At 40.0% G+C, this 144,179-nt stretch overlaps 7 protein-coding genes and 1 long non-coding RNA gene across 15 annotated transcripts; 5 read left to right on the top strand and 3 right to left on the bottom strand.

Annotated features, from left to right (window-relative positions):
* Positions 1-29,969: 29,969 nt before the first annotated feature.
* Positions 29,970-45,904, bottom strand: hic1 (hypermethylated in cancer 1). Of its 4 annotated transcripts, none has more exons than XM_042414273.1 (2): positions 45,631-45,904; positions 29,970-39,146 (listed from the first exon to the last, which is right to left on the bottom strand). In XM_042414273.1, exons 1-2 carry the CDS (start codon positions 45,688-45,690, stop codon positions 36,927-36,929), a joined length of 2,280 nt encoding a protein of 759 aa, XP_042270207.1. In that variant the 5' UTR covers positions 45,691-45,904; the 3' UTR covers positions 29,970-36,926. The 4 variants fall into 4 exon arrangements, with proteins under 4 accessions (XP_042270207.1, XP_042270210.1, XP_042270209.1 ...); XM_042414276.1 differs by having other exon boundaries at positions 29,970-39,130; positions 45,631-45,716; XM_042414275.1 differs by lacking the exon at positions 45,631-45,904 and adding an exon at positions 43,755-43,934.
* A 10,536-nt stretch (positions 45,905-56,440) lies between these two features.
* Positions 56,441-65,918, bottom strand: tsr1 (TSR1 ribosome maturation factor). The gene is made up of 15 exons (XM_042415372.1): positions 65,749-65,918; positions 63,986-64,089; positions 63,660-63,888; positions 63,134-63,268; positions 62,527-62,981; positions 61,695-61,839; positions 61,267-61,448; positions 58,816-59,033; positions 58,547-58,706; positions 58,350-58,460; positions 58,105-58,237; positions 57,381-57,497; positions 57,058-57,198; positions 56,868-56,942; positions 56,441-56,750 (listed from the first exon to the last, which is right to left on the bottom strand). The coding sequence occupies exons 1-15, from the start codon at positions 65,873-65,875 to the stop codon at positions 56,572-56,574; spliced, it is 2,511 nt and encodes an 836-aa protein (XP_042271306.1). The 5' UTR covers positions 65,876-65,918; the 3' UTR covers positions 56,441-56,571.
* A 4,151-nt stretch (positions 65,919-70,069) lies between these two features.
* Positions 70,070-84,741, top strand: taok1a (TAO kinase 1a). Of its 2 annotated transcripts, none has more exons than XM_042414076.1 (20): positions 70,070-70,368; positions 73,912-74,153; positions 75,501-75,572; positions 75,698-75,799; positions 75,903-75,948; positions 76,046-76,142; positions 76,255-76,368; positions 76,483-76,574; positions 76,767-76,860; positions 76,947-77,028; positions 77,153-77,320; positions 77,485-77,685; positions 77,833-77,961; positions 78,350-78,586; positions 78,687-78,815; positions 78,947-79,150; positions 79,284-79,523; positions 79,736-79,948; positions 80,092-80,274; positions 80,861-84,741. In XM_042414076.1, exons 2-20 carry the CDS (start codon positions 74,022-74,024, stop codon positions 81,395-81,397), a joined length of 3,072 nt encoding a protein of 1,023 aa, XP_042270010.1. In that variant the 5' UTR covers positions 70,070-70,368; positions 73,912-74,021; the 3' UTR covers positions 81,398-84,741. The 2 variants fall into 2 exon arrangements, with proteins under 2 accessions (XP_042270010.1, XP_042270009.1); XM_042414075.1 differs by having other exon boundaries at positions 70,070-70,561.
* Positions 84,742-86,771: 2,030 nt separating this feature from the next.
* On the top strand, positions 86,772-90,737 carry LOC121898282. The gene is made up of 4 exons (XR_006096404.1): positions 86,772-86,896; positions 88,762-88,898; positions 89,535-89,579; positions 89,687-90,737. It is a non-coding gene; the product is annotated as an uncharacterized LOC121898282 (long non-coding RNA).
* A 762-nt stretch (positions 90,738-91,499) lies between these two features.
* On the top strand, positions 91,500-97,257 carry paf1 (PAF1 homolog, Paf1/RNA polymerase II complex component). 2 transcript variants are annotated; one of them, XM_042413258.1, is made up of 14 exons: positions 91,500-91,747; positions 93,087-93,116; positions 93,241-93,333; positions 93,426-93,547; positions 93,655-93,721; positions 93,808-93,909; positions 94,004-94,109; positions 94,561-94,629; positions 94,871-94,974; positions 95,068-95,184; positions 95,300-95,428; positions 95,689-95,794; positions 96,225-96,303; positions 96,430-97,257. In XM_042413258.1, exons 1-14 carry the CDS (start codon positions 91,701-91,703, stop codon positions 96,858-96,860), a joined length of 1,602 nt encoding a protein of 533 aa, XP_042269192.1. In that variant the 5' UTR covers positions 91,500-91,700; the 3' UTR covers positions 96,861-97,257. The 2 variants fall into 2 exon arrangements, with proteins under 2 accessions (XP_042269192.1, XP_042269191.1); XM_042413257.1 differs by having other exon boundaries at positions 93,084-93,116.
* A 230-nt stretch (positions 97,258-97,487) lies between these two features.
* Positions 97,488-101,446, bottom strand: gmfg (glia maturation factor, gamma). The gene is made up of 9 exons (XM_042413259.1): positions 101,168-101,446; positions 100,793-100,875; positions 99,277-99,376; positions 98,828-98,924; positions 98,646-98,695; positions 98,515-98,564; positions 98,294-98,376; positions 97,985-98,058; positions 97,488-97,663 (listed from the first exon to the last, which is right to left on the bottom strand). Exons 3-9 carry the CDS (start codon positions 99,277-99,279, stop codon positions 97,592-97,594), a joined length of 429 nt encoding a protein of 142 aa, XP_042269193.1. The 5' UTR covers positions 99,280-99,376; positions 100,793-100,875; positions 101,168-101,446; the 3' UTR covers positions 97,488-97,591.
* LOC121898277 (protein Smaug homolog 2) lies at positions 101,033-118,171 on the top strand. Of its 3 annotated transcripts, none has more exons than XM_042413254.1 (14): positions 101,033-101,120; positions 102,434-102,465; positions 102,580-102,957; positions 103,101-103,577; positions 103,762-104,004; positions 104,149-104,258; positions 104,580-104,666; positions 104,945-105,218; positions 105,455-105,540; positions 106,387-106,502; positions 106,764-106,962; positions 107,465-107,591; positions 109,361-109,444; positions 115,203-118,171. In XM_042413254.1, the coding sequence occupies exons 3-14, from the start codon at positions 102,762-102,764 to the stop codon at positions 115,229-115,231; spliced, it is 2,028 nt and encodes a 675-aa protein (XP_042269188.1). In that variant the 5' UTR covers positions 101,033-101,120; positions 102,434-102,465; positions 102,580-102,761; the 3' UTR covers positions 115,232-118,171. The 3 variants fall into 3 exon arrangements, with proteins under 3 accessions (XP_042269188.1, XP_042269189.1, XP_042269187.1); XM_042413255.1 differs by having other exon boundaries at positions 102,434-102,779; positions 102,855-102,957; XM_042413253.1 differs by having other exon boundaries at positions 102,434-102,957.
* A 140-nt stretch (positions 118,172-118,311) lies between these two features.
* socs9 (suppressor of cytokine signaling 9) lies at positions 118,312-122,563 on the top strand. Its single transcript, XM_042413256.1, has 2 exons — positions 118,312-118,428; positions 120,476-122,563. Exon 2 carries the CDS (start codon positions 120,658-120,660, stop codon positions 122,296-122,298), a length of 1,641 nt encoding a protein of 546 aa, XP_042269190.1. The 5' UTR covers positions 118,312-118,428; positions 120,476-120,657; the 3' UTR covers positions 122,299-122,563.
* Positions 122,564-144,179: the final 21,616 nt, after the last annotated feature.

The following is a 144,179-nucleotide window of genomic DNA, read 5'->3' as shown; positions in this document are numbered from 1 at the left end:
TTAATTCTTCCAATTCTTACCAATTTTCAAAAAAATATACACCTGTTTGATTAAAATGTGTATATTAAATTGTTTTTCATGCAGATTTAATATGCTGACGATAGAAAAGTGTTTCCTGTTTCTTCACTGTGTTACTGGAGTTTACAGTAAACTAGTTTCTCTTGTGGTGAGACCAGCTCAGAAAATACTTCCAGGAATAGAAAGTGACAAAAGTAGAAAGTGCAACTGAGCTGCCATTTATTCTGATCAGTTTGAGTGCCTCAGAATAATACAAAAAAAGATCAATGAATGAGTGAACTACATACTGTTTATACTGAAAATTGCATTTTACATAGTCTTGCTCTACTTTGTTCTGTGTTTCTTACTGTGTTTCACTTGTTTTCAATTTACAGTGTTAAATAAATGAGCCTTATATCTACACACTATTTTTTGAGCACTGCTCATTGTGAATTAATTGATACATTTTTTATCCTGCACAATGTAGTCTCACAAATATTAAAAACACAGGTATGTCTTTGGCATAAATTATGTGAAAAAACATTCCTCACCTACAAAATTGTATTATGTCATTATTACACAAAATTTGACTTTAATTTTATCCTGTTTGTCATGTGACAATGCCAGCTAAAAACAACATTTAGGAAAGTAAAACAACCCTGAAGTGAAATCAAGAAAAGCAAAGATTTTCTTCCAGCCCACAGGCTAATATCATAATATTTTACTTGACTTGTGTGTACACGTGTGCATTTGAGGACATGCAGGATATGAACCTTGGTTCAAGGCTAAGGGTTCAGGGTCGGGTTGGAGGGCCAGAGGTCAGGGTCAGAGGTGGAATCCGGGGAGATAGCTTCTCAGCCTGGATCAGGAAGTGGGAAGAGACTCTGCAGTTCTTACTAAAATGAGAGGACAATTCAGTGACTGATTGTCTCATTCAAAGGAGAAGTCAATCAATAGTAACTGAATTTTATGTCAAAGGCCAGAGTGTAGGTTTAAATCATAGTCTGGAGGTATGTGGGGATTGTGTCCTTGGTCGTCCTGCAGTGTCAAACCAGTGGTGGATAATGGTTTAGGTACATAACAGAATTTAGGGAGGTTAGGGTTGGACAAGACAAGAGGAGAATTGTTGCATCTACCATCTACCACCCGTTGAATATCAATATAACAAATCATATAATCAGATGAGAATTTTAAGTTTATCAAGTGAATGAGATATCGCATCACAATGACGCAAACAAAATCATCAATGAGAACAGATAACAAAAAAGAGATACAGCTTCTTTGGGGACTAGCTTGAAAATGGAGTAGCAACATCTCAAATCAAATCTTTATCATCTCATGGTATACTGGATATCGTCATATAACCCAACCCCCTCACACGTTGACTATGTGGGCACATTTGTTATCAGTAAGGAAGCGGAAGTGTCACAGCTGATCCGCTGTACCTCTTTCATGCCTCTATCAGCTTGGCTATGTCATGTGATGAGTGGTATCGTATCTGGCTAACCGTAATAACTGTTTATCAGATCACACAGTCATAGCCTTACGACAATCGTTTTCCTCTTACCATCAAATTCATATGCTGCTTACTTTTATCTGCAGTTAATCACCCCGGTTGCAAAGAAAATAAAGTGGCAGCCTCCAGGAGTTTTCTTTGTTGATTTGCTACTCAGAATTTCAGATCCTGTGCCAAATGATATCATTCAGCACTGAAGTGTGTTATTACTGACCCATGTTTTACAAAAGCCACTCTTGCTTTTAAGCAGTGTCTGCAAGAAACAGTAAGTGTCTGTGTTTCCTCCAAACTCACCACTAAAAACAGATCCAAGCACTGAGGTGAACCGGCAGTCAGATTTTGGAGAAATCTGCTTTTTCAGTGCCGTGCTTGTACCCAGTGCATGGTAGAGAAGTCCTAATGTCTAATAACACATCCTTGAATGTCTTTTTATTGGCCTGTACAGCTGGTTTTGAGCTTTAGCGGTATAACATACAGTTCAAGTTCTCTGCAGATGATTACTGGGCCTACATAAAAGCTTGTTGAACGAGGAAATGGGTACCGAATTACCATTATGTGATCTGGGTGGATTACCATAGCACTCAGTTCATATAAAACAGAACTAATCTAACATGAGAGCCTCACAGCTATTGTTTGGGTTCAACTCCATGTCTGACTACATCAAACGCTCAACAGTGACAGAATGGCCCGGCCCCAAGCTCGGAAAAAAACAAACTCCTGCATGAAAACGCCTAGAGGCAAACAAGTGAGGGAAAAAAAAATTAATCTCTTTACAAATGAGTAACAAGTTTCACAGACTGGTGGGTGTGCGAGGGCTGTCACTTACAGTGATAGAAGTTGCAGCGCACTACACCAGGGCAGCACTTTGGGTCATGTAATTACAGCATTACCACATAATGAGAGTCATTTGTACTAATCACAGGGGCCATGTTGACTCTGAGAAGAGCCTCTATGGAAGCAGGAAGTCCCAGGGAAAGGGTGGAGAACAGAGTCCTGCAGGTGCTCCATTAAAGCACAAAATAACCCTCTTTACTCCAGTAAACCTAACAGAATTGTTTTCTGTCTCACTGATGTCACGTTTTTCCTCTTTGCTGCTTCTTTGGCCCCTTTAGTCCTCTGTTTATTTCTGGATGTCTGCATTCCTCTTTTTGTCAGACTACATCCCAACCCTTTTGCCCTACAAGAACATCACTATAAACCCTGGATTATGTTCAGTATCAATGTTTTATTACATCAAAAGCCAGTGTTTTTCACATTCTGGTTTTCTACAATATTTGCATATGGAAACTACACTATGGTTCGGATTATAGAAATTGTGGTTTTGGCAAATGAACTATGATTCAAGTATGACTAGGCTTCGGCAACTAAAACATTTAATTAAATTGCAGCATTGCACTCCTATAACATTGTTGGACTCGTGATTTTTCAAATTTGATGCAGCAGAACCAGAGATATCTTCGTTTTTATTCCACACATTCTTCCTCCTTGTCAAAATATGGCCTACATTACCCACAATGTGACTTGACTCGATTAATTTGACTGTACAGATTCAATATATGCTAGTAATGGCTAATGTAGCCTCGAGCTGCTTCCCTCTGGGGCTACAGAGGTCACTGCTCTCAGATTTTTTACATTTTCAAACTTGTAGTTTTCAGCCACAAACAACAGTTCCTCAAGTGACATCATTTGAGGCAGTTTGTCAGACTTTGCACAGCTCCTTCTGGAACCACAAATGGCTTTCTCACATATGCAGTAGTACTCCCCAAGACCTGTAAACAGACTTGTGATGTGTAAAATCGATTATCCCCTTAAGGGTTAGGGAAAGATTGTGGTTAATAAAAAAAGGAATGTTAACTGCACAACTGCGACGGGACTAAATCTCTGGTCTCTAAATCTCTGGATGGTTGTCATAGGACATGCACTGTACTGGACATGTACTGTGTACTGTGTACTAATACAACTAAACTCTAATTAATTCAATTGTTCTCATTTATAGGTTTTTTTTCTGAATCACATCAAGTTACACCTGACCATACTAAAACACACGGTCAATATAGAGAACATTTTCAAAAATCTCAATTTTAAGGTGTGACAAACAACAACAGAGGAGCAAATTGGAAAGAGAAAAGATGTTTTTTTCAGATTTAGCAATCTTGGTGTGAACCGTCTGTGTGCATCCTCACTCCTGCTACCTATAAACTTTTTCTGTCAACCACTTATCCCATCTTTTTCCCCTCCTCTACCCGAGGGCCTGATCCAGAAGAGGAGTTTGGAGCGGGTGGGCAGCAGCAGAGCTGAAGTGCTTCCTGTAGGGCCTGTGGACAGGAGGAACTGTCGCTGGCCCTCGGCCTTCAGGGGTGGAAAGTATGTGTCGTAGGCTGCTCTCCCACCTCCCACCTCCCAGCCTGGGAACGGAAGCTGGGAGCCGCCAGGGAAAACAAGCAGACAATCAGGTAGGGCCTGAGCCGGGAGAGAGAAAGAGAGGATAGGAGGGGAGGCGGAGCTGCTAGCTACGTCAGGTCCTGAAAGACTCAACTGAAGCTCTAGGAAAAGCATACAGATGTAATGGGGTCTGGGATGGAGGTTTTGTTTATATGTTTGTGTGAGCATTTCCTCATCCATCAAAGAAAGTGAAAGGATGTGTGTGTTTTCAGAAGGACCGGCGCACAGAGCGTGTGAGTGTGTCTGTGTGTCGCACGCGCATGTGCATCGCTGAAACATAATCCGATATTAAAGTTCAGAGAGTGTTTGTACTGTGTGTGTGTGTGTGTGTGCATCCATGTGTATGTGTGTTGTGTGTTTGGTTAAGGACAGTGGCCAGCAGGGGACAGGGTGGGTTCAGGGCAGGGGAGAGGGGATGCCTAAAGGGAGGAAGACTGTGGTGTTCAGTTTCTATAAGGGGGGTCCTGTCGGCCTGCACGTAACACAGTGTGTGTGTGTGTGTGTGTGTGTGTGTGTGTGTGTGTGTGTGTGTGGGTGGGTGGGTGGGTGGGGGTCATGGACCTCTCTCTCTCTCTCTCCCTCTCTCTCTCTCTCTGCTCACTCTATCTTTCTTCCTCTCTCTCTCCTCTCACAACAAGTGAATGAAACTGAGCTGTGCAGCGTTTCACTGAAAATGAGAGGAGGAATGAATGAGGGAAATTTCCCTCTAATGGATTTTTGAATGGCTTTTGAAGTGAATGAGAGACAGGAATGAACACGACTGAAATATTTTTAGTGGTGTGTTCCTGTACACATTAAAGTAATAATAAAAAAAAAGCAAAAAAAAGTTATTCAGCTACTGTAACAAATCAAATCTCTTCATTTGAGCTAAATTCACTGCACTGCAATGCACTTTTGATAGTTAAGTTTGAAATCAAATTTTAAAAAGATATATTCAGATGAAACATTGATCTTAATCTGTTCAAATTAATTCACCGGAGTTATGAGTGTGCAGCTTTCCCTCTTTTTTTAAAGAAAACACAAACATTTCTTTGGTGTAGAGGGGTTTGACATGACTGAAAAATACTTAAGTTAACTTCTTCCGTTTTTGATTTTTTGATAATCAGCAGTTTCCTTTGCAGTTGAATAACACACAGTCAGAACTGTTTGCAGTTCTCCATTGTGAATCGCATCATTGAAGATTAAATGTGTTTAAAACTACGGAGACGGAAGTGTCATTTTGTTCTTTGAAACAGTTAATAAAACAATCTTCCTGCACAGTCCATTTAGTATCGTATCACGCTATATTTTTGAGCAGATAGAGTTTGCCCAGTTATGTAATTGTAAATGTTCAAATTACAGTTTTTCTGAGAACCTCTGGGATATATTGACCTTTGAATCTTTGACCTTTGACTAACTGTGACTGAATTTTTTTCAATTCAAGCTTTGGTGATACAAGAGTTGATGTATTTAGCCTTTAAAATGAGTTCACCATGCAGGATGTTATACACAAACCCTGTACTGAACTTTACAGTTTTAAGAACGGGAGCTGGTTTGTCAGTTTATCAACTTGCAGTTATCCAATTAAATTGTTGCAAATTGTAACCAAAGTTTTAAATGGTATTGAGAATGTTGTAGCTCCCATCATGTACTTGGACATTAATACTTCCCCTGTAAGAATAAGCCAAAATCCTTTCAAGAGCACAAGCAGACATTTTTTGTTTATAGGGTGTGTTACATAAGTGAATGTCTACAGGTCAAACACCATCCCTGAGGGAGCAGCACATGTCAGCTGCGCACGGCCACTTCAAACTAATGAGTTTAAAAAAACCTGTCAGCTCTAATAAGTCTCCACTCTTGAAAGTCGACACTGGGCAGAATACACACTTGGAAAATGACACACAATATCGATGTCAGGTTACCACAACCAATGCAGTTACATATAGAATATAACAGTCGCTGTCCTCTCTGTTTCTCTAAAACAGAAACTTACTGCCTTTTAGTTTGAGGTGGCCCAAAGAGGTTGAACATGCTTGAGAGCTCTTTATGGTCAAATTTTACTACAAATCTGTCACTTGACATCCTCCCATTAGTTTTTAAAACAGTATTGAATGCTGTTCATAATCCACCTATTGTAATCTGGCCAAAAAAAGTGAGTTTTTTAACAAAAGGCTTGTAAGTAAATCATTGTTTTACGAGTGAAAATAGAGTTGTAGGTGGTGATAACTGATATAAGCTGACACAACTTTACTTTCCTACTACTCTGGTTCGATTTCTCTACACCTGTTATTGTGAGCAATCTGAAGGAAATCACCAGTCATGACTGATTTAGATAATGTGTGCTTGTGTGAGGTGCCATTTGGTGAGGTCACTGGATCCTGTGCAATGCTTCGAGTCATGTTACAGGATTCGGATATTTCCTTTTTTTTCTTTTGCATAAACTGTATGGAAACAAGTGAATTACATACAACAATAAACCAATTATTCAGTGTTATGCATGTATAAAGCCAGTAGACTTGCATGGGCATATGTGTTTGTGAATATGAACATGCTCACCACTGTGTGTCTGGTACGTGCTCCATTGACTGTCCCAGGTCACAGTGGGAAGCCAGCGATTGAAGCCAAGTTGAGAGAGGGGAGAGAGGGGACAGACAGAGGGGGATTAGGGGGGTGTGGACGTGACATCCCCAGCTGGACTGTGACATCACTCCAGCGGGGACAGGAAGTAGGGGAGTTGAGAGGGTAGGGTACAGTAGGTGACATCAGGGCTCTGTCTAGGTCTCTTGGCCCTCCAGCTGGGTAAACTTGTAAGACAGAGACCCCCACTTCCCAATCCCACCCACCCATCTGCCGACCCCTCCATCGCTGCCTTTGTCTCCAGCCCGCCACCCTTTCTTCGACCCTTTCTCGTCTGTGACTGCATTTATGTTCACAGACACTACCTGCCCTCACTGACTCACCGACGTATAATGCCATGTGTTTCCTCATGCAGTCTCCCCTTTATCTCACTCTCTCTTTTATGTGTGTGTGTCTATTTATGTTTGTGTGTGTGTCTGCTTCTCATCCGCTCACTCTGACCTCTCCGTTGAATGTGATCAAACAGTGGCGACCCCCCGGGTACATAAATACAAGAGTCATTTGCCATTTTCTTTCAAAGACAGAGTTGGGCCAAGTGGCTACAGCCCCACAGCGACCACTGGGCCTCAAACCCTTTTTTGTCATACAACGATGTATTTAGAGATACACTTTATGATTTTTGTATATCCAGTACTACCCTAAAATTTCCAACTAGCTCGCAATGTGGGTACATGAGATTTGAGCTAATAATAGATTTTGAGGGGATAGAGAGGAGTAGTTCAAAATTGGGGATTATAACAAATATCAACCAGGTGTTATATTTTGTTATGAATAATAACAAATCAATTCTGTTGCACTAGAATAAATAAATATGGGCCTGGCAGCTTATGAAACCCTGCCTACAGCCATAAAAAGGCTCTACAGTCTACAATGAAACTAATTAATGAGAAACATTTTCATTTATTTTACAAAATAGACATCAGTGTAAAGTAGCACATGGCACATGCAATAAAGTCTGCAAGAAAAGAACGTGATGAAATAATAAACATCGGATTTGTGTGTGCACTGGCATTATTTTTTAGCTAGATTCATGTTTGCATTAGAGGTGTTCAGTAGGTGAAAGAGAACAAATCTTTTGCGCCAAACACTCAAGCTGAACTTTATATACTGAGTCATCACTTTCACTGGCTGAATCAGTTGCCATCAGCGCAACTGTTATTCTTTTAACGGTTCTCTCTAGGTTAAAAGCTCACTGAAAGACAGTAAAGGAAACAATCATGACACAAAATCTCTGTTGCATACTGTAGGTGGTTGCTGAGCTGTTAGTCGTGTGAACCGTGCTTATATTGGCCTGATTTTGTACTGAACTGAATAAAATAGGTAAAAACTAGCAACACACTGAACTTACTACTGATCTGAAAATCGTCTTTATGTCACAGCATTATGAATGATGTGTTTGCATAAAGTTAGCATTAAAAAAAAACTACATAACCAGTGTCTATGAATCTTTGAACTGATCTGAACAAAAGTTTTTGAATCAGCAAAGCATTTTGTTGTTTCCACTTCTGGTTCACATCAGTAAGCCTTAGCTGAGACATTTTTCTAATTTTGGAAATGTAATGCGCAGGTTGCTCTCATTTTCATCAAGTACTTACACATTCTCATGAGCACACAGACACACACACCCTCAGAGACAAAATGCAGTTCTGTTAGTCCATTTCTATGACTACAGAAAAAGAGAGAGAGAGCAAGTGTGAGTACGCGGGCTGCCAGTCACACTGAGTGGTTGGCTGTTGGTTTGCACATCTCCGCTTTGAATGTGAAACACATGTTAATGTGTGGGTGGGAGTCAAGAGAATAGAGGAGAGGGTATCCATGTCTCAATATGAAAACGCCCTGTCTGTCCATCTGCAGGAACATTTAATAAGACTTGCACACCAGCAGACCTTTTTCCCATCCTCTCACTCGCTCTCTCCATCTCTCCATCTCTGCAGCCTTGTGCTCTCGTTATCTTTGATCTCCAAGCTGAAATTCTTCTCTATGCAAATGATGTTTTCTGGCTGGTTATGGAAAGTGAAAAAACAGTGTTTCGGTGCAGTTGCAAATGTTTGTGCCTGTGTAGTGTTTCACTTTTCACTGTACGTTCTGTGTTTGTTTAGGTGTGTAAATGTTTGCACCGTGTACTCCATTATCTGTCAAATGGTGTAAGATTTCTCCAGTGTGTGTACTGCGTATGTTCCACTCATGCGGAAACAACCACAGCTCAAAATTGAAGCCAATGCGGAAGTCCCTTATAGTGTAATACCATTGACGGTCGCTAGATGCAGGCTCCAAAAAATCCCTGGCTCCACTAGAGTCCCATTCAAAAATAATAACTTCTCTTATGAAATAGTAAGTCATTAATTTTTTCGACAAGGCATTACGGTCTCAATCTCTAGATTTGGGCCCTCTAATAAGTGTGCTGGTAGTGCTTTCGGAAATTATTGCTCTGTTAATAAGATATAAAGATGATTAGTAGCTTTAATGTCTGCCATGTGGGCACTGATTGACAGCTGTGATTGACAGTTTGTTCCCTAGCTACGGGATTTGCACTGAGTCACACTATTGTTGCAATATTTCAGTGAGTTAAATGTTTGATAATGATACCTGCTATGTTAGTTAGCTAATGTTAGCACAAGTCTGCACCACTTGGTGTTCCTGGTAAGCTAGTGTTAGCTTAACGACCTAAGTAGCAACTCTAGCCTTCAAACTGGCTTCGATGCAAACCAATGCATGATGTCACGCCTTGCTACGTCTATCTTTATATACAGTCTATGGTTCCACTGCATATTTGTTTGCGATACATGTTAATGAATGTGAGTGAGGCGGCTGAGTGTATGGCAGCCCCCTGCCTGCCCCCCTCAGTGCTCTGGTGTGTGTCTCAGGGCTCTGCAGCGGGTTTATGATGTCTGGCAGAGAGCGTAGAGTGCAGATGGCAGGAGAAAGAGAGAAAAGGAGCAGGGCGGGAGGGAGGGAGAGAGGGAGAGGTGTGTGGTTGCATTAATATGGTCTGCAATTCTCGTTAGCACTAATCAGGGGCTTCCTGTACCAAGAGGAGCATGAGTTCACCTTCCCAAGTACCCCAGCACTATACACACATCTACACACAGAGACACATGCATTAGAAAACATAATCCACACTCACATGCACACACACCTGCACACTCCCCTTCAATCCTATTGGCTACCCCCCGTCTCTCACTTCCTACCCCCTCTTGCTGAATACTGTAGGTCCATCTCTGTTTCTCTGTTTCTGCCCCCTCACTCTGACCATGTATCCCTCTCTGTTTGTTTGGCTCCTCGCACAGTGAAACTGGCCATAAAATGAGTTGGAAGGAACTGCAATAGCCTGAAAGCGGAGCTTTTTCCACACTTGGGGTGACTTACCATATGCTCAGAGTCACGTGAGATCGCAGCGAAGAGTTCACTCTCCCTCAGAAAGGCCCTCGTCCCAACGTGAACTCTGAGGGGTCATGAACTTCAGCGGGAGTGCAGAGGAACTGGCACTCAGGGTGGAGATCGACAAAGACAGGCTAGCTGGCATAAAGGTAGTTCAAATGACATCCTGGAATGTGGAACACAATGACGCACTTGAGAGCAGTAAATCATTTGCTGACATTGGCATATTGCAGAAAAAAAGTACCTAAGCCTGACAGGAATCAAGTCATCTGCATGTGCACAAAGTGTGTAATACCATCTGTGACCGTTTAGCAGCTCAAAGCCTGTGTGGCCATGATGGCATGTGGAATCTTTGGGCAATATGTTGACCACTGAAACAATAGAAACGAGATTCCACAATGAAAATGTCATAAGTACCCTCGCCCCTTTTCCTCTCCCTCCTCCCATCCCTTCCTCTCCTTTCTCCCGACTTTAAAAGAGCCCTGGGGTAAGATAAATTAATGTATTTAAGATGTGGAAATCAGATATTGAAATCTTTGCCCTCACCATCCTCCCCCTTCTTCCCCTGCTTCTCCCTAAACCCCCAACCTCCCTTACCCCCCTTCTCCCTGCACTGCTGCTCTCTTTAATAGAGTTTAATAGTGCACAGGGAGACAGTGTGATAGATAGACTGAGAGAAACTGAGGAGATTTGGTTCAAACTTTTTTTTTTTGCAGTCCACATTTTGTGTCAAATCTTTTTTTTTTCTTTTACTGTGCCCTGGGCTTTGCAATTGATAGCCTCCTCAAAACTTAACCACCTCCCCTCCTCCTCCTCCTCCTCTTCTTCTTCCCTCCACACCTTCCCACCCCACTGAACCCTGGCCAGCCACAGCTGCCTGACCAGATGTGAAAGAGAAAGAAAGGGAGGAGAAGGAGAGATGGAGGACAGGGAGAGGCCACCTCCTGCGGGGAATGAGGATTGAAACAGAGAGAGCGGAGAACGACGGGATGGAGAGAGGAAGGGAGAGGGGAAGTTGCAGAGAGAGGAGAAGAGATACAGTGAATAGGAAAAGAACAGAGCTGGTAATTAAATGTGAGAGAGCAAGCATGAAGCATAAATTATTTCTCTATGGACAGTACCTGGCCTTGTCATTAGAGACCACCTACCTAGTCTGCACCAGGCCTCATTGTGGTCAGTCACCAAATATGGAGAAATTTATTTATTTCACAGCTCTTTTCATACTTTTAATCATTACTTGAGAGCAAAACAAGAACTAAAGTAACCAGAACAGCAGTCTGCAACATTTCACAGCTCCGTCAGCAGGTTAGCCTGTATGTATCCAGGCTTCTCCATGGGCAGAGCTGATTTATGTAGCAGCTCAGCGCTCTAAGCCCTGAGTCCGCGCTCACACCGTACTCCTGGGGGCTGTCTGATTAGAGATGGGGGAGAGAAACCATGCGCTCACACACCCCACCATTTGGTTCTCATTACACACATGTAAATGCACACCCAGAACACACACACGCACACCCTCACACATGCACACATGAGCACGCACACACAAAGAAGCAGACTTGTGCAATGTTGGACTTGTTGTGCGATTCCTAATTTACCTGTGTGTTGTGAAATTGGGCATTGCTGCAGCGGTTGTAATGTGGATAAATGATTCACTGTGAGCAAATATGGAAGTTTAAAGGTGGGAGAACTAGAGCATTTTTTTTTTATAAAGAGAGAATGCAACAAATCTTTCAAACAATATTTTTGATGGATATTTGACTAGATTCCTGTTTTTTCTCAACCTCATGAGTCCTGATTTTCTTGGTTTTGCATGTTCGAATCTATTCTTTTCTGTCTCCTTCCTCTCTCTTTTCAGCGCTGTGTTCTGTCCAATAAAAGCAATAAAGAACAATATAATGACCTCTCTCCTCATTTATTTCCTTCACGCTCTGACTCAGATGGATGCATGCTTGTCTTTTAGTTAGGGAGGTGCCATCAAGATGGTGGTGTCAACCTAGAAACCTGCATTTTTTTTAAACACCTAATGCAGGATGGCACCCCATGCTGTTTAACACAAGTGTTAATATGAGAGGACTGTAAACACTCGGCTGTAATCACAGACCGCAGCATGTGGTCACTTTGACCGCAATGAGATGAGGGGATGCATGTGTTGGAGGTAGAAAAGAGAGAGCCTGAGGGGCGCAAGGCTAATTTACAACACATAATGTTGATTTTAACAGCTGACCAATGCATGACAATGCAAGCAGGGTGTGTGCAGAGTCTCAGTTGTGTTCTGGATCATGGGTCATTTGCAGCATGTTATTAAAATCTTGTTAAAACTCTGTCACCCCTACCTTTATATACACAGTCTCCCTCCAGGAGTGCCTGTGGATGCACTCAGTCCAGACTCAGGTTGTGATGTTTCCCTCTCAGGGCTCTCACCTTGCTGCCAGCGTCTCAGACAGTCCCCCCCAGACTCTTCCGGTCTTCGCTCCATCACCCCGTGACCCCAACACCTCCACCCCGGTGACATCAGACGCCAGCAATGGGAGGAAACACGTTACACACGTAGCTTCTCAGAGCTGTGCCCTTCGCTAGGTCAGGGACATGACGCTGGAGCTCTGATGGGTAAACCAGATGCACACATAGACAATCACACCCATGCATACGCACATGCCAGACACACATTATGCACATACTTACGCACTTAAGATAATACATCACAGCTACAGTCCTGCTGAACATGGAGGAAGGAGGATAAAAACAAACTGCATAAAGTAAACATGGGAGAATAAAATCTTTGGATACATCATATTCAATAGCAAACACCAGCCCTGTACCTGAGGTATGGTGTGAATTTAAGCTGGATTTAAGCTAAGATTATAATATAAAATATTAGAGACAATTTCATATTTTTTTTTCGTAAAAGTACATATAATATATTTAAATGTATCTTTGGTTGCATCTTGTTTTTATTCATGCCATTTTTTAAATTATTTTAGCAACTCACTTGATTTCATGTACTTATTATTGATATCCTAATTCATTATAATAAATAATTTATATAATTTTAAGATAAAACTGGGAGGGCCATGATAATATTATGAATATTTTTTTACACTTTCTGACACTGTTAAAATCCTGTTTATTGATATTTTCAATAAAGATAATGTGGAATAATTTGTTTCAAAGATGGTTTCAAGATTTCCATTGTTTTTTTAATTGTCAATGCTGGCGTTTGTGTCAATAAATACTGAAATACAAGAACAGCCAGACCTGTTACTATTGTTGGTGCCTCTATGATAAAGAATGTGTGTCTTCAACGTAACAAAGCACCTGCCGTCCTTTCTGCCGTGACCTCCAGTGAGCATGTCCATGTGTGAAAAGAACAATGAGGTGGTCCGATGTGGTCAGAGGAGAGGATTCTGCAGGGGACGTAGTGGAGACAGATCACGCTCTCTCTCCAAGGGGGTGTCGCTGTCTGACAGGAAGTGTAGGTCAGCGTTCGACGTGTGTGTGTGTGTCATCTGTGTGTGTGCATGTCTGTCTGTCTGTGTGGCCAGGTCCGCTCCAGCAGGTCAGGGCTGTTCAGCCAGCAGGAAATGACCCAAAACATGCATGCTCTGCACATGAAGATTTAACCCCATGTGTGCCTGGTCATCTTCTCCTCTGAGACTGCTACTGGTCACTGACCATCATCACTTTTATAGTTAGCAGAGGTTTAAATTTAGAGGTAACCAAGTCAGTTCATATGTATAAAATCAAAAGTAAGCACTTAATTTCTTTTTTTTAAATTCAACTATTCAAAAAGTACAGTGGCTATGTCAGTCTGCAAGTAAAGAGGGAATTTATTAAAAGAAAATTATTCAAATTAGAAAATCTGGCTGCATAAACACTGACGTAATTCTTGGAAATGGATGAAGTAACAAACTGTATACGTGAGCATCCAAATACACGTAAGAATATTTGGAATACTTGAGCGGAGGTGCTCTAAATTTAGCTTCCCCTTGACTTTCCCTCGCCCCCTCCCAATACTTCTGCCTTCCAGTCTGAAACAATGGACCCCCTACGTCCCTCCCCCATCCTCCCCCCACCCAACATACACACACACACTCCCTGTGCCATTATTGGATGTTCTGCCTCTCCCCATTAAGGTGTGCGTGTGTGTGTGTGTATGTGTGTGTGCTTGGAGTCCATCTGGCCTCTGGAGTCTCATAAGGAAGAGCAGAATGTTTCGCAGCTCCTGTACTCACTTTGCAATGTCGTTTCTGTGGCGAGAGGGACACACTGCCTCTGTGGACAGGAAGTAACTCTCGGGGGCGAAGGAATTCTCAGACGGCAAGCCCTGACTGACGTTATGGGGGCAAAAATATGCCATTAGAAGCAAGCATACGACATTTGTGGACAGGATGCCGCTGCCTGTCAGGAGACACGTTTACATCAGTCTTGTCCAACTCTGACTGACCTATTAACTCATCAGGTTATGTAAGCAGTGCTCTGAATATCCAAAGGCACCATGCGTCAGCTATGTGCCTATCTGTGTGTCTTCATCCTGCTGCCAATCTATAAGGGCATGGTTGTCTACAGTAGCACACAAACAGGAGTTGATGGGGTGATCTAAGGTTCATCCTGTTTTGGTATTCGGACGCAACCTTGAAACATGTCATTTTCCTGGAGTGTCTTGGTAAAAACAGACGGTTGTTATCATCAGAGTTTCTGAGGAAGCTTCCCTGGCAGCTCATTAGTTCATCCTCTCTTTCTTCCTTCTCCCTCTCCTCTCCTCCAGGCTCCAGATATTGTAAACCCTCAACATCCTTTTTTTCCCTTGTGTGTCACTTTAAATAGCTTTAAAGGAATAGTTTGGTGAGTTAGATGAGAAGATCAATACCATATTCACCCTTGTACGGTGAATATATAGTGGGAGCCATTAGTTTAGCTTAGAAGAAAGACTGGAAACAGGGGGACACAGCTAGCCTGGTTCTGTCCAAAAGTTACAAAATATGCCTACTGATACATCTAAAGCTCACTAATTAACACATTGTATCTTGTTTGTTTAGCCTGTACAAATAGTATGAACACAACAACTGCAAGAAAGGCAAGAAAGTGTATTTCCCAAAATGTCAAACTTTAAGTAGCTTTAAGGTTGTTAAAATGATCTCATGTCTGACTGTATCGGCTTGTTCCTACTCTTGACTGAAACTACATGAGGTCACTCTGGGGGAAATATTCCAACCTCCATCAAATTACATGTCCCCAACATTCAGCCCTGCACATTTGGTATCTTGGCAACTTTAGGGTCTCACTAAAACTGAAAATAAAGTTCTGTGGATTTGAACAATGTTTGGCTGCACAGCAGGAGTTTTAATGTCAGACCCCAGCAACAGATTGCTGCTGTTTAAGGAGCTGAGAAGGATGCCCCCCTATCTAACTGTCCTTGCCACTCTTCCCAGCATTACCACTTTCATTCCCTCTCATCTAATACTCTCCAGTCACTTCCTCTTTCTCCATGTTCTGCACTCACTGTACAAATCTGTGCATGTGTGTGTCTAAAGCATGTGTGTCAATGTCCATCTCTCCATGGCAGCATTCCAGTAAAACTGAGCCAGTGAGGGGTCTCTGTCTCACATCCCTCTTCAATCAAACACAAACACACACGTCCGGCCAGCCTGGCCCACGCTATCTTTCCCTGCCTCCTAGTGCCAGATGTACACACCCTGTGCTCTCCCACTTTTGCTCTCTCCAACATTCCTCCTCTGCCTCCTCTCTCTCCTCTGCTTGCTCCCCACCCCCAACCCCCACCCCTCCTCCTCCCCCTCCGGTTCAGCACCCCTGTGCATCACATTGTCTCCCGGCTCTTCATCTTTCTCCACTTCCTGTGTCCTGCTCCTTGTGCCCCCTACACCCCCTCCTCCTTCCTACCCCGCTTCTCTGGGTTTCTCTCTCTCCTCGCGACGTGACTTTTAGCACAGACAGTGGGGCCGCTGCCAGTAAACTGGGGCAGAACTGGCTGAAGATGTTCACTCGCTCACTGTGGTGTCCATGCACAAGTCTGACCGTGACATACGCAGGCAGACAGAGATGCGGTTCACGCCAATTCAGATTTGCACTCTTGGTCTCTGCCAGTCTATGTGCAGACTGGTGAAAAATTAAAGGAATAGTTTGACATTTTGGGAAATACATTTAACTTTCTTGCCAAAAATGACTAGATGAGAAGACAGCCTACTGCCAGTTAGCCAAGCTTAGCAAAAATACGAGAAGCAGTGGCAAACTGTCATATATGGTAAAATTCAGTGTATTCAGTACAACAGTTACAGTAAAGTGAATGAGGAAGTGCTGCTTTACGGCAATTGTAGAGACACAACCCCAACATGGGGAAGTGATATATATAGCGAGAACAGGATAAGGTCTGTGTTTGTTCAAGACTTGAGTCTCAGTGATAATGGTTTACATGGTGTCAAAAGCAAATAGTGCAAGGATGACAGATCAAGATAGTGAAGGTTAATAACCCAGCAAACTTTTCCTTTGATAAACTAACGGAATGGCAAGAATGGCAACAGCAGTTTGAGATGTACCGCATCGCCACTAATTGGACAAGCTGCCTTATCTAGGTGATGGGTAGTGACGCGGAGAACAACTATAAGTCCATTGTGTTTACAGAGGATAGACACCGTGATGACTTTGCCGGTGTACTACAGAAATTCGATGAGTACTTTATCCCAAAGAGGAATGTCATCCATGAGTGGGTGTGCTTTCATCAGTGTGTGCAGAACCCAAGGAGAAAGCAGAGAGCTTTATCAAAGCCCTGTCTGACTTGTATGAGAATTTTGAGTTTGGCATGTGTCAGGATGAGAATATCCACGACCGCATCATTGTTGGAATTTCAGACAAAAAACTCTCACGCAGGCTGCAGTTGATGAAAGACTTGACGCTGGCGCAGACCACACAGACTGTCAGGCAATCGAAGGAGGTTGCTGCACATGTTGGCATGCAAGGTGAGAGTGCTGGGACTGTACAGTAGGTCACACACACAGCAAATACAAGAAACCAAAGACAATAGAGGGGGAAATGAAAGGAAACGTGGCAAATGTGGTAAAATACAACATAGTAAAGCTGAACACCGCCCAGCTAGGAGATCCACATACAATAACTTTTACAAAATGGGGCATTGGGCCAGAGTGTACAGGAATAGCAAATCAGTGAGTGAAGTAACAGAAAAAAAAGACCAGCCATCTTACTTTTTGGGCTCAGTGTGCGAAGTGGATGAGACACGTGAACAGTGGTCTGTACAGCTATTTCTCGGCTCGACTCCTGTAGAATTCAAAATTTGACACTGGAGCTGATGTGAATATCATCAGTGAGGACACATACCAGTTGCTCACCAAAAAAAGACCACTAGAACCTGCAGACATTCCACTCGGCAGTCCTGGAGGCGAGCTTCTGTGTCTTGGTCGGCTCCCAACCACTGTAACCTACAAAGGAAAGACATACTCACTCACAGCCTATGTGGACCACGGCCACACAGTCCAAAACCTACTCAGCCAGTCTTTGTCAGTAAAAATGAACCTGGTGAGGAGTGTGGATGAAGCAACACACACGGGCAAACACCAACAGGCATATGGTGAGCATGGAGACACTAAAAACTGAACCTGTGAAGATAAAAACTGAAAGACAATGCTCAGCCATATGCAGTTCATGTTGCACCCCGGGTGCCTTTTCCAATGCTGCAGAAAGTAAAGGACAAACTATAGAGAATGGAGAACAATGGTGTCATTGAGCATGTGATACAACCGACTGAATGGTGCCTATTTTGAAGAGAACACAGCTAAAGTCTGGATCTGTGTCACACTGCCTTCTACTGACAAGATAACAGCCAAGCTAAGTGGTGCAACTGTCTTCTCTTCCTTGGATGCTGTAATTGGGTTCTGGTTAATCCCCCTGCATCCTGACAGTTGCAGGCTCACCACATTCATAACCCCGTTTGGCAGGTTCTTTTTCAAAAGACTGTCTTTCAGCATCACCAGTGTGCCTGAAACCTTCAGAGAAAGCTGATGGAGATGGACTGGAAGGAGTTGAAGTCTCCAAGGACGACATCCTCATCATGACATCCACATCATGACAGCCACCTTCAAAAGGTAATGCAGCACATAAAGGCAGTCGGTTTGAAGCTAAACAAGGAGAAATGCTCTCTGAGGCAGAGTCAGCTGCGGTTCTTGGGTCACCTCATTGACAAGTCTGGGATCCAGCCCGACTCAGACAAGGTGGAAGCCATTCACCAGCTGTCACCACCATGCACCATTCAAGAGTTAAAGAGAATCTTGGGCACGGTGAATTACTTGGGGCGATATATTCCCAACCTCTCCACAGTGGAAAAACCACTCCACGTGCTCCTGAAAAACAAGAACACCTGGAACTGGGGCCACTCGCAGCAAACAGCTTTTGAACAGATCAAAGAGCTACTGACAACTGCACCAGTTCTCTCCTACTACTACTACTATGTGACCAAACTGCAGTATCAGCCAATGCTAGCAGGTATGGACTGGGTGGCATGCTACTCAAGCTTAACGGAGAGCAGTGGAAACCTGTTGCATACTGCTCCTTACCGAAGCAGAAACACACTATGCCCAGATTGAGAAAGATTGTCTTACTGGAGTGTGGACCTGTGAAAAGTTTGACAAATATCTCTGTGGCATTGATCACTTCAAGCTTGTGACCAACCACAAGCCATCAGTGCCGGAGTTTGGACAACGTCCCTCTCCGATGTAGCGTCACAAAATCCACAGACCAGTATGAAAGATGAGAGCAACACACACAGGGATGTGACATGCTGCACGGCTACAATAATGGAAGAAATCCCAGCATCACCAAGCAAGATGGCCAGTAGCAGAGCAGCCACTGCAACCAACAGGGAGTTGCAGACAGTCATACAGCTCATACAGATGGGCTGGCCTGAACATGCAAGTAAGGTCCCTCCAGAAACCAGGGCATACATGTCACAGTATGATGGTCTACAAGGGTCTACAAGGGAGCAGACTAGTGGTGCTGCAGGCACTGAGTGCAGACATCCTCCAGAAAATACACGAAAGACACCAAGGGTTTGTGAGATGTAATGAAAGGGCTAATGCATCTACACAGTGACCAGGCCTCTCTTCTGATATCAAGAATACTGTGATGTTGTTCCAATCATGCTGAATGAATTAAAGATGACCCAACAAAAGGAACCTCTTTTCTCCACACCACTCCTTGACCATCCTTGGAAGAGGATGGCACTTGACCTTTGTGAGCACAATCACCACATCTACATAGTGGTCTCTGACTACTATTTAAGGTTTCTGGAAATACTCCAGACGGGGTGGTGAGTAACAATGGACCTCAGTTTGATAGTGTAGAATTTCAGGGGCTAACAAGACAGCTATATTTTGACCAATAGGAGAATCCTCAAGCAAGAAGACCTACTGATGGCCCTAATGTGTTTTAGAGCCACTCCATGCTCCACCACAGGTTTCAACCCTGCTGAACTGTTAATGGGGCACAGGATCAGAATGACAACCCCTACCCTGGAAAAGAATCTTCATCCAAAATGGCCTAAGAAGAAGAAAGTGAAACAACAGCACACAAAAGGAAAGGCCTACTACTTCAACCACCACCACAGAGCTGTGTCCCTACCAGCTCTACGTCCTGGTGATACTATCTTCGCCAAGCTTGACCACGAAAAGACTTGGTCTACACCAGCTGTGATTTCCAGGGAGACCACCACTCTGAGGTCCTAACTCATCAACACTGCAGCGGAACCACCATCATCTTTGGTCAGAATCAACCCCACAACCTGCCACACAGATATCCACCAAGAGCACTGAGTTGCCTTCTCACAGTGTACCTATAACCCCACCAGAGACTGTTCCTGCAGAGATTTAAATAGTGGTTATCACTTGATGTATTTCTTGTATATATTACATATTTTACAAATGTTCAAACTAAGGGGTCAGTGTTTGTCATTCAATGCCTGCCCTACATACTGTGTCATTGTGGTATAAATGTTTATGAAGAAATCTTACCCTTCTTAGGCTAGTTGAGTGGGGTGATACTAAAGGATTCTGAGACTAAAAGTAAGCACTTGTTAAGTTTGTTCATAGTTGTGTAACACCTTTGTTGAAAGGTTGATTTTCTTTTGCTACCGGTGAAAGTGTCAATCTGATACAGTTTGTTCCTGGGAAACATTGTCGGAAGGACTTTGTTCTGGGAAAAGTTAAGTCTTATGGACCATTTGTTTATTTGAAATACGCTGACTGGAAAATGTAAGGCTATGTTTACAGAATTACATTTGAGTTATGAGATAGCAGACTAAAAGAAAGGAACTATTTTCCTCGCAGTGCTGTATCCAGTTCTGGTGCTGATTTTCTGTAGGTAATGTAACTCAAAAGGGAGAGACAGCAGTTGTGGAGAGACAACCCCAACATGTGGACATGAGTGCGTGTGTTACAGAGAGAACAGAATAAAGTCTGTGTTTGTTCAAGACTTGAGCCTCCATAATCATTTGACAGAAACAGCTAGCCTTACACTATGTCAAGGTAACAAAATCCACCTGCCAGCACTTCTAAAGTTCACTGCGCCTCACCAAGAAAGAGTGCAACACATAACCGTCTGTAAAATAACAAATTGTTGTTTTTACACCTTGGTTTTTATACTGATTAAACAAAGATGTTATAACATGTTAATTTGTGAACTGTAGTGGTGTAGTAGATGGATTTGTTTTGTATTTTTCCTCTTGCCCTCAGTATTTATGCTAAGTAGGTTCACACTTAGAGGACAAACATTAGAGTGGTATCAATGTTATATGTTATGTTAATAGCAAATAAGTGTATTTCACAAAATTTGGAAGTATTCCTTTAAAAGAAAAACCTGAATAAATGAGTGGAGAAATATCATGAATGAGGATACTTACTGGGGTCACTGAAAGGTTAGATGAGTATGGAAATTATGTGAATCATACCTTTACAGTCACCAGATATCAACCCAACTGAGCACCTATGAGAGCTTCTGGAGGAATGTGTTGTGAGGAATGTGTGCAGCGCTGTCCACCACCATCATCTAAACACCAAGGGGGGGAATGGTGTTGATCCCATCGCTTGCAGAATTTATGCCCAGGAGGAATGAAGCTCATGGCGAATTTAGTAATGTAGTATTAATGTTGTTTTTCCTTTGAAGTGTGATACTTTACTTTGATTTTTTTTCATAAACTTGATATTTTACGCCTATTTTGAGGCCACCAAGCCTCACTAGACACCAACATACTTTCATCATTTCATAATCTCTGAATCCAGTGGTTTTCAAATTAATTGTCTCCACTTGATAACATTAATAATATTTATAGCTGATAAGGCAATCATGTTCATGACTCAGCTGTGAAACACTTTTTTTAAATGCAATCGTGGGAATGAAAGAAGAACCCATTTGCCTGAAGAGAGCAATAGAGGGAATGCAAGAAGGGGGGAGACAAGCTGCAGCTGGTACAGGACGCAATGATGATGCCAGCGGAGGGCATGAGAGCACTCAACAGAGCGTTCTCACAGGAGACACCAGAGCTCAGTCTACACACACACACACACACACACACGTAGCATAGTGAAGCCTGGTTGTCCAGACATGTTATTGTGTGTCTGCATGTGTTTTTGGAAGCATTATCAGGAGGTTGAGGATGGAGACAGAAGACATCAGACCATCCCTCTCTCTGTGTTTACACTCAGTCTGAAGAGCGGACCAGCCACTCAGACTAATGGGGCTCTAATCTACAGCTGGATGACACACACATGTCGTCTTCCCAAACAGACAAGTAACCTTTCAGTGCCACATGTGCGTTTGATACATGGTCAGACTCTTCCACAAATGTATATTTTATAAATATACTGTATGTACTGCCGGTGGAGTGCTTGGAAATTACTTTTTTTTTCTGGTGTTTATATATTATTTACATTAAAGTCATATGGCAGAGGCTTTTGTCCAAGCCATTTGGGGTTCAGTGTCTTGCTGAGGAAGACTTGGACATGTGGACAGGAGAAGATGGGGATCGTACCACCAATGTAACAATCAATGGACAACCCACTCTAACACCTACAGCCTCTTAACTGAAGTATTTTTAAGTAAAACGAATAGGACATTTCACAGATTGAAAGTCCCCCTCCTGTCAAAAATTGCTTCTTATTCCTTCAGTTGGACGTTTGAGCTTCACTGTGCAGAATGATATTTGTACAGACTAAGGATGTGCTGAGAGCCCAGTATTTGTATTTGTGTCTGTATTTGTTTAGGCAGCACAATTATTTGTATTTGTATTTGTATTCAAATAAAAGTGGAACGAGGCTTCAAAACCCTGTTTTTGTTTTTGTTTTTATTACACTTTTAATTTTAGAAAATTAAAGTGTTACAATAAGTGTTCATGAATAAACTACCTCACAAAGAAAGTCCCAACACTGGGTGTTGAACTGTAGTCTCCCAGATCATAGATGACTGCGCTGACTACTGAGCTAAAACTTTACTCATCACCTCATTGCAGACAAACCTTTACCTATTTATACACCCATAACACAGAGACAGCACACAGTGTAACGTGTAGGGAATATCTTCAAAGGTGATTATTGCAAATAATTTTAAAAATATTTGTATGAAATAAATATTTGTAAACAAAAAAACCCACTATTTGTGCTTTGCCGAATAACTTATTTGTATTCGGGCACACCCCTAGTACAGACTTTGACACTAGGAGGCTGTTTTCACATTCATCTGCGGAAGGGAGAAAGTTTCTCTGTGCTCCCCGAAAATCTGAGTTAAAGGGGCATATCTATGAGCATGGTTTGTAACATCACTGCAAGTTGGGAGCCAATCATGATCCAGTGCACTTTACTGTAAAGAAGAGACATCTTGTATGCAGCAGTTAAACTTTAATAATGAAATGAACAATATTTGCATATTCACAGATTCTAGATTTTTTTTTTTCAATGACGTAGAAGGAGTAGATGTAATTTATAGAATTTTTAACAATGTGATTGAACTTTTTTTGTAGAAAAAACATGTCAGAATTATTATTCAAATAAGAATATTTGTATATGCCTTAAAACATGTCTGGAGAAGATCTTTAATGTTTACAGTATACAGTTTGTTTATTTATATGAATGCTTGTTAGCTGTTATGCCAGCAGCGATTTTTCCCAGGGTCCATATAAAGCTATTCATAGTGACAAACTGACACCACTTACACACAACTCATAGTTATAATAATACAGCACGCAACAGCAACACACTATATATATTTTATGACATGATATCCTTGACACAAGAAGATGAGAAGATATACAGGCAAGCTCCAAAAATAAAGTAGTAATATAATAATCATAATGACAAAAAAGGAAAGGCACCAATTGTATAATTCTAACATAAATCACTTTTCAGGAAAGGCTTTTCCTTTTTTGTATAGAAAAGGACACATTATTTTCTTGAATAACCTGTCATCACACACAACACATAAAGTATACACATAAATGAACAGGCACACAGAGACACTTAGAAGGAAAGTGAGAGATGCACAGACAAAAATAACACCCCTGCTTTCTTCTCACCTTTAGTGTCCCTGTATCTACACCCATCCACTATAGCCCAACACACACATACACACACACACACACGCACACACACACACACAGACAAAGTAAAAGTGATGAAGCTCTTGATAATTTATTACCCTTGTCAAACTGAACAGAATACTAATGGACTGCTTTTAAGTGTGTAACTCCACACTGAGAAGGTAATGGACACCCTGTTCTTAACAGATCAGTGACTTTCTCTGCTCTATGACACAAGGAAACACACACACACACACACACACATAAGCACACACTCATACACTCATATTTGTGCCCAATCTTTGTCTGAAAGAGCGTCACCTAACACATCCGGCAGTCTCACCTTCACACTTTGTGTTATACATAGCAAACACCACACTGCCAACGCTTTTACATTTTAAGTCACCCTCTTAAAATTTACGTTCATAGAACTTATACATAGGACTTAGTGCACAGTATATATGTGTCTAACAGAACATGTGCACTTTTGGTAGATCACCTTCTGAACTGCAATTGTTTGCATGCCAGCTCATTACTTTGTCAAACTTTTCCCCTCCAGGCCAGCAGTATAAAAGCCCTCTTTACCTTTCCCCTAATAGATAGAGATCTCATTATTGCCTCTAATGTTTGGGCTGACTGTATTCATGTAAGTGTGTGTATGTGTGTCACCCAGCCAGGCTGGCCGTCAGCCCCTCTCCCCCAAGGCCAGACAACTTTGTCCAGGCTTGTCTGGCCGCTGAACTCCTCTGTGCTGGATGTGCAAAATTTATGATGTAAAGTCCCTGTTTAGTTTACCGTGTGTGCTTCTCCTTGTTGCTTCCAGCATCTGTGAATGACTAATTCATGAACTTCTTTTACCAGTTTCTATTATCACCATGTGGGCTGGTATGAAACACCAAGTTTCTGGAAAGTTTCGCTCATACTTGAGGTAAGCTTATAGGTGTTTTGGGGTCCTGATGCATATAAGGTTGCACTGTTTTTGCACTCATATAGTATGTTCCTTCAATATCTTATTTGCACTTTTTTGTCTGGAACATTATGTGCAGCAGCAGAAAGAGTGTATGCATTGTGCGAGCTGCGAGAAACAGGATGGGTGGATTTATCAGGGCAGGTGCCCACATGTTAGTCAATCTGCAGGCAGGAAATTGCACTGGCATAGACACACAAGCGCACACATTGCCCACAATATACACCCAGTTTGTCACCCAGGCCCCCTCTGCAGCTGAAGCAATACTTCCTTCTCGTACTTCTCTTGACCCTGAGCTGGTTCTCATACTGTCTTCAGCTCTCTTGAAATCTGATTTCATCGTTGTGACACAGCCAAACCACTCAGCAACATACTAATCCCCCTAATCACTCACAACCACACATTAAGTCAACATGTTTAAAGAATGCTGTTTACTACACTTAGGCTGAGCAAATCAAAAAATTATACATCCCTATAACTTTTATGTTTTATATATGTACTGAATGTATTCTTCTGTACCCCTCCCCCCCAGTCCAAGCCCTGACTTATTTATATTAATGTGATCAGTATTCTAGTGTCTAACTTTACTTCTCCTTAAAGTGACACTACGTAACCTCTGAACAGCACCCACTGTGGCCACAAGTGGCACTGACCAGATAGTGTCATACTGAATTTCCCTTTATTTCACAAGATTCACTTTAGTCAGATGTTTGTGACAATGCCAAAACCTATCTGTAACACAATGGAAATGAGTCAGTTTAAGTTAGTAAACTGACTCATTTATACAGAATCCACTTAAAGTTTGTTGACATCAGCCAACATTAGGTCACTGGTCACACTAGCTGAAGTGACAGTGTGTTGAATTGCTTATGAATTCAACTTTGTCCATGGAAGTTTGTGTTATTTCTTTTATTTAAGGTAACATAGTGTTGCTTTAAGATTTTTCTTTAACAAGCAGCATTGTCAACAGTTTCAAAAAAAAGGATCTGGAAGTTACCCACATATACAGTCACTGAGCACTTTATTAGAAACACCTGTGAAATCTAAAGCAATCCAATGCAACAGCGCTGCCATAAATTCTACTTTTACAAAAGCTTATACATTTTCGCTTTTTTGTTGACATTGTCAGAAAAGTGAAAATTTTACTTTGTGTTTATTATTGAGGTTGTAAAATTTCATAGTGTATGATGGCGGAGTACTGGAGTACATTATATTGAAAAGTGTTCCTAATATTTTGCCAACCTCATATATGTTAATGTGGTGGACAAAATAGAAGGAACATTTTTCAATAAAATGCATGTGTGTACAGATGAAGTAATCAGTTGGCTGAAAATCAGACTGAAAGACCATCAACATCTTTTTCAGTCAACATAGAAGAAGTATGCCGATTTAAGAGTTTTTATTTCTGTAAATCAACTTGCAATGACCTGTACAGCTGTATCAATCTTATCCAAGCTTGCTGCTATTGTCATGGCAACTTTTCTACCATCCTTTTTCTGGAAGCTGACATCTTAACACCAGAACTATTTGAATCATAAAATTGATGTGTGCAGGGATTCAAGAAGTCTGGAATCTCCCTGAATTAGTATTTGAGCATGAAAGTTCATTGATCTTGGAAATAGTAGTTAAAAAAAACTGAAGTTCTTTTTACAAGATCCATCCAGAGCAGAATTAATATTTTCTATGATACTTTTGGAGCAAAACCCTGCAACATGCATTGCACCCTAACATCCCATATTGCTTGAAAATCTCACAAAGCTCAAAACACTTTATTCTACAGTGCTGTTTAAATGGACCATATGAGATCTTTTTGCTCTGAAAAAAATCCAAGAACAGTTTTTATGGCTGTTTTTGTCTTCACACAGGCCACCAACCCCCATCTACCACAGCAGGTGAACTAAGTTGGGTATCAGTAATAACTCTGACACACCATTTAACTATATGCATACTTGGCCGTGCAGCTCAACTGCATTATATCTCAGCATTTTTCAACTTGTCAAAAGCAAAACCAGCCATAACACCAGAGAATCACCAGGGAGTAGGGTTGGGAAACAAATTCACAGAAAATAGGAAAGGGAGAGAGTACCATATGTGGGTGAGAAACATGTTCTCATACAGACTGTTTTTCTTTTGTTTCAGCTGTGCAGCCCCACCTTAAATGAGGACAGGGAGCAAGGGAGCGCACTGGACAGAGGAGGAGAGGGGAGAGGTAGATGGGAATTCATTGAAGAATTGGGCATAATATGCTCTGGGCAGTCCCTGACCCAGCTGTTTTCCATTCAGTGGGAGTCCAAGCAGTGAAATGTAGCAGGGGTGGGATAGACAGGCGGAGAGAGAAGGAGGGGGAGGGAGGGAGACACTAAAACATGGCGTGAGACACAACATGTAAAGGTCATGATGATGGCCATTTAAGTGGATCGCTGTCTCTGTATCACTTTCTCCATTTTCTTTCTGTCTCTCTATTTCTCCCTCTTTCTGTAACAAGCTAAACTGAATTGTGAACTCTTTACTTGCATCTTTCACTCAAGAGTGCACTCCTGTTAAAGGAATGTAGGGTTTTTTTAGATGCATATATTCAGTTCATGGTTTTATGGATACATAAAATATGTTTTTCCACATATATTAAATAATTTACAGTCTGCAGGCTAAAGACCAGATCCATTGGCCTATGGCATCCTCACACCTTTAGCTATCAAAATTGAATTTGCAGTATGTGGCTAAGGATAGAGGGTGTTGTATGCTGTATAGACAGTAAAGTCCTTTAATTTTGGGATATATAAACACAATTATCTTGACATGACTACATTCATCCATGACTCAAGCTGCAAACTTTGGACAGATGAAGCAGGTAGAAAGTAATTCATATAACTAATCATAGTAGTTCCTCAACTTGCAAACAATATGTGAAACAAGCTCGAATCACTGCTGGTTAGTTTTACTGCACATGGGCAAAGTTGTAATTGCGCATATATAATAATGTGTATTTTGTTTCTCTCAGTCATATTGAGTGGGAGCCTGTTGTTTTGGTTTGATTCCTGACATGACTGGCAGAGGATGTGACTACACTGAACGTTAGCTATTGGTTTTAAGTTTTACTTGCGAGAGGAAAACAGATATAAGAGAAGACGGAAATTAAGACATCTCATTCTGTCTATTCTTGGTTCTCATGCTGTTGCTGAATGAGCTCAACTGCACATTAATGTAAAACAGTGACTAGAACACCTTTTAAAAATTGCAATTGCAAAAAGTGGGTACAAACTTGAAACACTCTTGAATTGCCCTTTAATGGCAGATATACTTGTAATTTCAGTCTCTGTTTCACACACACACACACACACACACACACACATGAACACACGTTTCCTAATCTCTTCCTTTTAGTGCTGACAGCAGGGCAACGGCAGTGTGTGTCTGTGTGTGTGGACTTCAGAGCCCCACACAGTTTAAATGACTCTGCAGTCAACACCTTTGCCCTTCTCATGTCCCATCTACTCTACATCTAAGGCGCCAGGTCACACAAACATCCAGTCCACTGGAAACCCCACTGATTATCCATCTCATCTATTCATGTTTTATCCGATTTCAGGGTGAAAAAGGTCTGGAGCCTTTCCCAGCATACATTGCTCACATCCTGAAAATTTCACTGTTGCATCGCTGAGCTAACACAGACAGACACACAATCACTCACACTTTCAGTCATACCTCCAGGTACTTGACTATTGTGAGAGGAAACCTTCACAGACACAGGGAGAACATGTAAAGTCCACATAGAGAAGATTTTATGCAGAGAGGGGACTTGGGGCTGAGGGGGATGGGGATGACTAAGACCTGGCACCCTCCCTGTGTCCCCACGCCTTGACATTACCAGGCTGAATGAGGGCACCTACTGCCCGACACCAGACACCTAAGACCTTTGCCATTTAATATGTGATGCTTCCAAGTGGCAGAGAGGCAAGGGGGCAGGGTGGCGCAATAGGCTTGCTGCCAGAAGTTTCCTGGTTTACCAGCATGAGTAGTGGGCACTAAGGTTTCTGAAAACAGCCCCTGAATGAAAGATATTGAAGGAAACTCCCAATTATAAAATTTTGGGTCTTACTTTCTTATTTTGGGCATCATTTCGGAAATGCAAACATATCACTACAATGAAGTCTGACGGGGCAAGAAACACAAGCAGATAATCATACAGGTTTTGAACAAACCTCTAAATTAGTTGAGCTTAACCTGATGGTTGTGATGTTGATGAGGACAATGGTATCATAACCAATAAAAATGATCGTAAATGTTCCTCCTTGACCTTGGAAACCCTTACTAGCTTTTTCCATAGCTTTCAAATGCATCTCACATTCGTCCTCAGAGGATGGAGTTTGCTCAGTTGCCTTGGAGACGCCTCAGTCGTCCTCACCTTTGATACTTAGGTCATGACTCCGTGACAGCTGAGCAAACTCCATCCACTGGGGAAGATCCATAAGATGCAGTTGAACACTCTAGAAAAAGTGTACATTGATTTTTTTAATTTATTTATTTATTTTGTCAAACAATAAGAACAATGTCCCAAAACTGTGAAAATAAGACCCACATCTTAATAATAATAAAGTGGAAGTTTCCTTTAAGTCAGAGAAAAATGTTCTGGGCTTCAGGTTTAGAAACAGAGCGGACAAAGACGTGTGATGAATGCCAAGCTGTTCCTTTTGTTTTTGCCTACTGTTCAAACAGCTTAAAGCGGATGATGTCTTTCATTACACCTGGTGAATATGATCTCTCAGGAAGCACCTCCAGTTCATGAATGTCGATGATTTACAGCACCTGCGAGAAGAAATGCTAATTTGTTTAACGTCAAGACGTAATTTGTGGCAAGTTGTTTGATTCATATCAAACATCTGGAAGGCACTATGATTTCTTATGTGCTGGTGATAATAAGGTGATTTTCACACAGTGGAAAAGGATGTGAGCGTGTGTGTGAGTGTGTGAGTGTGTGTGCCTGCCTGGCTGGTTTTGCTCCTGCTGACAGAGTAATGGATCTGTTCATTGTTGCATGTGGACTGTGTGTGATGTATGAGATTCATTTGAAATTCTCTGTCTTAAATGAGGCACTCACATGTCTCCATATGGGGGAACATAGACTTGAAGGCGAATGTATTATAGGAAAATGAACAGAAGTTGCTCATTTTTGCGGTTATCATTACTGTGAAATGGTCTTGATTGTGGTCTTTTGTCTCATATTTTTCTTTCAATGTGAAACCCATATTATGCACAATAAATGTGTCAAAAGGTTTGATATGTAAGATTTTGAAATGGGGTAAATCTTGTAATATAATTAAATTTAGTGGCGTGTTAAAAAATGTTTCATGGACTCTATATAAAAGAAATTTCTATTTAAATATTATTATGTCAAATTATTTCTTTTCATGTAGGACATGCAAAAAAAAAAAACACTTTACGATCAATAACTTGACACATTTCCCTGTAAATCCATTATGCAATTCACTTTATTGCCAAGTTGATTTTGAGTATAGTAACAAACAAAAAACATGACATTTTTCACATTGGCTTTTAAAAAAAATAAAAGCCTTATCAACATGATTTTATCAAGACATTATAATTAAATGAAATTATAAAAACCCACAATTGAAATTTACACAAAAAAAAATTAACTATAAAACATTTTTGACATGCAATAAATACATTCATTTCACTAAAGCAAAGTAAGATCAATATTGACATTGAAATGCAGAAATGCGAAAAAAAATACTGTTTGGTTTAATGTATTGCTTTTAATTGCTCTCTGTTTTTTCATGAGAGACCTTGTAAAACTGCAAAAGGAAACACTGGACATTATTGATGTTTCATGGACGACTGCTTCATGCCTGCTGAAATGAGATCCTGTTTTCCACTGAAAAAATCAAATTTCCATTGTAAATTTGTGATGTATGTATTCTGTCATATTTTTTTCATCCATTCGCAGCTACTGCTGTCTGCGTGGCAGTCTGCTGAACTTTCTTATCCCTGAACCACAACCAGTCGGGTACAACCACCTCGAAACGTCACAGTGATCTTCATTAGATCATAATCCATCATTTCTACATGTAACCTTTTTCCAAAACCAAAATAGACGATATGTGCACATGTGTGTGAGGACCCTGAGGCTCTGTAACATTTTGGCACAGGTTTCAATGTGTGTTGGGTGGAGGCCGTCAGTACAATCACTTTTTCTTTAATAATGGCTTTTTCTACAAGAAGCGACACTCCAAACGGAGCAGGGCAACCTAATTAAATCTGACCTAATCTGGAGAAGGAGTCTGCCATCCAGCTGTGTGTGTGTCTGTATTTGTGTCTGTGTGTGTGTCTGTGTGTGTGTGTGTGTGTGTGTGTGTGTGTGTGTGTGTGTGTGTGTGTGTGTGTGTGTGTGCGATATACAATCAGAACCTCTCCCTGACCAACTTTAACTCTTCCAAATTCCCGCTTGTTTTGTCCTTGCTGCTTTGTTTTTCTTTTAATTTAAACTTCTGGAGCAGAAGTTGTACACTGTAAACGAACCAAATTCCACTTAGTCTGTCTTGTGTTTTCAAGGTAGACAAAGAAACAGTGATCCAAGCTAGCAGATGCAGGAAGACATGGGCAGCCAGAACCCCCTTTACCATTCAACTACAAAGAGCCTACTGTGGGTCATAAATGTTCAGTCTGCATGAAGGATGACATCTCTGAGGGCACATTGACACTAACATCGGCAATGACCTGTAGCAATCAACAATGAGAGACAAAAATATTCATTTCCTCTTAAGATAATTTTCTATAAGAGGGGAATGAAATAGAGTAGGCTCACAGGACAAAGTGGGAAAAAGTCGGAGAGCAGATACACAAAGCAACCAGCTTTCCTTTGTTATTTACTGAAGGTTATGACTGTCAAGCACAAGCTATTTTTTTCTCTCTGTTTCTGTTTTTTTTCCTCTCAACTCTTCTCCCTTTACTTGTTCTCTCCATCTCAGCGCATGACTTGGCTGGTGCAGCCGAGGCCCGGCTCAATTGTGCAATTTCATACATGTTTACTTTACTGGCATCTTTCTGAGCATATTTTCCCTTGAACATTTCCCCTCACATTATTCTACATTTCCTCTACAACGATATGCTGTCTTTAATCTCCCTTTGTAAGCCATTTCTTGGCTGGAGGATCAGAATACAATAACGATGTCAGACTTTTTTATTTGGCCCATCATCTGCTGTATTTTAACACATGCCACAAAGTTCACTTTGGAAATTGATCAGGGCTTAAAGAAAAAGAAAGTAGCTCTTCACGTAAACATTTAGACAACTGTCTTCTTCAGCATGAAAAACAGCTGGAAGTAAGTGGATCATGAGAGAGGAGGGAGGGAGGCAGCGGGCGCTGTGGGTCAGCGGTTTGTGTTGAGTGTAAGAGGAGTGAAGGGACAGAGAGAGGTGAGGAGGGAAGCTGTGCTTTGAGGTAACGAGGGCGGTGAACGAGTGTGGCCAAACTGTGCACTGGAGGGAGGAAGAGGAGGGAAATGGAGGAAGCAAAGTGCCAGAGACGAAAGGCAATTGTGGGACTTCTAGGGGATCGTAAGAGTAATAAAAAATCACAATACAATGATTTTTCCAGAAAAGTGCAGTTCGGGGAAATAAATCTAAAGCAGCTGCTTGTAATAAAGACTCTTGAAAGTGTCAAGTCTCTCTCTTGTACTTCACCCTGCTACACTGGGGGAAAGGAGTTCAGACATGTAGATGGACAGGTGCACTATACACACACACACACACACTCGCACACATGCACACACGCAGATTAATTTATTGCAAAACGCTCGCTGAACTGCAGGCACATTTGTATTAGCTGACTAAACAGTTTTTGGATTCAACGGCTTGATTATGTATATTATTTGGCTCTAGCTTACATTTAAACATGAGACTTCATAAAAATTAATATGTACACTGGACAATAGTGGCATTTCTCCACTGTGCTCTTATGATTAGCCACACAGAGAATAACTCATAAAAAAGGCAAAGAAAAAGTCGGTCAGAAGCTTAGCTTGACAACGCAACCCGTGGAAACTACAAAGATTGTTGCTGAGTTTTGTTTTGAGCATCTGCGATGTCTGCTAAGTGCTTCAGTCCTTTTGGCACACATCGTGAAATACAATAAATGTCAAACCGCGGTATGATTGCAGATCAGGACTATTCAGAGTCACATAGGTGACCTCGGCCTGCTGCCGCTGGTATAAAGCTTAAAGGCATGCTTTGCATTTTTTAACATTAAACCTAAACCCTTTTTTGGTCTACACGGTGCTGCTGGAACTCATCCAGACCGTTTTTACTTCTATACTGTTAGTGTTATAAAAGTTACGGGCCTGGGATGGTTGCCATAACAACATTTAGAGAGGAATGAAATGGCCTGAAAAATAAAACAACAAATAAATATAAAAAGATCAACCCGCAGTTTATAGTTGGTGTTTTTTATTCATTTATGCATCATGGATTCATTCGTTTTCATTATATTAATTAACGTAACCAATAAACTGTTATAAATGCCTAATTTTATTACTTTGAAAACATCTTCATCTTAACCACTCTGGTGGTGAAGAGAGGTCTTCTGGGTTGGTGTGTCAAATAAATAACTTTAACAACGGCATATGGCACAAAGCCCCATGGGTTGAGTGGCTGCACCAGTAAATTGAAACAAGACTTTTCAAATTTTACTAATTGAGTCAACCACTGAGCAAAGGACATACTGCCAGTTTTTATAATTATGATTTACATTACAGTTTCTAGGCCCTTCCTATCTTGGTCCGGTGACCAACCCTGCCCCAATTTTCAAAAAAGTTCAAAATATGGACGCCAAAAACTGTAATCCAAAACATCCTCACCATGTAACAAAATGTCTGAATGGCTTCCTCACCATGCAGCCCTTGAAAGCCCACAATGTCGTATCACCGTGATACTGAGCAGAGGTTTATTCCCAAAGAGCAAAAAGGGGAAGGAAAAGAGAAGATACAGTCTACTTGTTTTCTGAATGGAGAGTTTTAGAAGTATGAACAGGCTTTCATACTGAGACAATGGCTCGCGTCCACCCTGCTGCGCTCTCCCTGCTCCTCTCCCTCCCCATTCTCCGTCTCTCTATCTGCCTCTGAGCAGAAACACACGGCACATCCTGCTCAACACAACACACCAGCCAAAAGTTCACTTCCTGCTCCTCAGCTCTTCTCCTTCACACCAACCATATTCCCAGGACATGCATTAGCAGCCGTTCATACGAATAGCATAGGGACACACAAACAGACAAGCAAACGCTTCCCCTTCTATAGATACTCAGCCCTCCCTCTCTGTCCGTCATACACATTAATGCAATTAAGCACATTTCAAACAGTGCACATCCTACAGAAATGTCCAGGCATTATCTTGCTCTTCCCTCCTGCACAGATTTGGAGTGACAGTGGAAACACTTTGTGTTATTTTAATGGTGTAAGGCAGGGAAATGAAGGGGACAGATTTTCACTAAAACTAGTGAATGAGAGCGGGTGAGTGTGACTGAAATTCCCACGACCGACATCCGCCTGTTCCTACATTTTTAACACGTATTCACACGCTTGTGGACCAAGTTTTCACTGCCCGTAATGTTTCATTTCAGATGTTTTTTCAGTTTTTGTTTAAGAGCTTATCAACAGAGTCCCAAAACTTGAGGCATCGTCCAAAACAAGCTTGCTTCCTGTGTGTTTGTGTGCATGTGCGGCCTCAGTCTGACTCTCGTTCGAAAGTTCGCTAACCTTTGGAAAAAAGGGGTCAAGCAATATGAGGCTAGATTTCATACTCGCCCAGCAAAGCAATTGCTTGTCTGTTTAGGGAAGTACTGATAATGCCTCATGTCTTGTGCACAAACAGAGGCATTTCAAAACATTACACGTGTCACTTAGACTTTATGGTAGTTGAAACCAAAGACCAATGCCACCATGCTTGCTAAAGTGTGGTTCAGAAATTCACAAACAGCCAGTTAAGATACTATCAAAATGACTTTGCCTTATGTTATAAGAATGGAATTGGTCAGACCGACACAAGCCTCTTTGAGGACAACACAATAGAAAATGTATACCGCATAGTAGAAATAAAAACAAAACAAAAAATTGTTAATATCACATGTTATCTCTCCACCAAAAAAAAAAACTGTAACAAGAAATGTATAAACACAGAAATAACCACAGGTTTAACACAGGACAATTGCCCTGTTAAAAACAAAAATTTAAAAGTGTGTGTGTGTATGTGTGTGTTTACATTGATATTCAAAGGTTTACTAAAGCTTAGCGTCCCCATGCTGGGTTCAGTCCTGAGGTAAGCACCAGTTTCATGTGCGCTGCTTTCAGTTAAAATCAAAATGAAGTAAAGAAAAGTAAGTGACAGGAAACAACATTGTTTGATATGATCATATGCTACAGAAATGAAGCCCTTAAATTATTGTTACATTTTAAAAAAACAATCCCAAAAGTCAGGCACATTGTCTCTGTTTTTTTTTTTTAAGCCTTTAAGATTCACTACGTCTATCACAGTGTATTTATGGCTTTAGTCTTCACATTCACCCACTGAGGTTGGCATTGGCACTATAGTGGTCAGACATTTTCTAATCTGAATCAAGGACCAGTAAAAGTGGAAAAAGGAAAAAAAAGAAAAGGCCAGCATGTTCTTTGGAATAAACATTTCAAGACAAAAATGTGCCTTCAACCCACAACCTTTAAGTGCTCTTTTGTTTTCAGGCTGGAGGAACTGCTGGTCAGCCAACACAGAAATATGTCATTCTTTGTTTCCGAGTTTGATACCAACAGGGAAGGGTTACTGGGCTCGGATATGACGTTAATAAGTGGATCAGAGGGGTAAGATGGCAGGCATGAAATGGGACATCATGCCGGCGAGCAGTGCGAATTGTCCAGGAGAAAGTGAGATTTCACAGGGATTACTGGAGCACAGCAGCTGGGGCGTGCTGTTCACCCGCTGGCTTCCAGGGAAGACCCACAAACCCCTTCTTATGTTCATATCACTGACAGATTAGCAGCTCGCTATGTGTGTGTGGAAGGGGGGGGAGCGTATATGTGTGTGTGCGGTGCAGTGGAGCGCTTTTAAGGCAAAGGGTTGAGTACAGCCCTCACTTTGGCCTGTCAACAGTAGCAAGGCTCCCAGACATGACACTACTAGGGAGGGAGGTCAAATGAGAGGTCGGACAGGGGACAGAGCAGCGTCCAATGTGGCATATGACTACTGCCGCTCTACAATTAATCATCAAGTGAAAGGAGTAACTGCTCCTGACAGTAAATGACAGATTTCTGTGTAATCGATTCTGACCTGGTCCCTGCCTCTCTGCTCGGCTGCATTCATATTGTAAATATTACACAATGTCAGAGGCAACACCCATGCTTCGTCTACACCATGAAGCTACATGCATCATGAACAGGGATTAGTGTGTCATCAGTTGGGTATGTGCAATCATGTCCCAGTTATGAGATCACAGGGCTGTGCTTGCTGTTCCTCAATAACAACTGAAAGCTAAAGGATGTTAGTTAAAATGCAATGGAAGTTTTAGCTCAAGAAGGGTTACACACTGAGTGTGAAACTGATTAAGCTACCATTACTGTCAAATAGCATGAGGTTCTGTCTGCACAAATATGCGGGGGAGTGGGTTGCTTAAAAATGTGGAGAAAATAAAGCAGAGAAGACTTTACCGAAATGCTGAGGCAATTGTTCTTATCGTTCAGTCATTTCCTTGCGACTTGGGAAGCAGGAACATGATGGGGAGAAGCTGGAGAGTGAGATACATAAATTGTCCAGTACCCCAAAAACAGAAAATTTTAAAAAAGAAAAAAAAAAAGAAAAATAATCCTCCCATTACTTTAAAGTCCAGAAGAGTTGGCTTATTCATTTGGTAAAAGTTCCGCTCAGGTCTGGACACAAACCCTGAATCTTGTCCTTATGTGCTTTTTTTCTTTTTTTGTACACAGATGATACTTTATAGTACACAGGTTTAGGGTCTGATTGCAACGTTTCCTTGCAACAGTTTCTTTTTGGATTTCATCATAATACAAAAATAAATAAAACAATTTCATTTTGGTTTTCAATTTCTTGCTTTGGCTCAATGGCTGGAATTTTTAAAAAATGTTTGTTTGCTTACACTGTACATAAATACTGTACTTCTTCGAGTGAGTGTCCCTTGGTCACGGAATAGCACAGTGCTCCTTTATGAAGGAGGATTTTAAGATACATTAGATGCATAGAAAGGCACTTAAAGTCTACACATTTTGGTGTGCATTAGCAGACTAATTCCTTTTGGCCTGAGTCTGAGGTGCAGAGGAGATATTGAGTTGAGGTGAATGGCTTTAGAATACTGCAAGTTGTGTGTGCACACAGATCTATTGGTGATTGCCATTTACACAGGTCATGTGGTCTTAGCTGGGTGAGTAGCGGTCGATGGTGCGGCCTTCAGAGAGGGCCTGTGGGGGAGGGGGCAGGGGTTGGCCCAGGACATCCATCTTGTCGTGGGTGAGGCCCAGGTGCTCCGAGGCCAGTTTGGACAGTGGGTAGAGGCTCTCCATGGCCTTTGCATCAGCTACCAACTGCTGCTGGGCCTGGATGAGAAGCTCATTGGCCTTCTCTTGCTTCAGCCCCAGATGCTCTGCTGTGTATTTACTCAGAGGATAGATGCCCTCTGCAAAGTCCAGCTTCAGTTTCCCATCTGTGGTCAGGCCCCCTGCAGTCCCTCCACTGCTGTGCATCTTCATGTGGCTGATGAGGTTGCGCTGCTGGGCAAACTTTCCTCCGCACACCTGACATTCATAGGGCTTCTCCCCAGAGTGGATGCGCATGTGCTCGGTGAGGCGGTACTGGCGGGTGAAGCGCATGCCACAGGAGTCGCAGGCAAAAGGCTTAAGGCCCAGGTGGCTCCGCATGTGGCGCGTCATGGTACCACGCTGTGTGAACTTCTTGCCACAGATGCTGCAGGGGTAAGGCCGTGTCAGCCAGTGGGTTTTCTCATGCTGGCGCAAAGTGGCTGGATCTTTGTAGGACTTCTCACAGCTGGAACAGCGGTAGGGTCGGATCATCTCCACATTCAGGTTCTGACTGGACTTTGGCTCCAGGTGGGACAGACTGTTCAAACTATTGCTGCTGTTCATGCTCCCATAACCATTTGTATTACTGCTGATGTTTTTGGTGTTGCTGTTATTGCTGTTTCCCATCTCCCCACCAGAGTTGCCATACAGCTCTTCTTCTGTGTGTGTCTCCACATGTGCATTGAGCTGCTCAGAGCTTGGGAAGCCTTTGTCACAGGGAATGCAGACATACAGATTGTCCCCAAAGCTCTCTGGTTCATACGGCATGTGGAACCTCCCCATTGGTCCGGTAGGGGACGGGCGGCCTTCACTACTGCCTGTCTCCTCTGTGCCTGACCCGCTCTTGTCGTCAGCTCCCTCACTCTCCTCCCCGGTCTTGTGGTGGTTGTGATGCTGGTCTCCATTTTCACCCCCTTCCTCTTCATCCTCATCTTCATCTTCATCTTCAGCTGTGTATGACAGTGGCTCATGTTTCACCCAGCGGTAGATGTTGCCCATCTCTCTGCCACCCTCCCCGCCTTCTGTGGGGGTGTCGGGGCTGGGGGGGCATGGATAGCGGTCTGTGCCCTGGGAGCCTGAGCGATGCAGGTGGGGGAGGTGGGGGCCAAGTGGCTGGTTGAGATGGGGAAAAGGTGGAGGAGTGAGGGAGCCTACGTGGTCTGTTGACTCCTTTTCTGAGGGGAAGGCCCTCCCATTCGTCCCCTGCATGGGACTGGTACGGCCGCTCAACGTCCCGTCTCGCTCCTCATTATTGTGAGTGTTTGCCAGATGGGATTGAGAGGGTGTGTGCTGAGACTGGGAGTTGGGGCTTTTCTTGGAGAGATCAAGGCCATAGTTGGGGGAGCAGTTTCTCTCAGGAAGGGCTGAGTGCAGGCCTAGCTGGGCAGGCAGAGCTGGGTGCACGGACGGGAACACCTGAGAGCCCTGGGTGGAGGTGGGAGCATACAGCTCCCCAGCATGGATGGCTAGTCGATGGGGAACTAGCTCCTCTAGTGGTGCTCCCCGGGGTGTATGGCTATTCATAATTCCTCCTGGAGGGCAGGACTGGATGACAGGAGTAGAAACCCTATACCTGCCACCCATACTATTGGGCCCCATCTTTGCATAGGGCAGAAATGCAGGACCTGGGCGGGGAGGGTACTTGCCATTTCTTTTCAGCTTCTTTTTGCACAAAGCCACTAAGTCAAGCAGCTGTAGGTAACTGGCTGCTGCCAAAACAGCCCCTAGATTGGGTTCACTGGGAGAAGTGGGGTCTCCATCACTAAGGCGGCCTGTGTAGATGTAGTCCAGAATGACCCTGAAGACCCCTGGACTCACCATCTCGTGGTCGAGGTTGATGAGATTGTCATGGACCACCAGTGACTTCAAGTAGAGGCTGCTGGCAGCAAGAATGTTCTTGTGAGCTCTGAAGAGGGCGTTCTGCACCACAATAATAACATCACAGAGGAAGCCCTTGGTGCGCTGGCTGTTGAGCTGCAGGAGGAGATCCCTAGCATGACTTGGAACTTCCATGGCATCCAGCATCGTCTTCAGTCCGCCACCTGCAACAACAGATATCTGTAAAATGTCATGCAGCAGTCAGCATTTCAGAATATAAAAACACAATCAATGTGCAATTTCTGCAATACAAGAATGACTATTAGTGCTTTTGATAAAAGGAATCCAAGAGCAGCTGTGATTCACACATCAGGCATGTTAGAATATACTGGAGAGATTTCAATGCCAAAATGTATGATTGGCAACTCATCAGAAAAAGAAGGTGTTAAAGAAAATTGTAGGAGTAGTATGGAAACTAAAATAGTTGATATCTGCATGACAATAAATATTAAAACAAAAAATAATGATTTGTTGAAAAAATCCACAGTCAAGTGGAAAACTTCATTTTATTTTAATTAATTTTTCACGCAAAATCTTAATATCAGGATTATTATTTCCTGATTCCTAATTAATTTGTAATACAAGATTTAAATATTTAAGTAGTGATGTTTAATTTATAGATTCTACTCAATGGAACAAGTAAAGAGTGCAGAGCTTATGTGTGGGAAGTGCACACAGAGGCCACTCAGTGAAAGTGAACTTTTGTAAAGGTGAGCGGTTGCAATGGTTTTCTCATTATCAGAAATTCAAGTCTACGCGTTCACTTCCTCTGCAGCAAAGCAAAATGAAAAAAAGAACAAAACTCTGAGAACCACAGATCTATATTTTGTAACTGCTGGCTTCCTGATAAAGTATTCCACAAGCGGTACGCAAAGTTTTAAACAAAGTAAGGGATGAATGTTTCACAAGCATGATGAACAGCAGGTATAAACCTGCGGGGGAAAGGACACATCCAAAAAAAGATAGGTCTTTCGGCTCCCATTCTGCCCAGTCATATAAGGAACACTTAACGCACAGGATGTAAATCAACATAAGATGGTTCAAAACTTTACGTTGAGATGGCTCAAGGGATCCACACGCAAACACACACACACACACACACACACACACACACACATACACACACACATTCATGCACACTCAAATATCAACACTAATTGTTCCATCAAGCCTAAAATAAACTGTATCAGCTGCACGCATGAAACACGATGTATTGTTCAATCTGTGGCATCTGAGGATAGTTTACTTATGAGATTAAACGTCTCAAACTGTCCCTGAGGGCTTAGTCTCACTGATGGGAAACAAGCAACTAAATAAATATCATGTCATCTGTCTGATCATGGTCTTCCTGACACCAGCTCATTCACTTCTTGTTTATTTCATTCAGTGTACGTGCTCAGCACAAGAACAGGAAAGTACGATTTTTTTTGCTATCTATTGCTAAAACTGAAAAGTCACTCCGGAGTACAATTTTAAGCGGTGTAAATCTGATCATGCATGCTCAGCATCAGGCGTATAAAATCAAAAGTTTGCCATCACTGTTGAAGTGGAAAATGAAAAGTCAGAATAAGTATGGTTGGTGGTGATCACATGGCCAAGACTCATCAATATGAAAGAAAAAATATCTTTTTAATAAATTAACTGACATAAAAGTATTCAAGATTTCTATTCTCAAAGGTGCTATCCTCATATCACTCCCAAAGTATGACTTTATGACTATTTATTACTTCTTGCTTGGTCATAAATATTAAAAAAAGAAAGAAAGGAGAGTAAAAGACTATGAATAAAAATGTGGGTATGGCAGGTTTAGGTGAGTTTACGCTCCATCATGTCCCCAGTTGTCATCTAAAGTGTTTCCACTTCTGGTTTCTGTCTGGCTTTGGTTACTAAACGGTCATATTTTACTATAAATTTCAACGCCGGTCAGATCAAACGTGTTTAGAACTCAGGGTGATACGAAGAATAGGCCGAGCACTTTCCATAACGTACTGAACTTTCGCTGAGTCTCTACTGCATTAAGGGGTATTCATCTTACTGTTACTGGTTATTGTGTGGAACATAGTGACACATTGTGTACTCACACGCACACTCTTTTTGTACATTCTCGTCTGTATGCAGTCTACAGCGCCGTAGGATATGACAGAGCTCAACTGCATCATAAGCTTTACAGAAAATTAAGCCAATTGCATGTATTAATTTATGACAAATTTTTTAAAAAATTGTTGAGCATATGAGTCAGTTTGAATCCACATTTAAAATATTTTTGCAAATTTTATAAAAGCTTTTGTGACAAAAGAAAATAAATATATTTAAAAAAGACTACTGTGCACCTGCAAACTACTGCGCAAACAGCAAATAAATTTTCGTAACATCTTGTGGTAACAACAGTCAAGGTTGCTGCTGTGGGTTTCCCACCTTTACAATACGGGTATGTCTTCTCTCGCTGTGATGAGAATCAGTGTTATGAGAGGCCACAACTTGCCTTTTAAAAATATCTGTAACTCTCTGTTTGATTCAGCCTACTGACAAAAAGAAAAATCCCATAGTAAAACATGTTTTATAAAACTCTTGATCTAGAAGGCATGAGTAAACTGCATCCTGTTAGAAACCATTTATGACTGCAGTGATATTTAGCCAGAGAACACACCTTTAAACACACTTGAAGCTTGTTTTGTTGGTTTGTTATGTTAAAATATGCTAAATTAAATCTTTTTCCTCAGTTGCACAGAGCACAGTCGCCTGAGAGACAGTTACTCGAGTCCCTCTGGGATGCATGGCTGTTTTCATCTGATAGCTGATTCTTTTTAATGGCCCGTCAACATGCTGGGGAAACTTAGATGATGATGATGTAGTTTACGATGATGGCATTAAGTTCTTTGCATTAGATTAATATTCATCGTCCCTGTGTTTTGTCTGTTTTGTCACTTTTGTGGTTTGGGGTGAATCGGAAGACTAAACTTCCTACCTCTACATTCAGCCTCAGTCACATAAACACTCCAGACATCTGCTTTAAACGTTGTGTTGACGTTTTATTTTCTTTCATTTCAATTTGCTGCCCATACTCATAGCCTTGTTTATTTTAGAACCCATTTTACCATGATCATACATACTCCACTTCAATTCATGAGACAACACTGCAATACAAGATGAGTATAAATTTGCAAGAAGAAATGTTTTACTGTAGTTTTATATGACTTTATGTCGACTAATTTACTCTTTGTTATTTTTGTGGCTCACAAGAGGCAAATACAGGCTGGAGAAGCTTTACATGCATGAAATAGCAGTGTGTCTGTTTTACTCTTAAGTTAGAAAAACTGCATCCTGAAGCGCAGATCGAGCATTTGCACTCATGAGAGGTTAATAAGTTGAGTTTCAGTCCTGTCAGCAAATCAGTTTCCTCTTTGATTGCTGTAATTGCGCATCTAAAAAACCATAAAATACTGTCTGAGTTACGAGAGTAACAAAGCTTCTTAATCATGAGTTTACAAAAGCTCATTAACAATCATATTAACATAATATTATGATCAGCCAACTCTTATTCTACTTAAATATTAAAAAGCTATATTGTCATTTTTTTTCATTACAATTAATTCATGTCGTGCAGATCGTACAGCAGATTATTAATCAGAATCGATTTTAATATATTTTAATTGCATCTTCTTTCGAATATAATTTTCTATGCACTGGCGTCTGGTTACGTTTTCATGACATGCAATTTGTTTTAAACTAACTTTACTATTAAATGTCATGTTTTTGTGACGAGCGAGATTTTTCTGAGAACTTTCAGTCGCATTTTGCATGCAAATAATAACGTTTCTCTGCTGATGTGTGTGTCGTGGAGAGGTCTCGTACCCTCTGTAATCAGCTTTCTTCTGCTCCTCACGTATATTGCACAGTAAAGCGAAATCACGAGTGAAACCATCTCTCTCCCCCTGAGCTGCAGCGCCTCATCCTTTTACCTCTCGTCATCTCAAGCCAAAGAGCCCTAAATCACCTCCAGAACCAGAGCGTTTTCAACTAAGCAAGGTGTACCAGACAGCTGTTTCTTATACCCGTCTACAGACCTGTCAGCAGTACTGCTAAGAAGCATCTCTGTCGGCTGTCATAAAATTCAAACCCCTAAACCGTCCAAACTAAAAATCCCACAAAAAAATATTCATATTCTTCTGTGGTACGGTGACATTATCACACACACACACAGTGGTAGGCCTATTTTATATGTCCAACACAACAGGGAGTTCACGATTTTTTTGCTGTGTAGCTTCCTACTAAAATTTATTACTGAAGAGGTTGAAGTTCCCTTTCAACAGATGTCGATGTTCCCTTTAACTTTTACAGTAAATCTGGTCTCAGAAAACATGAAAATGTTATAAAAATTTGAACTGAAAAAAATAAATCATGTTCAAAAAATGTGTTTTTGCTGAGTGCAACACTTTTTTGATACGTTTTTACTGATTTTGGAAGCAAAATTCTCCATTACATCAGGCTGATAATGAGCCATTTTAAAAATGAATTGAAATATCTATGTATTATATTTCATCAAGAAAAAATAGAATTAAAGATCACGTGAAAAAATAAAAATAAGCGGAGTCTATTCTTGTCGATTTTAAAATAAAACTTACATTTAAAAAGAGGTGAAACGCTGCACCGATATTTCAGCGATTAAAGAAAATCAGCTTTCCTCTTTGACAGCACACACTGCACATTTTCATTTATAAAAATCTAAATGTCATCCTCCCTCTGTTGTGCTCTGTGCAGCAGCAGCAGCAGCAGCATATCAGCTCTTACCTGCATGCCCGATGTCTTCTGCCATCCGATCTAAGTCTCCCTTAATGATCATCTCAGCAGTCTCTGGGAGTCATATCTGACGTTTCAGCTTTGAACTGCCAGCCTCCAAAAAACCATGCCAGTTTTCCGAGCACGTCTGCCAGCTCTTTTTTTATGATTATTAATTGATATGAATTTCTTGTCGCTCCTTAGGTCCGTCCTCCCACCCACTTTTCTCCCTCTCCCTCTTTCTCGCTGTCTCTCTGCCCCTCCTCTCCCCTCTTTCTCATCCCCTCCTATAAAAAAAAAATACGTGCTTAGACCAGCATCAGTTTCCTCCTATTTTTTTTTTTTTTCTAGTAATTTCCTTAGCTATTTTTGAGTCGGAGCAATAACGCGCACCGGGATGATAATGGAGCCTCTATGCGCCTTAAGTGTTTTAGCGCCCCGTGTGATGTCAGTCTATAATAAAACTAAAAGGTAAAATCGAGGGCAGGAACTTCAAGTGACCCCGACTTGAACTTCTCAACACATCGCCTTAAAGAGACAGGCAGCTATTGTATACAAACGTATATATTGTTGCATATTTGTTGTTGCGCAGCCTACTTGCGCTCCGGAGAGGAGTTTGATGATGGAAATAACTACTTCATTACATGAAGGGTTGTTGAAACTTTTCATGTCAAGGACCTTCAATAGGACTCCCTCCAAAACCACCGCCTTCTTTTGATTTTATTTAGTCCCTGAGGCCCAAATTAAATCAAAACCAGTCACAATTTATGTTTGCTTTTTCATGAGATTTAGGAAATAACTTTAACAGTTTGTAACTGCTTTTAATTAAGGGAAATCAATGAAATAGTCGCCTAGTTGAATAAAGGTGCCTCTGACTTTCTGCTAGACCTCCACTGAGAATATTTGTAGAGGCCCCCCCAGCTTCACTTATAGAACAATCCAATTAGCAAAGTGGAAACTAATAGGGTGTTTGAAAAACCACTTTGAACACTTCAAAACCGCGCTCTCTCTCTCTCTCTCTATCTCTCTCGCTCGCTCTCTCCCTCTCTATCTCTGTCTCTCTCCTTCCCTCTCTCTCTCTCTCTCTCTCTCTCCCTCTCTCTCTCTCTCTCCCCCTGTGTGTGTGTGTGTGTCTCTCTCTCAGGTAAAACACCTGTGCAGTAAAAAGCTCTCTCACTCATCACCTGCACATGATTGAACCAGACAGCATTACTAACTTTATATTGTAAATGGGCAGATTAGAGTTCTCTAAATAATAGCAACACAGGTCCATAAAGGCCATTTCTAATTAAATTGAATAAACATCCGCACCTACTTAAAAACTACTTAACTTTTTTCATGATTGATGACAAAATATCTTTGTGATAAATAATAAAAAACGCAGCTGTAAAATAACCCCAGATTGTTTTGTCTTTAAAAAGAACTTGCTTCCCAACATCTTCTTTTAATATTTTCCCTTTTCCAGACTATTCAATGGAACAATAAAATATTAAAACATTTTGTTTCATGGGACTTTTATAAATTGTAAGTTTATTTCTTACTTCACACCTACATATTTTGTTATGAAATCCCTCTTCTCAAGATTCCCAGTGTTTTGGATGATTTAAATATGCATCTATCAATATTATACATTTAAAAATAGAATTAAAATATAGCTAAATATAGCCGAAGTTACATCAGATAAGCTTTAGGCCGGACATGGCGATCCAGATGTTCAGGCATTGTCTGTGAACGCTACATCAGGACTATTGGCTCAAAAAGGCGAAGACACGAGGCACAGTGGATGAATTTATCACCGTAGTCCTCTAAAAGCTGCTCATTCTGAGTGTGTATGATCCCACGTCTGTGTGGATGCCATCACTGCCTCTCTGCCGTATCTAGCGCTTACCTCGGACTCATGTCTGGTGCTCTGGCCGTATGTCTGCTCTCCTTTTCGGCATTCCCTCATTAAGACCTCCGCTGATTCCCCCCGAGTGTTGTTCTCTCAAAAACTGCTCTTCCGCGTAATTTTGCAGCCCTCTATCTCTGCCGGTTTTCCCCTCTTTCGTCCTCTTCCATACACCAAATTTCTCACACGTTAAGAAGACTATCTGACACTTCAGACTGTGTTGGGGTCCGGTCGGACCAAACCTGCCGGCGGAGACTTTACGCGCACAGCGACACCCAACGGCGCACTGAGCGGCAGCGAGTCCCATTGGTTTAATCAAGGGGGGGACATGCTGTGCAGTGATTTGGGAGCAAATAAAAAGGTAGGAAAGCTATTAAATCTAATGTGTGAGCACTAAAAACACAAAGCAACCCATACAGCAATGATACTGATTAGGTTTTTATGCTGCAAACCTGCCTCATAACGATTTATGTCAGCATGAAAAGGCTTGTGAACTCCCTGCAGATCAAAGGTAAGTAAAATCAGTTCAGGTGAGGTAGACTTTAGTGATAAATCACCTTCATATTTACAATAAAATTTACAGTGGTGAAAAAAGTTTACAGATATTTTACTTTAGTAAAAGTAGCAATACCACACTATAAAAAATACAAAAGTATTGGGAAGAAAGAAAATGTATTTAAAGTATCAAAAAGTACTCATTATAAAGAATGGTCCCTGTGAGCATTATAATGTTATATTATTAAAAGAAAACATTACCATGTAAGCACTGTGATGTTGCAGCTGGTCGACGTGGAGATAATTTTTAGTTTTTGGTAGTTAAATCTATAACAATGGATCATATTTTATAGGTTGATTACGTGTTTTTGAGTGTAAAATTCTAAAGTAACTGTAACTGCCAGATAAGTGTAGTAGAGTAAGTATCAAGCAACTTAAATTGGAAATACTTCAGAAAAGTACCTCAAAATTGTACTCAAGTACAAAAAAGGCTTAGATTGGCTATAAAGCATTTTTAAGACAACCTGTCATGCAAAAGAAAATATGTAATTTTAACACCATGTATGTCAGACTTTTGGTCTTTTCAGAACAGATTTTATCACAACCAGCAATTGAGGTTTGTGTTGCATGATTATCTCAATAAATTTGATGAAAAGGAGGAAACATCTCCAGAAAATAGAAGTGAAGTGACTCCACACTGAAGCATTGTGATTTCAGTGTCTCTGAAAAAGTACATTTTTGTATTTTTTTTTTTTTTTTTTTTTTTTTTTTTTACACTGTAGTTATCAGGAGTCATTAACTTTCAATAAACTGGAATTCTAACCTAGATTTAATCTGCTGTATTTGGGTGTATTATGTCAGTCAGGCCTTTCTGTTATTATTCAACTTATTCAACAACTTCAAGTTTTTCCATAAGCATCCTGAGGTGTTTGAAAGACCGCAGATTGAAATTGATGAAACTAATTATTTCACCATCATTGAGGTCATTAGCAGACAGAAGATGTGATCCAGTGAAACACTTACCAGACTGTGGCCTGTGCGTGTTTGTTTTGATCACAATAGCAGCTGACAATCTCATAAAGCAGACCCTCTTCCTCTTGAGGCTGATCCGAGTCCAAGGTGCTGGTGTGTCATTGAAGTGATCTGCACCACCACCAGCAGCCTGGTGAAGTGGAGGAAGGTATTGTCTCTCACTTCCATGTTCCCTTGATGAACTGTTGATAACCTCACAGACAGAGGTAGGCAGCACTGTGTAAGAGAATAATTGTGTTCTATCAAGGATGTGACAGCAGGTTTCGATTCATGCTCAAAAATAGTTTTTTTCCACCAAAGGAAAGATAAGCGATGTCATATGCTGCTTGTCAGGTTGGTTATGTCTTTTTACAAAGCTTGATTTATATCTGTGTTAATGTACACATCTATTTAACCAAAAACAGTATTTTGCATTTGCATTTATCTGACTCTTAAAGTCTCTTATTAGCCTCAAATGTGGATGTATTGCACATTTTCTTTTTCAGGATAACCCAGGAATAATTGCATTCAAGAATAATGATGTATTGTCTCTGGGTATGAAAAGTTTTGTTACAAAATGCTTTTTTTTTTTCATAAGATATAAAATATAGTAGCTCATGACAGATCAGCAATTCAACTAATCAATGAAATCTGTCTTTTTTAGGTGTAGCTGGCAGTAACTATGGGCTAATAGCAGCCCCATAACCAATAAATAACACAAGCAAAAGCAAACTTTTACTCAAAGTAACAGTCAGGTTTGACTCAAGTCAAACCATGTCAGTAACCTTTCAAGTCAGGTCAAGTCAATTTTATTTATACACCCTGATATCATAAATCATACATTTGCCTCAAGGAGTTTTACAATCTGTACAGCATATGACACTTACAATCCTTAGACCCTCAATTCGGATATGGAAAAAAAGTGGAAAAAATGGAGGAAACCTCAGGAAGATTCCACACATGCACTAGATGTCGTGTGTGCAGAATAGACTAAAATAGCTGAGGTGCATACATATAGAAACTTCCAAGTGCCGCCAAATCTTTCTGACTTCATAGGAGGCAAAGGTCAAAACCTAGATTGTGATTTGTTTACAACAGCACCATAACCAATAATTAACACAGGCAACATATTCAATTAACACTTTACAGCCTCTTCCCTCATTAAGAATAATGGGACAAAACCAAACTTTTTGATGCACACATGTACCTTGAACCAATATTTAAACACATAAGGCCCATAGCTATTGATATTTGGACTGAGAGTGAACACTGGCATCCAAGTGAGACTGACAGAGTTAAAGGCAAATAAAATGTTTTTGATATGGTTAACATGTAACCTTATTTGAGAGGAAGGAAGATTTAAAAAGTGAGATACTACAGAAACTAATCTGTGTGTGTGTGTGTGTGTGTGTGTGTGTGTGTGTGTGTGTGAGTGTGCGTGTCTCTGTGTACAGCAGTTGTCTTCCCAGACAGACTTTTATCTCACTAATCAATCAGCCTCCAGAGGCCTGCGCTGAACATTAAACTTCAGCTTGTCAAAACACAATTTAACATACCGTAATCTGGAGCACAGCAAACCTGAAATGCTGAACTTTTAATGAACTGAAAAAAAAGCCTGCAAAATTGCTAGTTGTAAGCAATGATTCAATTAAAGCTGAGCTAGAACTGAGCCCCAAAAACACAACCCGGGGAGCCCATCCCAAAGAAAAGCTGTGCATGTCGACTGCCCCCAAAGACCAACACTGGAGCTGGAGATAAGGCAGGCTGAGCGGCTAAATCCCTTAACAGTCTGCTGTCACTCTCTAAATCACACACCTTTCCCACCGTTTCTCCAAGTGTTAGCGTTGCAGGTTTTTACATATGACATATATCTTGCAGAAGCTTGGTGGGTTGAATATGGAAATGCAATGAATACGCTTTTTTTACAGACATCTGTGAGCCGACATGTTGCAGGGTCACCATGTCTCTGAGGCCTGTAAAAACCTTGTTTCAATTTGGGTTCTGAGTGACAAATATTCCAATCACCTTGTTATTGCTCCATTTCTGCCTGGCAGCAGAGAGACAATAGACAGGACAGTCTAAAAGTAATCTCAACACCTTAAAACAGACACCATCGCCATCTGAGTGCAATGTCTCGCTTTCCTCAACTTCTTTCTTTCATTCTCATCAATCATCCTTCTCTCCTTTCTCTCTTTCTCTATTTCTTTCCAGTGGACATGGCCACACATATCTCCAGATGTGACCGCCCCACCATACCAGACACACCCCCCTCCAGCTTCAGATTCCCTTCCCCACCAAAAATTGAATGGTAGGCTCAACATTTACACACAGACCTCTCTTAATTCATTGTAATGAGCAGTTGTGCGACAGCTTTAGAGCACAGGCGTGCAAGGCATGTCATTTGAATGAGCAGAGCTGCTCTGTGCATTTGGTCGCTTTTCTAGCTCGCCCATCTGCTGGTGATGGACAATTATCGTGCCACGATTAGAGCCAGAGCAGAAATACTTGATTTGTTTTCTCAAAGAGAAATCTGTATGAATGCAAAATATTTTTTTTTTGTTATGAGAAGACAGACCAGTCTGTAAAAGTTTATTAACCATGTTTTATTCCTCTGACATTCTATGCTATCTTGCCTTCATCATTGTGGTATATGAGGTTGTTTCTGGTTTCACTGTCTACAGTTCATCAATTAGCCATGTGATTTTAGAAGAGACATATACATTACAAATAATATAAAACTTAAAAAACAAGACAAAATAAGTGGATTGACTGAAAAACAACAATTCTGATAACTGATTTTTATCATTTCAGTCAAATTTTCAAGCAAAAAGGCCAAACATTCACTATTTCCAGTTTCTCAGTCGCAAGTATTTCCTGCTTTTTTCTGTTTCATTTCACCAAAAATTCAATATAGTTCATTAGTTGCAGCTCCTCCACCTTTTACAAAATATATTTTTTACAACACAGTGCAAAATTTACTCTTAAAACATCAATGGTTAAAATGAGCTGAATCTCCTTATATACCATGCTGATGAAGGCAAGATAGCTGAAACAACTATCTCATTTAATTGTGTTAAAATATTGAGTGCAAAATAGTATCAGATTTTAAATGAAAAGGTTGACTTTTAATAACAGAAAGAGAAGGGCACATTCTTTGTGCCAGTAGCTACGTATCAAAAGACTACAAGAAGCTGACAGCTCACTTTCTCCATTTAGTAGCTGTTCTGGAGCTTTTTTCGGGTTTTTTTTAAGCATTTTATGCAGTTGATTTGTTATAGAACAGTGGAGGGATGACAGGAGATGATGGGAATGATATGCAACAAAGGTCGCTACCTGGATGCCAAATGATGACGTTCATGGTTGGCGCCTCAACCCCTTTACCACCAGGGAACCTCAATTCTGGACATTTCAATCAAATCGCACAATCTTCCACAGCGTTAGCCCAGTTGTAATGGAATTATGGATGTTCAAATGTCCATTTTCTGAGCACTTCAAGAAAAATAAGGAAATGAGAGGATTAAGGAAGATCGTGTGATACAACTGAAAGCTCCAAAACAGCTACAAAATGAAAAGATTATTCTGTCAGTGTTTCCAAGGTCAAGAATGAACTTTTATCTTGACTCCAACACTCTCATTAGATCAAAGCTCAAACACCTGCGTTAACATGGACTGAGACAACAACGTAAGTCTTTATCACGTAGAATATTTAATGGATATTGAACCAGGGCAGCTCAATCAGTGCACACATGAACCTTATTTACCATCATCGTTAGCTTAATCCTGCCTCTCCCTGCACTCCAGTGTGGGTATCAATATCTCTGTTCAAGTGTATCTCTGTGTATGTGGGTGTTTGTGTGTAAGCCAGTCCAATGGGCGTCTGCGGCGCACATGGCTGTCCGATGCATGGTCTCTGCTCCCTGGTCTCTCCTCATTAGCCTCACACAGTGCAGCCATTCCCCTCTCACCCCCTCACCCCCCCCCCCCCTTCCCCCCCCCCACCTTCCACTCACAGTACACACACAAGAAGGGGGGGGGGGGGGGGGGCGAACCTTTTGTTTTCTGTGTCCGACCTGCGCCCCGTTCCAGCCCTCCTCCTTTTCTCTCCTTCTCCTCTCCACTGACTAAATCTCTTTTCCGGCTTGATACTGCTGAAAACCATATGGTGTGTGACATCATCAGGGCAGGAAGCAGGGAAAGGGGAATGGTAGAGCAGAGGAGAGATTGGCTTGCCAGGTCTCTGTGCAGTGATGTCAGCAGAAAAGCACTCTGGGAGGCCCATTGGGGGGTGATAGCAGAGCAGGTTGGAAATTTTATCTTTTTTTTTAGATTTCACTCCCACCTGGATAATCAGGAGCTGAAGGATGTCCATATCAAATGATTTGTGATTTCTTAACATGTCAGGTCTTGGAACTGTTTACAGCGTGCTTAATTTACATTTGTCTGCAGGTGCAGTTGCAGCATTTTTCAAAAATGTCCCAAGAACCTCAATCCGAGGGATTTTAGTTACTGTAATTACAAATAAGGTTTGGGCCATCTTTAGATATCCTGGTCTCAGCATGAGATGCTAAAAACTTCTGCAGATCATCTGTCTACCTCTTCCTTTTAGTCACTGGCAGTCCCAATCTGCACACCAGGCTTTATGTCTGTCAACCTCCCTCCCTCCCCCTTTTGTTCTCTGGGTGAACTCTCCAGCTTTGTTGTGAGATCCTGGTCTCCATACCATCACTACCGACCCATCCAGCTCTCTATCAGCACACACAGAGATACACACAAACACTCACACAGTCAGCATCTCTCCCTTTTCTCACACAAACACACATGCACTATAAAATACCCTTCTCCTCTGATTAATGGCAGAGCTGGGGAGTGTGCCAGGCAAGGAGGGGAGGTATTAGAGGAGAGGAGTGGAAAGGAGAGGAGTGGAGAGGAGAGGAGAAGAGAGGAGAGGAGTGCAGAGGAGAGGAGAGGAGAGGAGAGGAGAGGAGAAGAGAGGAGAAGAGAGGAGAAGAGAGGAGAGGAGAGGAGAGGAGAAGAGATGAGAGGAGAGGAGAGGAGAGGAGAGCTGAGGAGAGGAGAGGAGAGGAGAGGAGAGAAAAGGAGAGGCTGCTGCAGCTGTGGTTTTGGAGCCGCTCTCTGCTGCACCCCCTTGCTGCCCCCTCTCTCCATCTCCTCTCTGGCTCCTCGAGGGACACACGCCTTGGCCAGGCCCCAGGAACCAGGGAGTCAGGACCAGGCTAAGGGGGAGAAAAAGGGGAACAAGAGAGGGAAGGAAGGATATCACAAAGGAAAGAGAAAAACAGAGCTGACCTAACACAAAAGTATTATAAGGCAGCACCTACATAAACAGAAGTGCGTGAGATGTTCCTCAAAGGTTTTTATGGGTAAAACCGTACAAAGCATCATATTTTCCAAAACACTTGAGCCGGTGAATGTTTGTTTTACTATGTGATACTGGTGCTGTCATTTGGTTTTATAATGCATCAATCAGTGCTCGATTTTCTCAGAAAACGAAATTCGTTTGTTCAAGTACTGTTCTTAACTTCAGTTTTTTCATTCTCATACTTGAGAATTTTTATTTTGTGTGGAAGCACCTCATGCAACTAACTCGTAACTCAGTCACAAAGTCGCTCATTCACATTTGGCAGGCTGCAGATTATCAACAGGGTGGGCTGTTTAGACGTTGTCAGACTAATAATACCCCTACAAGTTCAGCATGTGCCTGTATGTGATAAAACATAACATAACACTCATTTCCTGCAGGTGGCACAAGTGTCAAAATTGTACAAACTTTGACTTTCCTTGCCTGTAGGTGGCATATCCAGATTTACAGGTCTAAACTGTTTGCAGACTCACAAATAAACAGGTGGCTGAAGACGTATACACAACTGGATCTTTTTTTAAAGAAAGATTTGTCTTCCTGATTCAAATCGCAGGGTTGTCAAAAGGTCTTTTGGTTATCTGTGGACAGGTTTGTAAAAATATTTTGACTGTATTACTTGTTTCATTCAGAAAGCCCCTCAGAAAGTATTGCTTCATGTTGCTTCTCTTCTCTTTAGCTTTTAGCAGTGAAAAAAATGTCTTTTTTTTTCTTTTTAACCGCTCATGCAGTTGATTGCACAACAGTTCTTTATCATTTTAGCAGTGTTTATTTTTCTATGTGAAGACATGATGGCAGATGCTGATTGTTGCATGTCCTGCATTTGAATTTTACTTTCAAGAAAAACACTTATTCCTCATGGAAATATACTTCAGTAAACTGAAGAATTATCCTTTTCAAGGCATACATAATGGAAATTTGTGAATCTGAATATACAATAGGCTATGTCATCTAAAATTGCCAGTCAGTGTGAATGGTACTTTAAAGGTTAAAAAATGGGATTCTAGACAAAGGGTTGGCCATTCAAATCTCTGTGTGGGCAGAGGAAGAAAATGAATACTGTCATCACTGCCAACAATCGAACATACTGTATGTTGCCCTCTGAGCAGTTAATCCCAAATTGCTGCAGAGAAGTGCTCATGCTCCAGCACAACGCTGTAGATATACTGGATATTAAATAGGAAATAAAGTGATTTCCTTTGAAGAAGAGCAATAAAAAGAAACAAGAAACACTTTATGTTTCCTGTAATTTTATTCTGTAAATTCACCAAGACTAGCTCTGGTAAATTTATCCCACAATCCACTGTTAATACTCAAGGAAGATGTGGAATGATGGATGATTAGGGTGAAAACAGAAATGGTAGAATTTATAGGCAAGTAGGTGGATGAACTTCAGAGAACAGACATTGGATGAACACTTTTGCTCTACACGTGGCTGACTTGCTTCTCTTTTGTAATCTTGTCAAAGCACTTGCAATAAATTCAGCATTAATGCGAACAGAAGTGGAAACTTTCCTTTTAACAGTGAGGATGGTGTGATTTTTCATGGTGGGGGGAAGTGTCTACAGAAGGCTCGTCCTTATAAAATTTGAGATAAGCTTATCAGCTCTCAGCTTCGTACTGATGTTTTATGCATTAACCTATGGCTTTGCTGGTAGCCTGACTCAACATATGCAGGATGTTATGGGTATGCCTGTGCATGCTTGGACCTCAAGTGTGATTTGATCACCCCCACTGCCCTGCAGTCCTGGGTTAGTGTGTATTTGAGGCCTATTCTCTCGTCCCTCTCCCCCACTACTCTCAGTGTTTTATGGGCTGTGTGCTGCGGTGCAGTGACCTCCCTCTCACCCCGGTGCCACCCAGCCGGTGCAGGATTCAGGCGCGCATGGCCCCTGCCAAAACCCCATAGCGCCACATCTGCAATCCATAAACGCCAGCCACTCTCGCTCTCCTACTCCCTCGCCCACACCGCCTCAGACTCTCACACTCCTCCATTTCACTCTCTCTCTCTCTCTCTCTCTCTCTTTCTCTCACCCACTAACTTTTTATTTTAATTTCCAAATTCTACACGTCCCCCTTTTTGCATTCCTTTGACTCCTTCCTCCCACCACTTCTGGTTTTATTCATGCTGAACATCAACTGGCTCTTCCCTTATCTCTCATTCCCTCACTGCCCCTTTTCTCTCCTTCCGTTTCTTTATCCACATCCAACGGAAAAATCTTTCACCCATTATATCTTCAGTGGGAGCCAACGAAGTGTGGTGGCAGTGAACTGGGAACCACAAGACATTCCTGATTCAAACAGCACTAAGTCACCAGCGTTCAAGTCCTCTGACAGCGGCCTGTGCCAAACACACACTTCACTTATGGGCTGGATTCAGCGTTACCACGTAGCAGTTGGTCCCCAAACGGCTAAATGTTTATCTGTTTCAAATTGATAGTGTCAGGGAAAAAATGTAGAGTGTGCATCTAAATTCAGTACCATTTTTGTACATGTGTTACTTTAAGAGCGTTCTCCATCATGGGGGTATTGAATTCCCCCTCCCCTCACCATGAACTGCTGGCCAGCAGAGCAAACAACACCCCTCCCCTCCACTTTAACAAGATGTGTCCAACACATCACTGTTACAGTGCCCTTGCCTTAATACATGTTAAAAAAATACAGAGAAGTAGGAAATAAATTGAGTGTTACCACAAAACTGTCCAGGACTCCTAGCTTGCCCCCCATGGGCAATAGAGACATTAGTCTTTCTCGATTGTATTATCTTTTTCCACTGTAATCAAATAAAAATGCACAGAGTGAACTTTTGCTCCCCTTCATTTCTTGGATCATATTCTCCTCTCCATCCCAAAGTCTTCACCTTCTGGTTTCCCAGACATATTGGCATGCCTCTGTGGTGCAGTCCCAACAGAGCCCGGGGATGAATCATGTTGCTGCAAGCATGCAAGCTCAGTTTTATGATAAATATTGCAATTCATAAATCAGTGTTTTCCTAAGCATGAAAGCTTGGGTCAGGGAAGGACGCAAAACTGTTGAGCATTTCAGCTTCAGCTTGAAAATAACAGAGATGTCGTGATATGTGCATGTGTACTGAAGAGGAGGCTTCAGGTCAGAGCGAGACCACCAGGGAGTGGAACATCAGGGAATCTGGGGATACAGTGCAATCTGGCAAGGGTGTGTTAGGGGATTAATTGTTTTCAAAGCTGTTATTTGCTCTCTTGCCCTCATACTGATGTAACGCTGGTAGTGCCAGGAAGTCTAAAATAGCGTAAATGGGTGAGGGAGTCTTCAACGTGTTTGTATTTAATGCTTGATGTTGTTTCGGTCTCTATTAAATTCCTTTTGTGATTAGTGATTAATTAGATTTTTTTTGTAAAGTACACTGATGCGTGTTTGTGATGAAAGATTTTATAAATAAATGACTGACAGCTGCTATTTGTCAAAGTCTCAAAGGCTACAAGTCATTCATGGAAAGAAGAATTTTTGCTTTAAAGTCCAACTTGGGAGTTCTTTTTCCATGATTAAAGTTCCTCAAATATCACAAACATTATCTATGTAATGATTTTGTCCAAGTTAGTACATTTTAACATGGCCACAGGCATTAGGGACTTCAAAGAGTTGCCAGTGTAATGGCCTTGATGCATGATGTAAAAACTATTATTGACCTGCCAGTTGTTAACAACACTCATTATTTCTTCAATCATAAAAGTACTCCCCACACACACACACACACACACACACAGCTATTCCAATGGTCATTTCAAACAAATGTCAAGAGTTGCTCAACAAGGCAGTGTGCAACTTTTATTAATGCTTATTCATTACTGCCATCTAGTGGCAGAAACTGGCTCAGCAGCAAGATAGAGGCTTCAGGGTGAAAAGAAACACTGACTTCAATAAGCTCAAGGCGAACAATTAGAAACCAGATACTTTGGATCAAAATAGTTTTATTTAATACACATTACACTTTTTGAAAATGTCATGTGTCCACATCCATGTAAAGCATTTCTATTAATACATGCTCTGTGTCTTGTTTGCATTGCCACGTTGTCCCTCCACTATTCCATCTCCAAGTCCTCCATGTCCACAGTGCTCTCTCTTTTAACCCAGGGTAAAGACAAGGGCACATAAGGGTCATATGTCCAGCGAGGATAAACTCTCTTGTACAAATTCATCAGGACTGTGTCTTGAGATCGCAGCTGATTATCAAATACACACTTCATGTGTCCATGTGTTCCTGAAAAATATTTAAAAAAAACAGATCACATTTTACTGATGATGCAGTAGTCCTGAAAAGCAAGTACACAGCTTAGTAGTGCTGCCGTCAGTTAGTTTTGTTTTTAAATTTTCTCACCTAAGGCCTCCTTGATGTGGCCTCTCCGACCCCACTTGGTTCGCAGCTCTACTGGCTTGAACCACATGATATCATCTGTCACAGAAAGAAACAAAAAGAGAAGTAGAATGTGAATTGAAGCCACAGGCAAGTCATGCTATATGTAATCTTCTGTAGTCAGAGTAAGGAAAGGATAAGAATTTCCTCTCACCCCTGTTAAAGAACATGTAACGGACAACTGCAGAGCGGCGATTAATTTTGAATGGGTGTCCGCTCACTACAATCCTCTTCAGGACAACACGCTGAGGGTCACAATTGAGCAGACTGCCTGTAGCCACCAGGTCCTGGATGTCTAGAAGGAGGCAGTTACAAGAACACAAGCTCAAATACCAGCACAAAATTAGCTTAAGTGGATAATTGAATAAAACAATTAAACAGACAACAGGACAGATGGTCAAAAGTTTAAAATCAAAGCAGCTGGATCGCTAATCACATCTACTTATTTTCAGCTACAGACAGGACTTTTCATCTCACCATCATTCCTTTGTTTGAAGAGCAGGACTCCTGTTGGGGGGAAGGTGATGGGAGCGTACACTGACACCACAGTGGGGGCATCTGGCCTGAGGAAGCGCTCCATCTTATGCTTGTCAGCTAGAGAAGAACAGAGCCAAGTTAAACATTCAATAATTAATTTATGACCTACAGTACAACCAGCAGCTAAACCTGTTTCAGATGTGACCTCCTTCACACTGTCAGGGAGGCAGACCTTGTAAAGCTAAGCAGGCGACAGGTTTGAACGGGGTTCACCTGGGCTCCCAGCCAATAGCAGCTGGCACTTGCGCTTATGCCAAGTTCATGTCATGTTGCGATTATCGTAATTATGAGATTCTGACTTGTCAATAGTGTTCATGTGACATGATGTCATAATTCTGACTAATTTTTCTGAAAGCTTAGCGATATATCCTGAAAATAAAGCAAGTATGGTTGTCTCACATTAGCCAAAGTCTGTTTTTCAGTTTGATTAAACCCACATTTATTGGATATGGGCGTATACAGTCAATGCACACTATTTTAACCCTCACTCAACCAACTATAATCATACAACCATCTAGTTGTCCTATGACATGAATGCTCGCAAGTTGTAAACATGGGAATCCTCCCCCTATCCTTATCTGCCATCCATCCCATATAATGTGGATGCGGCATTAATCCCGTCTCTCTGTTCCTTCAGCTCACGTCCACCTCCTTCATCACCTACCTGATGTGTGCTGGGAGAAGATAGGAGAGGCCCTGAACCTCCGAAATCCACAGTGGAACACCAGCTCCTCTTTAGATTTGATTGGCTCTGTATTGCTGGGGTGTCTCCTCACCAAAAGGTGCATCACTGACATCTGTGCACAGAGGGGAAAAAATGATTAGGCCAGTCAGTGTGACTTTGTTTCAAATGGATGCCTATAAATTCAGACACAAAAGGTTTTCATATGTCAACACGATCGATCGTACCTTCTGTTCGTGGGGCAATAGGGACACTAACACCAGAGGTTTGCCTGACTGGACGCTCTCCATCACAGAGAAGGGCACATCAGTGATGTGCAGCGTAACATACCAGCCCACCTGCAACAGCAGGAGCAGCAGAGTCAGCGAATGAACAAATCTTAAGGTGTAACAATTTTACAGGAAAACATTCACGCTCGTTTTACCATGGCTCCCTCCTCCTCCACTGCAGCTTCAGCCAGTATGCGGCGGCGGGTGCGTTCAAAGCTCTGGAACTGGAAGATGCGTGAGTAGTTGAGAGGTAAGTTCTCCATCGGGTCCCAGGGCGAGGAGCGGAAACTTTTTAAGCCTCTGTAGCGCTGAAACCTTTAAGCAGAGAACATTGTATGAAGAAAATTATATATGAATTAGTTTTATTCTAACCTAAATTCAGAATACTTTATTTCTTGTGCTAAAAGAAAGTAGCAGAACTGACCTGATTCTAGCTGCTGTGTCGAGGGGTGTGTCCACCTCGTCAGGGAACATTTCATTGGCTCGGGCCTCACGGTAACGTTTGAGACCCTCTTCCTCTGCGGCTTCATCAATGTGTTGATCATAGCGCTGATCGGCTCCAGTTTGCTCTGTGGAGCACACCTCTTCTTCTTCCTCCTCTTCTTCTTCTTCCTCGCCTGAGGAACAGCCTGAACCAGCGTCCTGAGCAGAGAGGATACAGTTAAATCTGCCTCACTATACAGAAGCACTGCATTGCACGCACACACACACAAAAAAACATGTTTTCTCACTTACTTATAGAGAAATCTCACCTCACAGATATTTGTGGTTTTATTTGCACTTTAGCACTCACCGCATTTCCTCCGTCCCTTTACACCTTATTGTGGTGGAGGCAGAAATCTCAAAAACAGATACAGATATCTGAAATTCTGGGCTAATAAAACCAAACTATCTGCATCACCAGATACAACTAGAGGTGAAGTGAAAGCATTTTTGTAATTTGTAACTTCCTGATTACAATTTGTGTACAATTTAGATCATTTTTGCATGTTTAATTTTTATCATCTTTTTTGTAACAGAAGCATTTTTAACTATTTTCATTATTGATTAATCTGTTTTATTATTTTCTCAAATAATCGATTAATCGTTTGGTCTGCAAAATGTCAGAATATTGTGAGAAACACCTGTTATCATTTCCCAAAGTCTAAGGCATCATCTTCAGATTGTTTATTTTGTCCAACCAACAATCTAAACCTAAATATGATTCAGCTTGCTATTGTGTGCGACAAAAAAAAAAAAAGCAGCACATCCTCAAATTTGAGAAGCTGGAATGAGCCCAGTGTTATGAAAAGCCTTATACTATGCATTATGGGTATTTGCATCTGTATGTGTGTGGATTTGATAAGGAGTCGCCACAATTCAAACTACAGGTAACCCTTTGTTTGAATATATTTAAATTTAGAGCCATTCCTGGTGTGTTGAGAGATGAAATCAAAGAGCCAGTTTTACAATTTCTTGAAAACCAACTTCCATGGACAATATAATTGTATAAGGAAGTGAATCATCAAAGAAGACATGCATTCAGAGCTCCCTCGACTGGCAAATTACAGGAGGAGCCAGACGCATGGAGGGAAAGCTCTCAGCATGGGGTTGATTCACAACCTTTCCAACATCCTTGCTGCAATAATAATAATCATTATCATTTGAAGTACCATTTTCCCCTATTGTTAACTTCTCCTAATGCGTATTCCTGCGCGCCAACCTTGACATCAAACACATGCTAATAACAATTACAGATCATAATGAACCCATTGCGTAAGGAGAGTTCCCCCGACTTCTTTTCAAGCAGAGCTGGAAATAAATAAATGGTCGACCCCTCCCCTCATCCAGACAGGAAGTTCTGCTCACAGAACAGGAAGACAGGAGGCTTCTCTTGGGACTCCTGCTCCAAACACTATTGTTGTGGTGAGCAGCCTGGCACTACAGGCCAGATACAGACACTGAGAAAACAAACAGTGCCTCTCAGTCGCGAGGTGCACCGACCGCGGGTCACGTATGCACCGCGCCAGCCCCGGAACCGCTGACACTCAAGACTTCATAGCTTCTCCTCAGATGACTGTCCTCGTCATCTTTCATAGGATTACACTGTCTGACTGTTGCTATGACAACAAACAGCAGCTGAACAAACTAGCCCTGGAAATTTGGGTTCAGGCTGAAATAGTACGGAAACATTTACTTGATGAAATGATTAAGTAGACTGAAAATTTTATTGACATATAATCAAATATTTCATTTTAAGTGTTTTACCAAATTTGAATGCCAAACATTTGTAGAGTCCAACTTCAGTGATGTCACAAATTTAATATTATTATGAACTGAATTTGGGGGGGGGGGGTAAACGGTAATCAACAATTTGGGCTCTGAAAAGTTGCAGTGGGTATTTTTCTTTATTTTCTGACATTGTATAGCTGATTAATTGAAAAAAAATAAAATAAAATTGATGCTTAGTCTGAACAGGAAGTGATTTTTCACCTCATAAATTTGACCACTGTCCCCACAAACAGTATGTTTGTCTGTTTTTATTACAAAGACAAGCTAATTCAATTTGCCAAGAAAATTTTTGTCATCAAGATCTCTCCATTATCCTTGTGTCTGTACATTCATTGCAAATTTATGTTTTTGAGCATGGACGTGTCCTCGCCTCAGTTTGTGCCACTTAGCGTCACTCTTCATCTGTTCTTGTCTACCTGCAATTTTCCACTGACTTTGTATGCAACCAGACTGTCTCTAAAATCTATTTCATATTCAGTCCGAACATGCGCTGCTTTTCAGCTGTTGCCCAGGAGCAGGAAGTCTGCACAGGCATTGTCGTTTTCACACTTGCGATATTCTGAACGCTAAAGAAAACTGACAGTTTCCTCTGACATGCGAGTACCTGTGAGTTATTCTCCTCATCATCTCTCTCCATGGCCTCGTCCATCATGTCGTCGACATCGTCGTCTTCACTGCTTTCGTCATCCACATCACCGTTCTCATCATCTTCATCAACGATCCATGTGGCCTGGTAGTCTGATGTTCCTTTAGGGACCTTCATCACACGTTTGCTCTTTCTGGCCTCTAAACAACAGAGAGAAACAACACAGAAACATTTAGAGTACCGTCTTCTTGATGCAAGTTTTAAATTGTGTATAGCCAATTCAAGCATATTTTAATAAAGAAAGGCACTTGAGTAGCTGCTCCAACACAAGTGAAGCCTCAACCCTGATATGCACATTCTTTAACTAATGTAGGCTCCACACTATCTCCAGTTCTACCCCTTCGGTCATTTAAAAATGCCATTAAGTAAAAATCATGATTTTGGACCTTCAGCCTCCAGCAGCTCTGATTCCGTGGGCCATGTCTGCTCTCCATCCATGGGGTCAACCTCAGCCTCTGTCTGCAGGCTCTCCCTACAGGATGGGTCGGCCTTCATAAGCACCCGCACTGGAGCCTCAACTTCATCACCATCCTGAGGGGAAACAAATAAATGGCAAAGATGAATATATAATAAGTGCACACTAAATCCAAAACCAAATGTTAACAGTGGACCTGTCCATTCAAGGACTATACATGTGTTCTAGCCCACTTACTACCAAACATATACTGTGACATTTACATTACTGATTATCATTTTATTGCCGTCTTCCTGGCAGCCGCTCTTTTCATTCATTACACTATGGTATGAAAATCAGACACTTGCTCTGAGGTAACTATTATCAATGTCATGACCACTTTAATCATGAAAGTTACACTATGGCTGTGTTGTGATGCAGTTGTAGGTGCACATAAAAGTGCACACTCTGTCATTATTTACATTTAATTTTTCTAATTTTCCCTTTAGGACCAGTCAGCATTTTAATATGTAAGCCAGTATTCATTATTTACTGGTTTAACTATGAATTATCCAGTTAAGATATGGATAAAAAGTATTAGTCCTGTTAGATAAGGGAACATAATTAGCTTTGATAATTGTTTTAAAAAAAAGTCTGATATAAATAAACACATACAAAAACATGAATACCATAAAAGTTTCATATATGAACCAAATATGTAAAAAACTGAATGTATAAAATAAGATATATATGAGAAAATTAAAAACATATTTGAAAAACAGAATTGTAAGGAATTTAATCATTCTATATCAAAAACCACCTGCCTGCATGTCAACATCTCCTCCCTTGCCAGGCTTTGCTGGTCTAGGTGTTGTTATGTTAAGGGGAAGAGGATCTAACGGAGCGTCGATCTGACTGAGCTGAAAGTCTCCGTGTCCACTGATGTGCACCAGTCTGTCAACTCGTAGAGGACGGCCACGGACATACCCAGAGACACAGAGGGTACCCAAGCCAGTGGGTCCACCACCCGTCCCCTCAGCAGGGCTGTTGGGGGTAAAAGTGGCATGCTGAGCCAAAAGATGGGAGCGTCTGGAGCGGAAACCTAGCTTCCTCTGTCTCTGAGTGCCCAGGTGTCTGAGAAGTAGAGTGGCATCCTGCTCAGTATCCAGAGGGAAGAGACGGGCATCAGGGAAACGGACCTCGGTGATCTTTAACAGAGCTCTCCTGGACTCAACCCTCTTCTTCACAGGAAGATCAGTCACACCCTGACACACCAGAGCTGCAGGGGGTGGATATTTGGACAAAAAGACAAGGAATTAGAAAGTGTGCATCAAAGCAGAAATCAGAAAATCTAACATTAGTCTATCCCGCTGTCAGTGATGCAGCTCACTGACAGAAAGCTCCTGCAGTGGTGTCGGGGTTTATACTTACCGTAGCTGGGGAGGCCCTGGGCGAAGAGACAGGACAGACAGTAGTCTCCGTAGCTGTCCCAACCTTCAGTAGAGTCCAGCACAAATACGAGGCTGTCTGCAATCTTTGCCACATCCAGCAGGGAGTGTATGTCGGCTGTCCAAAGAAACCATGAGACAGGCTTCAGAATGGGATGACACAAAGCTCATCACAAAGACAAAACAGTACAACAAAGGCATGTGGCACATAGTACAATTTCTAAATACTTGTTTTAAATTGCTCTATCAACACAGGATGAGAAATTTGTAGAATCCTTTTCACTTTAGACATTATCTGTGTTTGTAAGCCCTGATAGCTGTGAATGACCTGGCAGAAGCTGTGGCAGGATTACACTTTGATATGAGCGTCTACTTGTGCAGCCTTTTTTTTGTTTTTTATATGCATATGCTGTTTTGTATTGTATTTTTATTTAACCCAGTTATTAATTTCAATTGTTTCGTTCAGTTTTTTCTAAACCAACATCTGTTCCATATCACTCAACACTCACCCGTGCTGTGGCTTAGAAAGGTGAACCTTTGTTTAAAACGAGGCAGAATCAGCCCGAAACTGTCACTGACGCCAGCGATGCACCGCTCCTGATGCACGACACCCCCTGCACCCTCTCCACGTAGCAGTTTGGTGATGGCACCCGCGTCAACTCCAGCATGGAGGGCGACCACAGCAACCAAGTGAGGAGGACCGTCTCTGCTGCCTAGACGTCGTTTCTCTGTAAGAACCTAAAAAGACAAGATATATGGAAACTCTGTGACACCAGTCAACAGCTATCAGAAAAGTGAAGGATATTGTTTCTATCTCATGAATTATGAAAATTACCATGTCTTTCTTATTCCGGCGTATCTGGTTGGCTTTATGCCTTCTGTCCATCTTCTTCTGTTCTTTTCTCTGTTTTTTGGTGAGGGCTGTCACGGACACTCTCCCTGTGAGATAGTTCATCAGACATTCCTTATTAGACAACGTACTGTCATGCAAGTTATCATGCAGTGAGGCTTTCCTCAGTTTAAATAAGAGTTTGAATGATTTCTGGCAACGCATGGGACCATTTGATATAATGCAACTACACCACAACCTTACTACTTAGAAAAAAACCTTCCAGTACTATATATTATAATATATATGGTGCCTGTCACAATTCTGTCACAACCTGCCCCATCCTCCTGGTGCATGCAAGTAAACACAGGTGTTTGTGTGCATATGTTCTGCTTGATCTGCTCTGTTTGAACTGTTGTTGAGTCAGAACTTGTCTTTGAGACAAAATGTGATGCAACTATAAGCTGTGAAGAAATCGTCTGTAGATATGTCAACAGCGCAAACAAGATATTGACATGATTGTCTCTAGGGTGTTGAAGTTATGATTGATGTTTATCCAAAATGCAATCAAACACAACAGCCCTGCAACAAAGACAACATTTACTTTGTGATGCTAATTTTTCTTAGAACAGTGGGAATTCAATAGGGAATTTTTTAGGCCAGATTTTGTGTTAGTGTTGTTGTAATGAGCTGCATTATTCTCTTCTTTTTGGTTGTATATTGGGGAAATACCATGTAACAATAAAACAATGTTCCCTCAAAAAATACCACAGAGTTCAATCTACAGCTCTCTCAACTAGTCACAAAACAATCTGAACATTAAAGGCATAGTTCAGTTTTCGACACAAGAAACCTGTATGAGTTTACTCCCTCAGAGATACAGATGCACTGACTTTAGTTCACATTTTGTGGACATAGGTATATAAGGATATGACCTTATAGCTCTCTCTGTATAACTGTACATCCATCATTAATCTTAAGTATTTTAAATGTTGAATTGTTTTTCACTCGTCAGATTTGCTGCAGTTTGATTACGACTCAAAAACCACCAGCTCACTGGGTTACGCCTGTAAATAGGATCTGTGTGAGTGAGTGAAATAATATCCATGCATTTACTTCCCATTGAGTAACTCAAACAACCTCTGAAATATTCTTTTTAACTATCACTTCAAACATAGTTGTACATAGTTGTAGTAAGTGACCATTTGGAAATGTGTTTTAAGCGTATATTGTTTTATGATAGAATCAAATCTAACTGTAATATTAGTTGCAGTGCTGCTGGATGGCATCACATTTGTAATCTACAATTATGCGACTTTAATTTAATTATGCGGTGATCATAACAATAAATGAAGGTTTTATAAATGAATATTTAATCTCTAATAAGAGAAGTTTTTTTAAAAAGCTACTTTCTCACAGGAAACTCAGTTTAGTACAGTATGACAGCTGCTTTATATAAATATCTAGCAACCCCTAATCGACCAACCCTAACCCCGTCCTTTAAATGGTCACAAGTCAACAGGAGGAAGATCATCACTTCACTAGTTAACTTGCTATCGGGCGTTTTTAACAATTTCTTTAACAGCAATGTTGAGAAAAACGTATTTACACGTATCACATATTCTACTAAACTGATGCTGCTCCTAGATTCACTGGAAAAACTTAACACGTGTGTTTGCAGAGCCGTGACCACCACAGCCACAAGGCAACACAACACAGCTAACAGCAGCTGCGTCGTGACACTTCGTAATAAAAAAAACGGGACTTACCTTTGTTTTCTCTCTCGATTTCACCTTTCGTCCGATGCTTGCCATGTTTGTGGCCTTTGTTTTTCTGTTTATATACGCCGGCTCTATGGCCCTGTTGTTTTTCCCCATTAGCAGCCATTTTCACCATGTGGGAAAGGCAAGCAATTTACTTCCGCACTCGCGCCAGCGTCATAGCAGAGAGGCGTGGCTACAGGTTTGCCGGAGGCGATATGTTTTCTTCCTAGGATGACGAAGTCATGACCCGCCCTACTCTTCCTCTGATTGGCTAGTCTTCGTTGTCTTCGTTGGTTGGGTTGGTCAGGTTTAGGCATGAGGAGTGAGATTGGTTAGAGTTAGGGTAAGAATATCAGGGTAAGCCAATCAAAGGCAGAGTAGGGCGGGTCATAACTTCGCTATCCTAGGAAAAATAAATTGCTCACCGCAGGGTTTCCTCTTGCAAATAAAAACCCTCGTGATAATATGTGAACGTCATAATATTTGTGGGACACATCTATTGAATGCTTCGTTTACTGGACACATTTCAAGCACGTGACCACAACAAAAAAAATCCTAACATATTGAGCTACATTAGGTGACAGTACAAAAACGTAGGCTGCTAAATTTAAATCACGATGACTATCTATGATAAGAAAACTATTTGAAAATGTTGTGCTTCCTAATACAACACTTAAAGTCCCCCTCTACTCAGAAACTTGTTTTTCCTCTTGTTCCTACAGTTTGATGTTTGCGCTTCACTGTGCAGAGTGATGTATGTGCAGAGTTTAACACTAGAAGGATGTTTTCACATTCATTTGCTTAAAGTGGAAAGTTTCTCTGTGATCATTGAAAATCCAATTTTAAGGGTTACACAAGGGAAACTTGAAGCCTCCAGAGCACAAACACTGAAGAAGGACTTCACAATGAAGTAGGGGACATCTTGTGTCCTGCAGTTAAACTTCTGAAATGAAATATATTTGCATATTTATAGAGTCTGGAATTTTTAATGTGGGAGACGGAGTAAATGTAATTTTTAATTTTGATTTTCTTTTTCCTTTTTGTGGAAAAACCATACCAAACACAAATTATATTTCAAAGTAGAGTAGTCAAGTCAAATCAGTTTTATTTATATAGTGCCAAATCACAAAAGAAGTTATCTCAGGGCACTTTTCATTCAGAACAGGTCAAGATCGTATTCTTTAATTTACAGAGACCCAACATTCCCCCTTAAGCAAGCACTAGGCGGCAGTGACAAGAAAAAACTCCCATTTAGTAGAAAGACACGTTGAGCAGAACCGGGCTCTGGTTGAATGGCCATCTGCCTTGACCAGTTGGGTTGAGAGAGAGAGAGAGAGAGAGAGAGAGAGAGAGAGAGAGAGAGAGCAGGAGGAGAGAGCATAGCACAATGCAAGTTCCATGTAGAGATGTATAATAATATATATAATAAGAAGAAGAAGACTAATAATATTAATTGTAGCAGTGTATATGTTGAGCAGGATCATGGGGGTAGTCAGTGGCTTGTAATCACAGATCCAGATTCTTCAGCTCCGGAAGGCAGAGATACCCGCAGAAAGCAACAGGAGGAGAAAGGAGAGAGATGAGAAAGCACAAAACTACGGGAGAGAGAAGACGCTGAGTTAGTAACATTCATCAATGGGACATGAATACCCACAGACACACAACCCCACCTCTGAGGCATGAAAGATGAGTCCATCCTCCTTCTCATCATCCACCGATATATTTAATCCTCTTTCTCAGCAGTCTCTAATGATTCATCACCTTTCCCATTATTCCGTAATTCCGCTGGAGTTTACAGGAGCAAGAAGTCTCTCTATGAGAAAGATTCCTTCTTCTTTAACCATGAAGGAGTGAGCGGGGAAACAGGAGAAGTATAAATGGAGGTAAAAGAAGAAACTTCAAGAGCCTCTGATGCATTTACATCCAACAAAATTCATTCAGAGAACAGCATCCTTTAATTACTGCCTTTGTTTCACCATAATGGAGTATAATTAGGTCTGTGGCAACAACACCAACCTTAACTCTTTTCTGTAATAAAATATCATCCTTCACCTTTGACACCAACAACCACCTGTAAGTACTTTATGTGTGCTGTCTAGCCAACTACCATCAATTCATTTGTAGCTTTAACAAGTTTATAGATTCACTTTAAAGTTAAGTAGCAGCTATCTGAAGAATACCAGTGAGAATACAAGTATCAACAGGTGACAGTTGCTCATGCACCTAAAAATAAAGCGTGATAAATGACTGATCATTAATTTGATCTCTTGCAGTAGCAACCAGCTCGACTGTGTATCCTGTTTGTGTTCATTGCTGAAAATGCAGCGTGAGGACACTTTTTGTAAATGCACTGCTGATACATGAGTTATGTGTCATATGAAACAAGAAATCTTCATTAAAATCTACCTTATTTCATTATCATTGTCATCATTAACTCTTATTCATCGAAAGTAAATTTACTGTTGTACATATTTACAAGTTAGATCTTAACAGGACTCTTTTGCAGTTAAAGCTTCCTTTATATGAGATACTTTTTCTGCTTTCTGTTATGTCTGCCCAGAACAAACAGATTTACTGCTTTCACCAGTTGGATCTCCCCCTCTTCATGTAGAAGCACAAAGTTGTGTAACATAGAAGCAGCACCAGTCACATGTGGGACCCCCTGAAGAGGAAGCATGTTAAAGTAATGCAGATCCAAAAAACCCCTGTCAGAGCTATACATGAGAAGAACTCTGCCATTTGTTGGCTTTGCAACCGGCAGGTCATTGTATAGGCTGAGTTACCAAAGTTATAATAATGGTTAGAGTGAAAGAATGGGTTTGAACTTGAAGAAGAGGCTACAGGGGTTTCTTCGGTACAATGTTACATCATGCGCAGACGCACCAGAGAATGCATTAGTAAACAATAGCTGACTATCATGCACTGCCTGAAGGGGAAATTTACATCTATATGCACCCAGTTACCCCTGGAAATCCACATTCACCTTTCCCATCTTAGAACCTGTTGTGCTTGCTGATTTAAGAGGCCTTTGTAGCTAGTTTGAATATGGGAAAATATTGTGCAATGTCTTGAGTCGCACTCTTTGGCCACTCAACAACAGGCTGCAGAGGATCCCCAGGGCAAAGCACACAACACTCTGTTCTAGTACAGTTTCTCAGTAGCCGACAGAATACTTGCATCTGCTGGTTAATGCCCACATGTGGGTTATGAAAGTATAATCCTGAGAATGTGTGTATGTGTTTTGAACTGTATTATTATAAGCCAGGTCAGCACAGGATGACAGCAAAATGTGTTTACGATCTACTTAGTAAATACCTAAAAGCTTTATTTATTGGATATGCGTATAGCCTAAATAATAATAATTTAATAAACACAAATATCAGACTAATAATAGAACATTTCAATTATTTTGCATTTGTATATAGCACAGTTAGAACATACAACTACACAACAGTACATTTATTTGTATATTAGAATTATTTTAAGACATAAATTGGACCTAAATGCTATATCATTGATCAAAGAAAATCTGCTATTGATATTTATAGTACCCAGGGGATTAATTATAACTTTTATGATGACCCCCTGACCTTTTCTTCAAGCCATAAATTTGTAGTTGTACATAAGAAATAAAAGCCAATTAGATAACAATAATATAAAGAATTCAATAAGCAGACTACCTTGACATATTTATCATTCTCTCCAGGGGAGGAAAACTTTCCATTTTCTATGAACTTGTGCTATTCTCAACAGACTCACAACAGTAGGTTTCTTATTATGAATACTAATCATTTGCAATAAACAAGTCCACCATAATATCAATTCGATTTTTCAGAAAAGCATTATGCATTGGAAGTTTTTTATTTTTATTTTCATATCATCTATGATCATTTACAGTAACCTGAAAATATGAGGAGCTGTACAGAAATGCATTGCCATCACCTATAAAAAACAATGAGGCCTCTAATTATGACCTACATAATTCAGATCTTCTAATTATGACTTACTATCACATAATTTTGAGATCTCTATTCATAATTATGAGAAAAGATCTCATAATTATGAGATAGTAAGTTATATTTGTGAGATTTTTTCCCCCTTAATTATGAAATAGTAAGTCATAATTATCAGATAATTTACCTTAATTATGAGATAGTGAGTCATAATTATGAGATAAGGCCTGGTGAATGCAGTGCCCATCCGTAGAGATGCTACATCATAACAGAATAAAAAGTTTTGCAAGAGTTGAGTATATTATTGGCCTGGTGTTTGTTAATTATGCTACAATGTCTCCGCCTCTGGATGTTTTTGGGTCAGAGAGAGTTTACTGCAATAGGCAGGGCGGAACTGCTGTTTGCAGGAAGGCGGACAGTCAGCCGGAGTTACAACACAACTATAGACTCAAGTAGTTAGTTAACATGCCAGTGTGCTAAGCCATATCCTTATTTTTCCTATCGGCATCGAGGAGAGTATCGTGGCTTGTTTATGGGTGTTTTGGAGGTGTTTGAACTTCCCTCACATTCTCCTATTTTCACGAAGGGAGGCGGCGGCGGAGCGCTCGGCAGCCATCTTTGGACCTGGCTGGGAGTGGGACTCGACTACTCTGGCACCCCAGTTACTTCAAGGGTGGGGATTTTAACCTATTATAATACACAAATCTGTATGTTAGAATCGATTGACAGCGTCAAGAACCGGAAGAATTTGGTGTACTAATTCACCGCGTCGGGAATGAAAAGGGAAAGAGCACTTTTATAATCCCAAACTGTTTTGAATTACACGACAGTCTCTGCACCGCTGAAACCTGGCCTGTCACAAGAGGGTGAGTTTCGGCTAACTGGCTAAGCTAACATAGCAAACATCACATAGGTTAGCCTGCTAATTTAGCCATCTCTAATACATGACTCTTAAAGTTGGTGTCGTTACACCTCATTTCCTGTAGATACTGAACTGTTCACGCTGTTAACACGTCGTGTATATTGCTGGGATTGTTTTATCATATGACACGTAAGTTAACTTAGCCTAGCTGACATTAAGTTTGGTGTGCAGCTAACACTACAGTCAGCTCCTGAAACCTGAAGGCATTACATGTAAGACTTCGGTAGTTTGACTTTCTTGTGAGACAGTTGAAACAGCTGTTGGAAAGTGACAACTTTTAGCTAATCCTACTTCGTGACCTCTCTAATTCCGCTTGTGTTGAAACTCCAGTGTGGTATTACCTAGCCACAGGTAACTTAGGTTAGCTTGCCATGAATACTAACAACGCAGCAGGTAAAGCTGGGCTACTACCTCTACTCCACGGGGTTGTTTTAAGGTTGTTGTTGTTGTTGCTGTTGTTTTCACAGTGTTTTTACCCACAGAGAGATTATGACTATTTGGGCCCAGTTGCCATCTTACTTTATTAATGTAAAGTAGGCCAGTGCATAAACATTTATTGCCCTAAAAGATTAAAGACATAGGTTTTTGTTGTTTTTAAATGGTTGATAAGATAAAGGACACCCTGGTGGTTGACACCTGTTTGTGATTGTGTGTTTTTTGTGTATGGATTGGTGTGCCAAAAGGAAATGACTTAAGTGACCTAAGTTATTGATTAGTTTATATGGCATGCTGTTTACTACAGGAGGTGGCAGTTGTATTTTTGTTAAGCTGACTTAGCTCTGTGTGGTTTGGGAACTTTAAAAACTGTGAATTTTTATCACTGTGGGTTAAATTGCAATGTATGTCTGAGTATTTTATACCATGGCTGCTACTGAATGTCAAAAAAATACAAATAATCAGTAGTGAAAATGCTCACCAGGCCCCATTCCTATCTCCCTATAGCTGTGCGAACAGGAAATGCTGAGAAATGCAGCAGTGAGGGCATAAATTGGGAATTCCAACCCTCCAGCTTTGTTGTCCTGTCCTGCTGCATTCTTGTCCATATGTATGTGTGTGCGTGTTAGCTGGAACGCAAAGGGTGCTTTATGAAGGTATCAGTTATCATCACTCACTTTTGTGCTCACGTATCCACAGTTGAAAATGCCATCATGAGATATGACAACAAAGCTCATTCATGAGCGACAATGTAGTAAAGAACAATGGCAATAAAGAGGCACAGTCCAACATGGTAATGAGGCTTTATTTCAGGGCCGTGGCTGCATCTGTGTGGAATAGTGAGTTGTTCAGTGTTGTTGTGAGACAAAAGATGTCTGCTTGAACTGGGGGCTGTTTCTCCCAGGCTGGGAAAGAAGTCTTGTGACTCTAGCGTCAGCTCTGCATCTGTTTGCAGCTGATCATCTGAGCCGCATGGACTCAGTAAACTTTCCTCAGTGATCTTTTACAGTCTACATCTGTATTACAGCCGTAAAGCCCATAAGAAACCATTTAATAGACAGCAGATAGTTTAAAGTTAAAGCTTGGCAGAGGAATTCTGGACCCATACTACATTCTGTCCATTTCTTTAATTTGAATGGGTCAGTTCACCTAAAATTAAAACAAACAAAATAATAAACCCACATTTTCCCTCATATCATGTCCCCTAGTAGTATCTAGTCATGCAGATAGGTTTGGTTTTATGTGGTGAGGTTTTGAGATAAGGCTAATGCACACACCCTACTGTGGATATTTTTCAGTGTTTTTACATTCAGGATAACATGGTTATAGAAGTATTATAACTATTTTGATCATCTTTTTGAGTAATTTTTAAAGAAAAAAAATCCAAAATTCTTTTGTTCCTGCCTTTAAAATGTGAACATTGTAAACATTTTCAGGTTTCTTTAGTCTGCTATGATAGTAAAGTGAATATCTTTGGGTTGTGGACTGTTAGTTGGAGCAAAACAAGACATTTTAGGTTGTATTTTAGGCATTGGGAAACTTGGTGATTGACATTTTTCACCATTTTCTGACATTTTATAAGCCAAACAACTAATTGCGAAAATAATCAATAGTGAAAATAATCTTTAATTGCAGCCCTAGACAGTTCAGAATGACAGCGGTTCAAGGTAGGTGGATTATTCCGGGTTCCCAAGATGTTATGTTTTGAGAAGGCAAGCTTCTTTTATAGTTTTTCAGATATAATTTTCCCAACATGGTGACAACTACAGACAAATTATTTATCTGCACTGTATTGGGATGTGGCAGCTTTGTGGATTTCTCAAAACCCAGGCAAATAAAACCTGCAAAAAACTACCTGCATGACATTTGGGTGATCTGACATTTTAATTACTTGTAGCAAGGCTGACTATATGAGCAGACGGCGTTTGGTATGTTTGAGAACATGTGTTTACCGAGTGCGTACAGGTTTAACGAGTAGACCTATCACTGGAATGCTTTGTTTCACTTGGTGAAGCAGCGTGTTGTTTCCTTGGTTTCTTTGTTCAAGCTGGAGAGCTGGAGATTGTCAGGTGTGTGAGACTTTTCTTTGTATCCTCCTCACATCTGTCTGTCTACATACCAGCCACTGAAGGTGTGAGGGGAGGATGTCAGGACGCAGCCCACTGATTTCCATGCTGTACTTGCTGTTACTATGGAAACAGGAGACTTATCTTTTTCTACCTCAGGATTTCAGACTGGCCATTCTCCACACTTGTACCTGACATCATTGTTCAGTGAATGTCTCGTTTAGCCTTCCCTCACTCAGCTTATTAGGCTCTGCTGTCGCTCACATGTACTGTATATCAGAGAGGTGTGATTTCAAAAGTGTAAAGGAACTAGTAAGGTAGAAAATATGTGTGTCTTATGTTAAAGTGCTTGTTAATTCATAGGCACAGTGGATAACGTTGAGCTAGTTCACGGAGGTGTGGTTGTGTCTTGATTTTTGGCTATCATTCTGCTGAAAACAAAAACATTTCCAAAAACTTTAAAGGTGACAGTCAACCCAAAATAAAATATCATAGTATTGAATAGTCACCACCTCTAGGTTTTTGTCCTTAATGGAGAGCAACAAGTGTGATCAGCTTGAATTCATCTTGGTTACAACAGTGATTCATTTTTATGACAGAAAAACTATCAAAACATCCATAGAAACTTCTCACACCTCACCTGCAGCATATTCTACTTCTCTGCTGTGGATTCATATTCAGTGTTCATATATAGGCCCTGTCTAATTTACAGTAGCAACATATGCATACATATTTTGTCAAGGCTACATCCCTCTGCAACGCACTAAGTTTTGTCTTTCCTTTGAACCTTCAGCTCTGAACACATATGAGACCACTGTCCTGCAGATGAGCCATCGGAGGGGGCTTGTAAGTCGCTGTCGCAGACCCAGATAGTTCCTGGCGGCAGCGGCATTGCCCCCCATTATGCCCAACAGCAGTCGGGCGGGGAGCCTGAAGGACCCCGATATCGCTGAGCTCTTCTTCAAGGAGGACCCAGAAAAGCTCTACTCAGATCTGCGTGAGATCGGACATGGCAGCTTTGGTGCTGTATATTTTGTGAGTATTTCACAACATGACACAATAAGCCAAGTCAAGGCTGCAGAGCTAATTTTCTTAGTATAGCTTTTTTTCGTGATCAAGAATGGATGTTTAAGTGTTGCCCAGCAAAAAGATAAAGGTTATGAGGACCAAATAATCGATTATACATTTAAGGAAAATAGGGGAAAAAAACATCTGGAGAAGGGTTGGTAAAGGGGGAGGAGTTGAGGCTCATTCAGGTAAAATGGTAGAAACTGTAATACAAAATACAACAAGGTACAGTTATCATCAAACAGTATTAATATATAAATAATCAAAATGGTAGAGATTTGATATTTGAGATTCTTTCATTTTTTTGATCAGTGTAAAAAAAAAAAAAAACAGCCTCATCCATTGTGATTTAGTTACGACACAAAGTGTAAGGGTTGCTATAAGCTTGCACGTTTGTGCATGAAATATGAAAACATTGGCGCTCTTTTGTAACATGCTGAGTAAGCACTTTACATCAGTGAGAGTTACTCGGATGATATTGATATTATTGATTGCTTGTTTTGGTTTTTGGCAAAGGCCTTTAGATCCTTTTAAATATTTCAGAATGATTTTCGACTGCCTAAAAAAGCAGAATTATTTTAGGGACACTGTCTTAGTTTGTGAGCGTAACTCACTAAAAGCTTCCAGTAAACAGTTGAGCATGCACGACCTTTCCAGTAGAGCTTGGAGATATTGACAAAATCAAATATTGGGATATTGTGTGATTCCAGTGGTGTTTTTTTTGGCCCAAAATTGAATTGTGATACGTGATATTTTGAGTTAGATTTGTGCTTGCTTAAACTCTTTAATCTTAAGGAAAAGTGGGCCATATTGTCCCTGTAATGTGGATGTTATGGCCAAACAGCTAAAAGCATTAATTGCTCATGTCAGTCAGCTTAAACAGAGTATTGTACCAATTAACAGCCTCTTGAATCTCAATTTGCTTGTCGTTGTACAATGTTACATTGCCCCAACAGCTACATTGAGTCTGCATGGTCTGCACTCTACATGTCAACTACATGTAGTCAAGTCTCTAATGTGGACCATGTATCCTTATCCATGATAGTGGTGGTGTGCCATACAGTGATTGTTAATTTGAGTTTTAATGCCACAAAAAGACATAATTTAAGCCTTAAGACACAATATTATGGTAACCAGAATTTTCAGGTAAATCAGGTAAATTTCCTTAATGACAAACTGACTTTCAGTAATATGAACAAAATTAATTATCATCATTGCCCATGAATATAGCTTAAGTTGTTAAAATTAACATCAGTAGATTCAAGTGGTTATGTTAAACTGAAGATGACAATCACCTGTATGCTTATCATTCAGGCACGGGATGTGCGGACAAATGAGGTGGTGGCCATCAAGAAGATGTCCTACAGTGGAAAGCAGTCCAGTGAGGTACGGGAGCTTTTACTCATCAATATCATGTTAACAGTCGCTTGTTGCCATGTTTACTCATGTCAGGAACTGGATATGTTGTTTTGTTTGTTGTCAAATGTATCTGCTTTTTACTGCTTTCACAGAAATGGCAAGACATAATCAAGGAGGTGAAATTCCTGCAGAGAATACAACACCCAAACAGCATAGAGTACAAAGGATGTTATCTACGAGAGCACACTGCCTGGGTAAGAATAAAAAAGGAGAATACTAGTGACGATGATGATGATGACATTCTAATCCCAGTGATTCATTAATAAAGAATTCACACAAGACATTATTTCATTGCAGCTGGTGATGGAGTATTGTCTTGGCTCAGCTTCAGATTTGTTAGAAGGTGAGTTATAACTTTGAACTTACTAGTCTCTTTTCAAGTTTATCCTTGTGACTCTTTGCTTGATTTACAATGTTGACGGTGAATGTGTCTCCATCAGTTCACAAGAAACCTCTACAAGAAGTTGAAATAGCTGCAATTACCCATGGTGCTCTTCAAGGGTTGGCTTATCTTCACTCCCACAACATGATTCACCGGTGAGTGTTTTCAAGTGTTTTGGGAGCATGCTGGGTTGCAAGTGCTTTTGGCTCTCAGGCATTCTGTCTTCTGTGTGGAGCTGTAATAATTTCCTCTCATGTGCTATGACAGAGATATCAAGGCAGGAAATATCTTGCTGACAGAGCCAGGGCAGGTAAAACTAGCAGATTTTGGTTCTGCCTCCATTGCCTGTCCTGCCAACTCCTTTGTTGGGACACCATATTGGTATGTTGCCTGTAATACCTTTGCAAAATTTCATGAAATTATCATAATTGTAATCATTTACATCTTTGTATTCTGCTAAATGTTCTTGGTGTGTGTGTTTTTTTTTTTTTTTAGGATGGCCCCAGAAGTAATCTTAGCTATGGATGAGGGTCAGTACGATGGAAAGGTGGACATTTGGTCTTTGGGAATAACCTGCATTGAATTAGGTAAGGTCACTGTTGTGTACGGCCTGATTATGACAGTTCATCTATTTTTACACTCAAAAACATCTCAAATCCAGAATTTATTGTGCTCACAAATTCAGTCAATGACTTATAATGTTCTTCATGTTCTCTTTTTAATTTCATTTTTCTTCTCAACATCTGACTCCTTGATATAACCGGCTACTTGGTTTATAGCTGAGAGGAAGCCTCCACTATTCAATATGAATGCAATGAGTGCCTTATACCACATAGCACAGAATGAGAGCCCAATGCTGCAGTCTAGTGAATGGTGAGTTGTAGAATTACATTTGCAAATATTGTTTCTTAAATATGATGTTTTCCATAAAGTGACTACAATTTAATCTTTCACTTTAGGACGGATTATTTCCGAAACTTTGTAGATTCTTGCCTTCAGAAATTTCCCCAGGACAGGCCCAACTCTGAGGAGCTCTTAAAGGTAAGAATGGAAAAAAAAGTTGGATGTGAAAGAGGTATGTTAGTTTTATGATGAATCCTTATGGCCACGTATTTGTTAAAATTTGGAATATCAATGAGAGACATCTTTTGTGTTTCTCTTTCAGCATGCATTTGTCCAGCGTGAGCGACCGGAATCAGTTCTATTAGACCTGATAAATCGAACTAAGGATGCGGTGCGGGAGCTGGACAATTTGCAATATCGCAAAATGAAGAAGATCTTGTTTCAGGAAGCCCACAATGGCCCCACAACTGAGGCACAAGATGAAGAGGAGGTCTGTTGTGTTACTGTTTCAACCACTTCTGGCTTGCATCTCTCTCTTTCTCCATTTCTGTCATCTCCACTCTAGGATGGTTGTATTTTATAGTTCTATGTCAACTTATGCTATCAGAAAGCATTGTTTTAACCATGTTACTGCCATGTGTGTGTTATTTGTAGGAGCCAGAGCACAGTGTGGGTAGAACGGGTACAGTGAACAGCGTGGGGAGCAATCAATCCATTCCCAGTATGTCAATCAGTGCAAGTTCCCAGAGCAGTTCTGTTAACAGTCTAACAGATGCAGGTGATGATAAGAGTGAGGTGGACATGGAGGGAGACCACACAGTGATGTCCAACAGCTCTGTCATACACCTCAAACCGGTAAGAATTGGTTATAGGAGTTATTATTACATGACTTTATTTATACATTTTAAATACAACATGAGACATAATCTTGGTTGCTTCAGATTGCTTTACAGTATCTTGTTCACTGATTACATGTTTTGTGTATTTTTGCTTGTCCTTCAGGAGGAAGAGACATACAATGAAGAGTCAGAACCTCACACCCGGCCAACTGAGGCACAGTCCCCGCCTGCACACACTCCACGGCCAAAACGAAACCGCGAACACTTTGCCACTATACGCACAGCCTCAGTGGTAAGAACACAGTTACAGTATTGACAGATCAAATCAAGAGATAGCTAAAATAACTTTGTAATTTTGTATGTAAATAAAACTGGAAATATTTGATCTCTTTGATATACTTTTTTAAAAAACTGTAAGTTTTTGTCAAAATTTCTTGAATATAATGATACATATGACAATCTTGCATATATTGTTCATGCAAGAAAATGTTTCTCCCAATCGAGCCCATCTAGGGACAGGCATTGCAGACTAGCTTAGGCTGTGAATGCTGTGGTATATGGCATAAGTTCATGCTATATACTTGCCCCCATACAAATAAACATTAAATATCATAAACAATACAGAGGGATATACGTCTAACAAAAAATCTAAAGAGAATCTGTATCTTGTGTCTTGCCAGCTCACCCGCCAGATTAAAGAGCACGAGCAGGATTCCGAGTTAAGGGAGCAGATATTAGGGTACAAGCGCATGCGGCGGCAGCACCAGAAACAGCTGATGGCTCTGGAAAACAAGCTGAAGGCTGAGATGGATGAGCACAGACTCCGTCTGGACAAGGAGCTGGAGAATCAGCGGAATAGCTTTGCCCAGGAGATGGAGAAACTGATAAAGAAGCACCAGGCATCCATGGAGAAAGATGTATGTTTTCGTTGTATTTATGTGCTCACCTCAGATTTATAAAACAAACACTATTATTTTGCCTAGAGCTAAATGATTATGATGTTTATTTTTCCATCAGGCAAAAACATTTACCAATGATGAGAAGAAGTTCCAACAGCATATCCAGAGCCAGCAGAAGAAAGAGCTCAACAGCTTCCTAGAATCCCAGAAACGGGAGTACAAACTTCGCAAGGAACAACTCAAAGAGGTAGGGGATCCAGCTGCGTTTGTGCCCCTTACGCTAGTCTCAGTTTCAGTTTACTTGTTGTTTGAAAATGGACATCAATCAGTAATATGCAGCCAGTTCTGCCAGTGACCTGCAGTTTTCTCTCCCTGTAGGAATTGAATGAAAACCAGTCAACACCCAAGAAGGAAAAGCAGGAATGGTTGTCCAAGCAGAAGGAGAACTTCCAACACTTCCAAGCAGAGGAGGAGGCCAACTTGCAGCGCAGACAGAGGCAGTACCTGGACCTGGAGTGCCGCAGGTTCAAACGGAGGATCTTGATTGCTCGCCACAATATTGAACAGGACCTAGTGCGTGAGGTCAGCACTCTCTCCTACATTATACTCTCTCCTTTGCTGCTGGGTCTAATTAATTAATGATTTGTAGTTATCCTTGGTATGTGACAATCTTATCTCATTGTTGTTTGTTGTCCCTCCATGTGCACATAATCAGGAGCTAAACAAGCGTCAGACCCAGAAGGACTTGGAACATGCCATGCTTCTGCGGCACCATGAGTCCATGCAAGAACTGGAGTTCCGCCAGCTCAACACCATCCAAAAGACGAGAGCTGAGCTGATCCGCCTGCAGCACCAGACGGAGCTCACCAACCAGCAGGAGTACAACAAGAGGAGGGAGAGGGAACTCAGACGCAAACATGTTATGGAGGTTCGCCAGCAACCCAAGAGCCTCAAGGTGAGAACTCTGCTTGTGAGCGTGCATGTACATTTAATATTCAATAGATGCCCTCATTTCACTGGTAATAATCCTTGGTTTGAGTCCCAGATTACTGTGATTGCAAAGACCTAATTAAGATAATAACATTATGTTTCTGTGTTGCTTGATGTTTGCTTTAAATATGAAAAAATACGTCATTGTATTTTTCTTTGCATTACACCATGTAACAGTCCAAAGAGCTACAGATCAAGAAGCAGTTCCAGGACACATGTAAGATCCAGACCAGGCAGTACAAGGCACTGAGGAATCATCTGCTGGAGACAACACCAAAGTCAGAGCACAAGGCTGTGCTGAAGCGTCTGAAGCAGGAGCAACACCGCAAACTCGCCATCTTGGCAGAGCAGTATGACCACTCCATCAATGAGATGCTTTCCACTCAGGCGGTGAGTCAGTGTTAGGAATGTAGAATCCTAAAGTTGTGAAGTAAGACCATGATGGTGCCTATATTGCATGTTGTCACCTTGTCAGTAATGGTTGTGTATGTATATTATACGGGTCCTGATCCTGTTTGTCGTTCTGTCCTCAGCTACGTCTGGATGAGACTCAGGAGGCTCAGTGCCAAGCCCTACGAATGCAGCTCCAGCAGGAGCTGGAGCTTCTAAACGCCTATCAGAGCAAGATCAAGATGCAGACAGATGCCCAGCACGACCGTGAGAGGAAGGACCTAGAGCAGAGGGTGTCACTCCGAAGGGCCCTGCTGGAACAGAAGGTTTCTCTCTCTCTAAATTATTACATTGCGCTGCCTCATTGATTATCTGCAAGATTTGAGTTTTACAGGAACTAATTTAAAGGCCCAACACACACACACTGGATTTCAGTCATTCTGGTTTATTAGGGTTGCTCAGATTGAAAGTTAGCAAAGCTATGCTGGGAATTACATGAGGTCAGTGGACTCCACTCCATGCACTAATAAAGATGATAAAGGTGTAATTTGTAACTGTAACAGGAGTGAGATGCCAAGCCCAGTCTGAACACAGCCATACAGGCCCGAGAAGTGGTCTAATTATGCCGCACAAGTGAAAAAGTGAAATTAATCAAATAAGTGAAAACACCTGTGGATATGGAGAGACTTTCAAGAGTAATTTAACAATGTGTTTGTTTTTATGCATTCAAAAAGAATAAAGGACAACCCTGTACCAGCTTTATTTGTATCCAGCATGGTGAGAAACACTGAATGTAAACATAACCTTTGTTAAAAAGAAAACTCCACAGGGCACTGTAAGTGTAATTGCTAACTGTGATGCAAATACTGTATATAAACAGTGCTGTTAAAACCATTTTCTCTTCTTCTTTAGATCGAGGAGGAGATGTTGTCTTTGCAGAACGAACGCCTGGAGCGAATCCGGAGCCTGCTGGAACGTCAAGCCCGAGAAGTTGAGGCTTTTGACTCAGAGAGTATGCGCCTGGGCTTCAGCAACATGGTGCTATCAAACATCTCTCCAGAGGCCCTCAGCCATAGCTTTCCCGGGGCTCCAGGAAGTTGGAGTCACCATCAGCAACAGCACCCATCTGGGAGCTCTCCAGGGCCACACTGGGGCAGTGGCAGTTTGGGCGCAGCATCAAGCCACCAAGGCAGCCATCACCACTATCACTCCAGTCCAGGAGGGCCACCTATGCAGCAAGGCTGGGGGCAAGGCATGCAGGGAGGTGGGGGTCCCCAACCATGGGGCCACTCATCAGCAGCCCTGGTCTCTCGCAGCAGTGGAGGTGCACAGAACAGCCCCCAAGCAATGGGGAGGACACCCTCGGGAGGGCGCAGTGAGCAGGGCATGAGCAGGAGTACCAGTGTCACCTCTCAAATATCTAACGGGTCACACCTTTCCTACACATAAATCCCATGTCAGCCCCGGAGTCCAAGTCTGAGTACGGAGATGTAGATGCCCAACAAATGCAGCAGGACAGAGTATCAGCTGAGCTCTGCAGCTCTGTCTCTCTCTGCTACACCCCCCCCCCCATTTCTCCCATGTACAGATGTGGATGTGTGATGAAATAAATGTTGCTCAGGTCAAAAGGGCTGGAAGAGGCACAGCCCCTCCTCACAGCAGTTTATCGGCACACATGCAGATTCTTAAGTTTGTGTTAAATTAGCAGTTTGAGTGTCAACACATAATATTCCCTTTTTTTTTTATTTACAGCTCTCTCTCCTACAGATTTTTTTTAAGTATATGTTTTGTGCTATTCACAGCCATTGCTCTCATTTTGCACATGAAACACTGTTGAAATCCTTTGACACGTGTTAATTATGTCCTCAGAAATGTGGTATCAAACAATCACAGTAAACTAATTTTGTTTAGAGAGCCCCCTCCTCCTTCCCTCACCTGGTTCATTTTCAGTTATACACTGGCCAATTCTCTGACGGTGGTTAAAGACACAGCAGTCTTGACTAAAGACGCTTTGCTGTTGTGATACCAGCCTGCTGTAATGGTCATTGTGATAAATTAGATGCCTCCTTTTTATTCAGTAGTTTTTATTTCACTTGGTTTTCCTGATCATCAGCCAAAATGAGACTTTATAAATTCAGAGCCAAATAAACTAATCTTAACTGTTTCTGATGTATGCTACAACACTACTACTGTGCCTTTTTAACCTTTTGGTTATAGAATTCAGTCTCAGATGTTTATAGTTTGATATTTTAGATTTAATTAGCAGATTGAGATCAGTGCCAGTGTTATGTTTAGTTCAGTCTGTTACACACCTGCATTCTTAGCTCCAGAGGTCCCAAATACTTCTCTCAGATTTATTATTATATTCACTGAATATGCATAAATGTTGGCTGAAGAAATAGAGAATTGTGAGAAATAGAAAATAACTTGTGCATATCAGTAACTGTATTTTTAGTTCTTTTAGAGTGGTGGCACTCTCAGGGGGGAACATGGAAACCCCTGCGTTAAGGAGAATGTCGGTGTGCATGTTCACACAAGGAGTTGTGAGGAAAAAAGGAGACTCATTGCCTTCAAAAACAATCCTAGTATTGATATGTTGATTTTATTAGTGCCTTTTAAAACTGCTGCCTTTTTTTTTTTTTAAAGCACTTTATACCGCTAAATATTTGTAAAGTTAATATTTGACTTCTTTTCGCAAAGCACCTGGTGGATGAGTGTTTTGTTGGTACGTATGTAGTTGAGGAGTCAAGCTAACCTGTGCTGTGATTTTTTTAGGAGCAATGTCCCAAGTGCAGACAAGGCCTAGTGTATGGCAACATACAGTATGCCAGTTAAAGCATTTTTTTTCCCCTTTTCTGCAGCTTTTACTGTGTTTTGAAACTGTAGCTGTTAGTGATCTCTTCTGTTTATGCTGACTTTTGAATGAACATAGGATGTGAGGATGCTGCAGGCTTTTTAGATGTGTTTTGGCTAGTTTCCACTGAACAAACTGAACCGACTTAACTGTAGAGTCCTTAATGTGCAGGCAGGTAGATTAAGGTAATTGTCATGACCATGACAGCAGGCTTGGCACTACAAAGAAAACTGCAACACAGTTTGAAATTTTTAACACCCGATAAAGCAACACTAAAAATTTAAAAGGTGCTAAGTTAAAAATGTTACACAATCTCATCATAACCCGAGAACAAGGATGACTAAATTAAGCACATGTTGATGTCATCGTAGTATACAAATATAAAATTGACTCAACGCACACTCTGTAAGAACAGCCAAAATGAATAAATGTGGCAAAAAGCACTTAGGTATTTCCTTTGATAGCCTCAGCAGGTCCTGTCTGAACAATTTCTGGTTCTGCTCAGTCATTTCTTTATTACTTTCTTCAATTTCCGCAAAGACAATTTAAAAACACCTAGTTGAATAGGCCTTCTAAGGATAACGATCCAGAGATAATGAGGATATATACTTCCTTGAACCACAAAGCTGGAGTTAAATGTTCATTTGTATATTTTATGAAAGAAAACATTTAAAAACTTAACTCAGCTTTTTAAGAAAATAATTTCTAAAATAACTTTATTTAACTGACCACACTGATATTAGCAAACCTTTCCAACTGAAAATGAGTTATCTGGACATGGCTTATTGGAAGATATTCGTGTTTTTGTGTACACAGACAAAATGCCTCATATGCATGTACAGTATTGGCTGTCATCTCCTTTAAATCATTCAGTCAACTGGCCGTCTTTGAGCATTATCACTCATCTCCATCTACTTCCTATCACATTTGAAGACACAAAAATGCTGGGGTCTTTTCTTTAAGAGGTGGGATTTTTAATTTTTCCGCACATGTATATATCCTACCTAGAAAGTATGCATTATATCAAGTTACATATGGTTTGGTCCCAAATCTCAAGATTTTTGTTCCAGCTACTGTAACACAGGATATATACATCGTTATTTCTTTTCTGATTTGTTAATATTTGGTAATGAAAAGGGGAATGTATTTATCATTATTGGGATCTTACCTTAAGTCAAAAGCCAAGGCCAAGAGTTTGAATGTTAGGCCAATCAAACCTCACCTACATGCCAACCTTAAGTTTGTATGCACACATTTTGTTCACTTTTATGTCAATGTTGTGTGTGAGGGAGTCTGGATATTGTTGTTGATCATTGTCAGTCATAAGACCTCTCCACCAACCTGGATTTTTTTTTTTTTTTTTTTTTTTTAACTTTGATGTCAAATTTTGTCCTACTGACTGAAAGCATATGGGATACTGAATGAGGACCGGCAACAGAGAACATGGCGATCTTTTCTATGGTCAAACACTGTGCCGTACCGGAGTTGCCAAGCCCAGATACCACTGCATTGTATCATCTCCATGGTTTTACCTATCACTGGGCTGATAGAATGAAATGTATGAAACAAAAAAAAAAGTGGGTTCTGGTCTAGTGGCCAAAATAAAAAGGCTTGAAAAGATGGCGTGGTGACAAATTATGAAAAGAGATTGCATTTCTTTGAAGATGTCAGTATTCTTCTTTTGGCACATTACCACTACAACTCATAACCTGTATTAAAATGTATAGATGGTGGAACATGTTATTGAATGTCTGAGAGATTATGAAGATACTACATAAGAGATGGTAAAGTACTAAAAGTGGATTTAAATTGTGTAAAAAGATTCATAAAACAGAATAAAAATAGGATCAAATTTACTATTTTGTTTGTATTATATTTACCATTGTGTTGGCAGAGGGATATGAACAGAAATCAGCTGTAATAAAGTAATTTTAGTATATCTTGCCTTGTGTTTTTTCTTGGAGCTCATAGTATTGTACTGTATGAGTGCTTTGCTGTATACACAATATAATAATCTAAAGGACAGGTTTTTAATTTTTCTAGCCTGTCATAAAACAACAATCAGGTGCCCAAATGAACACTGAAATAGGTTTTCCTTGCTATAATCATTCCTCCTGTTCATACTGGCCATTAAAAGATCCCTTCATAATGCACTTACAATGTAAGGGGCCAATGATTGGGGCCAAATTACACAGCCCTCCTGTGAAAAAATGCATTTAAAAGTTTATCTGAGGCTAATATGAAGCTTCAGCTGTCCAAATTAATCAAATCAAGTAGATATCTTTTAACGTTACAGTCTTTTTATTGCCAAAGTCCCTCTTTTTGTTACTATACTTCCACTGCAACTCAATAGAGAAACACTGAGGAAACACAAAGAGGGAATTTGATACTAAAAAGACTGTAAATGTGGCAGATATCCACTTGATATTACTCCTTATATTAAGCCTCATAAAAGCTGGCACCCATCACTTACATTGAAAACACATTTGAGGGGGATCTTTTAATAGCCAGTATGAACAAGAGGAATGAAAACCTCTTTCAGTGTTCATTTGGGAACCTGACTGTTGTAAGATACACTTTAAAAATTGTAAACTGTCCTTTAAACCATCATTAAGTGCAAAAAATGACCGCTTTGTAATAGTGAACAATTATAATTTTAGCAAAAGGAAGTCATTGCAGTTTGGAGTGCAATCAGGTATTCCTCAGTTGTCAGCTGGATGTACGTATATCCCATATAGGCTTTATTTGACATTAGGCAATATTTGCCTGTGACAAATGTTGACTTGTTTCAATGAGCTGTAGTGTTTTACTCAATTATGAATAAAGGTTTGGTATATGCCACTAACCAGCCAGTTTCAAAAGCAAAACATTTAAGTTTAAAGTACAGTTTAAATATCTCTAAAGGGCCATTAAAACAAGTAAAATGCAACTTTCTTCTAGCCAAAAAGTGATTGCAGCTCATACCTTGTTACTTGTTACTTGTTTTCTGCATCAGAGTAACTCTATTTGACTCCTGTGGGTTATATTTTTCAAGACTATAAACAACCCAATCCTTTTTCACCAGTTTAAATACATCTAAAGGGTAAATAGAACCAGTAATTCAGGTTCCTGCTTGCCAAAAAGTGATTTCCTCTTTTTTTCTCTCTCTCTCTCTCTGGGTCTGTCCCTATACCCATACTTGCAGTGTTTGCAAGTAGTGAAGTAGCTGCTTGTTCAACGTATTTCCGATTACTGTCACAGTGTCCAAGTACCTATTAAGACCACAAGAGTGTGGAGGTTAATCAGAGCTCACTAGGACACTCTTGATTAATAGGACCTGCCGTCATTCATGCAGTAACTCATCTGTAAGTACTGCTCACATTCTTTATGAAAAACTGAGAACAGATGTTTTTTGTTGGCAAACTTTCACTTATGAATCTGAAACTTAGCTAAGACAATTATAAGATTGATGATGTAAGCTTGTTTCCCATTCTTTCTGTTGTAATTTTAAACCCCAAACAGTAGATATGGATGATAATATTCATGCTAAATCCAATTTATAAACTTCTTCTCATTAGTTGACCATTGTCTGTCCTAAAACCAGCCAATAGGTATTAGAAGTGTGCATAAAGTGTGGGAGAAGTGTTGTGTGTGTTGGTATATTTTAGATGTGGGACACACTTTGCCTTCTACCTGGCAGTAGGAAACTGAAACTACAGATCATCTGTTTTTCCACTATATGCACTCTGACATTCTGGTAGGATTTGCCACTTTGTGTGTTACAGTAACTAGTGTGTTATAGTTTCTAAGCCTTGATGTATGTAAATGAGTCCTTTTCCATAATAATAAATACATAAACAAATAATTAAAAAAAAACACCTGGCAGTGCGTGAATTTGAGTCATGGATGTATTATATATAAGTTCTATAAAGTTCTTATTATACATCCATGCTGCAAGACTGCAAGTGTGGGTGTCGGGCCTGGATGATGACGCACCCTCTCGCTCTGGCACGACACCGGAAATATACTCAACGTGACGATACGTGATGAGCATTGTAAACAAAATGTTTTCCTAACCTGCAGAGGGAATGCCGTCTCAAGCGTCTTTCATTTGAGTAAGCACATAGTTATACAGCACGACTATATATTTATTTTAAGAACGTTATAATATGTTATATATTATATAATATGGAACTGGGACAATATGTAACGTCGCGAACGTAACGTAAATCAAAGTAGCTCCACTTTGATCCACTTGTGTAACTGAATTGCTGTTTTTTGCATTGGTGATGCCTTAATCACGTTAAATTTAACCTTTCATGTCAAATTCAAACATTTAATTATTAGCTGAACTAGCTACACGAACTGGGGGCTAGCTAGCATTAGCAGGCTAGCACAATAACTTTATACTGTAACGTTAGCTGCCAAGCTAGCGAGCTAGTCAACGTCATTATCACTATGACAACTTTATAACATTAACGTTAAACGACTGTAACGGTACAGAACTGAAATAACGTCGGTGTCGGTTAACTTAGCTGTATCTTTAAGTTAATTGACTAACGTTACATTAAGAAAATGCTTTGACGCTGGTATCATAACTTAGGTTTTAGCTACCAGCAAAATGAAAAAAGAAAAAAAAGTGTTTAGCAACCGTTTTGGCAACATCAGCTAATCTATAAAATATCCAGTGGCGGAAGAAGTATTCAGATCCTTAAGTAAAAGAACTATCATCTATAAAAATACTCCATTACAATTAAAAGTCCTGAATTTCCAAATGTTACTTAGTATAAAAGTATCATCAGCAAAATTAACTTTAAGTACTCATTATACAGACTGGCTTCTTTTAGAGTCATATCATTATAATATATTTTATTGTTTGTTTTTATCACCAACAAATACTTGTAAGAGCATTTTAATATAGTTTATCATTGTGGAGCCAATTTAAGATATTTTGGGAATATAATAGTAATAGTACTGCATCATATTATATTAAGTGTATCATATGTTGTTTTTTTTGTTTTTTTAACACACTTTATTTAGCTATATAGCACCTTTCACACAAAGTGCTTACTTAAAAAAAAGAAAAGAACAGACAATTTAAACAATGAAATGTACAAAATAGCATAAAATTGAAATACTCAAGATAAGTACAAGTACCTCAAATGTGTACTTAAGTACAGTACTTGAGTAAATGTACTTAGTAACATTCCACCACTACAAATAGCCTATCTTTTGTAAATAAACCTTGTACAGTTTATATGTTACTAACATACAGTGCTTTTGTATACATTTATTGTGGCATTTGTTATGTCTAACTGTAGCTATATATTTTAATGTTACAGTTTGTTTTGTGTAATGCTAGTTATCCAGATATATTACTCACTGTACCAGTATTTTATGTGACATACTGTAAATGTCATATTCAAACATGGGGTAGACTTGCATAAACCAAATACAGTATGAGAAGAATGATGAATGAATGTACTCAACATCTAAATCATGCCAGAATAAAAAACATTTAGCATCCTTCGTTGCCTTGCTATATGCATATCAAACTTAATATTATTTATAATATTTCCTATTTTAATGTTTATGCATGCATAATAAGTTTAGTAACGCAAAGATGTGAAGGAAATCATGCAAACAAAGTAGAGAGGTCCCACACGCTGCTAGCTTACTGAAAACAGCAACATTTTGGTCATAGATCCAGATATGAACTCACAACATGATTTTCATCGTTTCCCAAAATGGTTTGATACCCAGAGTTATCAAAGTGGTAATGTAAATGATATCAACTCTGTATTAACGGTATTGCAAAATCTTTAACAGTAGACAAATTCATATTGTCTTACTGACGAACCCTTATTCAAAGTAGAGGAATAATACGAAAAAGTCAGAGGAGTCTATTGAAATACTTTCAATAGACCCAGTATATTCTAGCAGGCATCACATACTGTTCTATCTGTTGTCTTCCTTACAGATCTCCAGAATGTTGTGTGAAGTCCTGCTCTCATCACTATGGTTCCTTTTTGTCATCTTCTGGGTCGAGACGATAAGTGTGTGGCTGTTTCTCTCCATGTTCTACCAAGACCGGGCGTTGTACCACTGGGGAGATGGGTAAGAGTTGTGTTCCTTGGTTTTTCATACTAACCCTGCAGTGACTGGTTTTCCCATCAGATATCTAACTGTGTTTCCCCCACAAACACTCCATCGATCTCATCTAGAGCTGAAACAACTGAATGAATCGATTAGTTGATTGGGAGAAAATTAATCTGCATCAACTTTGATAATTGATTAATCATTTAAGTATTTTTTAAGTGACAATATTTGTTAGTTTCCATCAACATCTATGATATTAAACTAAATATCTATCTTATAATATAATTTGAGATTGTTGCTCAGACAAAGCAAGACATTTAAATATGCCCACTTTATAGAAATAATGATGCACATTTTCAATCTTTTCTGCCTTTTTATGGACAAAACTGATTAATAAAGCCATAATCTCGTCAGTGAAGTCATGGGAGAGAAGAGAAGGTAGAATGACATGCAGTGAAATTAAAAACAACCCAATTTTCTTGATAAGACCCAAACTTAGACCTCAAGGGTCCTCAACCCTGTCCTGAACTGATGGATGGAAAAACACTTAAGAGCTAATGGACAATGTCCATAATGGAATCAGTGTGTGTGTACACGCTTCATGGGTTAGTGAGCGTATGTTCTTTTAATGGAGCCATTCTTTTGATGTTGCAGGGTATTTGCAGATGATCCTGGGCAGATGATATACATGTTGAGCAGGTAGGAACTTTGTTTTGACCTTGATGAATCAAGTTTGTAAGATTTGTTTTGCAGTATGAGCTTCGTGTCTCTGTGTGCAAGGTATAATCTTTTGTCTGTCTCCACAGAGTTGATGATACTCATACACAGAGGGAGATGCAGACCTGAGACAGAAGAAGATCAAGGACTCCTCTAAAAAGGACTCTGAATAGACGGCGGTTGCAGTTATGTGACTCGAGATGAAAAGCAGTAGCTGTTTCCTTTGCACTGACTGCCTTGCACACTGATGTGCACAGTCCTTTATAACATAGGTAAATATAGTAGGTCCACTTTGAAAAATAGGTGGAGGAGAGTTGTGGCATGAACATAGAAGGAGGTGCTCGATGAATAATGTGTATAACACCCACCGCTGTAACATTTATATTTTCACTTTCACATTTTGGGGAAGCTAAATGAGGGTAGCGGCAAATGCTTGGGTTACAAAGGATGATTTCATCCATGCATTTTTCTATTATTTCATTAAACTACATTTTGAGACTTGCACCAAGATGGTGTTTTGATCATACAGCTGCTCTATGCAAGTAAAGTTGTTGCTATCTTCCAGCTATATTTGTGTTTTGAAATGTCAGATCGCAGTAAATCTGTTATCAGCTGGGCACATGAATGTTATGAACAATTGTCAGATGTTTTGTTGTATGTTTGATGTCACAGCAAGAGCTAATATGAATATGGGAGGTGGTGGAAGTTTGGACCCCAGATAGATGATCATGGGTTCATAATGTGGTTTATGGGTTTACAATACTTTTCACAAAATAACCCTCAAACACATTAGACAAACTCTAAACAGGATCAACATACAGTAACATTTTTTTTTTGTGTCTAAAATGGGAAAATAAAAGTGAAGAGAATGTACTCCGTGATAGGAATACTCTCTCAAAACAGTACTGTTCCACCCAGTAAATTAAATAAAAGTGAAATATTACTCTAAAAATATATAACCTTTTGCAAGCCTGTGAGATTATTGGTCTGTCCAGACATTGTTGTAATCCCTTTTGCTCTCTGTCATTGAAGGGATTTGCTTTTAAACAAAATCAATGTAAAGTTTTGGTTTCACTTTGTATCTGAGGCAAAGATATGTTGTTTTGTATGAATATATCGAATAAATTTAAGTATTTTCAAGCCATGCTTTTGTTGAGTATCAAAGGATAGGTTCACAATTTTTCAAGTCAGATGTCCATATGAACACTGAAACAGTCAATGCTCGTCACTGTAATCATTCCTCCTGTTCATACAATAAAGTATTTCTTATCTTATACTGGCTAATAAAAGATCCCCTTAAAGTGTACTTTCAAAGTAAGTGATGGGGACCAAAATCCACAGTGTGTCCATACAGTCATTTTGTGCAAAAAAACATTTAAAAGTGTATCTGAAGCTTATATGAGGCTTCAGCAGTCTGAGTTAGTCATATCAAGTGGATATCTACCATATTTACAGTCTTTTTAGCATTAAAGTCCCTCTTTGTGTTTCCTTGGAAAGAGTTTCTCTGTTGAGCTGCGGTTGAAGTATAGTAACAAAAAGAGGGACTTTGGCACTAAGAGATGTAACATTTAAAGATATCTACTTGATTTGGCAACTTTGGATGGCTGAAGCTTCATATTAGCTCCAAATAAACTTTTAAATACAATTTTGCACAGAATGAGGACTGTGGATTTTGGTCCACATCACTTACATCATAAGTGTATTATGAAGGGATCTTCTAATGGCCAGTATGAGCAGGAGGGATGATTTAACCAAGAAAAAACAATTTCAATGTTCATTTGGGCACCTGACTATTGTTTTAAGACAGAACTGAAAAAGTGTGAACCCGTCCTTAAAGTACACACTAACCTGTATTCCTCACATGCCACAACAGCAGAGGTCGCTCACAGTAAAATAAATGCTCTCCAGCTTTGTAGTTCCGGGTCACCGTCCTGTCCTGCCGGGACAAAATAAAGCAGTTACAGTTACACTTTGTGATGGGAGGTCAGATTTAACGGCTCTATGTGGCGTATTTTGGGTTGAAGTATTCACTGGACGTATTTGTGTTGATTATTTGTAAAAACAAAGAACTTTGCATTCAGTTGTGAGCAGTTTGTGATCAACATGGCTCCAACGATTCAGACACAAGCTCAACGGGAAGACGGCCACAGGTAAAAAAAAAAAAAAAAAAAAGAAGCTTTCACAAGTTAGTTAGCTGGTTGTTAAGAGTTGAACAGTTTTCGTTCATGCTATCGAGTTAAGGGTACAACAACGATTACTTGTTAATTATATGGGGGCTCATTTGTCAGTTGTACATAATGTTAACTTCAGCTAATAATTCCAGTTAGCGTTAAACAAACAAACAAGCTAACTGAAAGTAAAGTTACCTCATGCTAACCTTCTCACTACGGTAACTAAACATAACGCACTAAACTTATCATGCACTATATGATATAGTACCAATTAACTGACTTTAAACTTCGTCTTTCTAGCAGTAATTTCGCGTTAAAGCAGGGAAAATCAAATAGCTAACGATGTTTTCCTGCTAAACGTAACGTTAGTGCAAGTTAGCCGAGGTTAGCCAGCCACAATGCTAACAGTAACGTAATGTAAATATCAAAAAAAAATAATTATGGCAGTATTTAAATTCTGAAATCCCCATATTCCTATGAAATATATTTTCATCAAATCTTTTTGATTCAATAATTCATGTGATCCAAGTGTCAACACCAATACCAGCAGTATATCTCTCAGGTATATTACAGTATCTCACCCCTGTCACAACCCATTTTAACACAGAAGCGAGATGATAAAAAGTATTTAGAGACATGACAATTCGTGCCTTGCGAGGTGAACATACTCTTATGTAATTCTTTATGAATTAAATATTCCTTATTTTTTCAGAATATGCGCATTACATCTGTAAAAAGAGAATTATTTATGCAGTTTTAGCTGGCCTAAAACTATGATAATCAGTGGTTTTCCCCAGTGATATTCTATGTATGAAAATGTAAACATGTATCTACAATTATCAGTCAAGAGTTAGGACACACCCATTCATTCAATGGTTTTCCTTTATTTTTACTATTTTCTACATTGTAGAACAATACAGAAGACATCAAAACTATGAAATAACACATATGGAATTGTGTAGTAAACAAAATGTTTCATATTTTAGATTCCTCAAAGTAGTCACTGTTTGCCTTGATGACAGCTTTGCACACTATTGATAATATTTTAACCAGCTTCATGAGGTAGTCGCCTTGTGCCTTGACAGGTGTGCCTTGTTAAAGGGTAATTGGTGGACTTTCTTGCTTTAATGCTTTTGAGACCATCAGCTGTGTCGTGCCGAGGTAGTATTGGTATGCAGCAAATAGCCCCAAATTGTGAAAAACACAGTTGGAAAATACTCATTACCTTTTCCCTGAAATTATTTTGTCACTGCGTAGCAGTAGTTTATGAGAGAGGGTAATAACTTGTATAACAGATTACTATTTTCTCTTTCAGTAGGCAGTCATCTCACAGAACAGTCCCAGAGAGGTGAGTAGATTTAACATGTTAAGTATTTGCTGTTATGTACAGTTTTTTTTATGTGTGCCTCCATTGAAGTGGTACTGAGGTATGTGAAAATGACTTTCGTCCTCTAATTTTCTGCTAATGACAGGTCAGGAGTGGTTTGTCGGGTGAAATACTGCAACAGCCTGCCTGACATCCCCTTTGACCCAAAATTCATCACATATCCGTTTGATCAGCACAGGTAAATACCCTCACCCAGCTGTCTCCCTGTTCATTATGTATGGAGTACATAAACACAGACACAGCTTGACACATGATTTTCTGTTGTGGTAGGTTTGTACAGTATAAAGCCACCTCTCTAGAGAAGCAGCACAAGCATGAGCTCCTGACCGAGCCAGACCTAGGGGTCACCATCGATCTCATCAACCCAGACACCTACCGCATAGACCCCAACAGTAAGTCATCATCCATTTGTGGTCATGTGCCACATCAAATTCTTTTTAGAGACAACACTGGATTATTAAATGTCTGTGAAGACTGAACCAACCTTTTAAATTATCAGTACTGTTGGATCCCGCTGATGAAAAACTGTTGGAAGAGGACATCCAGGCTCCGTCCAGTTCTAAGAGGTAAAACTACAAAATATGCAGTTTCGTGTTGTTACAGATCCATTGGGAGATTTTCTATTTAAAACCTTTTTCTTCTTCTCTTAAAGATCACAGCAGCATGCTAAAGTGGTCCCATGGATGAGAAAGACAGAGTATATTTCTACAGAGTTTAACAGATACGGTGTCTCCAACGAGAAAGTGGAAGTCAAGTAAGTTATATAAATGCGTTTACCCTGAAATCATCTAATAGCAGAAAGGTGCATCATTTTGTGTGTGTAACCTAAACATGTTTTGTGTTTTTAGGATTGGAGTGTCTGTCAAACAGCAGTTTACAGAGGAAGAAATCTACAAGGACAGAGACAGCCAAATCTCTGCCATTGAGAAGACATTTGAGGATGCACAGAAATCGGTGCGTGAAAACAGTACTAGGCAGCAACAAGCAACTTTAAGTCTAAAAAGCACATTTGGACATCTGGGAGTTGTGGTAACATTTCTGCTTAAAGAAATGATATTCATAATATGCATAAATCATTTTATATTCATGCAAACAACTTCTTTTCTTACTACATAATGTGTACATACAGCTTTAGTGGCACCCTCAGAAAATTAATCACAGAAAATAGAATTGTCATATGTATACTGTACATCTTGTGGCACACACTAATCATCATCTTTGTTTTCGTTTCCTGCTCTTCTTGACATGTCAGTTATTTTTGCACCATTGTCTGTAGGAGAGCCTCGCTTTCAATATATTTCATTGATTAAATGTAATGAATTTTTCACCGATGCCTTTCCAAGATGGCCTAAGCGGCAACAGTCTAATGGACGTATCTGAAAAGTGTTCTTTCATTTCTCTACAGATTTCACAGCATTACAGCAAACCCAGAGTTACTCCTGTGGAGGTACTGCCTGTGTTCCCAGACTTCAAGGTAAGCTAGCTACTTAAACAAAATAACAAGTCACTTTACTGACCTTTTAGAGTCTGTGGATGATTTTTAAAATACATACCATAAGCTGTTTAAACTCCTAATCCTTGGTTTTTGTTAAAAATATTTTGTCACTTTGAAATCCTCAGAGTATTCCTGAGGAGTCCAGTTACTCCAAGATGTTCATGGTAATCACTGGCACTTTCTGGGTTAAGATAATCATTTTTGTATGCTGTTTCCCCAGATGTGGATCAACCCATGTGCTCAGGTCATCTTTGACTCTGATCCTGCACCTAAAGACATATCAGGACCAGCAGGAGTGGAAATGATGTCTCAGGCCATGATCAGGTATCTACAAAATATCTGTTGTGTTGACTTGTGTATTAACAGCAACATTGTGCATAAACACTAATTTACTCTCCGTGTCACTCTGCAATACAGAGGTATGATGGATGAGGAAGGAAATCAGTTTGTGGCCTACTTCTTGCCCAATGAAGAAACACTTCGCAAGCGCAAGAGAGATTTTGAGGAGGGTGTGGATTATATGGCAGAGGATCTGTAAGTAAAATGTTACATCAAGTTTGTATAATGATTTAATAATCACTTTTCCTGTTTAAACCTCTGTTACAAGTGTACCAGTAACTATCATTTCATTTTATTTTCTGTGTTTCAGGTATGATTACAAGATTGCAAGGGAATACAACTGGAATGTGAAGAACAAAGCTAGCAAGGGTTATGAGGAAAACTACTTCTTTATCTTCAGAGATGGAGATGGTGTTTATTACAATGAGCTGGAGACAAGGTAACTCACTGATCAGAAGAGACTCCTTTTGTTGTTGCACCTCAGTATAAAGTGGATGATATATACTTTAAAGGAAATACTTGAAGCTGGTGTGTTTGGATTGAGTATGTGTAGTGTAGTTTTAGGAGTGTAGAAGGTTTGGTATTGGTGGTGATGTCAGAAACAAATACACAGATCAGTGCCCCTTCACCAGGATACATTGGGCTTTCATAGAAAAGTGTCAGGCTGTGTCCTCTAACAGCTTTTGCTCTGACCTGCAGGGTGCGTCTGAGCAAGAGGAGAGCCAAGGCTGGAGCACAGTCAACCACAAACGCTGTGCTGGTGTGTAAGCACAGAGACATGAATGAGAAAGAGCTTGAAGCCCAGGTGAGTGTTACCTTCCCCTTTGTTTTTTGCGCTGTATACTACTGATTGGACTGCAGTTTGTTGGTGGAAGGATTCATTCAAATTATGATCGGTGAATGAGTTATTAGTTTATGATGAAACAAAGGAGTACAGAAAAATCATAGAAAAAAGATGCAGTATTGATTTTTAAATAGATTTCTATTTTAAATACAAATATTTAACATTATCTTGTTGTAGAGCAAAGCAGTACCTGTTTGGGATTTGTGAATAACATGTTAATATTTATAATAACTGCTATGTGGTCAGTGTTTCATGTATCTTGTATTTAAAAACATGCCTCAACCAATCAAAATGTATGATCTATAATAGTGCTAGCTATAAGCTTAGATTCTTAATCATTCTCTGGACAATAGGAGGGCACTGATGACATTTGATTCATTGTCATTCTCAGGAAGCACGTAAAGCTCAGCTGGAGAACCATGAGCCAGAAGATGAAGAAGAAGACATGGATAAAGACATGCAGGACTCTGGTCAGTTTTCTTTTCTTCTCTACCACTGCAAATCTCATCACTATACTTTTATTGGTTTGGCTACCTGCTGCACTGTAGTAATACATGCTAAATGTTTTTATGTGAAATTTGAATTATTTTCTCCAGGTGATGACAAAGACAAAGGCAGCGGCAGTGAGGCAGAGAACTCTGGCAGCGATTCCGACCGGGATGATGATGACCGGGAACAAAGGGGAGAGGACGAGGACGAGGACGAGGACAGAGGAAAGAGAAGGAGGAAAGCAAGCGGCAGCGGCAGTGAGAGCGGCGAGGACAGGGCCAGAGAAATGCGAGACGAGGAAGAGATCTTTGGCAGCGACGACGACAGCGACGACAACGAGCCCAAGAACTCAGCCAGGAGCAGCGGGGACGAGGGCAGCGGAAGCGAGGACGAAGGAGGCAACAGAGGAGGCAGCAGGAGTCGCAGTGCCTCTCCGGCGCATAGCGACCGCAGCAGTGATCATTCAGAGGCCCGGGCGCAGAGCGGAAGCGGAAGTGACAGAGGCTCAGACTCCAGCGATGCCAGTGACAGTGAATAAGATCTGTGGTCCGGACAGCGTGGAGATGGCCACTTATCTTATCTGTATGTGCAGTTCCAAACATGGCAGCGTTATGCTGTCGCTGTCCCTTTATACTAATTCGGTCTGGGGCTGTAGCCTCTCAGTGATTGCAAATATCAAATTAAATTTGTGTGTGAGATGCTCATTACTTTTGGACTGGGTACATCTCTCTTTATTACAGTTTTTATTTGTAGATTTAGCTCACGCACTAGTAGCTGTTTGTATACCATTCCTCTGTTTTTTGTCTGTCAGATATTTAGTACAGGATCGTGTAACAAAAAAAAAAAAAGTCTTTGTTCTCTCAGCTTTTCACACATGATTGCGTTATGGCTTTGAAACTGATAATAATAAAATGCAGGTGATGTTTTTTTAAGAATCTCAGTGGTCAAGTTATTTGTTTTTCTTAATTGAATTGATCTAGTATTTAAAATCAGTCCATAAAGCACAAGAGTGTCTGTGCAACATTTTAGAATACTTAAATATTCGATTACTTTTTTTTTTTTAATGCACAGTTGACAATGTTGTTAAAATACAATGCAATCAATACAAATTGATTGTTCTTGTCCAAAATGAATAAGGTTCCAATACAAAACTGACAGATTTAGATAGGTTGCATACAGTAAGTCATTTAATAGCAATAACACACAACAATCAAAGTTGATATTTTTCCACAATGAAAAAGACAGTTTGAAGGTTTGGAAGATGCATATTCAGCGAAAAAATGCCAGCTGTTTCTTCAGCCATTCCTCTGTCAAGTCATCAGCGTTTCTTGTTTCAAAGACCTCAGAGTAAAGCAGAAAATGTTACATACAGAATCTGAATATTACAATGTCATAAAAATTGAAACAAGTTCAGAATATTTAGATTAATCATCACTCCAGCCAGTTGTTTATAATGTGGGGGTAGAAAACCCAAATGAACAAATATTATACATTTAAAAGAATAACCTGCTAAACAAATACAGGTAATAACTAAAGATAAAAGTCTACAACTGTAGGTATAATGCAGGTACCATTTTTTCCCCATGTTCACCATCTTAGGCACAGTGATTGAGATGCCAGAGATTTACCATAAAATACGGGTCATAATTTTGGCATAATTACCTTTGTGAGCTCTGCAGCTTGGACCAGCCGATTCTTGCTGCCTGCATACATCATCTGTTGCTCTGGCTTACATCCTGTGAAATTAAATTTGACACTTTTTTTTCAAGGAATTCTGTAATTTTCCAACCCAAACACACCTCAATAAATGCAATAAATATGACATTCATCGCTACTATAAATGTTCATAAACATTTTCACACAAGAGGGGATGTTAATTGGACAGTTGAGTTATTCTACTAAGCAAACAACACTGTAATTTAAAGAGAAAGATTCTTTTTTTTTTTTACTGATGACAGCATTGCTACTTACCCATTGGACTTGAGAATATGAAACACAGAGGGTAAGACACCCTACCATCAGCGTGGACATATTTGTAGCTGTAGACAATGAATGTGCGCTGTTGTCAAGGAAACCAAATTACAAGACAACTTAAAACAATAATTGCAGTCTGCTACCATTTGAATACAGCACTTGCAAATATACTTTCTATAAGTGTGAAGACTTTGCATTTTGACATTCAGTGAGGATATCTGGGCTGCCGCTCTGGGAGTTCCTCTTTCAGATCATCCAGTGAGATGTCCTGAAAAACAAAGTCGAGTCTAAGTGACTTTCAAAACTGAATGCAGCAATCTAAAAAAGTGGAATCTGTAAAAAGACTTGCCTCATATTCCTCCTCAAGGATAACAAGTTGTTTCTCCATATCGATTTTCACTAGGCAAAAAGAATTATTATTTAGGCTTTTAGTTCTGTTTTTTACCTGCGTAATATTCATACATTGGATTTACGAATGTGTTAGAGTGTAGATTTGCAAGGAACACTTATTCACAAGCAAGTGATACTTACTTAGTATGGCAGCATTGTTGGTCTCTTTTCGAAATCTAAACTTTTTCAGTTTATCTTTGAGACTTTCATCCACTTCACACACAACCAGAGAGCTCGACTGCAATACGAAATAGAAACATATTACTAGAGCCCAAAAATAGAAACAAAGAATGAGGCTAAGAGAGAGCAACTCTGTTCAGATGCGGAGGTCTCTATCCACCTCGCATGGATGCATCAAACATTCATGATACTATTCTGACATATTGAGGGCAGGAAATGTTTTTGCTGCAGCGTGCAAGAATGTAGTTTCCTGTTTGAGAGCGTGCGAGATTGCCAACTTGTGTCATAATGGTAAAAAAATATATATTTATATATACACATATATATGTAACAATGAATGAAGTCATCAAATCTGGTAAATTTCACTAGAAAAGCAAAATATTTCACGCAATTGCATCAGTTTCACCTACCATTCTCAAAGGATCCTTTTCTGCCTTCCTGTCTTCAGGGTGACGCTGACTTGCTGAAACAGTTTGCGCCTGACAGCTACTGTTGGACTGTCAAGATCCTCTTAAGACAGTAAGGGCAGGGCAGACACACAGCGAAAACAAGCAATAGTGATGCTTCCTCTTTTAACTGACACAAGATGACACCATCTGTTACTTCTTCTATAATGCATAAAAGAAAAAAATACCCACACGAAACCTATGGATCTCAGCATGGCGGAAGAGATTGTATTTAACTTGAACACTATAACTACATCATTTGAAGTTGACATAGATTTATTTTACAATTTGTTGTCGATCAATATCACTGCATTGGTGAGGGTTACTTTCACTTCCTATTACTTTATAAGAATGGATATCAAATAGTGTAGAAACTTGCAGATGTAGGAAAGGTACTGAAATCCTATAAACATAGCATCAATTACACAACAGTATAACATTAATCAAAAGTCCTGCATCTGTGTAAAAGTTTAGAAATATATGCAGAGAGATGTACTTAAGCATAAACAGCAAATGTCCTCCATAAAAAGGTACCTGCCACAGTGTTACATTATTCTTTCAATCTATTTGACTACATGTGCATCATATGTAGTATGGCTTGCTTTTATTGAATCTTACTAAGAGTTAATTTTTATTTTATTTAATCTTATTTTAAATTTTATTGCTATTATTCAACCCTGATTTTATTATATTTTAATGTTTTGTTTGCCACCTTTTAATTTATTTAAGTGTTTCATGCTAATTTCTTTTACATATACAATTTGATGTAAAGCACTTTGAGCTGCATTGACTATATGAAAGATACTATACAAATGAAGTCATAATAATAATAATAATAATAATAATAATAATAATAATAATAATAATAATAATAATTGTGTATCATATTATTATGTGCTTTTTTTTTGAATAGTTTGATCACTCAACCCACTCAGAGTAATACTGCAATCATTGTATCACATCCTCATTGTAAGACTTAAATGTTTACTCTTGTGCTGAAATGATCAGTTGTACAAAAGCCAGACATTCATTTGTTCTCGGCCTCTCAAATGTCAGAATTTGCTGCTTGTAAATGTAAGCCTAATAGTATATTTGGGTTTGGGGCTGTTAGTCATAAAAAAACAAGCAATTTGAGGATAATTGATTAATACAGTCAATCAAATATTTGAAGAAATAATCAACAGATTATTCCATGATAAAAATAATTGTTGGTTGCATCCCTTTAGTTTAGTCTATATTGAGTAGTAACAGACAAGTAAAACACCTTTGAAACACTAATATGAAACTTTTCATACCAAAACCGTATATGCAGTAAATATAAGCTGTAAATATAAAGATGAATGTCTTCTGTTTTCTTTCATGTGCCTGTAGTGCCTACTTCACTTTTACTGCAGAACATGACGTGTTTACTGGTTAGACAGAGTGGGAGCGTTTTTTTAATCTACCAGAATGAGGGCGGAACAAAACTAAAATTACGTACCGTCCAGACGTATGACGTCGTGCCCACGTCTTACGTCAACTCAAAATCGAAGTAGATTTCTCCAGGCGTATACTCTTTATTTTCTGTATTGCAATAAACATTTTTGTACATACATTCTTTAACATGGTGTGTCTGAAACCACGAGAGCTTGCCGCTGTGGAGGAATATCCTTGAGGAATACCACGTATGGGATCGAAATCTACGCTTCTTTCAGCTAAGCTAACGTTATTGCATCTATTAGCAAAACTTGCTAGCTAAGAAGCTACCGTCGAGCTAGCTATGCATTAGCACTTTAGCCTAGCCCGCTAACCAGTGACAACTGACAAAGGTAAACAACAAACCCTTTGAGCCCGTTGATTTTAAATGTCTACTCACATAACTGTATGTAGTTATCTAGCCTCAACCTTATGTCGAATAAAACGTTGTTTTTATCGTTCCTGTTTGCACGTACGAAACGGGAGAAAAGGGGGCATAGCAGCAGCAACAGCGTCAACGAAAAACAATACAAATCCTGAATCCCCCATCACAGACTAGGCCGACTAAGCTAACTATGGCCAGCCGCTATTTAATGCAAGGCTGCCGGGTGTAATGTTAGCCTGTTTCAACTTAATAAACCTCGCAACAACAGTTTGCTGACCAGAGCTAATAGTCAGACACTCGGGTTTGTTCTTAAATAAAAATGATAGCTCATAATGTTACAGGTGCTACCGTTCGCAGTGTTTGGGAGTTGGTAGTTTTGACATGTAACATTACTCTTGCTAGTTAGTCATGATATTTGTGTCCCACTTTTATCGGATAAATGATGTATTATTATTAACTGTAAATCATAATAAAGGGCACCGATGACAGCTCGTATTCTTTGCATAGCAGCCTATTCTAGTGTACTCACAGCGTTACTGACCTAGACTGTTATCTTTTCGATAACTTGCTTGGCACACCTTTTGTGAATGGCTTGCGCCTGTTATGATATGACTCATGAATGACAAGAGTAGAGTTTATTAGCTTACCTCAAGTAACACTCATAAAGTCGCAGTTATAACTAGGAATTTCAGGAATTGATTTGCAAGGTTTTTTGGACATTTCTCAGATCTCATCTTGTTTTGAACCTGAATAAATTATACATATCAGGTCCATGCTGTAGCTATGGAAAAGTTATAGAACACCAATTTCGTGTTATATTCCTTATCATTTCCATACTTTGGAAATCAGAAAAAGTTGCCATTATCGCTTATGGATATATTATTCTTTACAATAAAATATCAATCTCCCATTATCAATGCAGATTGTCATTCACAAGCTAATGATCATTTCCATCATCTAAGAAGATCATAACTCTTTTGTTTGCAGCTTTTGGGCAGAGAAATTTATGTCCTCAAATAGAATAGAACGACCACAGGAAAAACATATTCAAGTACTAAGTCTGTAGGATGGATGGATGTCATAGCACTCATGTTGATTTGTTTATACATAAAAATATGATTGGCATCACAGTGAATATGTTAAAAGTAGAAAAGCTAAACAAATTGGTAATGGATAAGCGTTGAAACTAAATAGTGGGTTGGTTAATATTTTAAATTTGAAGTAGACATAAAATTTGAAGTAATCATCTAAGATCGTTCTCTCTGTTTGTTGATTTAATAGGGCACGGATGATGTGATCCTGAACATGCCAGAGTGAGCAAAAAAGCTTTTCCTGTTCGTGTCATTACCAGCTACATTTGACACATACTCTCAGCCTCACTTCATAAGACATCTTCTGAACAATCCACACAACATCCCTGTCTGCAGTTTCTTCTGCACCTGAACCATGTGAGGGCCCCTCGGTCCAGTCTGAGGGGATCCCAGGACTGTTGCAAATACGACCCCGCTGTGCGGGGCGAGACTGATCCTGTCTGTGTCAGAAAAGTGTTCTTTCCAGTACCCTACTCCCCCTCCACACATTCCTGTTCTCCTTACCGAGGAGACACGCCATGATGTTCCGAGACCAGGTAGGTATCCTTACAGATTGGTTCAAAGGCTGGAATGAGTGTGAACAGACGGTGGCACTGTTGTCCCTCCTGAAGAGGGTGTCCCGCACCCAGGCTCGCTTCTTACACATATGCCTTGAACACTGGCTGGCAGACTGCACAGAGATCCACATCCTAGAAGCCGAGGCCAACAATGCAGGTAGTGGATAATTTATTAGAATATTTTATCACACATTATGGATTATCCCTGATTATCTTTTTTTATATTGAAGAAGGCATGTATCAAACCAATAATGAAAGATCATTCACTGGTGAAACACTCTATCTGCCCTTTGTCCTTAGCTATTGTCAGCCAGTGGCATCAGGAGCCAAAGGAGAAAGTGGTGTCCTTGCTGCTGTCCCATCTGCCTTTGCTGCAGCCACGCAACAGCGAGGCCAAATGTGAGTACATGAAGCTGCTGCAGAAGGTGTTGAGTCACACTATCGAGAGTAGCCTGTTTGTGGAAGAGAGCAGACAGCTGCTGTCCTACGCGCTTATCCACCCTGCTACCACACTGGATGACCGCACCTCTTTGGCCATGTGGCTGAACCACCTCGAGGAGCACTTATCCAGTGGCTATGTATCCTCCTCTCGAGCTCCTTCCAGCCCCTACCACCCCCGCCAGGGCTCAGATGAATGGCCCAGCTCTGCTGAGGCTCTGGACCCTGGCCACGCCTGGCACGACAAGTCTCCCTCATCAAGCACGTCTCCGGCAGGACAGAACGGACACATGTCTTTCCCAGGCGGAATGTCCTCTCCCATCAACAGCAATAACACAGGTTATATTTCTCATACATGTAATTTATTCAAATAGCGGAGAAAACATGGAGAGGAGACAGTTTGGTCGCCCATTAAGATGTTGAGTAGCTTTTATCATCTTAGAATCTTAGAGTGTTGTGGACGTTTCTTTTCCAAAAATGTTTTTTCTGTTTTTTCTCATACTTGAATTATTCTCTTCCTCAGGTCTGGGTGGGCAGATGCAGCCCAGCCCTCTGAAGAAGTCCATGTCCGTTATCCCTTCCAGTCCCCAGGCTTGTGGCTCTGAGTGGGTTAGCCAGGATGATGCAGGGGGCCGGCAGAACTTCATTCCAACAGATCACGCACCCCTCTCCCCCCAGAGCAGTGTGGCCTCTTCAGGCAGTGAGCAGACAGAAGACCAGGGCTCCACACGCAACACTTTCCAGGAGGATGGCAGTGGCATGAAAGGTCAGAGTTCATCACCAACTAAGCCCAGGGCGCTCACATAGATGATATTTGGCTATGGTAAAAGCCATACACTGCCAACAGCTGTAGTGATATCAGCTGAAATGTAACAACTGTTTTTTGTTCCTTGGTGTGTGTTTGTTCTAGATGTTCCCGCATGGTTGAAAAGTCTTCGCCTTCATAAATATGCATCACTTTTCTCCCAGATGACCTATGAGGAGATGATGATTCTAACAGAGCAGCACCTGGAGTCGCAGGTTTTTAAGCCTTCTTTTTGATACACAGGGGCATGGCTTTGATTATTCCACCCTCCTTATCAATTGTGAACCTTACTGTCTTCAAACCTGATGATACATCAACTCTCAATGAGGCATGAAATTAAGCAATGCACCCCACAGTTATATCCACCCAGTCACACATACAAATGGTTGCGATTTTGCCTCTGCCCCTTGGCTTTAATGAAACAGATGGTGATTAGGTTTGTTATTTAGTAACTGTATAAATTGCCCAGTGTTCCCGCAAGAAATGACTCGTCTGCTTTTCATGCCATCTTGTTATCTCCTGTCTCTCCTTTTTAGAACGTCACTAAAGGAGCACGACATAAGATTGCCTTGAGTATCCAGAAACTGCGAGAGAGGCAGAGTGTGCTCAAGTCTTTAGAAAAGGTAATTGAAACTGGATGATGTTGTTTTTCTCAAGCTGAAAACAGATTTTGTCTTGATGAATTTTTACTCATACTGAGTGTGAAGTAATTGATGATCCTGTGATTTAGCTACATAGTGTACAGAGCAGGGCTGGTAGGGATTCGGTGTATTGCTGTATGACACGTCAATAGTGTAAAAGTCTTAAATGCAGATCCACTCACAACGTCACACTGCACCCGAAAGTGTACCAGTGACTCATTCATACACTATGGGACACTAATGTCCTTATATCCTTGCAGGACATTTTGGAAGGAGGAAACCTGCGTAACGCCCTCCAAGAGCTGCAACAGATCATCATCACACCCATCAAGGCCTACAGCCCACCCAGTGCGGCACAGACTGCCCGGGACACAACCACCTCCCCTTCAGAAGCCACAAAATCAGGAGCAGATAAAGAGCCGGCCTCAGATGGCTTCCAGACCCACAACCCACCTCCCTGCGATGGAGACTCCTCAGCCACACCCATCTCAGATGGCGACATTGCTGGACAGTTCACCCGTGTGATGGGTAAAGGTGAGATGTTTTTGTTTTTTTTCCCAGGAAAATCTCTTGTCACTTGCACAAGCACACACAAGGCACAATCAACAACATAACAAAATACTTTACAAGTTATATCCATATATCCTTGTCAGTGTTCATCATGTAGAAAAAGAGTTTAAATCCTGCAGTAATCCTCAGTATAAGTTTAACATGATTATCAAATTTACTCATTCTACATGAATATTAAACCCTGGCTTTTTTTATTTCAGTGTGCACCCAGCTGCTGGTGTCAAGACCAGACGAGGAGAATATCAGCTGTTACCTTCAGCTCATCGAGAAGTGTCTGACACATGAGGTGAGAACTTGCTAGGGTTGGCTACTGTTCACATTTGAACTGGTACCGGTACCTGGAATTCAGTACTGGTACCCACCAGTACCTTTTTTCGGTACTTTACTCTCTGTAATAACAGAAATGTAATTTCATTTGTAAAGTCCAAACTTCTCAATTTTAGCATTGTTATTTATTTAGAACATTTTGTTGTGTAAGGTAAAATAAACAATAATAAATTATCAATAAACAAGGTAAAATAAGTTGTTTAGCCTACGTGTTGGAGATGTGCTGTTTGCCGAAAATGCACTAAGAGCCTGTCATCTTCAGCTCTTCATCAAACATCTTACTGTGGCTATTTCTGCTTGTACTCATGAAACAGTAAATTAAGGCTGATATCTGAAAGTACTAACAGGAACACAGGAAAGAAATTTCTTGAAGGCTCATAAGGAATCTTATCAACACAACATAACCCGCTCTTAAGGTACCAACATTTGGCACTGGTTGATCTAAGGTGAATAAGTACTCAGCAGTATGACATAATTCAGTCAAATTCAGTTTAGAGCCTGCAAATGATGTTTTTTTCATTTGCTGAATATATTAAAGCAATTAGTGTCCATGAATTCGTGCCTTCTTACAAATGCACTTGATGTTAGTCTTATTGCACAAAAAATAATACCTTAAAATATTAAATCAGGAAAATATATCTATATGAAAGAGAATCTCGTAATTATCATAGTTTTTCCTCTTCAAATGCAGAATAAAACCTGCCCTTTCCTTTGGAAAATCACAAATTCCACAAGCGTCTTTTGAAACCCTGCTAATGCTCTTTGAAAATCTGAAACCTTTTTTCTTTCTCTCTCTCTCTGTCAGGCTTTCACAGAAACTCACAAGAAAAGGCTGGTCTCCTGGAAGCAGCAGGTCCTTAAACTGCTCCGCCTATTCCCTCGGAAAGCTATGCTGGACATGCCTGTGTACCGACAGAAAGGGTGAGCCCTCTTTTACCTTTGATCTCCTTCTTTAGCAGGGGAGATGTCACACCAGCTGAATGTAACTCTCTCCTCGCACTCATCCCTGCTGTCTAACTTTTGCTTTGATTCTCTTTCCCTTCCCTTTTCTCTTTCACTCTCGCTTCCTCATTCAAATAAGTATCATTTCTTATGAAGTAGCTTCATCAGTTGAATGTGCTGTTTTCTTAATGCTCTTGGTTTTTGATATATTTTCCTTTTTTTTGTCTGTTCCTACTCCAGCTGGACCTATGGGTCCAACTCCCTCCCCACAGCAGGCTCTGTGAGTGGAGGTGTAGCCCGGCGGGGCCAAAGGCAGTTCCAGATGACCCCTCGTGGACTCCCAGCTGGGCGCATGGGTCTTCTTAGTCCCGGTGGGATCGGAGGAGCGTCTCCACGTCACACACTCACTAATCCTGCGCTGGCAGGCCAGGGTAGACAAGTCAGTATTCCAGGCACTGGATGGGCAATTCAACACCAGTTTGTGACACATAGACAAAATATATCATGAAAAAAAGTCAAATATCCAAACATTTGTTGTTGTTTTTTGACTTTCTTCTTATTTTTGTTGACCTTTTAAAACTTTTTCTGCTAAATGCTGACTAGACAGTTGAAAGTTTGAATCCATATTTCTAGCACAAACAATTTGCTCAGAGTTCTTCTTTATTTATCTGAAGATGACATGATGTCACATGATGACATACCCAAGAAGTCATAATACACCTTAGTAAACATTTATTCTGAGAAGAAAACAAGTGGAAAAGGCAATATACACAGACAAGACAGTACAAGGGGTTAGGCATCACATTTGTGATACAAATTGATTTATTCTCATAGCTTCAAGAGTTTCTGTTTATTGACTTAGCTGATGAAAGCAAACCCATCTCAACCTCCTTGGATGAGTGGCATTTGTGTAATGAGTATTTGTGTTTTCCCTCGTATAGAACTTGTGGTTTGCCAACCCTGGGGGCAGTAACAGCATGCCAAGTCAGAGCCGCAGCTCTGTGCAGCGGACCCACTCACTCCCTGTCCACACTTCCCCGCAAACCATGCTCATGTTTCAGCAGCAAGGTATTGTGTGAGGTCATGCCTCTTCTGTCCGTAACATCATCCACATTACACTTAAAGTCTATCCCTCTATTTCTATTTTAATTCACTGTATATTGTACCCAAAATGTGGCTACAAATGTACCTCTCTCAACCTTATTCTTATGTTTTATCACACTAGTAATATCTACATGTCTTTTATTTACAACTCCTTGTGTTTTGAAAGTAAAATGTATTTTTTTTCCAAATGAGAAGGATATCAAGTTGTGCATGCTACACAACTTTAAAAAATAGCTATAAATCTGTCAGGTGCCAAAATAGAGACCTGCTCACCCCCTTTGCCAAGGACAAAATAAAGAGACAGCTTAGCGGCATATTGCAGTAAACAATCTGTCACCTTTTGCAATATACATAACCTCTAGGCTGCCTCAGCCCGTGTGCCAGATGCCACGCACAAGCACTGCAGAGTCATCTGTAATGGTCTTGTCATGTTTTAACAGAGTCAATATAGATCTTTTGTGTGAAATATGTGGAAGCCAAAAAGTCCCAGCTGTTTAGGCTTCAGTCATCACTGCACAATCTTGCAGCTGAGTATAAAGATCAGTCAAGGGTCAGACTTAACACTCAAATGCTCGTCGCTGGTCTATGTACTGTAGTTTAACTTTCAAGCTCACTCAGACTCTGTCTCTCTTCAAACCAGTATCATATATCCAGTAATCCCGATCATGTCTACATCCACTTGAGACAGACTGCAGTTTACACCTGACATCAGAATACATCTTAAGTGCGTCTCAAGTGGGCACTTGTGGTCACACTTTGATTTTTAAGCAAGTGAATTGTAAGCTGTGATTCATGCCGGACAAATAAACACTTCACTTTAGCCACACAGCAAGGGAGGAACATTACAGAGGCTGTTTGGTACCATGCCTTTCTGAAACATGCAGACAGATAATATGTACTTTACAAAGCATCTCGTCACATTGTGCAAATTATTTGGCCTTCTAGTTTTGGCTGCTTTTGCTTGAGTTTGATCAAAATGTCAGGTTGTTCATTGATTAACAGTTAGTTATGCATCATGCAGTGCCCTTTCCAATGGAAGTGTGTCCGGCTTTTCCTTTACTTGGAGATGTTGTGTAAAAAAATGAGCGAGTAATGATGAGCTTTTAGTCCAAATACTATATGTGCGTGTGCTATCCATGATTTGGTTCTCTGTGACTGTATAAATGCCTTACCGTTCAACCCTAAAACATATATTTTATTAAAATAATTAAAAGAACTACATTTACACCTGCAGGTCCTCATCACCTACATAACATTCACTTTTTTTCAGTACCATGGCTTGTAGTTTTTGCAGTGTGTTCACCATCATCGGCTCTAATTGACCATCATCAGCAGCAGATTCAGCATGTTGAATCTTGTTTTATTTGTTTTGGCTATTAACAGAACAGTTCATGCATTCTAGTATCAATCACTTGGTCCTTAGATTATTATCAGGTCAAAGAACCATCTGAACATCACATTGACATAATAACAGTTATTCTTCAGCACACATAAACTGTGTTATTTCTCAGTTTGAATCAGATAAAGCATATTTGTGGCCTGATAACTGAAACTGTTCTTTTCCTTGTAAAATTGGCTAATGAATCCTCTTTTGACATTATCTGTTAATAGAAAAAGCTACCAATGTTTTTTGTATATTTAGAGTATGAAGAAATTGACTTTATGGCAATCCTAAAGGTAATATAATCCTTAATCTTCCTTTGGACTGAGACTGTTTTTACTCATTCCCTTAGAATGCCAAGTTCCAGGTGCTGACCTGGAGATCAACCCTACGCTGGAGTCACTGTGCCTCAGTATGACAGAGCATGCCTTAGGGGGTAAGTGTCCTCAACAGTCTCGTGCTAAATAAGCCACAGGCTGGCAAACCTCACACAACTATCAACAAGACAACAACATCTTATTACAATATTATGTTGTTATATATTCATGATATATGTTGGTCCAGTAGACAGATGTTGAATAACTAAAACACTTAAAGAACATTCAAGAACAACCATGTCCCTAAAGAAAAGCAATACTGTACATACTAATTTGTCACCACACAACTTTAGCTATTGAAACAGATGGAAAGGTCTGTCGACTTTTATAATCCATATTTCATTAGTTATATTTGTTAATTAATATTTCATAATATTTAAATTATACAGTATTATCAGTCAAGTCATACTCAGGTTCTTCGTGCAGAGAGAGAAAGACTAATACCTCTACACCAGGGCACAAAATTAGCACCAGCCTCCAGCAGAATGCTGGTAAAATATGCAAGTGGCTGATAGATTTGCTTCACTCCACTCACCAGCCAAAAAAAACATTGGTAATCTATTGAGTGGCTGGTAAAATTTGAACATTCACCAGGCATTTAGCCAGTGGACAAAAAAGTTAATTTTGTACACTGCTCTACACTTTTCACTTGAATGACAAAATGTCAAACAACTTCAGGATTCAGTTGCTCTGTATTTGTTACTTTTCCCCAAGTATTATGGTACTGACTTAAAAAGTTGTTCCTGTTGCATTTTATGCAAGTTAGATGAATTTGGGGAATTTAAAGTATTTGCCCTCCTTTCCAGAGACAGATAAAATGATTCATGTCTTTTTGTGTCTGTGTGTGCAGTCTGAAAGTATGTTTAACAGTGAGTTTAGCCTAGTTTGGGTTACGTTCTGGATGTCTGGATGGAAAATACACGTAGGGTCTTCTCCACAGATTACTGGTGACATGTTGTCAGTTCATGTTTTAGAAAGTCTCTACATCACTATCACCAAATAAATAAGATCATATTGAGCATTCTGTGCATTTTTGTTTAGATTTACAAGCTTTGACAGATGGATAAATGCATCTTTTGGAAAAAGTAGCTCCAAAGTTGTTTGGATATTGTATGTATTTTCATTAACACTTGGCTAACAAGTACAAAGTGTTAAACTTCCCCAGCTTTTGGGAGAGATGCCAATTTATAGCATACACCAGTGGTTTTCAAACTTTTTTGTCCCAAGACACACCCTCATGAAAATGAAATTTTCGAGGCACACAATTTTTTTTTTAAAATATTGATGTATGCATCCTCATAAATATAGAATATACTGTATGTATGTAGATAGAGGCTATATTGCATCTCAAATAGATCATTCACAATAAAAATTACTCAAAATCATATTTTATCAAAACTTTTTTTTTTAATTTTTTTTTTACAGTTTTTATTAATCGGGATAACAAGGCTTTTTTGAAGTCTTGTTACAAAATCATGTCTCCAGAATTTAGTGGTTTTAGACTAGACTTTCATAAAATCAGCTTTAAAATACTTATATTATTTATAATATAACAGGCTATTTATATATAATAACAAAATCATGTGTCATGAGCCAACAAATCAGATTTTATTTTCACAATAACTAGGCTATTTCGTGTGCTATAACAAAAAAATACGTTACACAGAGAGAAAAAAAAAAAAAGAACAATTAGGACTTCTTGCTAAATGTATGACCTATTACAGTAACCTATGTTGTTTCTATTAATTTGGTAGGGCTTTTAATTGTAGTGTTTTTGTTACTTACATAGGAAGGGACAATTAATGACTAACGTGCACCTGTCTCTGAGAGCAGAGTGTCTTGATCTGAGACAGGACAGAGGACAATGCCATTTGCACGTCCTGCTCCACGGACAAGCGCTCCCTTCTGTTGTTTTTCATGTATGTCATCGACAAGAAGGCCAGCTCACAAGTATGTGGTCGGAAATTGTAATAAAACAGAAACCACATGCTCCGATAGATTGGGGTATTCCTTTGCTACCTGCAACCAAGAGGGCAAGTCTGCAAAGTCCATTTTCAGTGAGCAATCCTCTTTGAGTTAAGTCAGCTCTTCTTTTCATCTCATGGTCAGTGTCTGGATTGACGCGGAGGAAAGAGGATGGAGTGGTGCGTGAACCCAGTCATAGTATTTCATGTTGGCAGAAGTGTAGTACCTGGTAGACCTCTCTTCCAGTGTGTCCAGGTGCTTGACAACAAGATTGGGCAATCCTGTTTTACCCCTGCTGTGTGCCGATGCCAGGGGGAACATCTCAGTTGACCCACTCATCAAAGTCTTTCGCCAGAGGGCCAACTTTGAACGAAAGCCTAACGAAAGAATTTGCCTGTTGTGCTGAGAATGGTGTCGTTCTTCTGATAGGCCAGCTTTGCCTACCACGCCTCATCCGTGGTTAAATCCATGTGAAGCATACCTTTCATACCGTTCGGGACCTTTCCCCGTGAGAGCCACCTCACCTCTGCATGAAGTAGCAAAGCATGGTGCTCAGCCCCCATCTCTGCGCACAAAATCGAACCCAGTTGAGATTTCAGGGGACTTGATTTGATGAAGTTCACAATATTCACAGCCCGATCCAACACTCCAGTCAATTCAGGTAGCGTTGTTTTGGCTACGAGAGCTTTGCGGTGCAAGAGGCAGTGGATTGCTTGGATGGTAGAGTTCTGCTCCTTCACTTAAGTAACAAAGCCCTTAATTTTGCTTGTCATCGCAGCTGCTCCATCTGTGCAGATGCTGTCACACATAGGCCAGGTGAGCTTAAATTGAGGTAGGCATTTGTCCAAGGCCAGCGGTGGCTATTGGCAAGGGTGGGCTTAGCCCACACAAACGTGCGTCTTGCTCACCCAATCAGAAGTTAAGTTCACTGCCAGCCCCCTCTTGTCATGTTCAGACACATACACACAGAGCTCTGAAGCAGACCTGTCCGCTGCACAGAGTGGGGCCGCTCCATTTCAGCGCGCTGGTGCACCACTTAACACATAACGGCGAGGGCTGGGAAAAGTGTTTAAATGGAGTGTAATCTGTCAGCCAGCAGCAGCAATCATGTAATTGTCAGCTGATAAAACAAACAACAACGTCAGCCTACAGGGCAAAAGCTACAGTAGCTTTCTTAGTTGACAGGTAATTGCCAGCATGGATAGTAATGTTCACAATATTATTTTATCTGAGCCTGAATAACATTCATCAGTTCTCTCTTATTAATCTCCCTTGACTTGTTTGTGTTTGTATCGGCCATGTAGTCGTGGTTACGTAAATGCCGTTCTCACCGCTGAAATTTAGCGGTGGATCCGGTGTATCTGCCGACTACGATAACTGTCTGACGGTGTGCAGACTCCGCCTACTCAGCGCACCACAGGCATATGCCGGCATGGTAATAGTGTGGACCCACTGTCTCTTGGAGCATGCCAAGGGGGAGGGGTGTTGCTATGACAACTATGAACTTTCCCCACTGGTCGGCGATACAAAATCAATGAATGAATAAATACAAACAGAAAGTGTTGTGCTGTCATCTGTAGGTCATACAGATTCTGATGATCCCACCATCACCTCCCGTCAGTCTCTGAAAAGATCCCTGCTCAACATCCTTGACAGGGACATTTCAGAAATGGAAAGATTTTCCAAGAAGAAGGTAGAACTAATGACAGCCATATTCAGTCTTGTACACAAATCTAGTCCATTTCTAGATTCCACCTTTTTGTGCCCTCTGCGTGTGCTTGCTGGCACTGTGGTAGACAATGTGAGTCTGAAAAATGAAATTCTTGTTGCAAAACCAGTGTCAAGAAATGTCCCAAATGAGACAGACCTGTCCGCTGTGTGTAAACACCTGCAGGAGCTTTCAGAGTTGTTTTCTTTGTCACTTTTCAGTTTGAGTTTAAATAATACACTACCTTCTATTTTTGTAAATATTGGCTATGGTGAGAAGTCTCACTAGATCAGGTTTTAATTTTATTTGAGAACTAAGCTCATCCAATGGAAAGAAATATTATGGAGTTGATTATTTTAAAATTATGTTGAAAGGATTTTTTTATTTTAGGGTAAATCAATCTGCCCTCCACTGACTCAAATCATAGGGTAGCAGCAAACTTAAAAATGCTGCTTCATTACCTCCCAATTTCCCTGCTTCATATTGTTCTGTATAAATTAGAATAGAATACTACTTTATTAATCCCCATGGGGGAAATTAATCCTCTGCATTTAACCCATCCAAACAACCCATTCACAAACACGCTGCTGGAGAGGCCTGAGGGCACAATGGTAGGAGTTTGTATCTGATCTTGACTCTGACAACCCACCAGTTATGTGCCATCTGGCCAGGGATTGGAACCAGCAACCTTCAGGCTGCTAGTCCGCTTCTCTAACCTCTGGGCTACCTACCGCTCGAGTCGCCCATATTATTTCTACCAGCCCACCCTAATATAAGCATCCTCTGGCTGTGTTTTTCATTTTGTCCCATTAACTGTTAGAAGTAGTGAGTGTCTTTTTTCATAAAATCAGGAAGCTTTGTGATCAGGTGGTGTTTCAACTTACTGGGTACCATCGCGTCATTTGTTAGCTTCTCCCTGCAGATAAGGCATTAAGGTTGGGGGTAAGCAGCATCTCCCATCCACGAAAATCCCAGAGCAATGTAACTATTGTGATACTGTCTCACAGTCTGGTTCACTTCTCTTTTTGGTGAGGAATTTATCCATAGCTAATGCTTTAAGGCGTTTTGCTAGTGAACTAGTTTTTTGATTTAGAGCGCGGTAACGTTTAGTCCATTGCCATGAAATCAAAGTAGCGAACACAGGCTTTAGAATCTTTGGAGTCAGCTTGTTGCTAGGTGGGGGGGGGGCATTGGGGTGCAATGTACCCTCCGACAAAATGAATTTTCTAATAAAAAGAAAAAAATATGTGTTTTGCATTTGTATTCACATTTACAGACTATACAGATAAAATCTGTTCAAAATCTGGTGCATAATTTAAGTGTGATTTAGCAGCTTAATTTAGACAGAAGACAGTCGACCATCAAATCTCGCACTGAACTGCGAGATTAGGATGACCTGTAAGGTTAAAGGTTAAGAGCGCCGCACGTAGAATTTTGGAAGCTAGCATTAGCTAATAGTAATGTATGGTGATGCTGGGTATTAGAAAGTGCCTCAATCTTAAAGGAAATTCAGCAGACAAAAATAAAGAGATGTTCAGCTTAGAATCGGAAGAACGATTATGTTAATAAAACATTTTACAACATTTAAAATTTGTTCTTTAAATTTGTACTTAATGAAACAGTTGAATGGGGCATTTAAGGGACACACAGTTTGAGAACCACTGGCATAGACATCCAGAAATGTATCTAAGATTGGCTTACCTCAATGGTGGCATATCTTCAAAAGACATGCATATGGCCTCTGTCCAGTGAAAGCCATTGACCTCCAAAATATCATCTTTCATGAGCTCAGATAAACAGCCCCTCTTTAGTTAAGTGATAATGAATCTTTTCTGATAATCCAATGGGTTTTTTAATGGTTTATTTAAGTTAAAAAGTACAATTTTCACTCCCATAAAGGAAGATTTAATCCTTTTATCTGAAAAATTAAAATTTCCAAATTTAGAGATACATGGCTTTCATTGGACAGCGGGAACAAGAGAATAACTATTAACTTTCTGCCTCTGGAAAAGGAGGATAAACTATAAAAGTCTCCAAAAAGTGAATGATCCCTTTAAGCATTAGAGGGTGAAATGTGTATGTTGCACTATATTCAATGATTGTAAATGTCTTAAAACATATTTCTTTATAATCTCCCCCCTCAGATGGAACAGACCGGACATCAACAATATGAAAAGAAGAGAGGAAAAACTACACTTCAGTTGAGGCCTGTTCAGTTCCTCACCACCTAGCACAAAGATATACGTATGCTTAAGAAAACCAGGCAAAGCAGTCACTACAAAAATGACAAAAAACTGTGTATATGTTCTCTAATATTTTTGTACTTTATTATATACAACTAAGTTTATTAAAAATGGAATACAGATGATTATTATATTGCAGGACAGAGAAAAGGTTAACTGTGCAAACTGCTCCATGTCACCTGCAGGACTGTGACATGGCGTGCAGAGGCTCAGTTTGCCGTGGTCTGAGAGAAAAACGGTGGATTGGTGCTGTCTTAAAGGGGTTCTGCCCTATGAGTTACTCTTCTTTTCCTCCTGCCTTGGAGCAAGGCTTCTTTCCAGAACACACTGACAGACACAGCCCCCTGCACCACATAATGCGTAGATTCAGAAAATTTCCAGCCAGAAGAAAGGCACTTTTTATTAAATTATCTTTGATATTAGGCACTAAACTGTAATTGGCTCAAGGATACGCTCACTGAGATGTTCCACTTGTAGACAGGTGTTGTTATACAGACATGATTACACCTCCTAGACACCCTATTGTTCTATAACCAGTGCTAGTGAGTGCTTGTATTGGTTGAAACTTAAGACGGCTTTCCTTGGTTCTTGTTGTTCTTTCTAGAAAACATGTTTTTGTGGCAAAGGCAGGAAAAGGAGGACCAAAAGGACTGAGGAAAAGCTTGAAATTCAACCGCAGGCATACCCCTTTGTCTTGGTTGTTTTCCCTAAACACATAGTCAAAGTAGAGGTGACTGTTCTCTCAACTTCTACAAAGCCAAAGAGAAGGGTTGTGCGATTGTTAATTTGAGAAGGATATTTGTAGTGAAATGCAACAGAATGGTATAATTTTTTTTTTTTTTTTTTAAAGAACAGCAGTTTGAAGAATTTATGCCAGCTGCAGTTTGTCTCTGTTATTTTATGCCCTACTACATAAATGATGATGAATCTCATTTTGTGCCGAGGAATCCCCAGAGGGGTGAATAAGGGCTGGTGAGGTTTGTATTGTGCAAGAGCTGATTTGATATTGAATTGATAAAAGCGAGGAGGGTAGAGTGTTTTCAATTTACACTCATGCTTAGTGAAAAAAACTAAATGAAACCCATCTCAACCCTCTGGCCCCTGTATGATTGGCTCTGGAAAAAGAAGCTTGATCATGTAATAAATGCTCTGGAGCGCAGCGCCTCACCCTCGCAGTGCCCTCTTCCTCACGCGGCCGATGTGATGATTTGATGAATCATACTTTTCAAGGTGCTTTTGACGATGTCCATATTTTCTGTTTGTGTCTCGGTGTGTTTCAGTCTCAGAACCCTAACATTTTCATGTGGTATCAGTGTTGAATCAAAAACTGTCTTATACAGCCTCTGTCTTTGAATGTGGCAGAGCGGAGGTGCATGTGTGTGTAATATGGTCTTAACTTTTGGATCACTTTTGGTTGCATCATAAGGCAGGGATAACCATTCACATTTTATTTCAGCAGAGCCATAGGAGGTCTGTATAGTAAAGATGGTTATTTACAGATATCTTTTCCAATTGTATTTTTTACTCTCCCTTGATATTGATAACTTATGCTTATTTTCTATAATCGCATGTTTTGCCACACTAATAGAGCACTGTTGTAGATAGAGGACATGGTGGTTGATGGTGCCCAGTGTCACCAAAAGCTAGAGAGCAGAAACCTTGCAACTAATGTTGTATGTTTATAACGCCTAAATGTCACTGTTTACATCTCTCTGGGATAATGCCCAATTCATGCTATGCGATGTCATGAATACTCCATTGTCTCACTATGTAACACATTAAAGAACTGAAGCCTTCTCGCACATGAGCTGGCTCGGTAGAGCCTGAAAACAAAAGTGTTCTACCCTTCATCTATGGGCTCCATAGGAGTCACAGTAGGTTTTTCAAGTGATACCTGTATGAGGCATGTAACGCCTGCTTTTCTGGTCATGCAGTGATGAAAGAGAATAGCTTTCCTGGCCTTGTGATTGAACTGTTAGCTGTCATGTCCTGATAAACTGTTCATGTGGTGCCTGAAATGCACAGCTCCAGCATCCTCAATATGTTGATTTAATGGTCTTGAGTAGTACTGTAGTCATGAATTTCTTCAGAGCAGGCTCTTGGATAGATCTGACTTACTAAATGCATCACACTCATGCCCGCAGAGGACTTCAGTAAGTTAACAATGCTGACAGATTTAAGACTCTGCTACCTTTTTTTTTTTTTTAAAAAAAAAAAAAAAAGAAAACTTCACTATACTGTATATCAACTCTGTTATGTTACATATGGCTCAGATTATCCTTTTCATAGCCTCTGTAAAGCTTTGGACAGCCTACATATTACTGCAAATAGACGCAGAGGTACAGTGCAGCAGATTTCTGCAAGTGTCTGTGCATAATGAAGATGCAGCAGGGGATGACAATGCTTATCTGAGCCACAAATGATGTGATTATGAGTAAACTGAACACTAATAACAGGCCAAGGAATATGTTTACTCCATGTTTACATTCCAGTGATGCATGAAACGAGTTGGGAAATAGACTTCATGAGGTCAGCTTGGTGTATTTTCGCATACCAAGAATCCACTAGGAGGTACAGAGCCTGTGTCATATGGAGACTCCTAATAAAGTGGTCCTGAGATCATGTAAATGTCCCTGCCAGGCTTGATCATTGAATTAATGCAGCTGTCAGCTCCAGGCTACATTACATCTTTGTCTTGTACAATTGATATTTAATTCTGATGACTCCCCCTAATCTTTTATGAACCTTTTGCATCCCATGCTTACACTCTACTTTTTTACTGTCACTCATATGTGTGAATGGTCTGAAGTGCAGCATCCGTCGGATCATTGACAGTCCAAATAAAGAGGTTCAGTTCTTTTGCAACTTCATTTGTGGTTTGTCTTTGTGTCTGTTTACTTTATTTCCACTTTTTACCAAGAAGACGGCTCTCAGTTATTGCTTATTGCACTCATCTGAGATGTTGCAGAAGTGATCATGTTCCGACGTTACTAAGGAGAGATACTCCAATTACTTTTCACTTCCGGGTTGCTAATATGCGAGCTAGCCGCCTTTTTGTTAACGTCATTAGTTTATCCAAGATGAGACAGAAGCCATTTCGTCGGTGAACTCAGTAACAACTGCCAAGGTATGTCCACAGTTTGTATTGTTGTTAAGAAAGCTAGATATAAGTGGTAACAAATACAACTTAACCGTTCTTCTCACAGTTAAAAGTACCCAAGTTAGCGGATAGCTAGCTACGCTGCTAACTTAGCCTACTGACCGCAAACAGCTGAGTGCTAACGCTGTTAGCCTCAGTAATGTTATCGCTTTGAATTGTTTCACTTTTCAACAGAAATGGGCTTTTGATTGAGCCATCGATTAGCCCGATGTGTGTGACATCTTAAAAGTATTTAGCGGTAGCTTCTGTCATAGTGGAAACGGTTAGGAAATTCATGTTTTTAGTCGATCAAATACTTTTTCTATCTGATGTGATGTAGGAGAGGACATCCTACTGGGATACTGGACGTACATGAAAACTGTAAAAATAGAGACAATAAAAGCCGATTAGTTCTACACGATTTAGAAATTAGAGGTTCAAACCTAAGCTAATTTACTACTTTCTGTCTTCATTTTGTCATGGGCATATCTAAAGTTAAAACTGTGGATTTGACTAAACATTAAAGGATAGTTTCACCGTTTTTCAAGTCTGTCTTAAGGCAATAGTCAGTTGCTCAAATGAACATGGAAATAGGATTTTCTTGCCGTAATCATTCCTGCTGTCCATACTAACCATTAGACGATGCCATCATAATGTACTTACAATGTAAGTGATTAGTGCCAAAAGCCACAGTCCTCCCTCTGTGCAAAAATGTAGCCTATTTAAAGTTTATAGGAAGCTAATATGAAGCTTCAGCCATCCAAATGAGTCAAATCAAGTAGATATCTTTAAACATTATAGTCTTTTTAGTGCCAATGTCCCTCTTTTTGTTGTTACACTTCCACTGCAGTTCAACAGGGAAACACAAAGAGGAAACAAAGGGAGGAAATTTGATGCTAAAGAGACTGCAAATGTGGCAGATATCCACTTGATATGACTCAGACTGCTGAAGCCTCATATAAGCTTCAGATCAACTTTTAAATGCTTTTTTGCACAAAATGATTATGTGGACACTGTGGATTTTGCCCCCCATCACTTACATTGAAAGCACATTTGAAGGGAATCTTTTAATAGCTGGTATGAACAGGAGGAATGATTACAGCAAGGAAAACATCTTTCAATGTTTATTTTGGCACTTGACTATGGTTCTAAGACAGACTTGAAGAAAATTGGGAACCTGTCCTTTAACGTTAGAAGTTGTTTCAAATCTCGGACTCAGGAAGTCAGAGCAAAGAGCATCACAGCAAAGTCACTTTTTAAAGAAGTGGGCGGTTTAACTAACCAAGCTGTGAAGCACATCATTTCTCATTACATGTTTCTGACAGTTTGTCAGTTGTGTGTAGATAAAAGGACAGCACAGAGCGCTGTCTCCTAGAGCTAGAGGCCACAGAACCAACATAGAGGTTTGATCTATCAAACTGGAAGTGAGGCTTGTCACTGACTGTGGAGTTTGATTATTTTACTTCCCTAATGTGTCTTGAATTTAAAGTATGCTCATGTGCGTGAACTCTTCTTGTCTTATAGTCACTTATTACCTCTTCTCTTTAAAAAAAAATAACACTATACACTCAGTTACCAGCTTATTGTCATTTATATCAACAAGGGACGACTAGATTTTAAGAAAACACCTCTCAGTGTAATGCAATATAGTAATACAATATAATATCAGTAGTCTTTTATGATATTATATTATATATCTTTGGGTTTTTAGACTGTTGGTCAGACAAAGCAAGCAGATTGAAGACATTGTCTTTGGCTCTGGGAAATTTTAGGGGCACTTTATGACATTTTCTGGATCAAACGATTTATTGAAAAATAAGACAAGTAACCACTGTTGAAAATAATTGTTGCAGTCAAATAAAATAACTTAATTACCCCAAAGAAGTAGGATTTCTTGCAGGGCTGTTGTATTCAATAGTTTTAGCTAAGTGTACTTAATAAACTGGTAACTGAGTGTCATCACCAGTGATATGACAATATGTTATCCTGACTTATTTCAAACTGCAACGTTAACAACTGTCATTTTCTTCTTCAGGTTGTTTAACGTCTTTGTGGCCACAGTGCATGGGTAATGATAATGACGACTCACACAAGGGATGCGGATGGGAAGCTTCCTGCTGAAAGCTAACCGCAGTTACAAGTCATCTGTTGGTCAAGTCAACTCCCTGAAGTGCAATTGTCTAGCACAACTGTCAACATTTCACCACATAATCCATCATGTCATTACCGAAGGATTCGGGGAACCGAGGGAAAGATCGAGAGAGGGGAGCCCGCCCCAAGGTCAGACAGAGTCGGTCAGAGGAGAGACGAGATGCAGGTGGTGGACGGAAAGGTGGGAAAGGGAAGAAAAAAGGCCTTTCCTCCCATGAACCTGCCTCTGAGCGGCCTGTCAGTGATGGCTTTGAGTATGGTGAGCTTCTGAGTGACCTCGAGAACAGGGACCAATCCTCCTCCTCTCCTCTTAAAGAGAATTGGCGATGGCAGGGTGGGGAAGTTGCTGCCTCATTACTTGGACAAGAACTAGCAACAGCAAGGCCAGTACTGGGAACTATTAGCTCTGCCACAGAATTATCTGCACCCAGTGAGGGTGAGGCCAGAGGGTCAAGCAGCAGTCGCACTCTCCGGCAAAAAATCCAAGATGCAATGGGGCAGTGTTTCCCAATAAAGACACACAGTGCGGCAGCACCACCACCACCTCCGCAGGCTCTTTCATCATCATCAGCTGCCTGCGCCTCCTCGAGGCGTAAGATCCATCTCAGTGAGTTGATGTTGGATGACTGCCCTTTCCCTGTGGGGTCAGAGCTGGCTCAGAAGTGGTATCTCATTAAGCAACACACGGCCCCGATCACCCAGCCTCCCGTGCTTGACTCTGAAGTAGTATGCAGTGCCCCGACTTCAGCTATGGCTGCTGTGGTGGAGGATGTAGATGACAGGTTGCGAGAGCGCAGGCGCATTAGCATCGAACAAGGGGTTGAGCCACCACCTAATGCAGAGATCCACACATTCGAGGTGACGGCCCAAATTAACCCTCTCTACAAGCATGGGCCTAAACTGGCTCATGGTATGAATGAGTTGGCGGGGGCGGACAGAGCCTCTGTTCAGCAGCAACAGCAGCTTCTTCTCCAAAGACAACAGCAGCACCAACTCCTACTACAGAGCTGTCTGGACACTCTGGATGAGGTGGTGGCCTCCGCATCAGCGTCAGCCTCTGTTCACTCCTGCGACACTATCTCCGACCCTCCGGTTGACCCAGAGGTTACAGCGACCAACATGCCCTCCAGAGCTGTACCTCCTCAGACTGAGCATCAGAAATCTCACGACGGCTACCGCATTCACACCCAGATCGATTACATTCACTGTTTAGTTCCAGACCTGCTGCAGATCACCAACCTCCCGTGTTACTGGGGGGTTATGGACCGCTACGAGGCAGAGACCCTGCTAGAGGGAAAACCTGAAGGAACCTTCCTCCTGCGCGACTCTGCCCAGGAAGACTACCTCTTTTCTGTTAGTTTCCGCCGTTACGGCCGTTCGCTACATGCTCGCATTGAACAGTGGAACCACAATTTTAGCTTCGACGTGCATGACCCCAGCGTCTTCCATGCTCCCACAGTTACGGGTTTACTGGAACACTACAAAGACCCCAACTCCTGCATGTTCTTCGAGCCCTTGCTGTCCAACCCCATCCATCGCATGCAGCCCTTTAGCCTGCAGCACATCTGCCGAGCGGTCATCAGCAGCTGCACCACCTATGACGGCATAAACATTCTTCCCATTCCAAATGCTTTGAAAAAGCACCTGAAAGAATACCACTATAAGCAGAGAGTACGTGTTCGGCGAATGGATACATGGTGGGAATGAAGAACAACAAAAAATTACTGACTAAAAGAAACTACTAAATATATTTTTAACGCAAGTCCCTCCCTAACTGAACTGAACAATGAGTCAGCTTGTTCTCCACTCTATTAGGCTGTATTAACATACACTGCACTGTACTTATTTATTTTATTCCCTGCTGTATATGTCTTAACAATTGTACTAAACTACACTGATAAGATAATATGTAATCTCACTGTTCTAGCACACTCAAAGTTCTTTTTGCTCAAATTAAACAAACTTATTTAGATCCGTGGCGTTCAGAGAACTACCCTCACACATGTTCTGTGTTTTCAAGTGTGACTAAATCAGCTTAATTATCTGGCAATAGGGGAAAGTGTCCTATTGTGAATCGAGATGATTATAATAGAGTTGTTCATCAGTCACGTGCTGAGAAGGTGGAACACATACTGACAGGGTTTCTTTCTTGTTACCAAGGTGCGGAGGTGCAGCACGTCTACACTCAGTATAAATCATTGTTTCCCACATTGAGCCTAAGGCTGATTATAAGGTGTAAGAGATAGGGACAAGTGCTACCAGTTCTTACTAAAAAGAGAAGAAGGCAGGCACGCTCAATAATAGATATTTGTCACATATTGAAGTCATGATTACATGCTCACACTAGTTTTCAGTCTTGTTGGTTTAATTGTTGGGAAATGATATTACAAGACTAGTGTAATCGTTTGTTCTTTGCTCCGATTCTGTATCGTTAAACTACTGTATTTTCAGCCTATGAAATAGCATCTGCATTATCTCCTGTGAGGTTCAAATGCATGCAGCTAGTGCCAGCAGTCTTCATTGCTTTGAAGTAGAGGAGCAAATGTGGCCTTTGTGAACTTGTCAGCAGCAGGTGAAACAGCTGCATTATCAATATGCAAATGATGAAGTCCAGACATTTATGGATCCTATGCTCTAAAATATCTGACTGCTGGGCTGTCTAGTTCTAAATGTACTCTTTGTAGTGAATCCTGGGATTTGGCTAGGCTTGTTTCTTTATTCAGCAGCTGAAGACTCAGAACCTTAAAGAAAAAAAATCATCTTGTTGCTATATTTCCCGCTGCGCATATCTTAAAGAAGTGGGCTGTCTACACACTAATCTTCCATTCCAGCTGTTCATTGACAAAATTACCATAGTGAATTAGTGCTGATGAATCTTAATTAACAGGGAGAATGATGGGAGAAGGAATGTATTTTGAGCTTTCTCAGGAGCTTGACATCAAGTCTGTCATAGACAAAAATCTGCAAGCTATGCAAAGAGGAATTGGTTGTAAGCTGGAAACTGAAATGCATTGAAGACAAATGAAGCTCAACGGGTGACAAATTAAAGGAAAAACCAACATAAAGTGTCTTAATAAGGTGTTGGTCCACCATGTACTGCCAGAGCAGCTTCAGTGCACCTTGGCATCGATTCTACAAGTCTCTGAACTCTTCTGAAGGAAAGAAAATCAGTCTTCCAAAAGATATTCCCTCATTTGGTGTTTTGATGATGGTGGTGGAGAGTGCTGTCTAAAATGTTGGTCCAAAATCTCTCATAGGTGTTCAGTTGAGTTTAGTTCTGGTGACTGTGAAGGCCATAGCATATGAGTCACATCATTTTCATACTCATCAAACCATTCAGTGACCCCTCGTGCCCTGTGAATTGGGGCATTGTCCTCCCGGAAGGGACCACTCCTATCAGGATAGAAATGTTTCATCATAGGATAAAGGTGATGACTCAGAGCAACTTTGCATTGATTTGCAATGACCCTTATCTCTAAAGGGACAAGTGGACATCCACACTGTAGGGGTCAAGCATTCAGGCCTGTACTGGTTTTTCCTTTAATTTGTCACCTATCTGTCAGAAGTCTATGTTAAAATTCTCACTATGTCTGTAACCAATAGACAGTCTATTCTTGTGTCACACCTATTGTGCTGAGCAAAAACAATAATAGAATATGGAAAATATTCAAATCAGAAGACCAAAATTATCTGTTATGCTAGAATAGAATAGCACTATTTCTTATTATTGCAATTTGAACAAGAACATCTGCTTAAAATCTCCACTACATGTACATGTCTTAAAATAAAATGAATGGATATGGCACACAATTCCCATAATAACACAAAGAGAGTGAGAGGCATGTCATGCTAGACGGACTTTCATTTATCTTGCTATCTAGATCATCAAAAGATTAATTGCAAAATTTACGTATGCGGTGGGTTGATTTACTGCTGTGTGTGAACAGCATGCTGTATTAATGGAAACACACAAGAGAGACCACGCTGCTAATTGTTGTATGCACTGAGTAATAATCACAAAAGACAACCATCCCAGTGTTAATGGGGAAAGCATGGAAAATGGATCCTGGATCATCTTCTGAGCCGCTGTGATGCTGTTTTCTCCTTGAGATGGGCAATTTGATATGCAGGATGCAAATCATCCATGACAAGCACTCATCCACTAATGAAGCCACTGTAATTTAAACAGCAGTTCCAAGGCAGCATTCAAAATGCAAAGTCAGGACCTTTGACCTTTGTATACATAATTAAGTCGCTCTAAAAACTAAACTATAAAATAAGATTTACTGTGATGGGAGGCATTTGACCTCTCATGCATACGCAAGCGTGGGCTACGCTTTGAACCCTCTACACAAGCAATTTCAGACCATTGACAGCTCAAGGCTTTTATCTTGTATCTCACAGCATAATATAATCCTCTGCAGTCAGTTGTCCCTGGTAGGTACATATAATTATTTTGTGTCTGGACCACATTTTAAGGTAACACTTCAAATACTTTTACGAGTCGCATAGTTACTTTTGTTAAAGAATGTAATTTGGTTCTAATTATTGGATCAGTTGCTACATTTTCTATTAAAAATGTTCAATTGCCAATATAACCTGGAGCGTCTTGGTGCACAGCAGGTCAGTTAGTGTGCAAAAACATGTAATCTGTCTACAGGCAAGCATACAATTCAACATATAGGGTGAATAAAGTGTCTAATAATAAATGAATTATGAATGAATATGTACTTGGGTTTAAATGGAGCTTATTCTTTCTAAACCTACTCAGATATTTGTTTCTATTTTCCCTATACTCAATACTAAATTACATACTTTCTTTTCAGGAAACCTAAATTATTAGGAAATTCAAGACTCGTTAAGTAATTTTAATATACAATTATGGTAAGAATATAGCTCATTACTTATGCACATCTTATTTTTTAAAAACAAAACAGCAAAGAATAATTGTGTGAAATGCTGTTTTGCATCAAGCACAGCAGGTGGCTGTAAAGAGCTTCAGTGTGATTTACACTGGCTGCTCTCAGACCTGTGTGTTCTCTGTGTGTGGTGTGGTGAGACGGTGGGACTGAGTGTGGCTGCAGCAGCTGGCAGTGCAGTGGCACTCATCATGCAGGTATTAGAGGTCCTGGGGGGAAAAAAGAGAGGACTTTTCTTTGACTGGATCAACAGGCCCAGAGGGACAGCATGCTCAAGCAAAGCAGAAAGCTGATTGGCTACACATACTTAGTGTGTTTGTGCCTGTTTGGGCCTCTTTTTTCCCTCCCCTCCATTGAGGGAAGAGATTTTCCTCTGAGCCTAATCTCTACAGTTGAGCATAAGGGGGATGGAGAATAAGCTTGGAATGTTCATAACACCTGGGGACAATTACTTCCCCAAATAATCTGCCGGTCATAATCTAACAAATGCCCTAAAAGGACTTGAATTGGCACAGATTTAGCTTGACTGAGCCTTTTTGTAGGTCTGTTTTGCTCCATGTGGACCCATATAGATGATGTGAAGTCATCTACCATGAGATGCTGTGTGTATCTAGGCCATTAATGCCAGGGGAGGGCGTATCAATCTGATTCCAGTTTCTTGCAAGATGCATACGCCTAGACGTGCTTCTTCTCATCCACCCATTGAGGAGGAATACATTTCTGAGACGGAGGAAACACTGCAGCTGAGAAAGTTATTTTTGGTCAGTAAACGAATCCAGCTGAACCTTAAACATAAATAGAGACATTCTTGCCTCTTTTTCGAGTCACACCTTTTCAAACAGAACACTTCTTGTCAAATCTATGTAAGTAATTCCCGAGTTATTAAAGTTTCAGTTCTTAAAAGTCTCACAATCCCCCAACCCCCACCCCCCAGGAGGTACGTTATCACACGGTGACATGCTTATGTTTGATGTTTGTTTCCCTGGAAGCAAGCCTTTGACAACACAATATTTCCTTCCCCTCCTATTTAAGATCCAAACGCACTCCCATTCTCTCAGGTATGTAGGAACTCATATAAGGCCTTTGGTACAGAAAAACATCAGTATTCTCACTTTGAGCTCTTTGTGTTCTTCCACTACAGTCTCTTGCTGCCTCTGTTTTTCACTCTCCTCCACATTGACAGATTGTTGATGGAATAATGGGGTGTTGGGCATGCTACAACTAAGCCGTTGGATTCTACATAGATTGATGGGATTGCAGTATAAATGACACACAGCAGCCCTTATCCCAGGGTTTAGCCCATGAAGTCATTAACACTGGTTAATGGAAGTAGTGTAGGGATATACTGTGGGCAGATTATGACGTTTGTAAATTAACATATCCTTTAATTTGAGTTATGCACATGTAGTTGTAATGTATCATAATATGTTTGCACAAACAAAGTGTAATGGAGCTACAGATAACACAGATATAATTATAGATAAGCATTGTTTGTTTTGAGAAGAATGATTAATTATAATACGCCTTCACATCAACTGCTAAAAAAGCCCATGCACCATTGATAAAAGGTAGGAAAATTCATAATCGTAGAAATGATAAATTAAATAGCATAACACTGGCTCCCTGTGACTCATTCCACTGTTGCACAACCGTTGCATTGACAGTGAAAAAGTACAAATAAAGAAAGGAGCGTGTGGACCTTGCCAGCTAGTTATTGTCAGAGTCCTTCCTCACAACGGGCACCTTTTGTACCAGTGATATTTTCAGGTATTCATTTTCCATCCATTTAACATTTTGTCAGCGAGTGCACAAGTTAACTTTGCAGGGAAACATGTGGGTGGAGCTGAGGCACCTAATTTACCTGAACTCTAAGCAAATTACACAAGCTATAACTTACATCAGCTCTGCTACCATCACGCACACAATGGCCTTGCAAATTAATTATCCCTTACCACTTACTGTACCATGGTATGCTAGACAACACTCGCTGTGTGATAACATGCCTTTTTACTTCATTAAAGTGACTGCATTTCCACTGGGAACCTTGTTGAGATGTGTGTTTTTGAGTCTCATTATTGTAATAATAGATAATTGGTCTGCTTTTTTTTTTTTTTTTCCAAATCCTATTTATCTAATGGTTACATCCCATTGGTTGTGGCATTATCTAAATATATTAGAATAATAGATAATGACATAGCTGATGGCACAGAAACATTTAAATTTACATAAATATATTAATGTTCATTATTTTCTGAGGAAGATAATTGCTAATATTGTTATTGAATGTATTTTAGCTAAGAACAGGCTCTTTTCACACCAGATATTTTGATTTGTCATAGTAGGCAAAGCACAGGTGTTACTAATACATACATTGACGAGGACTCTGTTCTATTCAAGCCTCCCAATAAACCTTGACAATGTGATGTGAACCAGCCAGCACATGAAAAAAGCCTATTATTAAAAATTCTGCATTTTTTTTCACAAGTAAATTAATGACTTATTTTGATTTATACTTATTTTAGCTCATTTTCAATTCCAACTGCATCCATGCATTCAGGTATAATTTCTTTTCATAAGTTTATCTATAATATTTTTCTCTCATTTAGTATTACAGACAAGGTTAAATATAGAATTGTACTGGTTTTATTCCATCATTAAACAATATACACAACATACATATTGCTTCAAAATATACACAATATAGAAACACAGATATTCAGTGCTGCATCAACTCATCATACCCTTATGCAGGAGGATGTTGTCTGAAAGGTAAGCGACTGGTGAGGTTAGGGTTTTGCCCTTGTTGGTTTGAATTTAGTGGTGGTAAATGAAATGGTCTGGCCCTATAATTTGTGCCTCTCCTGTTACTGGTGTTTTTGATTAAAATGTTTTGCAATGATGATTACTTTGGAGTCAGATTAAGCTTTTGTTTACCTCAAAGATAAATGCAAGGCAAACAAAAACACTGCAGGTCATTTAATAATTAGCCTACTGCTTATTTTGAACACTGATAAATTTCAAAAGTACTTCCATCCAGCTAAAAAAAATAATGAAAAATGCACAATTATTTTATATTGAGATATAAAATACTAGAAAATAAAATTAATAAAAAAAATGAACATGTTAATAAAACTTTAAGTTGTGAGTGATGGAAAATACATTTACTCAAGTACTGTACTTTAGTACAATTTTGAGGTACTTGTACTGTATTTGAGTATTTCCATTTGATGCTACTTAATGCTTCCTCTTGACTAAATTTCAGAGGGAAATATTATACTTTCTACTCCACTACATTTATTTGACAGCTTTGGTTACTTTTCAGATGAAGATTTGACACAATGAATAATATAACAAGCTTTTAAAACATTGTTAAAGATGAAACCAGTGGTTTCCAACCTTTTTGGCTTCTGACATCTTACAAAAAGCAGTGTGTAGTCTGCGTCACATTTCAGATGTCTATGAATTGTTAACAGCTCCACCAAATAGTGATTTTTCCCTCTAAACCTATAACATGGTTTCATTTCAATAAAGGTTCAAATGATGCAATATTTCACTAAAAATCAAGGATTATAGAAAAAGTCCCAAAACTGAAAACAGATTTGTGTATCAGAACTTTGCTAATACTTATGTACTTTTACTTAAGTAGGATTTTTCATGCAAGACTTTTACTTTTTAAGTAAAGTATCTGAATACTTCTATCACCACTGTCAGTTGTACAAGACCATAAACTATCTCATATCTTGAGAGATGTTACTTCTGGCTGCCATTGTTGTTTGCCAAAACAGGCTAAAACTTGATTTATTGTTCATCCCAGGGAATAATTTGGTACAAACTCGACGGAAGACCCTTAAAGGCATTGGGAGATGGTGTTTGTGTGATGGAGTTTGGGTTGTAAGTTAATTATCTTTGAGAAAAAACAGATGCATAGCTAGCTCTGTTTTGAATGTAAGTTAGCAAACTTGTGACCATCGATACAAAAGTCTCAAATGTGAAAATGTTAATTACGTGAGAGGTATAAATTGCAGTGACTAGAAACACCCAAGCAACAAAAGTTTAATTAGTTTTTCATGTTTTTATGAAAGGAAGGAAGAAACACAACCAACACCTGCTGCAAGGTAAAAGCAGGACAACTTTAGCTTTGACAGCTGCTTCATCAGTGCTAATTTTGGAGGTGGACTACATGTGGCAGCAGATAAAAAGAAGATTCAACCTGGTTAGATGCAAAATTCTTGATATATCAGTATTGGAACCACAAGGACTGTAATATCAGATGAATGCCACACTTTTTATAGCCGTGCATTAAGGAGACTACAAGAAGACAACACTAATTCCTCTCAAAAAACAGAGCAAAAATCAGGTGTTCACAAAGCTGCACAGCTCATAATGGACCATTTAAATAATGAGACAGAAGAAGGTGTGCTACACACTGAGATTAACAGAAGCCCACTCAGATCCTCCTGATACATACATACATATATATATAATGAACATTAGCCTGGCAGCATGCTGTTTTTATTCTCTTGTTTATGAAGTGTAAGTTACTGTGTGTGTGTATGTGTGTGTGTGTGTGTGTGTGAGAGAGAGAGAGAGAGAGAGAGAGAGAGAGAGAGAGAGGCATCTTCAGCAGTTTGGTTTGGTTTGTTGATCAGCACTATAGTGTGGTTATTGATTGTTAAGTGCAGTCACATTTTGGATTGTGCTCAATTTGTCTGAGTTATGGATTGTTGCTTAGAATTAGTTTTGGTGGCTGCTTGAGCTGAGTTGTGCTGAGTCTTAGCTAAATAGTAGCTTGAGTTGTGATTAGCTGTTTGATTATCAGGCTGATAGAAAATATATCAAGATGAATGTGGAAATTTGAAGGACTTCCTCATTATTTTTCAAGTCTGTCTTAAAACAATAATAATGTGCCCAAATGAATATTGAAATAGGTTTTTCTTCCCATAATCATTCCTCCTGTTCATACTGGCTATTAGAGGATCCCTTCATAATGCACTTACAATGTAAGTGATGGTTGCCAAAAACTACAGTCCTCCTTCTGTGCAAAAATGTGTTTAAAAGTTTATCTGAAGCTAATATGAAGTTTCAGTCATCCAAATGAGTCAAATCAAGAAGATATCCTTCAACATTACAGTCTTTTTAGTGCCAAAGTCCCTTTTTTTGTTACTATACTTCCAACACAGCTCCACAGGGAAACACAAAGAGGAAATTTTATGCTAAAAAGACTGTAAATGTGGCAGATATCCACTTGATATGACTAACTCAGACCGCTGAAGCCTCATATAAGCGTCATTGTTAAATGTATTTTTGCACAAAATGTGGATTTTGGCCCCCATCACTTATATTGAAAGCACATTTGAAGGGGATCTTAATAGCTAGTATGAACAGGAGGAATGATTACAGTGAGGAAAACCTCTTTCAGCGTCCATAAGGACACCCGACTGTTGTTTTAAGACACACTTAAATAATCGTGAACCTATCCTTTAAGCTCTACTGCTCATCAAATATGCACATAATGTTCTGTTCACATGAGGTGATGCTGTAAAAAATAGTTAAATAATACAGATGAACTTCAGCAGTGCTTTTCATATCTGATTTCCTGCATTAACCATCTGCCTGTGGTGGCATTAGGAATAGTAATTACCTCAGTAACCTATATTCTGTTAGACGCCTCATCAAGATGAGTGACACATGTTGGGGAATGAGCTTGACCAACTGCAGGGGAGGAGGGTGGGTCTAACAAGACATTTCCTGCTTTAAAGCAAAACATTTCATTCAATCAACATTTGGCCGTATTGCAGATATAGCTGACATGTCTAGCATGTCAAGTTGTGTTTTGCTTAGTGATTGATGTACTTTTGCATTACTCATGTCACCCAGTTGCATATTTTTTACTCCTCTATATTCCAGTTGATATATTTATGAAGCTCACTCAATCAAACCTGGAAAATAACAACATGCTGAGTAAACTGATTCAAGAAACACATTTTGCAGACTCAACTATTTCCAACTTTATTCATCTGAAAAAGACTACATATGCATAGGCACTGTGTGGCTCAGAAGACTTTGTACTGTGGATGGGCAACAGATGGCCTCATCATAAAACAGACTCTGGATTTGTTTTTCTACAACTATGTTTACAGACAACGACAACTCAGCAAAACAGGTTACCTAACCCAGACAGATTTCCTCTGAACATTTGACAGCATGGATACATCAGAATATTTCCAGTTAGCTGCATTCATTAGACATAGCAAGTGTGAAATTATGTCATTAATTATGTAATGACACCAGCAGGAATATTATTATCATAATTTTGCACCATTGTTGACAAGTGTAGTGACACATGTAGTGTCACATGACTGTAGTTTTTGCATTCATAAAATGCAACATATTGCATTTTGGCATTGTTAGCAGAAGGTAGTGTACATGTCATTAGAGCTGAATGAGTTGATTAATCGATTAGTTGTCAACTATTAAATTAATTTCCAACTATTTTGATAATATATTAATCTTTTTGAGTAATATTTTAAGAAAAAAATGTCCAAATTCTCTGATTCCAGCTTCTCAAATGTCAATATTTTCTGGTTTCTTTAGACTTCTATGATAGTAAACTAGGGCTGCAACTAATGATTATTTTCATTATCAATTAATCTTTCAATTATTTTCTTGATTAATCGGTTAGGAAGACAGAAATGAACAAAAATAAAAAATTATTACTATCATAGAAGAAAAAGAAACGTCTTCTATGAGCTGAGTTGTGGACTGTTGGTCAGGACAAGAGAAGACATTTGAGGACATCATCTTGGGCTTTGGGAAACAGTGATTGACATTTTTCAGCATTTTCTTACATTTTGTGGACCAAACAACTAATAGATAAATTGAGAAAATAATCGACAGATTAATCAGTAATAAAAATAATCGTTAGTTGCAGCCCTATATGCCATTGACACAACTTTTTTTGTTCCATCGTGGGAACTTTTGAGGGACTGATATTTACCTTGTATTTTTGTATTTGAGGTTATTACTGGGATTTTACATCTGTGTTGTAAGGTAAATGTCTATTCATTACCATCAAGTAAAGCCGGAGCACCTCATCGTTCAAAGGCACACGTGTCTTCAAGTTCTCTGACTGATTAGACCTTTAGTCAAGTGGAAGTTGGGTTGAGTTATGATATGGAGTAATAACAGTGATAACAGTGTTATAGATTGTTCTGCTCTAATGGGTTCAGCAAACCCAACAGAAGTGTAAGAGAGACGTCAATCAAGCACAGTCCGTACAAGCCCACGCAGTCATGAGAATCAGGCAACAAAAGTGCAAACACCTGTGTGGGTGAACTATGGGTAAGTGCTTTAACACTTACTCTAGCTCCTGTGAATGTTTGATACAAGCACATTATCAAACCCTCATCTGAGATGTAGTTGTTGAATGATGTCAAAATAAACTTGGTAACAGAGCAAGGTGCTCAATTTTTATTAGTGTTAGCCACTTATCCTGAATAGAGTACTTATGAATCATGTTTAAACTTTTTAGAAAGGTCAATGAAAGAAACTATCTGTGCTAAAATACTTTGTGGCAGGAGGAAAATGACCGTATTAGCTTTTTATAGCTCTGCACGTATTGTACATTGGTGCCGCAAAAGCTGTGAACATTTGATTGACTGATTCTACAATTACATACATTTATCCCAACGCTTTTGTCCAAAGTGACGTGCAAATGAGATACAACGCGAGCCACAGCAGATCAAGGAGAAGCCTCTGAGAATAAGTGTTGCAACACTCAGTTCCACCTGACACAGGCAGATGAAGTACACCCATGAGTGCATAGAAAATGACAATTTTTTATTTTAGATAGAAAAGGAAGGATCGAGAGATAGAGAGAGACAGCTAAAGAGCGGGGTGAGTAAGAACACTTGGAAGAGGTATGTAGGTGTTCAAGCGATATTTGAAGACAGAGAGTCATTCTGCTGGCTGATTTTTGTCAGGTATCTTGTTCCACCGCCGAGGAACCACACAGTAGAGAGTAGAGAGTTTTGATTTCCTGCATCAAAGTAACAGTGAGACTAGTCGTTGTTTGTTTGTAAAGGAGAAGGCACATAAACCTGAAAGAGGGAGTTCAGGAAGGTGGGTGAGGGGGTGGTGGTCACTCTATAGGCGATCAGAGACTTAAACTCGATGTGAGCAGCCGGTGGGTTACCCCTGGTGGGGTTACGTTACAGTAGTAGGTGAGAAATGACCTGTATAAGGAGGTGAGCGGCATATTCAGTCAGACTGAGGATCAAAGTACCAACCAACTGTTGAACAAATAAAAATAGAATAAAGAGAAAATATCACATAACCAATGCACAACAAATAACATCATATATGAGTGTGTTTATGTGTACTGAGGGGAAACAAGAATGGTACTTAGTGAAAGTTTTGTGGAAATAAAGATTGCAGCATAACATTCATGACGGAAACAGCAAAAAGCAAGAAAAAATCTAAAGGCTGTTAAAATGAAATAAAATAAAGACTCCCTTATTCCCTTAACTGTGCAGTCAGACCGTTTCACAAGAGGGAGCTCTGTGGGAAAAGGCTTAGTATCAGCAGAGGTTTTCGGTAAATCTTAGAATTAATAATAGATCAGAACTACGGGACCTTTGGGTACATGCAATCTAGAAGGACTACAGCATATTATTTACTGTATATATTCCAGTGCAAGGCCATGCTGTGATTTACATGTCGGAGTATCTGTATCCTTTGCTCTATTTAACTGGAAGCCGGTGTAGAGACCACAGGATTCAGTTACTTTGATATTTTCTAATCAGTCTGTCAGGCATGTTTTAATGAAATTGTACACTTTTGATGATTCATTGATACCAGAGAATATAGCAATGAAATCTAAATGTAGTAACAGCTCGTATAAAGTTTTCAGAGTTGTGGAATTTTGAAGTGTTCCTGAGGGTGCTGTAGAGGATAATTTTTCCCTCCATTTCATTTAATAGATATATTGAAGTGACAGGTCAGTTTCTAAGATAACCCACAGCCCCCTCTGCTATACCCAGAACAGAAATACAGCCATTTAGTTTAAATGATTCCCCGTTCCACAGATCATAACACAAATCCTAATGTTATCCTTACCTTACTTTAATTAATTAGGGAATATAAATCTTTATGTCTAAAGCACATAATTGAGGGTAGAAAACTTGTGACATTTGGGTATTGTTCTGTTATATATTTTCTTATTGCTTTGTAGTGAGGCCTAACTAAAAATGGACATCTAGTATAATGTTTTTAAAGTATGTTTTAGAATAACTAAAATAAAATAGAATAAATACACAGGCCGTTCACTTTTAGCAAAGAGAAAACCTCACAAACAGGATGGAGTTCAAAGTTTTCCTGCCTATTCATGTGGTTTTACTGGAGTCCTGTTCCAATTCAAAGCAAACGAGGTCGACTTGGCCAGTGCTGCAGACTAGTTTGTTTAAATTCTGTTCCTCAGTGAGACAAAAAAACTTTGGGGAATAGATGCAAATCTTCATTTTTTTTGCCCAGAGATAAAATCATAAAAGTGAATAGAGTGACTACTGAGCATACAGAAAAGAGGTTGAATATTGTGGCTATTACTGAAATTTAGGATGAGGACAACCTGAATTAGGAAAAAAAAAGCTGAACTACAAAGAAACTAAAGCTAATGTATGATGTCTAGTTTCACAGTTGTTATTTTACAAAGTTATTTTGCAGGTGCTAAATAGAAAAGAATAGAATAAGTAACCAAGTGAATAAAATGAACAGTATAAAAGGCAATAGAGCTTTGCACAGAATTGGATTGTCCAATGATTCAGTTGTGGGTGGCTGTGGCTGCAATGCAGCATTTTTTGTTTCCTTAGCATAAAAAAAAAATTGGGAGCTCACTAAACAATGCCAACAGGGATGGAGACAGATAAATTGCACAGCGGCTTTGCTGGGTAGGTGTGGCAAAGCGAAGAAAGGCAGATTTGATCACATTTTGGCTTGGCATGATGGCATGTCTTTGGCACACTGCAAGCGCAATCCAGCTGCCAATTTCTTGCTTCTGTGGTCAGGCAGGACCAGTGGCAACAAATGTTCCTGGCACAAAGGATGTAGTGTGTTATCTATTAAGTGAACAAAGAAGAGAACTGTGCTATGATGTAGGCTATTATGAATTTTAGTACGTGTCGTATCTGCAGTGGGAGAGGTATGGCATCTCTTTTGTAAGTGCTCATTTAAAAAAAAAAAGAGAGAAAAATACTGGCTAGTTAGCCTTTGTGTTTGTGATTAGCATTACCAATGTGAGCCCTTTCTGTAGCTACACTAATGGCTATAGCATCAGCAGCCACAACGTGCGTTTTGTTTGTGTGTGTGTTTAAGATTTTATGTGGTAAGACTAGCCAGAGGCAATGTCTGAAGCATGCAGAACATATCAAATCCATCTGATAGCAATGTCTTCCACATTACAAGACAGAGTATCATGTGGCTCATGAGCAAACTACAGAACAACCCCAAAGCATTTAGAAGCTACGTCTAGCGCCTGTAAGATCACTAAAAGGTTATCTGTCTTTTTGCCAATTTAACTGGTTCAGATGAACTTTAACATACATTTTCAGTGATAAGTCGAAATCAGCTCTTTTACCCTGTGTGATAAATTTTAGCACATGGAGTTCAACATCAGTTTTTTGTAGAATCTGTGTTTGTTGTTGGATTTTATTTGATCTTTTATCAAACAAAGATGAAGCTGAGTCCCACACTGCAACAGTTGGTGTAGCCAGTAGTGTTGGCCATTCTGTGTGCATGTTCAACTAAGGAGTTGACTAATGGGAATACTTCATCCAAAAGTTATGATTTTGTATTTGCTTTCTTCTGTTGCCTGGAATACAAGACTAAGAGGTTTCACTGTTCACAGAGAACTGGGCTTCCAAAGTGGTATCCAATTAAGAACTGCAAATTGTCCCTTGAAACTTCTCACAGTAATGGTTTCCAAGTCTCTGGCACTCACTCCTTATGTTGAGTAAACATTTGACTGCAATATTGCTGAATAACGTAATTCCACAAATCTTCCACCAGCCTGCCTCTGGCTCATTTACCAGCCACACTTCCTATTCAGCTCACATTCACCTGAAACCTGAAAAGGGGTAGCCAGTGAAAGTGAAGCAATCAATGTCACCAATGTTTGACCATGCCACGTAGTGTCCGTGAGCAAATGATCACAGTTTACAACTTTGTTTATCTAATGTCTAATGATACAGTATGTCCCTGTTATTGTATAGACATGTCCAAAACAGAAGGATAGGTACATTTTATGGGCAAAGATTGCTTTGTTAAATCTAATATACTACTGTATGGAGTGCAAGAATTTATCATCTCCATTGTTTTTCCGTGTTGAATTGCCGTTCTAATAAAAGCAACATAAGTGCGTCCAAGGATATTTCCTTACGGCAATCAGCTGTACCTGAATGTAGGACAGCATGCTCAGAAGTATTTATTTTGGGGTCAAAGAAGTGAGAAAAGTAACAGAAATACTGAATTATAATGAATAATCATAAACCTTTGTGTTGCTAACTCAGTGCTGTGAGAAAACGTGCCTAAAGTCTACTCATAAAAATCATATTTAAAGATATGATGTAATTTAAACCTAAATCACAATCAAGACATGACTAATGGTGCCTCTTGACTGTGTGACAACAACAATCATGAATGTGTGGTGAATCGTGGCGCTATGATGTAAGACAGTAAAAAAAGTATATGAAAACAAAGGCATGTCATCAGCTCACATCATCCATCTGTGACCCTCATATATTTTAAAGATATTTTGAAGATTCAAAGTCACACAACTTAATTTTTGTTGTGAATCATTTTGGTTTTTGTGTGCCCCTAAACTCTATTTAAAAAACCTACACTTCCATGAGTATTCTTTGTCATTTAATGTCGTATTCTGATTGGTTTGTTTGTAGATGTGGGTCGTAGCAACAATCACATTGTGAGAATTTGGTCGAAAATAGACATCAGTAAGATTTATGATAAGGACAACAGAGAACATGGTGCTTGTGTGTAAGTTGAGAAGATACAGTTGTGCGTGTGTAGTGTGAGTGTTGATGGAGACTGTGGATGGTTCATTGCATTGAACATCAATCAAATATTGATTTCTGTGTTATGCAGCTACACTCAACCTCTCTGACAGCAGCAACAGAAACAAACAGATAGACACCTTCTTCAGTCTTTCACTTACTGGACTGGTGTGTGAGAAAGACAGATAGTTTTCTGTTCACTTTGGTACATCAAAGCTGAAAACCAGTTGTTGGCTGAATTAAACAAGTCATGTGGAATTATGTTGGATATTGGAGCCTAAGTGTATTCTTTGATCTTGATTCATGAGATTGGAATGACAGAGAATGTGGTTGTCTATTGTAAGACGTGTGGCACACCGTCCTGACTGATTCACCTAATTGGGACAAAGAGTGAAATGCATTTACTGTTCTGCTATCTAGAGTATTTGCATACGTTTTTGTGCAGTACAGGACTAAGGTGCAATACTGGCTATTGCATCCCTGCATGTATTCAAGTGTTATTGTTAAATGTTTGCTAGCCAAAAGAAAGACTCACAAAAACTCACAAACAAGAGGATTAAAGGTACCCTGTAAAGTTTTTGACCACTAGCAGCGCTATGGAGCAACATTCTCATGAGTGGGTCCCTTTTTTTTGTATCATGCACATACATGAAGATGCACATGTACATGCAAAAGACTCGCGAGTGATGTAAACAAATCCTGCTGTATGTTTTGTGCTATTCCAGTTATTGACAGTTGGTGGCGGTAATGCGCAAAAAAACAAGCAATGTGCCAACATAGGTAAGGAGGAAGAAGACTTCAAGCTAATAAACATGGATTTAAACATTGCACAATTTTAAATATTTAAAAAAATGGCTTTTCAGGTTTTGTTTTTTTGAGGAAGGAAATACATTTGACACATTTTTAGGCCTCAAGGATACACACAGTGTATTTTAGTAAGAAATACTGAATATAAGCATAACTTGTTTGTTTTCAAGAAAACCCCAAACTTACGGAGCGGCAGGCAATGCAACATGAGCATCTCTTTGGAGTTTGGACACATGTTGAGTACAAGGCCACTTCAGGAGGTTAACCTGTGCAATCCAAATACAACAGCTCTGCCATAAATTCTACATTTATGAAGCTTATACATTTTCAGTTTTGGTTGACATTGTCAGAAAGGTGATGATTCTACTTTATGTTTATTATTGAGGTCGTAGCTGGTGGTGGTGTACTGGAGTGCATTGTATTGAAAAGTGTTCCTAATATTTTGCCCATATCATGTATGTTAATGGAGTGGACAAAATATTAGGAACACCATTCAATATAATGCACCCCAGGACACCACCAGCACCACCCACTACGACCTCAATAATAAACATAAAGTAGAATTATCACCTTTCTGACAATGACAGCAAAATCTGAAAATGTATAAGCTTCATAAATGTCATTTATGGCAGAGCTGTTGTATTGGATTGCATTAGATTACACAGGTGTTCCTAATGAAGTGGCCGGTGAGTATACAGTCAGCTTGTCTGAGATCCTGCTGGGAGCCACTGCAAATAGTTTTAGACAAGCAGCATTATTGGTTTTCTTTCTCCAGAAACTAAAACAATATGCTTGAAAGCTGCATAGAGATGCAAAGTGGGGTGTAGATTCTCAGTGTTGTCTACATACTAGCAAGCTTTTCAAAAGAACTCAAGTCATTTGATTAATTGTTGATATAGTAAACATTGCTTTAACTTGTCTAAATAGGAGAGTATACCAGCCAATTGTCCAATAAGTGAGTCTTGTTTACTGACATTGGATGCTTTTCTGTTTAGATGCATCTCTGTTCATGAGCTCCAAACTACTGATAATTATGGGGGCAGGGTGTTTTCAGATAAAAGGTAACATTTAATGGGATATTGGCAGAGTGACTCAATATTTAGCTGCCTCAGGGCAGGTTTGGCGCTTATCTCTGACTTCTTTTGTGTGGAATTTGCATGTTGAAGTGTCCCAAAGACTTTGTTATCTGGTGGATTAGATTAGAAGTGCTCCATAGATGTAAATGTTTGAACGACTATCTGTTGTGTTTCAGCTACACGATGAACTTACTCTGTCTTGCAGGGCGTCTGCCTTTTACTGAACATATACTGGGTTGTACTGAAGAGGAACGAATTAAACAGGAAGGGAAATGAATTTAAAAGAACATTTCAAGCTTGATTGGAGTTTGTGCTCATTTACATGCCTTTACTTTTTAACACTAGATTAGATATATTTCCTGTGCTATCCTATTGTGAAATATCTGTCACTTTACAATATGTCAGTCTTAGGTATTCACATTTAAATATCCAAATGTGATTTTACATTAAAGTCTTTTAATACTGGTTGAAGCATCTTGCTGCAATTTAAATCCATTTTTATTTTTTTGATCAACTGAAGGTGGGGCCTAAAATAATTGGAAGAAATGAGCCTAAGTAGTAAGGCAACACTCATTTAAAAGTCTCTGAAATAGTGCTGCTTTAAATGTTTAAATTGTATCAATTAACAATAAAGGGTTAGAAAATGTAAAGAGTTAATACAAGAAACAATTCAGAGTTAAAGCAGAAATTCCCCATGAAACACAGGTGTCCACTACCTCCAACTCAACTAAATTTTTAGTTGTTATTTTAAATAATTTGTGAATGTGATGTCGCAACACATTGGCATGCTTTCTTGTGATGACAAATTGAGGAGTTACAAAGTGATTACCATTTATTGAAAAACTTTATGAAGCATGAACCTGACACCCAGTATGTCTGATAAGATCAATTTTAATGCAACACTTTTAATTTCTGTGTCTGCAAGCTTTTGATTTGCATCTGCCTTCCTTTTATAGCAATTTTGCATCATGCAGGTCATGAAAACACCTGTAGCTGCTATGTTAAGATGCTGTGCTGTAATGCTACAAAAGTGTTGTATTAAAGAAATATTTATGATTCACCACTGGACAGTTGTTATTTTTTTTTTACAATGCATAAAATCAGTGGAGGAAATGAAAGTAACAAGTACATAGTAATTTCTGAGTTAGACACTAATCTAACACCACACTTGGAAACATTATGTTTCATTGGACAACAGTTTCCAATGATAATGCTTTGTAACTGTTATGCAGTGCAGCACTGCATAGGCTGTTAGCCAGCAGGCATTGACAGTCTCATTAAAATAGAGTTTTAATTAATGATCTTGTCTGTTTATTACAAGTGTCATGATGTGCATGAGTGCAACCCCTGCACATTTACACGTTGTCAACATGACAATACACCCTGATGGCTATCTTTGGTTATGATCTAAAAATCAAGACAGTGTTTAATTCATCAGGAAGGGTGAGTTAAACTTAGAAGCTGTCGCAGAGCCCAATTCTCCATACAGAAATACTGACAGGGTGCCTGAGGGTCTGGTCACTTTCATTATAATAGACAGCAGAGAAGATTTGGTTTCTGCTGCAGTCACCAGGCAGCTGCAATCAGGAGCGCGGCTCTCTCACGCTCTTGCCCAGTAATTAGAAACAGGGAGGATGGAGGGAAGAGCTCGCATTTAACCTTCACATCCCCTTGTTTTATTCGAAGTGAATTTCTGCGTTTTATTTAGGTATTCCTCCCGCACAACTTATGTCTTACTCAATGCAGTTTCCCTCATGTGGTCAAGGTCCTCCTCATTATAAACACTAAAATTAGTTTCTTAAATTCATAGTTTATTGGGATTTTTTTTGTGTTCTGACAGTAATTATATCTCTTAATGTTACAGGTTAGGATTTGTGTGCTTTCTAAAATAAGACTCCTTCCACTCATGCTTATCAAAAAGGACTGGCAATTGGACTTTAGGATAATGAGTTTTAAAGGTGTTTGCTCCTTATCCACACCGCAACTAATTTTGTATGCCAACTGGGACGCTTGGCTTGCTGCCCTTTACTGCGTGCACCGAGGGAATCCCAAATTCCTGTCGTAAAAGGACAGGAAGCTGTGACCTCTTTTGAAAGACTATGAATCATCCTGTTATCTCCATCTCTTCAGCGGCAGGGACTCTCATTCCAACATATCACTGTCGAGTCAGGGCTCAGTAAATGAAGTGGGAAGGCAGTAGTAATGACATTGCAATGGCATTCTCAGAATTGAATTGGGGAATCAAATTTGCATGGCTTCAGATATGCAAACAATATTATGCACCACACTCAAGAGAAAGTTGATGCAGGAGGGAGCTTAAATCATACAAAAGGTAGGATGATAGAAATATCTGTTTGGTAATATTCTTTTCAACAGTGAAGTCCCAGGCTGGGGTAATGAAGCGCAGATAGTCATTAGCATGCCCTATGCGTGTCTAGTCAAATTACCTCTTGGCCTTGCCACCGCGACTCAAAACAACCAGCCCTTCAAGTCAGCTGATTAAATGCAGCAAATCTCTGCGTTGGCTGATTTTCCCCTAATTGGTAATGAAACCTCAAGCCAAGTTCACACTCAAAATATCATTCTTGGGATTCACATTTAACATGCCCTATATTCAACCTCACCGGGGATCTAATTGATCCAGAAACTCTTACAGTTCAATACTACATCTAAAAGACAGTTGTAAAATAAAAAAGGTAAACTGTTTTTTAGGGCAGGGTAACGACTCACTTACATTCATTTGAGTTAGAATATCAACACAGCAGCTTCATGCAAGGATTTGACTGTTTCACTTTGATCAGTTTTATTCTTCCTGGCATGCACATTAGGTCTGTATCTGTCCGCCACATTTCTCTGGAGAGAATATGATTTAGACCATAGCATGTCTCTGAATTAGAAAACATGTCACTAGCAAAATGAGTTATTTTAGGCGCATGCAAATGGGCCAAAACAAGTTGGTTTTTTGTTTGTTTTTTGCATTACATTATAACATTAATCCTCATGTCCAATCATTCAGGTGAGTGAAACCTCACAAACATCGAGGACATTTGATTGATAAAAGAAGGAATTGCTCCCTTTTCTAATCTGTGTGCAAGAACTGAATTATTTTCAAAGGTCACTTCTCTACCTCAGACAGACATAATAGATATGTCACTTCTGTCTGTGTTTGTCGTGGCCAGGACCAGAATACATATATCTATAATGTGTCACATCACACATTAGTCTAGCATGAAATTATATCCCCACCCTATCAAGCAAGGTACTGTAACAATTTATTTTTGATAGTTTTAGTGTGGAGTAGTTGCAGTGGTGTTGGTGGGGGAGGTTGTTTAATAGAGATTTTACTGCTTGGAGAGAATGAATAGTGGCTTTTTTGTGCCTGCCTTACAAAAGAGCAGAATTAAACACCAGCATCATAGCACTAATTTATTGTCAGAAATGTGTCACCAGCAAGCCATTTGCAGGTATAAATGATTGTGTTCATACATGCGCCCAAGGGAAGGACACCGTAAATCACAGGCAGCGTTCACATGTGGCAAAATGCCAAATTGAATTCCTCAGCAAAAATAGTTTTATTAAGCTGGCCTCCTGCCAAAACACTAAGTAAATCTTACTTGTGCCAAATTACAATGTTATCCAAGCTGGATTTGATATGGCTTATGCTGTGTAAGGATGGCTAATAATGGCTGTTATAGATGAATTAGAAGATTCTGGATTAAGAGGGTGTTGAGTAATGTACTGTAAAATCAACAGTATCACATCTTGTGTGCCAGCCCCGCCCCTCCAAAGAAGATAGGTTAGGTTAGATTTCCGATTGTTAATGACTGTGACATTTCTAAATGTCTTGTAAAGTAGGGCACATTGCCTGTCTTTGAAAAGGGGAGATGAGACACCTGGTGGTCCAGAGCTGGCCAGGGGCCCAAGAGATGGAAAAAGGACTAACCTTTTAAAATAAAATGAGATTAGGTCATTCATCCTTGTCTCAGCATTTCCATTGTACTCTTTTGTGCAGAGAAGAGATGAAATCACAGCAATCTGAGGGCCCCTCACACAAAAACCTAAACTCTAAAATTAGGTTTCATGCTGCCCATCTTCAACATATAGCAGAATATTGGAAGGACTTGCACAACAGTTTCTCACAGTGTGGTGCTCTTTTCTGGCATGCATTCAGTCCATTCATCTCCTACGGTGTAAGGTCATATCTCAGTTAGGTTATCTCAGTTAGCATATTGATTCTCTGAAGTCATTGTGTGGAGAAAAATATCTAGAAGGCATGTCAGACTTTCCTTTGAGTCCTCTGTCAGGATTATAGTTATATACAGTAGGTCACATAGCATATAATTAGCATTTTTATCTTGCTATCTACTAGGTGAGAACTGTGGAAAGGGGAGTTGTCATCCCAGAAGCTACTACATTAATGAACACAGCTCAAATTTCTCAGAATATGTGCATGATTTCTTGAAGTGATTATGAATTCTCCATAAAGGCTCAAGAAGCCAGCCCTAAACCAGCAGCACATTTTTGTGTTCCTTTTGACTCAGTATTCATGGCTTTTACTTTGATCAACTTGCTGTCAGTAGGAAATAATTCATGGTGGGGTGCAGCTAATCCCTCAGAATCACTGTTTGTAGTCATTATTTTTCTCTTCAAGTGAATATTCATAGTATTTGAATTTATAACTGCACTGTGCACAAATAAAGCACCTGTAGCACTAGACTACAAAT

Source organism: Thunnus maccoyii, chromosome 6 (assembly GCF_910596095.1).
Source record: "Thunnus maccoyii chromosome 6, fThuMac1.1, whole genome shotgun sequence".
Taxonomy (NCBI): Eukaryota; Metazoa; Chordata; class Actinopteri; order Scombriformes; family Scombridae; genus Thunnus; species Thunnus maccoyii.
This window is presented reverse-complemented; position numbering and strand designations above follow the sequence as displayed.

What these genes read in the sequence shown, in the direction of transcription:
- paf1 (XM_042413257.1), top strand. Translation starts at nt 91,701, where the DNA reads ATGGCTCCAACGATTCAGACACAAGCTCAACGGGAAGACGGCCACAG. An exon ending in GATTATATGGCAGAGGATCT is followed by an intron (nt 95,185 to 95,299) that starts GTAAGTAAAATG and finishes TCTGTGTTTCAG; the next exon opens with GTATGATTACAAGATTGCAA. An exon ending in AGAAAGAGCTTGAAGCCCAG is followed by an intron (nt 95,795 to 96,224) that starts GTGAGTGTTACC and finishes TGTCATTCTCAG; the next exon opens with GAAGCACGTAAAGCTCAGCT.
- LOC121898277 (XM_042413254.1), top strand. Translation starts at nt 102,762, where the DNA reads ATGATGTTCCGAGACCAGGTAGGTATCCTTACAGATTGGTTCAAAGGC. An exon ending in CCTGTGTACCGACAGAAAGG is followed by an intron (nt 106,503 to 106,763) that starts GTGAGCCCTCTT and finishes TTCCTACTCCAG; the next exon opens with CTGGACCTATGGGTCCAACT. An exon ending in TGGCAGGCCAGGGTAGACAA is followed by an intron (nt 106,963 to 107,464) that starts GTCAGTATTCCA and finishes TCCCTCGTATAG; the next exon opens with AACTTGTGGTTTGCCAACCC.
- gmfg (XM_042413259.1), bottom strand. An exon ending in CTCCCAGAGCGGCAGCCCAG is followed by an intron (nt 98,377 to 98,514) that starts ATATCCTCACTG and finishes ACAACAGCGCAC; the next exon opens with ATTCATTGTCTACAGCTACA. An exon ending in CATATTCTCAAGTCCAATGG is followed by an intron (nt 98,059 to 98,293) that starts GTAAGTAGCAAT and finishes TTAATTTCACAG; the next exon opens with GATGTAAGCCAGAGCAACAG.
- taok1a (XM_042414076.1), top strand. Translation starts at nt 74,022, where the DNA reads ATGCCCAACAGCAGTCGGGCGGGGAGCCTGAAGGACCCCGATATCGCT. An exon ending in TACGAGAGCACACTGCCTGG is followed by an intron (nt 75,800 to 75,902) that starts GTAAGAATAAAA and finishes ATTTCATTGCAG; the next exon opens with CTGGTGATGGAGTATTGTCT. An exon ending in AGATGCTTTCCACTCAGGCG is followed by an intron (nt 79,949 to 80,091) that starts GTGAGTCAGTGT and finishes TTCTGTCCTCAG; the next exon opens with CTACGTCTGGATGAGACTCA.
- tsr1 (XM_042415372.1), bottom strand. Translation starts at nt 65,875, where the DNA reads ATGGTGAAAATGGCTGCTAATGGGGAAAAACAACAGGGCCATAGAGCC. An exon ending in GCCGGAATAAGAAAGACATG is followed by an intron (nt 63,889 to 63,985) that starts GTAATTTTCATA and finishes TTGTCTTTTTAG; the next exon opens with GTTCTTACAGAGAAACGACG. An exon ending in CTTCAAACAAAGGAATGATG is followed by an intron (nt 57,199 to 57,380) that starts GTGAGATGAAAA and finishes GCCTCCTTCTAG; the next exon opens with ACATCCAGGACCTGGTGGCT.
- socs9 (XM_042413256.1), top strand. Translation starts at nt 120,658, where the DNA reads ATGTCATTACCGAAGGATTCGGGGAACCGAGGGAAAGATCGAGAGAGG.
- hic1 (XM_042414273.1), bottom strand. Translation starts at nt 45,690, where the DNA reads ATGAGGGAATGCCGAAAAGGAGAGCAGACATACGGCCAGAGCACCAGA. An exon ending in GCACCAGACATGAGTCCGAG is followed by an intron (nt 39,147 to 45,630) that starts GTAAGCGCTAGA and finishes GACATTTTACAG; the next exon opens with ATATCTGTTGTTGCAGGTGG.